Below are 144,179 nucleotides of genomic sequence, written 5' to 3'. Positions count from 1 at the left end.
GGTAAATTTACCAGCCGGAGGACATCTGGTACACCAAGACGTTGAAGAAAGTGTTGTAAAATGCCATCCTCTCCTGCGTTCTTTCTTGTCTTGGAGAAAGATAGAAGAGTACACAATGGAGATATTGAAGCATTACAACAAGAATACAAAAAAATCCATCCAGCTTCCCAGGTATTCTGTTTGCATGTACTTTACATTCATTAAAGGTAGTACTTATTTGTAAACTCAAAAGTTATAACATGCTTATTGCACCGTTTACAAAAAAACTAACTTGTGTGACCATCTAAGCAAAAGTTTACAATATTCTCTAAATTTGTTTGTGAGTTGTTTGCTGTGTAGAGGGAAGAAACTAATGGGCTGTTAAAGTGTTGCCTGCTTTGGTGAATAATCTTGGAGATATTATGTTAGACAGCTGGAAGAGCAAAAAAAGTTGACTTGTGCAGTGAATGTACGGTAAATAAATTACCAGCACTCATTTACTTGATTGTAAATCACAAAACGCTATTAAATGGGACTTGTCTTATTGTGGAGACTGCTTTTCATCTTGAGGCCAGCTAGCTTTGTATCTTGAGGCCAGCTAGCTTTGTTTTCATCTTTTGTTTTAAGGTGTTTTTGATTTGCATGCAGGACATATGTGACCTGCTGAGCGAAAACAGGTTGTTACTACAAATTTTTATTTTGCCATAAAACTGTATTGAAATACACTGGGTAATAATGCGCATGCTACATGAAAAATTTACACACTCTTTAATTGCATTGTATGCACTGAAATTAAGCTTAAATCAATAAAACCTATATACCACTGGATTCACACTCTTTGTTTCATGTTTGCACAGCATAGGATACTTGAGCTATGGGCGTTTATTTACAATGCAGTAAAAACAACAATCCCCATCATCATTTCTTGGTTGAAATGGCCTTCTTCTTTGTCAGTACGGAAGAGTACAGAGAAAGCACTATAGCTTGATTGATTTACCAGTTCATAGTGCACAGATTGAGCCAAGTCCTATCTTCATAGCTTGTTTCAGTTGTGAGTTATGGTCAATTATGTAAGTGCCTGTAATTTATTTCCTGTGTTGTTGCTGTACAAATCGAGTTTATCACTGTTCCAACTGTCAAGTGCTATAACTCCAAACCATTCATCATAAAAGATGGAGACTTTGGTTTTCCATTCTTTTGTTACTATAGATTACTAAAATCGAATTCGAAGAATGTGTGAAAAAGGCCGGTGTTTGCTCACCGGTCGGGTACATATGTGGCTTTTTGTTTTCTACACACATACTATTGCCACAGAATTTTCCCAGGCCACGTAAAAGCAAGTAGTGTAAGGTTGCATGTATGTAACAATAAAATGGTTCTGGGGGTGTTGGAGTATCGCCATTCATCTGTAAAGTAATCCATGAGTGAACATGAAGTTCAGTTAATAATGTGGCTTAATTTGTGACCAGATTTTACAGAACCGATCCAAATCGCACATCAGGCAAAATCAAACTAACACCACCATGGATAGCTACACTATCATACTAGTAGTTTTGACACTCTGTACCACTCAAACTACTTGAGGCTGGTTTCAACAGACGTCTTTTCTGGAGTGTGTGTAGAGCTCAAATGGCAGTTTTAGGCCTCGTAAAGGACCTGGCTTTGCAAGAATCAGTGGTTTACTGGTGGACAGCCTGATAATGTAGGCCAGACATTTCTTCTGTGGATTTTGCTACATACACTGTATTAACCACTAAGGTGCCAGCACGGCCCTGTAATCTCATCTCTGGACTCCAATCATGGTCTGCCTCCATTTTGAGATCTAACTCTTGCCCACCCCTCCACCCCTTTGTGAGCACTCATGATACTACTTCACTCATCCAACAGCTCAGATTTTCTATCTTATTTGGCAGGAAACTCTATGAACAGCTACAGGTACTGGAAGTGGTCTGAAAGGTAACAGATTGATGTATCTTTAGTGTACGTTTCATACGCGTGCTTTCTATTTATTTTTATTTATTTATTAATGCTTTACAGCACAAGTGCTGAAGGTCTGTAGGACACCTGGTCCTACAGCCTGCTCAAAGATTTTAGCTACTTAGACTTTAACTACTTAAGATGTGTTTGAAAAGTTGGAGAAAGGAGAAAAAATCCATGAGTGGACCTAGGTAGCCTCGAACCTGCAGCCATCCGATTTACGCTCGAACGCTTACAGGAGTCTACCAGGTGGTCAGGATGTTTTCTCCTTGTTATTTTCATGTAATTATATCCATAGGAATTCTAGAGAGTAACTCATTATCTCTAAGTATCCCAAGTAGAACCAAATGGACACTAGTTTATTTATTAATGCTTTACAGCACAAGTGCTGAAGGTCTATCCTTGGAGAGTTATGCTGGCTTGAATTCTTTAAAACCATTTATCTCGAAACTTCGAATTTGTGGTTTGGATTGTTTTTCCAAAATCCAGTCACATTTATGATTAACAGCAAAGGCCAACACCCCCAAATGTCTTCATTTCAACTCATAACACAAATGTCAGCTGGCCATTACATACATGTGTGCATGTGATAATGATGCTGATAGATTCAATAAGGCATTTATTTACTAGCTAACAATGTGGCAAGGTAATAGTTATGGCCAAATTTTGTGTGAAGATCAAGGCTTTTTGTTTGCTTACAATTGTACTTGAATAATATTTAGGGTATACACTTTATTCAAGTAGTTTCTAGGCTATCACATCTAGTGACATTCTTTTCTCTTGGTATATATGAGTGTCTTATAGATTAAAAGTGTAAAGAAACCACAGAAACCACAGAAACCAAAACAAAGACATTTTATATCTTAATAACAAACCTTTAATTCCTTCTTCAGTCTTTTAACTTGGTGTATAGAGTAACTATGACATTAACAAAACAGGGGTGTAGTCAGGCAATATTAATAGTCACTTACGTAGCTGCAGTTGAAACCACTTTTCGATCATTGTGTACACTTTAGTTAAGATGAAATTAAATAGATATCCTATTATGTTGTCAGGTGCAAATAAGATCAGTGTTTTGTATTGGTCTTAAATTCATAACATTTTTACACATGGTATATACTGACACTACAGGTAATTCAGCACTTTATGGATAGAACGTTTCAATTCAGACGATGTGATGTACTGGAGAATAAATTACCTGAGCTACTTCTTATTTACCCACCATTGAAGGATCCTAGTGGGGTGAACAGTTAACTCTGTGTGCATGTGATCCAGTAGTGATGTCATTAAGGTTAATTTTAATACTAAAAAAGAACCATTTTCCACCTCTTAATTTTGGAGGGGTTGGTGGTGCATGTGTAATCTATTCACTACATACATGACTGCATCTCAGAGTCACCAATAAAATTAGTCTTGCGTTTCCTACAAAAAGACTTTGCAGTATTGGTGAGGCTGTGCCTTCAGGGTGACCCTAACCACTTCTGATGAGTTACTACAAATTTTCTGATACAGTTGCTGACTACTGACTGATACTTTCAACAAAGCATAATTCAACTGTTCTAAATGTTATGGACTTGATTTCTTTACTGGTTGATGTCATTTTATCCTGAAATGTGCATTTTTATCTATCGCTGCAGCTACAACACATACATAAATAATGGACTTAACTTATTCCTTGTACATAATATGTGACCAGATCTGCAAAAGCCCGACACAATAGCGCATTTTTTGAATTCCTCTTTATAAAATATGTATAATCTAATTAGCAAAGTGTACCTTCTGGTCAGTCTCATATGCTTATAACTTTCAGAGTTACATCCCTACAAAGTAGCAACAACAGAAAAATTGATTTGTATAGCAAGTGTAGCGAAAATAAATTACAGGTGCTTACTAAAACGGTTGTAACTTACCAACGGATTGATGTACTGGGCTGCAATATTCACCATCATGTTCGCCATGGATGGGGTAATCATTCACTGGGTGAGTGTGTCCTTTTTTAGCACCTTTCTTCACTGCATACAAAGGTTAAGTTCATGAAGAAAAATTGATTGTGTACGATTGCTTCGATGTGACATAAACAAACACTCATCACTTGCATATCCTTTGGTTTACTGCAACGAAACAAAGATTTTCCAACACCTCTTGAGCAGGTGAATACGATGATATCCAGGTTTTTATTGTTAGGCCCTTCAATTCCTTCACTAAGAAAGAGACATTCAAAACATTTACGGATTTTTTTAACAATACGCAAATATTTCACCCATTGTATTCAATGGAATTTAGGCTTGTGTTATTGTGTTGGGTTTTTGCAGATCCGGTCACATAATTATTATGTGTGTGTCCCATTTCATTCTTCACCATACCACGTACAAGTTCATTTGTTATTATGTCTTCTTGTGCTGGCTGTTTGAGATCATCCATATTTTCCATAAGTTATAAGTGTGGGTGACATCCCTTGTCCATAAAACTGCATTGAAATATATACACTGGTTAAAAATATGCATGCTACATGAAAAATTTGTGCACACTTTAATCGCGTTCATATGCACTGAAATTAAGCTTAAATTAGTAACGCCTATACACCACTGGATTCACCTGTGTATGGAGAGTAAGAAAATCTTTGTTTTGTGTTTGCACAGCAAATGATATGTAAGTTATGGGAATTTATTTACGATACGATAAAAACAACCTTCACTATTGTCATTTCTTATGTGGAATGGACTCCTTCTTTGTCAACATGGAGGAGTACAGAGAAAGCACTACACCTTGATTAATTTGTCAGTTCATGGTGCATGCATTGAGCCAAGTCCCATCTTCGTAGCTTGTTTCAATCATGAGTTACATATGATCAATTAGCTAAGTGCTTGTAATTTATTTCAATCATGAGTTACATATGATCAATTAGCTAAGTGCTTGTAATTTATTTCCCGTATTGTTGCTGTACAAATTGAGTTCCAACCGTCAAGTGCTATAACTCCAAGACTGTTCATGATAAAAGGCTGAAACTTTGGCTGTTTGCTCTTTTGTTACTGTATCATTTAAAGTCAAAAATTCATCATACGGTACGGTAGGACTGTGAACCACAAAAGTTTGAACGTGGACCACTAAAAGCAGTCAACTAAAAAGCAGCCTCCTTAAAGCTTAGCAGAGATTTGGCAGTATTGGTTATGTAAAATCAAGCCATAATGTACTTTCAAAGTGACTAAAAACACTCCTGATAGGTTGTTACAGAATTTAAAAAAATGTTTAACAGAATTTTTTGCTGACTGCCTTCAGACAAGTGTAACTTGATTAAGGCAACAGGTTTGAATTTTTCATTGTTCGACATGTGCCTTTTGGTATGTACAATGCATTCTTCATGTGTCCTCTTCTGTGTCCTATTCCTCTTTGCTGACAGCAAAAGGTGTTGATTCGACTGTAGCGTGTGATGGCTTTCCTTCATAATGGAATTCCCCATATTAATTTTTTTTCAAAGCAGCTACTTTGACTGCAGAGGTGCTTTTTCAACAGTTTTTGGTTTGTAATGCTGTGTAACGGGTTAAACATAAAAGCATAATGTGTTCTGTCCTTTTCAGATGATAATTGATAGCTGGGTGCACAGCACCATTTCTTTATTTTGATGCAGTATGCTTTGGTTCACCGGTCATAATAATGTTACAAAAACAAGTACAGTAGAATCTCAATTATCTGAACACCGATTATCCAAACACTCGATTATCCGAACACCTAATCAATTAGAGTATTGTGTCAACAAGTGTATGCTTTATTAGAATAGTTGAACAAAGCTCTATATATAAATGTATGGATGTTCGAATTTATGTACTATTTGATTATATGAATACCCAGTGTTGGGAGTAATGCGTTACTTATGTAACGCATTACTTATGTAACGCGTTATGTAATATTATTACTTTTGTGGTAACTAAGTAATATAACGAAATACACTATAAAAACGGGTAATATAACTCGAGTTACTTTACCTACAAATGTAACGCGTTACCTAAGTAATATAGTTACTGTAACGAGTCTAATATTATATAATATTATTACTACAATTAACAAAGTTACTAATCTCGTTAGTAATCCACTGTGAAATCAGCATAATAATGCACGTCAATATCCAAAACGTTGTCTATGACCAAAAATTCCATAGTATGGTACCACTCAAATGTGAATACTCATGAGCAAAACAGCTGCCACGCCTTTTAATTAGCAAGTTTTGTAATTGCTCACACTCTCGTGAGACGATGTTGCGTTTGAGCAGTATCATAGCTACATGGGCAGTCTATTCAAAAATAATTCTGTTTTAGGGAATATTTCTTACCTATGAAGACTTCTATACATCTTGTAGTTATAGTGTTTTATCATGCAAAAGCACATCCAGTGATACTTGTTTGAGACTGTCGTTCATGTGACCACTTTTAGTATACAGTTAGTTGGTATATAAACTACCGTATTTCTATATTTATGGTCCATGGATTTTGGTCCATGTCACCACTTTTTGGTTATTTAACTATGTGTGTGTGCCAATGCTTTTGTTAGTGAACTGCACAGAATTTCATGACAGCTAGTTTATTAGTTTTCACGCATGAAATTATGATTGTGATTAAAACAATGTATCTAGAAACCTTTGTTGCCTTACTATACATTTTCTTATCGCACAGCTCGGTCATGAATTCAACAGAATAATGGGAAGTGATGTAGTTTCACACATACAAAGTGTATGGACAGCAATTCATCCGAAAATTGTTGCCATTGGCAGGGAAGAAAGAGTAAATAATCATTTCATCAATGAACTACTAACTGGTCTCCCAAATAGCATCCCAGATGGTCAGAATTGTATATATTGTTGTTTTTTTGTTTATATACACTGTTGTTATTACAGATGACTTGCAAGTTCTTGCTGTTTGCCTTTTGTATTATCTGGCCCCAGATGTCAATACAAAAGTAGATGTTTCAAAACTAGTCATCTTGATGAAGGTATGAAGATAATAATTGTCACATATTTCACAATGTTATTATTATCAATTAATTGTTGTGGCATTTACTTGGTAATAAACCCACTAAGATATTCAATCAGAGCTCTTGATTTATGACAGTCTGAGATTGCATGACATTCATCGATTAGTCAATCACCTAAACTGTTGACTGGGTATATAACTTTCTATAGCAACCATCATTGACTGGTTCAGCATAGGTAATCGAGTGATCGTCAAACTAACTGGCTCCAATGGCTGACCATCATGATCCTCTCTGTTCATCAAGAGGCCAATGTTGATACTGATTATAATACACTACAAAAATAAGAGTAGTTTGTGAATAGGGACCTGCTATTTATGCTGGCATAATAATGAGCATAATACGTACCTGAAAGCATTGAGGATAATGCTGGTATAATAGGCAGAACACTTGTGCATTACCATAAATTCTTGATTATCAAAATACATATTCTAATAGAACAGTCAGAGAGTAATCAGACAGCTGACTGTTTTATTAGAGTATATCAATCTTTTCTGTGACATACATTTTGACAAGTAAGACTTTAGAGTCTGTACTTCATCAGTGCAAATTTACTACAAAAACATGGCAACTGAGGTATAAATATTGGGCATAATTTAAGCATATTAGGTAAATATTATGCAGTAATTTTATTTAAACATAATAATAGGCTAAATTTTGAGCAGTGCAGCATAGCATAATAGGTAAAATAATGGGCATAATTGGTGGATCCCTATTTGTGATTGCGTGTATATCATACTATATTGTTTACTTTTGTATCATGGAATGATTTTTATGAGATTAACAACATGTATATTAACTGTTGAATGTTCAATGTTAGGTTGATGAAAGTGTACAAGAAATACACATTACAACAACTCAACCTTGTGTTATTATGAAGGGAGTATTGGGTCAAGGAATCAAGGAAGCTGCATTGTTTGTGCACAAGAATATCGTAACCACATTTGAACCTAAAAATATTCTCATTGTCCTGTTGAGTGCATATTATTCCTACAACATGCACTACACAGATGGGTGTGTCAACTTCTATACTGCTTTAGAGGTACTTTTTCTGAAATATAAGATTGATGGAAAGAAAGCCAGACTTGGTGCTTTAGTGAAAAGAATTATGTCCTATAATCCACCATGTTGACTTCATTTACATGCTATATGTATTGTCATTATACCCATCACTTTCAGTTGTGTATTTGTATTCTTATTATTGTTGTACATATGTAAATACCACATTTGAACTAGTTATTTGATATAATATCAATGATTTGCCATCTGTTCTCAATTACTACTTTATGCTGATATTGCAGAACTACACTGTAGCCGTTCACATTTGCATGTAGTTGAGACGTCTTTGCAGTTACCAACCAGGCGTAGCACAGAAATTTTGTACTAGCTAATAGTATACTGAATAGCTTTAACTAATGCCCACCAAAGAAAGTTACAGCTGTCATTATCTAAGCCATCTCAAATGTCACTGTACTGTCACAGTGTCAAGGTTGTCTCTACCGTTGCAGCTGTCACTGTTGTCTCAACTTTCACAGTTGCCACTGCTGTCTCTACTCTCACAGCTGTCTCTACTGTCAAAGCTGTCTCTACTATCACAGTTGTCTTTACTGTCGATGCAGCTATCTCTACTGTCTCCAGCTGTCTCAAGTATCGGGAATACTGTATCCAGACAAAAAAACCTATAGACTGCAACATTGACCTACATGCAGATAATGCAGGGTGCTTGAATATATTCTTTGTATATATAGTTTGCAAGAAATCTTGTGCGATCTAGCATCCTGCAGCTGTCTGATGTTAGGTGAACCCTATAAATATTATGTAGCTTTCAATGAAAGCTTTTCCCTTAAAAATGCTTACTTTGTACATTTTCCACTAAAGCACGATTTTAACAGATCACTTGCAGCTAGAGTAGGGACCCGCCGATTATGCTGGCATAATAATGAGCATAATAGGTGCCTGAAAGCATTGAGCATAATGCTAGCATAATAGGCAGAAAACTTGTGCAATGCTATAAATTCTTGCTTATCAAAATACATATCCGACAAAAAGATCGATATACTCTAATAGAACAGTCGGTAACTCTAATAAAATTATCAGGTAGCTGACTGTTCTATTAGAGTATATCGATCTTTTCTGTGACATGCATTTTGACAAGCAAGGATTTACAGTCTGTGCTTCAACCACTTACTGCTTTTTCATAAAGTGCAAAGTTATTAGAAAAATATGGGAACTGAGGTAAAAATATTGAGCATAATTTGAGCATAATAGGTAAATATTGAGCATTAATCTAAGCATAATAGGTAAATTTTTGAGCAGTGCAGCATAGCATAATAGGTATAATAATGAGCATAATCGGCTGGTCCCTAAGTTAGAGTCTGTACTGCAACAAAGTGTGAGACAAGAGAGGTTGCCTATAGCTACTTGCAGACATAATACACACTGTGAAAAAGGTGGGATATAAGATGGTGTTTCCAGTGGCTTATTGAATACAAATAAGCCTTAATATAAACCCTGTATTATACTCATGTTATACTTTAGTATAATACATACTATCTATTACATATATGGTTTCAGTTTATTTACCACTTTACCTGAAATAGCTTATATCTAGTATGATGTCCACTTTATACCATCACATATATATGTGACTGAATTTTGAAAAATCACCCATATGGGTGCAAGTGGAATAATTAGAATTTCATGTTTAGTGGGTTGCTAATAAGAGCAGGGAACAATTTTGAAAATATTTCAAGAATTTTCTTGTAATTTAAGGTATTGAGAATGGCTTAAAACCATCAACAAGTAGATTTGCACCATAAAGTTTGTGATATGATCATTGAATATTATAGGTGTCAAATGCACCTATATGGGTGATTTTCCAAAATTCGGTCACATAATATGTTTAACACATTAACTAAAGCCTTACATGAGATTGTTAGTATAATACAGGCTGTTTTGTATTCAATATATAAGCCACTGGAAATACCATCTTATATCCCTCTTTTTTCACAGTGATAGCTAGTGAACATTTAAACACTAATTCAGTCACAGTTAGCTATATATACGTAGGTAACATAGCTAGACTGAAATATAGGGATTAAAGTGTGTCTGCAGGTATAGGCAACTTCACTGCATACTTTTTAGCTATTCCCTTGTTTCACTGCTTTTTTCTTTGATCTGTAATCTAACTTTAAAATTTCTTCTATTATAGTTTAATTAGCACATTTTAACGTATTAACCTAAAGTTAGTAGCAGTGATATCAACTAAATACGGCAATTTGGAGACATTTCCACATAAAATTCATAATATTTTCTGCCTGTAGATATTTTATATACTGCCTTTAGATTGTAGGTACAGTATGGGTCTCTTTAGTTTGTAGGTGTAGGTACAAACATCAATATTTTAGTTATATAGCTTTAAGTTACATGAGTATCAGTATCTCATAAATGGTAAAATGCTGTACTGACAACAATTATGGGGCTTCTGTGGTTTACAAAAGTGCCTAACCTGCATTAAACATCTGCTACAGGTTTCTTTTAGGAAAGTCAAGCCATGATATATACACAATGTCTTATATTCAAATTAAATGGCTTCAAAATGCTCATTAAAACAGTCCCATTTTAGCTATGTGTGCTAATAATAATAAATTCATTGATGCCATTACTCAAATTATACATGGTAATCTTTGAGGGAGTTTTCACTATATATGACTTGATCAATACTCCCTTGAAAGCCATATGAAAACATTTAACATTTGTAGGGATTTCATTAACCTAGGTTTTTCTCATGCTATGGAGGAGATGAGCGTCAAATTATAGAAAAACTCTCATCTCTCACACTACAGCAATGCACCCAATACTCACTGTGATAAGTATGCAGTTAATGTGATTTTGATGAGTCACAATTTGAATACATGTACTCTTTTATTCCGGTACATGATGTTTTCTTTGTAGCTGAACTCTCTACAAGGTAACTTCTTCCAGCTAATCTTTCTACCAGATGATTTATTTGTAGCTGGATTCTCTACAGGGTGATTTGTATGCAGCTGAACTCTCTACATGATGGTTTCTTTGTAGCTGAACCACTGCTTGAAGGTTCTTAGTTTACTAATTTGTTAAGCTGCTTTACTGTAGTTGTACCCAGTTGTATTGATAGTAAAATGTCAGTAACTTTAAGTATATGGAACATAATTGTTTTACTAAGTTTTAAACTCTCAGTAAACATCAGTGAATGCAGGTTTACTGAAAAGCTACTAAAATTCCAAACAATTAACTGTTCCATATACTGGGGATATACCACTGTAGTAAACTAAGAAACTTCAAGCAGTGAACTCTCTACAAGGTAGCTGATCTCTCTACAGGGTGACTTGTGTGTAGCTGAACTATTTGCAGGGTGATTTGTTGGTAGCTGAACTCTCTACAAGGTGATCCTTCTACCTGATCTCTCTACAGGATGCTAGCTGAACTTTCTACAGGATGATTTTTTTGCAGCTCAACTCTCTACATGATAGTTTCTTTGTAGCTGAATTCTCTACAAGGTAACTTCTTCTAGCTGATCTCTCTATATAGGGCAATTTGTTTTTAGCTGAACTCTCTACAGGATGGTTTCTTTGTATCTGATCTCTCTATAAGGTGACTTCTTCTAGCTAATCTCTCTACAGAGTGAATTGTTTGTAGCTGAACTCTCTACAGGGTGATGTGTTCATAGCTGATCTCTCTACAGAGTGAGTTGTTCGTAGCTGAACTATCTGCAGGGTGATTTGTTTGCAGCTGAACTCTCTACAAGGTAATCCTTCTAGCTGACCTCTATATAGGGTGAGCTGTTCATAGCTGAACTTTCTACAGGGTGATTTGCTTGCAACTGAACTCTCTACATGATGGTTTCTTTGTAGCTGAACTCTCTACAAGGTAACTTCTTCTAGTTGATCTCTCTACAGGGTGAAATGTTTTTAGCTGAACTCTCCATAGGGTTATCTGTTTGTAACTGAACTCTCTACAGGATGGTTTCTTTGTAGCTGATCTCTCTACAGGGTGACTTGTTTCTATCTGATCTCTACAGGGTGACCTGTTTCTGGCCGAACTCTCTACAAGTGATTTGTTTACAGCTGAACTCTCTACATGATGGTTTCTTTGTAGCTGAACTCTACATACAAAGTGGCTTGTTCTAGCTAATCTCTCTACAGGATGACATGTTTCTAGCTGATCTCTCTGCAGGATGACTTGTTTCTAGCTGAACTCTACAGGGTGATCTGTTCATAGCTGAACTCTCTACAGGATGATTTGTTTACAGCTGAACTATCTACATGGTGGTTTCTTTGTAGCTGAATTCTCTACAAGGTGACTTCTTCCAGCTGAACTCTCTGCAGGGTGATTTTTATCTAGCTGAACACTCTTCAGGGTGATTTGTTTGTAGCTGAACTCTCTACAGGATGATTTATTTGCAGATGAACTCTGTAGGGTGATTTGTTTGCAGCTGAACTCTCTACAAGGCTACTTGTTTCTAGCTGATCTCTCTACAAGGTGACTTCTTCTAGCTGATCTCTCTGCAGGGTGACTTGTATCTAGCTGAACCCTCTACAAGGTGATCTATTCACCACTGAACTCTCTACAGGGTGATTTATTTGTGGCTGAAGTCTCTACTGAGTTAGTTTTTTCTAGCTGATCTCTCTAAACAGTGATTTGTTTGTAACTGATCTCTCTACAGGGTAATTTGAGCTCTCTAAAGGATGATTTATTTGTAGTTGAACTCTCTACATTGTGTATAATTTCAAGCTGATCTCTGTACAGGGCATTTTGTTTGTAGCAGAACTCTCTACAGGGTGATATGTTTGTAGCTGAACTCTCTACTGGGTGATTTTTTTTGTAGCTAAATGCTCTGCAGGGTGATTTATTAATAAATGAACTCTCTACAGGATGATTTGTTTGTAACTGAATTCTCTACAAGGTGACTTCTTCTAGCTGATCTCTCTACAGGGTAACTTGTTTCTAGCTGATCTCTCTACTGGGTGACTTGTTTCAAGCTGATATCTCTACAGAGTAAAATGTTTGTGGCTGAAATCTCTATAGGGTGTGGGTTAATTGTAGCTGACTTCTCTACAAAGTGACTTTTTCTAGCTGATCTTTCAACAGCATGATTTGTTTCCACTTGAATTGAACTCTGTACAGGGTTATCTGTTTGTAGCTGAACTCTCTACAGGGTGATTTGTTTGCAGCTGAACTCCCTGCAGGGTGATTTTTTTGTAAATGAAATCTCTACAGGATGATTTGTTTGTAACTGAACTCTCTATACGGTGACTTCTTCTAGCTGATCTCTCTACAAGGTTACTTGTCTCTAGCTGATCTCTCTACTGGGTGACTTGTTTCAAGCTGAACTCTTTCTAGCATAACTGAACTCTATATAGGGTGATCTTTTCGTAGCTGAACTCTATCTATTTGGAGCTGAGCTCTCTACAGGGTGACTTGTTTCTAGCTGAACTCAGCACAGGATGGTTCCTTTATAGCTGAACTCTATACAGGATGGTTTATTTGTAGTTGAACTCTCTACAAGGTGACTTCTTCTAGCTGATTTCTGTAACTTGTTTCTAGCTGATCTCTCTACAGGGTGATTTGGTTGTTGCTGAACTCTCGACAAGGTGTATGTAGTTGTGATCCCTGCTCGGTGATTTGTTTGTAGCTGAACTCCTTATAGGGTGGCTTTTTGTAGCTGAACCCTCTACAGGGTGTGATTTGTTAGTGGCTGAACTATTTAAAAGGTAGTTTCTTTGTGTCTAAGCTCTCTACAAGGTGACTTCTTCTAGCTGATCTCTCTACAGGATGACTTGTTTGTAGCTCATTTCCTCTCCAGGGTGATCTGTGCATAGCTGAACTCTCCACAGGATACTTTTGTAGCTGAACTGTCTACAAAGTGACTTCTTCTGATCTCTCTCAACAGCATGACTTTTCTACTTGAACTCTCTACATGGTGATCTGTTTGTAGCTGAACTCTCTACAGGGTGACTTGTTTCTAGCTGATCTCTATAGAGTGACTTGTTTCTAGCTGAACTCTGTAGAGAATGGTTTCATTGTATAGCTGAACTCTCTGCAGGGTGGTTTACTATTTGTAGCTTGACTCTCTAGAAGGTTACTTTTTAAGCTGATCTCTTTAACTTGTTTCTCTCTACAGGGTGATTTGGTTGTAGCTGAACTCTCTACGGAGTGATTTGTTTATAGTCAAAATCTCTACACGGTGATTTGTTTGCAGCTGAACTCTTTACAGGGTGGTTTCTTGTATAGCTGAACTCCCTACAAGGTAGCTTCTTCTAGCTGATCTTTCTATGAGGTGATTTGTTTCTAGCTGAACTCTCTACAGACTTGTTTATGCAGAACTCTCTTCAGGGTGATTTATACTGTTCTGAATTTCTACAGCGATGCATTTGTAGCTGCATGAACTCTCTGTAGGGTGACTTGGCTTGTAGCTGAACTGTCTATAAAGTTACCTGTTTGCAGCTGAAATCCCTACAGAATAATTTGCAGTGTAATAGAAAATTCTATAATGAAGTAAGTTATAAACGTAACTGAGTGCTCTATTAGTGTGACTGTTCTATTAGAGTGTCTGACATATGGAAATCTGCTCTGATAGTTCCAGTATTATAAGAAAGGCAATAAGAAGGACTCTGCCAACTACTATCCTGTATCACTAACATGTATATGTTCAAAAATCATGGAACACATTATCTACTCTAGCATGTTTGAACACTTGAATCATCATCAAACTTTAAGTGATGAACAACATGGCTTCCAGCAGCATAGGAGTTGTGAAACACAACTAATTACAACAGTACATGATTTTGCACAATGCTTAAACCAATGAGGGCAATGTGATGTGTTGCTGCTTGACTTCTGTAAAGCCTTTGACAAGGTCCCCCACTCCCGTCTCTCCACAAGTTACAATTTTATGGTATTAAAGGACCTCTTTTGTCTTGGATTAAGAATTTCCTTTCTGATAGATCACAACAAGTAGTATTAGATAATTAAAAAAGTGACTCATGTAACATGCTATCTGGTATACCACAAGGAACTGTTCTGGCTCCACTATTATTTTTGATTTACATCAATGACCTTCCTTTACATGTCTCAAGTAAAGTTCGACTTTATGCTGATGATGCTATACTTTACTCAAATATCTACTCTGTGGAAGACTGCCATCAATTAGACCGTGATCTTGACTCCTTAACACAGTGGGCACACAAGTGGCTAATGACCTTTAATCCAATTAAAAGTGAATTCCTACGAATAACCAACAAGATAAACATCATACCATCCATCTTTATCAATGCCCTCCCACAGTTAAATGTAATATTTACAAAGCAATGGTTTACCCTATTATGGAGTATGCTTCCTCAGTCTGAGACCCACACACATACACATGTGTTAACATTAATCAATTAGAAGCTGTACAGAGATCTACCACAAGAATGTGCTATAAAGACTTCTCTAGATTCTTCAGTGTTTTCACAATGTTAACTGATCTCGATCTACCCACCCTGCAGAGCAGAAGGAAAAAATTAAAATTACAAATACTGTATAAAATCATTCATTGTTTAGCTGATATTCCAGGTGATAGTTTAATCTAATCCAAAACAGCCAAGCTGTAAAAAAAGAGTGCGGCCCTCAGAAAGGCTATGGTGAAAAAAGATGTGAAATCCAAGGTGGCGGCCAAGGAATGGCTGTGATGGTAGGTTAATGGTAAAAATTTTAATAACGACAATTCAAGTGAATTTTGGTACCGCTATATCTTGGCACAAAATTCACCTGAATTGTCATTATTAAAATTTTTACTATTAACCTACCATCACAGCCATTTCTTGGCCGCCACCTTGGATTTCACATCTTTTCACCATAGCCTTTCTGAGGGCCGCACTCTTTTTTTACAGCTTGGCTGTTTTGGATTAGATTTCACTTCTTTTTGTATTTATATACCCCAAAGCTGGCCTATGGCCAGTTTTGGGGCTTTTTAACCTATCTTTTTTCTTTTCCACAGGAAGAAGAAAAGATGAAGAAGAAAAGATGAAGCAGATGAATACTTTAAATATTTCTGATTTTATCAATAAATGTGCAAATTATATAATATATATCTAATCCAAAACAGCCAAGCTGTAAAAAAAGAGTGCGGCCCTGAGAAAGGCTATAGTGAAAAAAGATGTGAAATCCAAGGTGGTGGCCAAGAAATGGCTGTGATGGTAGTTTAATGGTAAAGATTTTAATAACAACAATTCAGGTAAATTTGGTGCCGCACAAAATTCACCTGAATTGTCATTATTAAAATTTTTACCATTAACCTACCATCACAGCCATTTCTTGGCCGCCACCTTGGATTTCACATCCTTTTTCACCATAGCCTTTCTCAGGGCCGCACTCTTTTTTACAGCTTGGCTGTTTTGGATTAGATTTCACTTCTTTTTGTATTTGTATACCCCAAAGCCGGCCTATGGCCGCTTTAGGGCTTTTTAACCTATCATTTTTTTTCTTTACTACAGGAAGAAGAAAAGATGAAGCAGGGTGATTTCTTTGTAGCTGACCTCTCTGCAAGGTGATCCTTCAAGCTGATCTCTCTACCGGATGACTTGTTTGTAGCCGAACTCTCTACAGGGTGATTTGTTTGTAGCTGAACTCTCTACAAGGTAACTTCTTCTAGCTGATCTTTCTACAGGGTGATTTGTTTGTAGCTGAATTCTCTACAGGGCGATTTGTTTGCAGCTAAACTGCTGAATTCTCTACAATATAACTTCTTCTAGCTGAACTCTCTACGGGTGGCTTGTTTCTAGCTGATCTCTCTACAGGGTGAGTTGTTTCTAGCAGGGTGATTTGTTTGTAGCTGAACTCTCTACAAGGTAACTTCTTTAGCAGATCTTTCTACAGGGTGATTTGTTATATCACCCTGCTAGAAACAACTCACCCTGTAGAGAGATCAGCTAGAAACAAGCCACCCCTAGAAGAAGTTATATTGTAGAGAATTCAGCAGTTTAGCTGCAAACAAATCGCCCTGTAGAGAATTCAGCTACAAACAAATCACCCTGTAGAAAGATCAGCTAGAAGAAGTTACCTTGTAGAGAGTTCAGCTACAAACAAATCACCCTGTAGAGAGTTCAGCTACAAACAAGTCACCCTGTAGAGAGTTCAGCTAGAAGAAGTTACATTGTAGAGAGTTCAGCTACAAAGAAACTACCATGTAGAGAGTTCAGCTGCAAACAAATTGCCCTGTAGAGAATTCAGCTACTTATCTCTACAATGTAACTTCTTCTAGCTGAACTCTCTACATGGTGACTTGTTTGTAGCTGAACTCTCTACAGGGCAATTTGTTTGCAGCTGAACTCTCTACATGGTAGTTTCTTTGTAGCTGAACTCTCTACAATGTAACTTCTTCTAGCTGAACTCTCTACAGGGTGACTTGTTTGTAGCTGAACTCTCTACAGGGTGATTTGTTTGTAGCTGAACTCTCTACAAGGTAACTTCTTCTAGCTGATCTTTCTACAGGGTGATTTGTTTGTAGCTGAATTCTCAACAGGGCGATTTGTTTGCAGCTGAACTCTCTACATGGTAGTTTCTTTGTAGCTGAACTCTCTACAATGTAACTTCTTCTAGCTGAACTCTCTACAGGGTGACTTGTTTGTAGCTGAACTCTCTACAGGGTGATTTGTTTGTAGCTGAACTCTCTACAAGGTAACTTCTTCTAGCTGATCTTTCTACAGGGTGATTTGATTTTAACTGAATTCTCTACAGGGCGATTTGTTTGCAGCCGAACTATCTACATGGTAGTTTCTTTGTAGCTGAACTCTATACAGGGTAATTTCTTCTAGCTGATTCCTCTACAGGGCGATTTGTTTGTAGCTGAACTCTCTACATGGTGGTTTCTTTGTAGCTGAACTCTCTACAAGGTGAGTTCTTCTAGTTGAACTACGTAGTTGAACTCACTATAAGGTAGCTTCTTCTAGATGATCTCTCTACAGGGTGAATTGTCTTTAACTTATCTCTATACAGGTTACTAGCTGATCTGTTGAATTCTTTTCAGGGTGAATGCTCTATTAGGGTTACTGCTCTATTAGAGTATCTCGATCTCATACTTGCTACACTAAGTTTGATTTCGTGTTATAACTCCGTGGCTTCAAGTCTGATTCTTCTACACCATTGAAGATCCTTTCTAAGATGATTACTCCGTCTGTAATGCGAATTTCAAAGCATTACCACAAGTGGTTTATCTGGTGGGCGTGGAAAGTAGTGGTTTTTTATTAGTTAATCTCGATTGAGTAATTGTTACACACTGTTGGTTTTTTCGTTCTATCTTCCTGGTTTTTAGCTCGATTTCTTTCAAACCACAAAAGGTTTGAGGTTCAATAGTCAACCTATTCACCCACCGATTTTCAGCTTCCTGCCATACGCGGTTTACCCTGTAGGCGTGACAACATATTGGTGTTATTTTTCGTGAATAATCGCTCATAACTCTTTGTCTGTTTATCGTATTCCAACCAAAGTTGGTACGGAGATGCGCCTTTATATCCCCCTTCTGTGTGCCAAATTTCAAGGCAATCGGATATGGCGTTCGCGTTTTATAGCAGTTTTTGTAAGTGTGCGAAAAGAGGAAGAAAATAAGAAGAGGAAGAAGAAAAAAAACGAAGAAACTAAGCCAATTTTTGAAGTCGCATATCTTGGGAACGCATGAAGCGATTTCGCTCATATTTGGAATGTGGAGTATTGAAGTTGGAGGAAGTGTCCACACCAAAAATCGTCTTGTTTCATCAAGGCAGCACAGAGCTACGGAGGTGCGAAAATTGTGTTTTCTTTCTTCCTGTCAATATAGTCACTGGTGTTGCGCGCCGGCGTCTTGGGCCGCGCGACACACTACCGTGTGTCTTGATTCCTGTTCCCTCCTTTTTATGAGGTGACTATTTTAATCAACTAAATACTAGAGTGGACAGTTTTAAATTTTCCTTCTCAGGGGCGGATCCAGAGGGGGGGAGGGCTTTGGGGGCTGAAGCCCCCTCTTCGTATTTAGGCTTAACTTGATCGATATGCTGAGTATTATAATGAAATTTTGCCTTACCATAATTATATGATCACTAATAATACAAATACTCATAAAACCACCTTATAAACATCTTTCCAAGGTATTATCAGTGGATTTATGCTAAAGTTTATGTAACAAGGACCCGGATTAGCATTGGAGGTGTACAAGATCGAGATACTCTAATAGAGCAGTCAGCTAACTACTCTAATAGAACATTCACTGGAAGCACGTAGTTGGCTATTATTATTATTATTATTTACCTATACTGTACAACTTCAGAAATGAATAAAAATGTACAGACGAATCACAAAAAAAACAATTTAATACAATAAGTAAATTATAATTTAATTGTAGATTTAAATACTTCAAGTGAATTAGAGTCTTTAGCTTGGTTAGGTAAATCATTCCAAAGTGAAATTGTTGCTGGAAAAATGAGGACTGATATGAGGTCTTTGATGCTTGCAATGATAGGAGGTTAAAGGATGATAATTTCTTGTACTGGAATATGTTGCAAAGTTAGTATACAAATCAAATGGGATATAAATTTCATTGTGGTTCTGTTATGGAATTTTTTCAAATCTGCCTGCACCTATACATACAATGAAGTGAATTGGTCTGTTTAAAGGGCTTCATTCATCTATTTGTGTAGTTAATATGTATGGAAATACTTAATTCAGGTACACAATTTCCATTGAAAATGCTCTCAGATTCAATCTCGTATTGTTCAAATTTCAAAATTTTCCACTTTCAGCATTATTATTCTAACATGCACCTATTCAGCAGGGGCGTACGCAGAAATTTTGAAAAGGGGTTTCCACTACAGCTAAGTGACTGTTATATTAGAGTATCTCGATCTTTCACCAAAATCACAATTCAGAACAATGCTATAAGAGCTGCTATCATGTTAGAAACTATTACTTAACTAAGACAAAAGTTTAAAACATGTCTTGTTCCGTGACAGATTCCAGATTCTGGAAACCTGAAGTATCAATTTCTTAATGTTTCAAGTACTGTGTAAAATCCAAAGGGGTTCCTGAAACCACTGGAAACCCCCCTCAGTACGCCCCTGATTCGGTGTTGTGCAATTGTGAGAGGGTACATCATATACTTGGTTGTCTATAACAGGGGCGGTGGAGCAGGCCAAAGAGTGAGAGGGCCAGGCCAGCTGTAAGTTGAAGACCGAAAAAATAATAAAAAGGTCACAGCCTGCTGACAATAGCTGCTCTCCACCAATTATATCTCCTTATTTATAACTACACATACGCACTAACTACTAAGTAGCTTGCTACACTGCTTCTCTGAAGACTGTGACTGCTCTATTAGAGTATCCAGATCCTGACTGTTCTATTAGGGTATCTCGATCTTTTCTTGGAAATATGTCCCATAAAAGGGGTGGGGGGCATGGCTCCCCTTCTCCACCGCCTATGGTCTTTAACTACCAAAACTTTTCCATTAACAAAATGCTTCAGAGAGCCATACCTATAATCTAAAGGCAGTATATATAAAATATCTACAGGCAGAAAATATTCTGAATTTTATGCGGAAATGTCTCCAAATTGCAGTGTTTTAGCATCTATTTTTCAAAATTTTCCTGGGGGGCATGCCCCCAGACGCCCCTAGTTCCTAGTCTGGTGGCGCCCGCCCCTTCGCATGTAGTAAGGGTCTGGTTTGCTTAGTATCACCGAGTTGTTCTGGAGTAATTTAATTTGAATGTAATTACGTAACGAAAATGGTCTTAACGGAAGTGCCTCACTCAAAAATTGTGGCAGTGATATTGAACTTCCTTCGCCTTTACACAGGCGAAAGTGGATTGGTCTACTTTTATAGAATAGACATGTCTCCCTACCTAGGAAATCAGAGCGTAACCCGGGTTTTTCGCGTATCAAACAAGGCGAAAGGTCCTTCCCGAAATAACACTTTCTTCTCTTTGTTCTTTATTAGCTAACTCCTTTGTTTCTTTCAGTACTGTTAGGGAATTTGATTCATTCTTTTGACGTAACATAAACAAAAATGCGCTGATTAAACGTGGAGCGTTCTGATTGGTTGCACCAGTTTTTGGTAATCCGGTACAACTCCACTATACTAAGCATACCAGACCCTTACTCTATGCGAAGAGGGCGGGCGCCGCCATACTACCTAGTTCCAGCATGAAGTGTGCTTTGCACACCTCTACCCAAGAGATCAGTACCTTGAATTAGCCCCCCCCCCCCCCCTTATAAATTCTAGATCCGCCCCTGCATGCTTCTTCCCTTCAGTGATTAAACTATGGAATAATTTACCCCAGAAAATTGTTAACGCTCCCACATACACTGAGTTTTGTAATGATTTGGACACTTTTATAATTACACCTGTGCATTATAATCATAACTACATGATTCTTGCACACTGTGCACAGTACACTACACAATACAATATCTCGATCTTGCATTTGCTACACGTAGTTGGCTTTCGAATCATAACTCAGTGGTTTGTAATTCGATTTTCTGTACTACTGCAAGGACTTTCTATAATGATTATTCCAGCAACATACCGATTTTCAGCTTATTGCTCTATGCAGTTTGCCTGCTACGCGTGAAAATTATTGGTAATTTTCTTCCCGAATCTCGATCGCGCAATTGTTACACACCATCGGTTACATGTCATATCTCCATGATCTTAATTTAAGATAATTTTACCAAAATTTAGTTTCTAGCACCGTAATGACCACAAAAGAATACAAAGACTTGCTAATTACAAACTACTACACTAATTACAATAAACTAAACTACTTATAAGTTAGGCAAGTTATATAGTGCCGGCAGTCACGTGCATTAAAAAAAACTTAGACGAAAAACCTAAGAAAGCGAAAAAAAGAGAAAAGCCTCAGCAGGGGCTCGAACCCGGGCTCGAACCCGGGCATCCATGCTCATAAGCAATGCTCCGCGTGACCATTATACCACCGGTGCTGTAGCTACTCGCCTCCCTTAGTTTCTACCTTATAAACATCCGACTGAAGTGACTTCTATATATAACAAGAGTGAAGAAGAAACCAAAGCTGAACCCTAGCCTATACCCTTAACGCTAAGGAACTACTTTTCGCATCTCCTAAAGTTGAATGCTCGGGGCAACCTACCAGACTCGTCCCCTAAAGTTGAATGCTCGGGGAAACCTACTAGACGCGTGCTCTAAAGTCGAATGCTCGGGGCATATTGGACGCGTACCAACTCTAGCTCGCCTAGAGACAACTGGTTTGTTTGATAGTCCAGCAAATGATGGACTTCTGCTAGTAAAATAGCCGTTCACGTTCGTAACCGGTGCCGGTACTATATCCACTTTGTATAAGTTACACCTACTTAACTACATTTTTTTTGAGAAAATGAAGAAGTGTGGTATAAAGAGAAAAGGCACAAAATACAGCTACAATACAAACTACTCTACAACTAAACTACAACTGTGAACACAATTAATTAGAACAGCGGTTTGGGGAAAGGAAAATCAAAGTCCTCACACTGCAAAGCCCATGCAGTACTGTAAAATCATACGGGCATTGTTCATCCATAAAGAAACTGAAAGTTGTTGCAACAAATGTTTACGAGCCTCTTTGGTTGACGCACCACTTCTGGCTGTGGTGCGTTCGGCGATGGTACGAAGGGTTTGAAGCGCAAATGGTGACTAAACACCAAAAGTTTCTACAACAAGTGGGACAAAGTCACACCCCGCCTCCTCTACAGCATCTTGATGTCTCTGGTCCTTGGCTAACTCACCAGCTGCAGCAGCTACCCCAGCACAAGAAGAAGAAACATTATAAACTTAACTACATTATAAAACCTAAACAAAATCTATCGTGTCCTTAATTTAGATTGTTTTCAAACCACCAAAAGGTACTCCTACAATGGTTGATCTATCCACAAACCGATTTTAAACTCATTCCATGCATGTAGCGTTTTCCCTGTGGGCGTGAAACAAACCAATCTTGTTTTAAGCGAATAATTGATCATGTAGCACTTTCACGTCTCAGATCAAAGGAACCGCCCGGGCTACATTTCGTATAGCTAGCCGGGCTACAACTGGGCACTGATTATATAGACGTAGATACCGAAATCGATTGTGGGGATCAAATAATACTCACGTGATTAGGATGCACAACTTTGATTTCTCAATGAAAACCACACAAACGGAGAGCATTTTGTTATCCTCGCCATTCTACGAGTTAAAAAATCGTTGGGATAAGGTGAAAACTAGTGCAATAGCTTATTTATTCGATCGTTTCCGCACGTTTTCGAGTACGGACGCCCCTCCCCCCATCACGAAGCTACCACTCTGCACAGAGTAACCACTCTACAAGCCGACAAGCTTACTTGTCTAGGCCTTTAGTGAACTGTGCAGTAGTATTCCCATAAACGATTCAACAGCACAGATTTAAAAAAACAACAACATTAAACTCGCATAACGGAAATTCTCCGTGGTTTTTCTAGGATATGTCCCTTTACCATAACAGAACATAACCTAGTTGCTGACCCATATTTGAAAATTTTAAGTATGCATATATAATGCATCCAGTGGCTGCACTCATATTAGCTTGGGTGATTGATCGCCCTGTATATAGACAGGCCACCAGCCTAATAAGTGTTACATATTAGCTGTAACACAGGGCATTCGGGCTTTACCTGATATGTATGCCCTCTGTCCTCGGGCAGTCGGGCATGCATATCAGGCAAAACCCTCATGCTTGTGTTACAACCATTACATAACTCCTGAACCATTCATCGAATTTGCACCAAATTTGATACTAGAATTTGCCTTTGGGCTACCTTTATGTGTGCTAAATTTCAAGGTTATCTGATTAAGCATTTGTGTTTTATAGCAATGTTTCAAAGTGTGCAAAAAGACGAAGAAAAAGAAAATAAAACAAGAAATAAAATGAAATTTTGGCCACTCATATCTCGGAAATGACTATTGCGATTTTCTTTAAATTTGGTATGCTGGGTGGCCTACCTGGCGGGCACTTCTACAGTGAAACTAGTTCCAATTGGATGAAGAATCACAGAGCTACAAAGGTATGAAAATCACGTTTTCTTTCTTCCTGTCAATATACTCACGGTGTGGCGTGCTGGCTTCTTGGGCCACACGACACACTACTGTGTGTCTTGATGACTTAAACCAAAGGCATAAATTACATGAGATACCCATTGATCTAAGCTTGAGCAGAAGTTCATTGTGTGGTACTAGTGTTGTTCCAGTTCTCTGTACTGGAACTAAAATGATTCCAGTTTCAGCTCTTTTTATTCCAGTTCCAGTTCTAGAACTAGAACTAGAACCGGAACTGGACCAATAATTTTGCTTTCCTTAAAACTGGAACTGGTACTAGTACTGTAATTTTGCTCTCCTCACAACTGGAACTATAACTATAAAGAAATTTTATCAACTGGATCTAATGCTGGAACTGGAATGGTCATAACAATACAGTTTTGCCGATGAGATTTTATCTCTTTACAAGACCAGAATTTTATCTGCTGACGAAATACACAATGTAGTATATAACTTCACCAAAGCTGTATTACAACTAGAGCTGTGAATCGGTTATGCAATAATCAGCTAATCAATTGGTTATAGTAGAGATTGATTGATAATCAGGCTATGTATGCAGCAACCAATTACACAATAAGATCACATGATTGCTTACAGTTTTGGTCATAATGAGTGCACTAAAGTGAGTGGGGAGGTTGTTTATTGTTGCAATTGTTTGTTAAGAATTACATACCACAAAGCCACTCTTTCCCCTAACTTCTTAGCACATTTGATTAAGAAAACACTGTTAATGTACAAAATTACACTGAAAAATGTAAAAATAATCATTAAGCCAAATAATAAATTAATCAATTGGTTATGGGAAGCCGATAATCGGTTATGTACATTTGGTCCTGGTCACAGCTCTAATTACAACCATGTATGCATGTGCTAAATCACTGCTTGAAACAACTGATTCTGTAATATTAGAAGAGAATGCCAAATGCAATGCTACACAAATTGTCACATTGTTATGTCTGGTCCAGTGTTTGATAATTAGCTACAGGTCTTTTAGTATCACCCTATTGGTGTGTAGGACACCTGGTCCTACAGCCTGTTTAAAGTTGATACAGAAGGTATGTTTGAAAAGGTGGAAAAATCCATGACTGGACTTGGCCGCTTTGAACCTGCAGCCATCTGATTTAGTTGTTTCTGTAATAAAATCTGATTACTGCAGTATTAGCTACATACATGAAACAATTAAACCTGGCAAGACTAACTTAGAAGTGAGTGTGATGGCCATAAATCATTAAGGGCTTTTGGTAATACTTAATTAAGTGTTGTTTTAGAAATTGAAGAATAATTCTAAATGTCATGGTTCCTGAATTGGAACTAGAACTGTGATTCTATAGGTTATGGTTCCAAAACTGGAACTAGAAATGTCATTCTAAAGGTTATGGTTCCAGAACTGAAACTAGAACTGTAATTCTAAAGGTTATGGTGCTAGAACTAGAATTGGAACTGTAATTTTAGAGATTATGGTTCCAAAACTGGAACTAGAACTGTAATAACTAGCTGATACTGGAACAACACTATATACTATGTGGTACACTTGTGAAAGTCCAGATAGATTATACATCTGTTTGATCTTTGGCATTGATAACGTGATTAAATAGGATTAGCAATTGGTGTAGGGTTGATCTGTTGCTCAAGAAACCAAACTGGTGAGGTGATAGGCAGGTTGTGATGTGAGAGATAATCTTGTATGGACCAGATACTCCATCACCTTGGATATATTGCACAGTAGTGAGATTGGATGATAGTTATTTACAAGAGACTTGTCACCAGATTTGAAAATGGGTACTATGGAATGAGTGTGCCAATCTGTAGGTATACGTAGACTAAGTGTGAAGAGAAAATATAAAGGTTTGTATAATGATAAAGCACAATGTTTAAGAATTTTAGGCCCTATGCCATCAATTCCTGTGGATTTCTGAGGATCAAAGGAGTTGAGTATCTCAAGCACTTCATCTCCGGCTATAGATACAGAGACTAAGTGGTTATCAATGGAGGAGTTGATGATAATGACATCATCTGGTAAGTCAAGTCTACTGGTAGTGGATGCAGAATAGAAGTATTGGTTAAAAAGAGGCTTTGCTTAAATCATCCTGTGCACTTAAACTGTATGGTGGATTTTTGTAAGAATTAAATGGGAGTTGGTTAGGTTTCATAAGTATTGTTGTGTATATGAGTGAATTCGTAAGTTGACTTCGCTTGGATGAATTCGTTGTTGAGATTAGTTTCTGCTGTATAATAGTCTTGTCTTGTTGTTTTCAGTGGGTGACCAAAAGATACTTTTTCCTTAAAGTACGCATGCATTTGATATGATGTTTCTTGGTTGTTGATTTGGGCCAAGTTTAATCATTGGGAGAATGTGCTCTATGAAGAAATGATAACAGATTTTATGGATGTCCAGATGTATTTGACATCGCTGGAATGGTAATAATCTGAGAAATCAAGTAGTTACTAGAGTGGTACAAATTTTTCCTGAACCATTTTTTTTTCCGTGACAGCTCTCCTTATCAATAAGCCTTACAAGATCACTGAAGAGGTAGCGGCACAGGGTGTATAATGCAGTACCTGATATGGGCTGTCAAATTAGTGCAATTGGAAGAGGTTACTTGCAAAGCCAGTTGCATAATATATAATGACCCAAACTTTCTAAGCCCTTAATTTCCAAGTTCTAAGCTAATAGAAATTTAATTAATGTATATGTTTGCATATGTGCACATAGTAGTTCATCATAATATAAACAGGTAGTTGGGAATGACTATACCAGACAAAGTTATGTAAATGAACATTAGAGTTCCATTCTTCTCCTATTAGTGGATTTTATCCTATAGCTTCTTGCCCCCTCACTCCCTAGCAGTATCTCCTAGATCCGCCTATGAGGGAATCAAAGGATAAAATAGTAGCTAAGAATAGCTAAAAAAATAGTGAAACTGCCTACACCTGCAGATATATGAATGGACATTAATCCCTAATTCAGTTCAGTCCTTGCTACTATTGGTTAGTGCACATAATAATAATAGATTTTGCTCTGCCGGCTTAGTAACCAAGACACACGGTAGTGTGTCGTGCGGCCCAAGAAGCCGGCGCGCAACCCCGTGAGTATATTGACAGGAAGAAAGAAAACGCAATTTTCGCACCTCCGTAGCTCTGTGCTGCCTTGATGAAACAAGACAAATTTTTCTGTGTACATTCCCTCCACCTTCAGTACTCCACATACCAAATTTGAGCGAAATCGCTTCAGGAATGCCTGAGATATTCGACTTCAAAAATTTGCTTAGTTTCTTCGTTTTTTTTTTTTTCTTCTTATTTTTCTTCCTCTTTTCGCACACTTACAAAAACTGCTATAAAACGCGAACGCATTATCCGATTGCCTTTAAATTTGGCACACAGAAGGGGGGTATAAAGGCGCATCTTTGTACCAACTTTGGCTGGAATACCATAAACAAGTAAAGAGTTATGAGCGATTATGCACGAAAAATAACACCAATATGTTGTCACGCCTACAGGGTAAACCGCGTATGGGAAGAAGCTGAAAATCGGTGGGTGAATAGGTTAACTATTGAACCTCAAACCGTTTGTGGTTTGAAAGAAATCGAGCTAAAAACCAGGAAGATACAGCGAAAACATCAACAGTGTGTAACAATTACGCAATCGAGATTAGCTAATTTTATTATCATTATTATTATTATTATGCTTGCCACGCCTACCAGATAAACCACTTGGGGTAATGCTTTGAAAATCGCTGTACAGATGGAGTTATCATCTTAGAAAGGCTCTTCAATGGTGTAGAAGAATCAGACTTAAAGCCACGGAGTTATAACACGAAATCCAACTTGGTGTAGCAAGTGCGAGATCGAGATACTCTAATAGAGCAGTCATCCTAATAGAGCAGTCACCCTGAACAGAATTCAAGAGATCAGTTAGAAATAAGTGACCTGTATAGAGATCAGCTACAAACAAATCACCCTGTAGAGAGTTCAGCTACAAACAATTCACCCTGTTCAGACATCAGTTAGAAGAATTTTTCTTGTAGAGAGTTCAGTTACAAACAAATCACCCTGTTGAAAGATCAGCTAGAATATGTCACCTTATAGATAGTTCAGTTACAAAGAAACCACCATGTAGAGAATTCAGCTACAAACTAGTGACCCTGTAGATACATCAGCTAGGAGAAGTTACCTTGCAGAGAGTTCAGCTACAAAGAAACCATTCTGTAAAGAGCTCAGCTGCAAACAAATCACCTATACAGAATTCAGCTACAAACAAATCACCCTGTAGAGAGATCAGCTAGAAGAAGTTACCTTGTAGATAGTTCAGCTACAAACAAATCACCCTGTAGAGAGATCAGTTAGAAGAAGTTACCTTGTAGATAGTTCAGCTACAAACAATTCACCCTGTACAGAGCTCAGTTAAAAGAGATTTCCTTGTAGAGAGTTCAGCTACAGACAAATCACCCTGTAGAGAGATCAGTTAGAAGAAGTTACCTTGTAGATCGTTCAGCTACAAACAATTCACCCTGTAAAGAGATCAGCTAGAAGAAGTTACCTTGTAGAGAGTTCAGCTACAAAGAAACCATCATGTAGAGAATTCAGCCGCAAACAAATCATGTATAGAGAGTTCAGCTACAAACAAATCTCCCTTTAGAGAGATCAGCTAGAAGAAGTTTCCTTGTAGAGAGTTCTGCTACAAACAAATCACCCTGTAAAAAGATCAGCTAGAAGAAATCACCTTGTAGAGAGTTCAGCTTCAAAGAAGCAATCATGTGAGAGTTCAGGTACAAACAAATTGTCCTGTAGAGAGATCAGCTAGAAGAAGTTACCTTGTAGAGAGTTCAGCTACAAAGAAACCATCATGTAGATAGTTCAGGTACAAACAAATCACCCTGTAGAAAGATCAGCTATAGAAGAAATCACCTTGTAGAGAGTTCAGCTACAAAGAAACTATCATGTAGAGAGTTCAACTACAAACAAATCACCCTGTAGAAAGATCAGCTATAGAAGAAATCACCTTGTAGAGAGTTCAGCTACAAAGAAACCATCATGTAGAGAGTTCAGCTACAAACAAATCGGCCTGTAGAGAGATCAGCTAGAAGAAATTACCTTGTAGAGAGTTCAGCTACAAAGAAACCATCATGTAGAGAGTTCAGCTGCAAACAAATCACCTGTAGGGAGTTAAGCTACAAACAAATCTCCCTGTAGAGAGATCAGCTAGAAGAAGTTACCTTTTAGAGAGTTCAGCTACAAAGAAACCATTCTGTAAAGAGCTCAGCTGCAAACAAATCACCTATACAGAATTCAGCTACAAACACATCACCCTGTAGAGAGATCAGCTATAAGAAGTTACCTTGTAGATAGTTCACCTACAAACAAATCTCCCTGTAGAGAGATCAGCTAGAAGAAAATTAATTACCTTGAAGAGAGTTCAGCTACAAAGAAACCACCATGTAGAGAGTTCAGCTGCAAAGAAATCACCCTGTAGAAAATTCTGCCACAAACAAATTGCCCTGTAGAAAGATCAATTAGAAGAAGTTACCTTTTAGAGAGTTCAGCTACAAAGAAACCATTCTGTAAAGAGCTCAGCTGCAAACAAATCACCTATACAGAATTCAGCTACAAACACATCACCCTGTAGAGAGATCAGCTAGAAGAAGTTACCTTGTAGATCGTTCATCTACAAACAATTCACCCTGTAGAGAGAGCAATTAGAAGAAGTCACCTTGTAGAGTGTTCAGTTACAAAGAAACCACCATGGAGATTTCTGTAATCAATATAATTATTATGTGACCGGATTTGCGAAAAGGAGTCTTCCACACACATCCAATTCCGTAACCGTTGGAGACCATAACTCAGTCTTCAAGTAACATATTAACCTGAACATTTCACCACGTATTCAGCTATAGTGGTGCTCACCACTGTCCAAAATTCAACACAATAGCTCTTTCCAATCTGAAGTTATCAATTGTCAAAGTTGGCAAATTGGATGTGTGTGGAAGACCCCTTTTCGCAAATGCGGTCAAATATGTATTATACAGTATATATAATTTGTACATTTACTGATAAAATATTTAAAGTACATCTACTTCATCTTTTCTTCTTCCTGTAGTAAAGAAAAAAACATAGGTTAAAAAAGTCCCAAAGCTGGCCATAGGCCGGCTTTGGGGTATACAAATACAAAAAGAAATGAAATCTAATCCAAAACAGCCAAGCTGTAAAAAAAGTGTGCGGCCCTCAGAAAGGCTATGGTGAAAAAAGATGTGAAATCCAAGGTGGTGGCCAAGAAATGGCTGTGATGGTAGGTTAATGGTAAAAATTTTAATAATGACAATTTAAGTAAATTTTGTGAAGCGGCACAAAAATTCACCTGAATTGTCGTTATTAAAATTTTTACCATTAACCTACCATCACAGCCATTTCTTGGCCGCCACCTTGGATTTCACATCTTTTTTCACCATAGCCTTTCTGAGAGCCGCACACTTTTTTTACAGCTTGGCTGTTTTGGATTAGATATTATTTATAATACATTTTAACATAATATTGTGGTTAGTTAGTTGAATTGTGTCATAAAATGTCAGACCTTGATACTTCAATATGCATACAATGCACAGAAGTATCCATGTACGTATATATACAAAGATGTAGCTGATTTAGTTTCAAGTACTGACCCTAAAGACTTGAAATACAATAAGAACTTAAATCGCAACTACTGTAGTACAAGCCCACGGGAGTGACTTAGTCAGTGCAGTATGTCTAGTGGTGAAATATGAGAAAACCCATGAAAGGGGCTATAAATCAACGGTGCAGTCAGTAGTTTGTTTCTTGACTGTTTGGAGTATATTTAGGGATGTTGAGGGGTATATCTTATGCAAAACAGCAGACCAACATATTATGTGATGGTGCCACTTTAACAGGAGTTTAAGCTATATACATATAAGGCCATTGACGTGAGAAACAACTGAATTAAATGTAGCAGTGATCCGTAATCATACCATACTTTATTCCACAGAAGTAGTAACCCAGTTTCAAAAACACACAGCACAGTTTCACAAGAAAGATTTCAAAAGTACTAAGCATCACATCTGTGTATCTGCTATTAGCTTTGCATTATCTACTTCAAACAGGCTGTAGGGCCAGGTGTCCAACATACATTCAGCTCTTGTGCTGTAAATCCTTAGTAAATAAAAAAATAAATAAATATGTGGCTGCTGAATATCTTCATTGCAAGGTCTAACACCTGTAAAGTACATGTATATAAGATTGCCACAGCTGCTCATCATAGCATGCTAATGCTAGTCATGTACATACATGTATTTACTGTAGCTTAATGGTATCCACTTAGTTTAACATATTATTATAACTCATCAAAAGTATTGACCTATGCTGCATTTTCCATACAGTATACTGTATGACCAGACACATAACTGCCCACACAGCATATATTTTTGCGAGTCATGGAAAATAAAGTACAGTTATGCAGAAGATACATTTATGTATGGAATATAATGAAATAAATAGCCTCACTCAGACATCATGTCATTGTGTGTGACATTGTAACCACTAAAACTAGCTATAGCCAAATTAATCCTTGCAAAATGGTAGGCTGATCACCAAAACTACTGGAGGTTTTGTCCATGAAAATCCAATGACAAAAATGTTTGCCCTGTGAAAAGTGAAGTTTTCATTGGGTGCATGGCACCAATGAAATTTTGTTTTCATAGCATTTTCATAGGAAAATTTAATGAAAACCCAATGAAAAATTACCACTGAAGACTCTGTGAAACTGCTTTTCATGGAATTTTCATTGGTGATTTTTCATTGGTTTTTCATTAAAATTTCCTATGAAAATAGTATGAAATGAAATATCATTGGGACCACCCAATGAAAACTTCACTTTTCACAGGGTGAACATTTTTTCATTGGATTTTCATGGACAAAATCTCCAGTAATGATGCCCTAAGTAAGATGACCAGGAAGTACAGTATAACTCTTAAAGCACTGCCATGCTTGTGTGTACAAATACGTATACTACAATTTACTTTTTTGTGTCCAAAAACTTCATGATAATTTTTTTTGTGTAAAAATATTTCTGTATGATTTAGGGGGCATCTCCAAACTGATTGTGGTATGCTTAACATCATAATGATGTTAAGGGGGAGGGGGGTTCAGCCCATTACATTATTAATGTCTATTAAAGGAGTTATAGTGTAAACAGTTACGTAGGAATAGAGAAAGTAACATGATTAAGCTGCTATACTGTTTGTAGACTATGTTTTCAGGTAAAGAATATAATGCTTTGTGCTTCTATTGCTAACACATTGCTTTCACAGTGTGACACTAAGGAGGTAGCTATAGGGACTGAAGTTAGCACCATTATGGCATTAAACATGCAAAAATCAGTTGGAGATGCTCCCTTACATGTATGATTGCTATAAGATAGTTCGATCTTGTGTAAAAAGTTTCATACAAAAAAGTTACATACTAGCTTTGCTAAGAAAATTATTTTGCAATGAAGTAAATTATGGTACATTAATACACTGATACTCATTATGTATTATGTCATAGTTAAAGCACTGATGTGCAGGTCTACAGAGAATATAGCATGAGGGGGGTGCTTAGAGGCTAATACAGCTGAGTACAGCATGACGCGAAGCCAAGTGTTGTATTAGCTGTAGTCTACTTAGGTGCCTTCTAGGCACTGCATTTTATGTGTATAGTGCAATGTATGAAAGTACAGCAATTGCATGGTCCTTTACATCATGATGTTTACTTAAACTTGTTTTTGTACTTTGGGATGCAAGTTTGGTTTCCTGTATCTGAGCAAGCATGTCCCAACTCTGAGTGTATGTATACCCTTAGGCTGTAAGGGAAGTTTATGCTTGAATAGGGAAATAAACAATGAGGCTGCTGCTTACACCTGCAGATATATTAGTGGACATTATGCTTTACATAATCCTTATGCTCTAGTCTATAGCTATGACTAAAGTATGGATTAAATGTCTACTAGTATTTGAGGTGGACTTGATAAAGCAAACCTAAGCGATATTGCCAAGGCACCAGTAAGGCATTGTGAGTTGGTTTCTAGTCAATATGTACTGTATACTTGTATAAATAAATGTCTCTGCGAATTATTATGTACTTTCTCATGCATTAAAGCAAATCAGTTTGAAATGTGCTACATATGATGCAATAGTAATGCAGCTTTCAAATCAGAGCTCATTTTATATCTGGTAGCCGCAAAGACCACTATTTTTTGTTTCGCAGGATGAATGTGTTATATCATACACTTGTAATAATATATCCTGTTAGTTTACAATGAAGCTAGGTACAGTGTATTTGCATAGGTAGATACAAGAGCTGGTAAACTGCACTCATGCAAGTATAGAGCACATGGTCTATGCCTATAACTACTGTAAACCTCTTGAGTCTATGACTTTTGCAATAACTTATTTTTGTACAGGTAAGAATGTAGTACTAGGAGTCTTCAGTGGATAAACAACCCGAAGGAATGATGTAATAATCACCAAGGCAGAGCTGAGGTGATTATTCCTGAGGGGTGTTTATCCACTGAAGAATCCTAGCAATGCATGTCTGTGGTAACTGGAATTTTGTTATGAACCCACAAAGTATGCAATTTGTTTGTTGAAGTTTGTGGTTAGGTGTTTTACTAGGTTCCACCTGTTTACAGGTGTCTTACTAGAATAAAAACCCTGCATACTTTGCAGATATCAAAGCATTCTTGACATGCCATTCTCTAAGAACTTTTGCATGTGTGTGACCAAGTTTGGTTTCCTGTATCTATGCATGTATATGCCAGTTCACAGTCTCACTGGTGGTGAGTAATATGCCTGTAGGTCAGAAAGTATTAGTGTTTTTGTGAGTAGTCATGGTTACTCATGATTGTCATTTGAGTTTTGTATGGCATTAGAATGGTACCAATATACTTTTTCACTTTACTAACTCTGAAGATGCTTCACTGTTGCAAATGTAAATGCATCAAATTGCATGGTGCCAAATAGCTATGTTCACTGTTTTGCTATGAGAATTAGTTTAACAGTGATCTTAAATTCTGAGTCAGTCACGGTAACACATAATTACTCGCAAATACACAATAAACACTAATACTGTCTGACCTATAGCTACAGGCATATTACTCACCACCAGTGAGACTGTGAACTGGCGTATACATGCATAGATACAGGAAACCAAACTTGGTCACACACATGCAAATTTAAAGTTCTTAGACAATGGCATGTCAAGAATGCTTTGATATTTGCAAAGTATGCAGGATTTTTATTCTAGTAAGACACCTGTAAACAGGTGGAACCTAGTAAAACACCTAGCCACAAACTTCAACAAACAAATCACATACTTTGTTGATTCATAACAAAATTCCAGTCACCACAAACCATTGTCTAAATTACTAAGAAATGCATTGCTAGGATTCTTCAGTGGATAAACACCCCTCAGGAATAATGTAATAATCACCTCGGCTCTGCCTTGGTGATTATTACATCATTCCTTCGGGTTGTTTATCCACTGAACACACCTAGCACTGCATGTCTTACCTGTACAATAACAAGTTATTGCAAAGGTCATAGACTCAAGGGGTTTATGTAGTTACAGGCATAGACCATGTGCTCTACTTGCATGAGTGCAGTTTACCAGCTCTTGTATCTACCTATGCAAATACACTGTAGCTACCTAGCTTCATTGTAAACTAACATGATATATATTATTACAAGTGTATGATATAACACATTCATGCTAGTGTGCCCTAATGTTATGATTACATTAAATGACCATAACACTTGACTGGTAAACAAGAGCCTGCACACACAAAAAACCTTTAATGCTAAAAACATCAACATGTTTTGATGCAGGTACAGTAGTAGAAAGTAACAGTGAATGAGAGAGGAGAAGAGAATGTGCTTTATTGTAAATTTATAAAGTAGCACTAGTGCTTACCAGCGTTGAAACCGGAACACTTCTACTGACCCGGATGACCCACTGATCCGGCCGGGTCAGACCCAGATTTGACCCATATGTGACTCGGATTGACCCGGATTACTTAAATCCGGGGCGTGTTATAAGAGCTATGTTTCGGGTAGTCTAGAGCGAGCGAGACTATACGTTTTGAGCGTCCGATTCGTGTTGAGTAAACGAGTAGTTATGTGATAAGGCCACTCCAATTGGTAATTATGTTTCTGGTCTACCGTCCGCATCCTATTTTGGAGAATGTGAAATTTCAGAAATACATGGGTAAAATACCCGCATCAGCTTTTTGAAAAACCTGGATTTCAGAAACAAATATTGAGCTGCAACAAGTATGCTAAATCTAACTATCTAAGTGCCATAATTTGTATTTTATCAGTGAGAACCTGCAAGTGAATGGGCAGAGTGCATAGTACGGAACGATATACTCTAATAGAACAGTCAGTAAATCACAAAAGTACTCTAATTGAGCAGTCACTTCATCGTTGCTTTGTTGCTGAATTCTGCCCGCCCGCACCTAAAACTGATTTTCAAAGGACCAGAAACATAATTACCAATTGGAGTGGCCTAACTAAGCCGGTACGTTTGTAATTTAAAATCAGTCAGTGGGTTTGGTTCCACGTAGCTACTGTGAGTTTACAGATATCAATTGGGTGTGGCTTCGTGTATACCTAGCATTACAATTTCCCAATAATTATATTAAAGTAGACAAACAGGGGCGGTTTTAGGGAGTTTTTGGGATTTCCAGAACCCCCTCTGAAATAGCGCGCGCCCTACGATTCGTCTGGATGATAAAAATTACAGTGTTATACATATTTTACACGTATTTTATTATATTATGGCTCTTTTTCTACTGGCAAAACTTCATAGTTGTACCTCTGAAATCACCTACACAGCGTTTGTGACCTTTTTTGTGGTCTTCAACTTGCAGCTAGGTTGAAGTTGCAATTCCAGAGAATCGGAAACCCCTCTGAAAATTTCTAGATTCGCCCCCGACAAAAGCACTTATTCTGCTGCCAGACTAGACTATATACAACTCGTACAATAATCGATTAGTGGGTGTGGCTCCAGACAGCGACAGACACAGTTTCATGATACAAACTGCACTTATTAATAAATGGGCGTGACTGAGCGTATGCTTGGAACGCGATAAATGGGCACGGCTCACGAAAGAGCTACGCGACTAGGGTATAAGTTTCCACGTCGTCAAAGGAACTCGCTACGCACGTGATCCAATCCGGGTAAGACCCGGATAATTTGTAAACCGGGTCAGACCTTGATGACCCGGAGAAAATGTGACCCGGTTGACCCGACCCGGTTTCAACCCTGTCTTCTATCTTGGCTGAGATATCATCATTCAAAATTTTTTCACCCATACACGCCAGGAGGCAATTGTTGCAAAGGTTATTAGTGACTTTATGGAAATACAATGCCAAAATGGTCCTCAGACATTATGCTCATTGCTCGGAGGACACTATAGATTTTGTTTAGGTTTTATAATGTAGTTAAGTAGGTGTAGCTTGTAAGTAGTTTAGTTTATTGTAATTAGTGCGGTAGTTTGTAATCTTGTAAAAAAAAATTTCCATAATAAATTTTACGAAAGTCCCACCACTATCTTACGTGTCTGACGTGATTTCGGATAAGATCCAATGACTTTAGGTTCGTGTTTATTCGTCTGGCCACATGACACCATTTTTTTCTTCACTTGACTTCCGTACAGTTTTGTAACATGTATAACTGGATAACACACGTACATACTGAAAACTACACCATACTACTACTTATTACCTAACTATATACTTATTACTACCTACGTACTTAACTTAACCAATGTCAAAGTCAAGAAATTCGTCCTCAGCAGTAAGCGAATACTGGCGGAGTATCATTTTCGCATTGTACCTCCACAAAGTCACAGACAGTTGCTGGAGAAGTTGGCGCCTAGCAAACTTTCGAGGTAAACCGTTTCTGCAGTTGTTCTGTCAGCTATGGATCCTAAATTTGATAGGGCATATGGTGACCAAACACCAAAGGTCTCACATACAAGAGGGATAAAATCTCCTCCATTATCATTCACAATGCCCTGGTATTGGTTGTCCTTAGCTATCTCACCAACAGCAGCGGCCACCCCAGCCTGAGAAGATATGACAGCAGACTGAGTGGTACTCCTGACGGAGAGATCAAAATAGGCAGGATGACCAAGATGAAAGTCAGGGTGGTATATGCCACCAGGACGAGATTGGTCAGATGAAATGCCTTGCACCCTAAGAACACCAGGGTGATCTTGGAGCAAGGCATGGTGTACAACAGACACTAAAGCATTATGATGCTGGATCCTCAAGGGACCATGAGAGCACCCCAGCAGATGATCACCAAACTGGTCAATGACAGATAGACAAGTACAGAGTAGTAAAGAGTACAGAGTGGTAACTAGTCCAACAAGTTATAACATGTATAACTTGTTGGACTAGTTTTTTTTAACTATAGGCCATTACTAAAGTAGATTTTGTACGAATAAAAGTCGCAGCTCTATATTGTGGTAGTTTGTCTATATGTGACTGGGCCTGCGAAAATAGGGCATGTGGGCACACAAAATTTGCCTACTTTTCCAAACTTTCACCACAATTAACTTTGTATTCCATCATGCTATGGCCATAAATGTTTTAGCGTTACTTAAAAATTTAATTGGCTTTATAACACAGGTTACAGAATGCAAATAGATTATTCCACTGCAGATATATGTCCTGTTGTGTAACGGGATGTAGTTTGTGCCCACATGCCCTGTTTTCGCAGGCCCGGTCACATATAACAAAACTTAGTAAACCAGGTTGGTCAATGTCGTGTGGCTTGGTCGCGACAGTGTGTGTATAGAGCATTTTCAACACGTGATCTACATTACGTAACTTCAAATACCAACAGAGCTTTTTCTCCAGATCAATGAAGGATTGGATGTCTAATCCCTAATTCAGTTCAGTCCTTGCTACTATTGGTTAATGCACATAATAATAATAATAATAATAGATTTTGCTTTGCTTGGTAATATTATTTATAATACATTTTAACATAATATTGTGGTTAGTTAGTTGAATTGTGTCATAAAATGTCAGACCTTGAGACTTCAATATGCATACAATGCACAGAAGTATCCATGTACGTATATATACAAAGATGTAGCTGATTTAGTTTCAAGTACTGACCCTAAAGACTTGAAATACAATAAGAACTTAAATCGCAACTACTGTAGTACAAGCCCATGGGAGTGACTTAGTCAGTGCAGTATGTCTAGTGGTGAAATATGAGAAAACCCGTGAAAGGGGCTATAAATCAATGGTGCAGTCAGTAGTTTGTTTCTTGACTGTTTGGAGTATATTTAGGAATGTTGAGGGTATATCTTATACAAAACAGCAGATCTGGGTAGACCAACATATTATGTGATGGTGCCACTTTAACAGGAGTTTAAGCTATATACATATAAGGCCGTTGACGTGAGAAGCAACTAAATTAAATGTAGCAGTGATCTGTAATCATGCCATACTTTAGAAGTGGTAACCCAGTTTCAAAAACACACAGCACAGTTTCACAAGAAAGAATTTCAAAAGTACTAAGCATCACATCTGTATATGTGACCGGATTTGCGAAAAGGGGTCTTCCACATACGTACATCCAATTCTATGAACTTGGAAGACCATAACTTTGTGGTTATGAAAGATACAATCCTGAACTTTTCTCCATCCATTAATCTATGTTGGTGCTCACCACTGACCAAATTTCAAGTCAATAACGTTTTCCATTCCCAAGTTATAACTTGTGTAAGTTAATAAATTGGATGTATGTGGAAGACCCCTTTTCGCAAATCCAGTCACATATCTGCTATTAGCTTTGCATTATCTACTTTAAACAGGCTGTAGGGCCAAGTGTCCAACATACATTCAGCTCTTGTGCTGTAAAGCCTTAAAAAATAAATAAATATGTGGCTGCTGAATATCTTCATTGCAAGGTCTAACACCTGTAAAGTACATGTATATAAGATTGCCACAGCTGCTCATCATAGCATGCTAATGCTAGTCATGTACATACATGTATTTACTGTAGCTTAATATTATCCACTTAGTTTAACATATTATTATAACTCCTCAAAGTGTTGACCTATGCTGCATTTTCCATACAGTATACTGTATGACAATCAGCCATCTATAAACTGTTTTAAGGACGTTTTGTTAAATCATCTGAATTTACTTTGATTTTGTTTTGTATCTGTGTGTTATACTCCTTGATGGAGTCCTACACAGTAATAAAAAAATAAAAAAATAAATAAATGACCAGACACATAACTGCCCATACAGCATTTTTTTTTTGCGAGTCATGGAAAATAAAGTACAGTTATGCAGAAGATACAGTTATGTATGGAATATAATGAAATTATTAGCCTCACTCAGGCATCATGTCATTGTGTGTGACATTGTAACCACTAAAACTAGCTATAGCCAAATTAATCCCTGCAAAAATGGTAGGCTGATTACCAAAACTACTGGAGGTTTTGTCCATGAAAATCTAATGACAAAAAATGTTTTCCCTGTGAAAAGTGAAGTTTTCATTGGGTGCATGGCACCAATGAAATTTAGTTTTCATAGCATTTTCATTTTCATAGGAAAATTTAATGAAAACCCAATGAAAAATTACCACTGAAGACTCTGTGAAACTGCTTTTCATGGAATTTTCATTGGTAATTTTTCATTGGTTTTTCATTAAATTTTCCTATGAAAATGTATGAAATAAAATATCATTGGGACCACCCAATGAAAACTTCACTTTTCGCAGGGTGAACATTTTTCTCATTGGATTTTCATGGACAAAATCTCCAGTAATGATGCCCTAAGTAAGATGACCAGGAAGTACAGTATAACTCTTAAAGCACTGCCATGCTTGTGTGCATAAATATACTACAATTTACTTTTTTTGTGTACAAAAAATTCATGATAAAAGTTTTTGTGTAAAAATATTTTTGTATGACTTAGGGGGGCATCTCCAAACTGATTTTGGTATGCTTAACATCATAATGATGTTAAGGGGAGGGGGGTTCAGCCCATTACATTGTTAATGTCTATTAAAGGAGTTATAGTGTAAACAGTTAGGAATAGAGAAAGTAACATGATTAAGCTGCTATACTGTTTGTAGACTATGTTTTCAGGTAAATAATATAATGCTTTGTGCTTCTATTGCCAACAAATTGCTTTCATAGTGTGGCACTAAGGAGGTAGGGTCTGAAGTTAGCACCATTATGACGTTAAGCATGCAAAAATCAGTTTGGAGATGCTCCCTTACATGTATGATTGCTTTATAAGATAGTTCTATCTTGTATAAAATTTTCATGCAAGAAATTTACGTACAAACTTTGCTAAGAAAATTATTTTGCAATGAAGCAAATTATGGTACATTAATACACTGATACTCATTATGTATTATGTCGTAGTTAAAGCACTGATGTGCAGGTCTACAGAGAATATAGCATGAGGGGGGTGCTTAGAGGCTAATACAGCTGAGTACAGCATGAGGCGAAGCCAAGTGTTGTATTAGCTATAGTCTACTTAGGTGCCTTCCAGGCACTGCATTTTGTGTGTATAGTGCAATGTATGAAAGTACAGCAATTGCATGGTCCTTTACATCATGATGTTTACTTAAACTTGTTTTTGTACTTTGGGATGCAAGTTTGGTTTCCTGTATCTGAGCAAGCATGTCCCAAATCTGAGAGTATGTATACCCTTAGGCTGTAAGGGAATTTTATGCTTGAATAGGGAAATAAACAATGAGGCTGCTGCTTACACCTGCAGATATATTAGTGGACATTATGCTTTACGTAATCCTTATGCTCTAGTCTATAGCTATGGCTAAAGTATAGATTAAATGTCTACTAGTATTTGAGGTGGACTTGATAAAGCAAACCTAAGCAATATTGCCAAGGCACCAGTAAGGCATTGTGAGGTTGGTTTCTAGTCAATATGTATTGTATACTTGTATAAATAAATGTCTCTGCGAATTAGTATGTACTTTCTCATGCATTAAAGCAAATCAGTTTGAAATGTGCTACATATTAAAAAATGCAATAGTAATGCAGCTTTCAAATCAGAGCTTATTTTTGTATCTGGTAGTCGTAAAGATCACTATTTTCTGTTTCGCAGGATGAATGTGTTATATCATACACTTGTAATAATATATCATGTTAGTTTACAATGAAGCTAGGTACAGTGTATTTGCATAGGTAGATGCAAGAGCTGGTAAACTGCATTCATGCAAGGGGAGCACATGGTCTATGCATGTAACTACATAAACCCCTTGAGTCTATGACCTTTGCAATAACTTGTTTTTGTATAGGTAAGAATGCAGTGCTAGGAGTGTTCAGTGGATAAACAACCCGAAGGAATGATGTAATAATCACCAAGGAAGAGCTGAGGTGATTATTACATTATTCCTGAGTGGTGTTTATCCACTGAAGAATCCTAGCAATGCATGTCTTAGTAATTTAGACAATGGTTTGTGGTGACTGGAATTTTGTTATGAATCCACAAAGTATGCAATTTGTTTGTTGAAGTTTGTGGCTAGGTGTTTTACTAGGTTCCACCTGTTTACAGGTGTCTTACTAGAATAAAAATCCTGCATACTTTACAAATATCAAAGCATTCTTGACATGCCATTGTCTAAGAACTTTAAATTTGCATGTGTGTGACCAAGTTTGGTTTCCTGTATTTATGCATGTTTATGCCAGTTCACAGTCTCACTGGTGGTGAGTAATATGCCTGTAGGTCAGAAAGTATTAGTGTTTATTGTGTATTTGAGTAGTCATGGTTACTCATGATTGTCATTTGAGTTTTGTATGGCATTAGAACGGTGCCAATATACTTTTTCACTTTACTAACTCTTAAGATGCTTCACTGTTGCAAATGTAAATGCATCAAATTGCATGGTGCCAAATAGCTACTGTATGTTTACTGCATTTTTCTATGAGAATTAGTTTATCAGTGATCTTAAATTCTGAGTCAGTCACGGTAACCCATAATTACTCACAAATACACAATGAACGCTAATACTTTCTGACCTACAGGCATATTACTCACCACCAGTGAGACTGTGAACTGGCATATACATGCATAGATACAGGAAACCAAACTTGGTCACACACATGCAAAAGTTCTTAGACAATGGCATGTCAAGAATGCTTTGATATTTGCAAAGTATGCAGGATTTTTATTCTAGTAAGACACCTGTAAACAGGTGGAACCTAGTAAGACACCTAACCACAAACTTCAACAAACAAATCACATACTTTGTGGATTCATAACAAAATTCCAGTGACCACAGACCATTGTCTAAATTACTAAGACATGCATTGCTAGGATTCTTCAGTGGATAAACACCCCTCAGGAATAATGTAATAATTACCTCAGTTCTGCCTTTGTGATTATTACATCATTCCTTCGGGTTGTTTATCCACTGAACACACCTAGCACTGCATGTCTTACTTATACAAAACAAGTTATTGCAAAGGTCATAGACTCAAGGGGTTTATGTAGTTACAGGCATAGACCATGTGCTCTACTTGCATGAGTGCAGTTTACCAGCTCTTGTATCTACCTATGCAAATACACTGTACCTAGCTTCATTGTAAACTAACATAATATATTATTACAAGTGTATGATATAACACATTCATGCTAGTGTGCCCTAATGTTATGATTACATTTGAATGACCATAACACTTGACTGGTAAACAAGAGCCTGCACACACAAAAAACCGTTAATGCTATAAACATCAACATGTTTTGATGCAGGTGCAGTAGTAGAAAGTAACAGTGAATGAGAGAGGAGAAGAGAATGTGCTTTATTGTAAATTGATAAAGTAGCACTGTAGTGCTTATCAGCGTTGAAACCGGGTCACTACTACTGACCCGGATGACTCACTGACCCAGCCGAGTGAGACCCGGATTTGACCCACATGTGACTCGGATTGACCCGGATTAATTAAAGCCGGGGCGTGTTGTAAGAGCTATGTTTCGGGTAGTCTCGAGCGAGCGAGACTATACGTTTTGAATGTTCGATTCGTGTTGAGTAAACGAGTAGTTATGTGATAACTAAGCCGGTACGTTTGTAATTTAAAATCAGTCAGTGGGTTTGGTTCCACGTAGCTACTGTGAGTTTACAGACATCAATTGGGTGTGGCTTCGTGTATACCTAGCATTACAATTTCCCAATAAGTAGACAAACAGGGGCGGTTTTAGGGAGTTTCTGGGATTTCCAGAAATACTCTCTGAAATAGCGCGCGCCCCTACGATTCGTCTGGGTGATAAAAATTACAGTGTTATACACATTTTATACGTATTTTATTATATTATGGTTCTTTTTCTACTGGCAAAACTTCATAGTTGTACGTCTGAAATCACTTACACAGCGTTTGTGACCTTTTCTTTTGTCTTCAACTTGCAGCTAGGTTGAAGTTGCAATTCCAGAGAACCGGAAACCCCTCTGAAAATTTCTAGATCCGCCCACGACAAAAGTACTTATCCTGCTGCCGGACTAGACTATATACAACTCGTACAATAATCGATTAGTGGGCGTGGCCCCACGAAAGCTTGCAGACAGCGACGGACACAGTTTCATGCTACAAAATGCACTTGCTAATAAATGAGCGTGGCTGAGCGTATGTTTGTAACGCGATACATGGGCGGGGCTCTCGAAAGAGCTACGCGACTAGGGTATAAGTTTCCACGTCGTCAAACGAACTCGTTTCTCACGTGATCCAATCCGGGTCAGACCCGGAGAAAATGTGACCCGGTTGACCCGACCCGGTTTCAACGCTGTCTTCTATCTTGGCTGAGATATTATCATTCAAAATTTCTCGCCCATACATACCAGGAGGCAATTGTTGCAAAGGTTATTAGTGACTTTATGGAAATACAATGCCAAAATGGTCCTCAGACACTATGCTATTTGCTCGGAGGACACTATAGATTTTGTTTAGGTTTTATAATGTAGTTAAGTAGATGTAGCTTGTAAGTAGTTTAGTTTATTGTAATTAGTGCGGTATTTTGTAATGTTGTAAAAAAATTCCATAATAAATTTTACGAAAGTCCCACCACTATCTCACGTGTCTGACGTTATTGCGGATAAGGTCCAATGACTTTAGGTTCGTGTTTATTCGTCCGGCCACAGGACACCATTTTTCCTTCACTTGACTTCCGTATAATTTTTTAACATGTATAACTTGTTGGACTAGTTTTTTTTTTTTAAACTATAGGCCGTTACTAAAATAGCTAGATTTTATACGAATAAAAGTTACAGCTCTATATTGTGGTAGTTTGTCTATATAACAAAACTTAGTAAACCAGGTTGGTAAATGTCGTGCGGCTTGGTCGCGATAGTGTGTGTGTAAGAGGGTGCGTACGCCAGTGCTTGACTTATCCTGCTTCAGCACGATGGCTCAAACAAGGAAGCCCAACCCATCGCTGCTGTTTGGAGATGTTGTTTTCCTTCACTGCAAATCGGGAGGATACATTTTCTCAGAATTATCCAGGTTAGGCAAGAATGCATCCACGTGCGGTGTGAACGCTAATAAACTAATCCTGTATTCTTTTAGTACCACTCGTGCATCAATTCTCGTTTTCCCAGTACCTTCACAAGATCAGGATGATCCTAACTTTCCAAACCTTAAAAGTAAGCGACCATGCAAGTTTGATCTGTGCTTATTGTGCTTTAGTGGCGGCATTCAAAATTCTGCCAGCTAACCAAGTTCATGCACAAAGGAGACTCGCTGATTTACGCGTCACACTGGAGTAATGAAAATAAGAGTATTTTTAAAGTCATAGTGTTGTATGATATTCTGTATGTTATATTAGGAATGTGGAGGGGCAAGAAAGGCGAAAAGAACTGATCATGAATGCAAGGGTAAATGACATCGTGACATTATAGTAATCTATTTGTGACCGTCTTTGCAAAAACCCGACTTGTTCGCAAAATTTAGGAATTTTATTTTCTCAGCATTATAAGGAATGGATCAAAAGTTTCAGCCTTTTGTGGTAAGTAGTTTTGGAATTATAGCGATAGAGAGTAGGAAGACAAGATAATCAATTTGTACAGCAACTATACTGAAAATAAACTACAAGCGCTTACATTCGCAGCCATAACTTCCGTATGAATTAGTCCACAACGCTGCAATTTGGCTTAAATGTTCATCATGGATCAGCACATTAGCCAAGGTATAATATTAGCCCTGCATGTAGTCGTGCACTTGCGCACATAGATATGAAGGCCGTTTAGTAGAAAAAATGATGTTTACGTTTACGGAATCGTAAACAAACGCACGTAACACGCATACCATTATTATTATTACTACTATTATTAAATAGTGTGCAAAACGTCTAAAGAGTGTGATCGTACAACACAAATTACAATGGTGCAAGTGCATGGTAAGTGCAAAATTACAAAAGTGTGGTCAGTGTGGTATGTGATTACTTAAAATACAATTAGCTACAGTGCATGATTACGTTAGGGTCCCCAATGAAAAAATCGACTTTCACACTGTAAAAAATTAGTAGTGAATTGCTCTGCCACAATACTCACTACTTTTATTAAGTAGTGACGTTCACTACTTTTTGTAGTGAACGTCACTACTTTTTGCAGTGAATGTCACTACTTGGTGGTCAATGTAGTGACGTTCACTACAATCTTAGTAGTGAACGTCACTACACAAAAGTAGTGAGTATTGTGGCAGCCATTAGTAGTGACGTTCACTACATTTAGTAGTGACATTCACTAGTTTGTTTTTACTGTGCACCAAACAATTTCTTTACTACTGCAGGATACTTAGCTTGTGGTACTGATATTTGAACTACAAATCAGAAGCCGCGAGTCTTTTATATTGTGAAATCGGCGTATCGTATTTTCGTGTATTGCGTGATTTGCAGTAAAAAAAATGGAATTGCATGCAAGTGCAGCTTCTTGCAAAGGACTTAGTCGAACTTTCTTTTTAGCTGTATGTTATCTTAAGTTGTTGTGCTGTGCAAATATGCATAGTAATGGGCAAATGTCTAGCTGGGTGGCTTACAATGGCTCGTTTTTGTGTCTGTAAAATTATGAAGAATGTGTTTGAGTTGCTCTGGCTCCTACAACGAGAGAAGCCAGATCTTCCTCACAGCATGGTCGTGCAACTGGATGTTCCCTCAGTCTATAATGCAAGTTTGAAAAGAATCCTAAACTGTACGCTATCTGGCTGCAGGGGAAGATCTAGGGGTGCGCTTTGGGCGCTGAAACCTCCCTTCACTTTTTGACTTTACTTGATCAATATGCAGAGGATTATAATGAAGTTTATCTTAGCATAATTATATGATCACCAATAATACAAATACTCCACTCATAAATCCACCTTATGAACATCTTTCCAAGGCCTTATTAGTGGATTTATGCTAAAGGTTATGCAACAAGAACCCAAATCAGCATTGGAGGTGTACAAGATCGAGATATTCTAATAGAACTGTCACCTAACTACTCTAATAGAACATTCAGTGTAAGCATAAAAGTTGGTTCTGTTATGGAATTTTTCCAAATCTTCCTGCATGTGCCTATACATACAATGAAGTGCATTGGCCTGTTTAAAAGGCTTGCTTATCTACTTGTGTAGCTATTACTGGTACCGGTATACTTAATTAAAGTACACAATTTCCATTGAAAATGCTCTCAGATTCAATCTCGTATCATTCAAATTTCAAAAATCCCCAGTTTCAATGTTATCATACTATCGCACATGAAAATGTGAGTGGGTGCATCATGTGCTTGGTTGTCTGAACCTACCCAAACCTTTCTATTAGTAAATGCTGCAGAGAGCCATATAAGGTAGACTAAATACATAAAATAGCTAGAGGCAGAAATATACATTTTATATGGAAATGTCTCCAAATTACAGTATTTTAACATCTATTATTCAAAAATTTCCTGGGAGGGGGCATTCCCCCAGACCCCTTTAGTTCAGCATGTGAAGTTAGCCCCCCCTTTATAAACCTTACATCCGCCCCTGGGTAGGAATGAGGATATTATGCTCCAAAAATTGAACATTATGCTTTTGAGCAGTGCTAAATAAATCACATATTATAGTTTTTAGAATTTTCCCATTCACAAAAAAAATGCCACCATAATTGGCTAATTTTGCCAGTTTATTGCTGTATCAGACCATTTTCATTGATGTTTAAGTCACTGAATTGTCAGACATTTTGTATCTTTGATAGTAGCTAGAAACTGACCTAGGCTAGCTTAGTCAGTTTCTAGCTCCAGTTTTCTAGCTACTGTCAAAGAAATGGTTTGAGCTTTTTTATTTGCTAGGTGTTATCTAGGCTTGCTATGCTCTACAAACATGGATAGTTATTGACAAATGTCTGGCTATATTGCTAGCACAAGGTTGCTTTCTTCAAAATAGCATTGTAAAAAAAATGTTTTGGATGCACTACCATCTACGACGAGAGAAGCCAGATCTTCCTCACCACATGGTGACACAGTTGGATGCTTACTTAGTCTATATTACAAAGATGGAAGGAATACAAGGATTTATGCTATATGGCTGGTGATATGGAAATATTTTATCGCTAATTTTGGATGTTGGTGATCTCTGCCACCAAAGTAGCTGCAGCTTCATGCCATCCAATTTGATATATTTAAAGTGTAAGTGGTTGGTGTTGCAATTAACCCATAATTAGTAGAGTATTTTCAATTGTACAAGCAGTGAGCTGCATCATTTTTTGCAAAATCACTGTAATATTTTGTCGTCACCAGCCAGATAGCATACAGTTTAGGATTCTTTTCAAACTTGCATTATAGACTGAGGGAACATCCAGTTGCATGAGGAAGATCTGGCTTCTCTCGTGGTAGGAGCCACTGCAACTCAAACACATTTTCATTACCACTAATACTTAAAAATGAAAGAATGATCTATTAGAGAGTTTTAAAAATCACAAATAGTTGTACTGATAGCTAATTGATGTGTGTAGACAGCTTTATTGATCAACCAGTAGCTAATCTAACTACTGAAATCCATACAAGTGCAAATTATATTCATATTATGATTATAATTGGCATTTAGTCTGGACTGTGTCACCACTATATTATCTTAAACAAGATTCAGGCTAAATGCCAATTATAATCATAATATGAATATAATTTGCACTTGTATGGATTTCAGTAGTTAGATTAGCTACTGGTTGATCAATATTATCTTAAACAAGATTCACAGTTGCAATGAATTCATTAGTCCATACAGTACTGCTAATAATACTCTAAACATCAAAGCCTACAACTATTCTTTGAAGCATTGCTGTGCACTGTAACAAAAATAAGTCTAAAAATAGGTGATTGCTTTATTAGAGTAACTCAAAATAATTGTGCTTATATCACCAGTAGTAATATACTTGCAATCACTTTATTTGCTTTGACATATTGAGTGGTTAGATGGCTGTTTACCTAGCTGATGAAATCTCTACAATTGTGAACTATATTCACACCATTACTGGCAACACGTTTGACTTTGATAATGTGATTCATTATTGAAGGAAGGTTATTAGTTCCTATAGTGTATATAACACTGTGCTAAGCATTTCTGCTTAAAATTATTCTTGAAATGCTCTGTATAATACCAAAATCCATTATGACTGTATTTACTAACTCTAATAGAGCAATCACCAAATTCGCAAAATTGTTATGTTATGTTTCATGATTTTGCAGGCACAAAAGTGAGCCATTGTAAGCAACCCAGTTAGACGTTTACCCATTACTATGCATGTTTTCACAGCACAACAACTTAAGATAACATACAGCTAATAAGAAAGTTTGACTCAGTCCTTTGCATGAAGCTGCAGTTACAATTCCATCTTTTTACTGCAAATCATTCAATACGCGAAAATACGATATGCCAATTTATTAATCTAAAAGACTCTGATCTGTAGTGGTTCAAATTTCAGTACAACAAGCTAAGTATCCTGCAGTAGTAAGGAAATTATTTGGTGAAAGTCCATTTTTTCATTGAGGGCCCTAACTATGTAACGTGGTCTTAAATTGTTGTAATGAAGATTTATTAACTAATTCATGATCTAAGCTGTTCCAAAGTCAAATTTTTGATTGAAAAATGAGTATAGATGGCTGTTTACAAGTAGGGTAGTTGATATATGAAATTGTGATGTCATGTGTTAGAGTTAGGTAATGACTGGGAATAGATACTAAAATTAATTATGAATTATTTTGTACATCATCGTCACTTCTAGGGTGGATCTTCTTGACTGTAAACTCTCCCATTCTAAATCATTTATAAGACCAGTTATGCTTGTATGTCACGAATAGTCATGTTTAACAAATCTTGCTGCACGATTTTGAACCTTTTCAATCTTGTCGATGTCTTTATGAGTGTGGGGTCCCATACTGTGCATCCATATTTTACAATTGGTACCACTAAAGATTTATAACATGAGCTTGTGATATGAGGAGGGCGGCTTTTTAAATTCCTGCGTAAAAATCCCAGTGTATTGTTTACCTTTTAAGTAATAATATATGAAATACTGTATGCTCTGCCCACTGCAATTTTCATTTATACATGTAGTTATCCCTAAATATTTTACTAGTGATACTTCTTTTATGATCTTTGATTCCATATTGTAACTGTTGTAGGTGGTGACTGTAGAGGAAAGTTTATTTGTTATCTGTAGAAATTTGCATTTGTCAAAATTAAAAAGAAGTTGCATACCTTTCACTCTAAAATATAAAGTGTGCTTTGCAAATAAAAATTGTGCCCTATGACACCAAAAAGTGTTGTTTTGGTGTCACAGGGCACACTTTAGTGTGCTAAGCACACTACTTTTTAGTCTTTGAGCTACAGAAACAAAACAAAACACTTTCAAACTATCCATGAGCAGGCAAATATAGTTTTAATGATTTGCATTTGGTGTGATAAAAATTTGCATAAGTTTTCTTTGTAGAGTGCGAAATTTAATGAGTGAGCGAGATAAAAGGAACATGCACTTTTAATGTCATAAAGTACTGTTTAGGGCAAGCAGTACTTTATTGACCACAAAGAATGCTTATTGCACTGCAGAGTGCACTCTTTGCAGTGCTATAAAACACTCTTTGTGGGCAATAAACACAGTGCCTTAGTGCAGGCTGATAGCCCACAGCGATCACACCAGTAAGACTGATCACCTAAGCTGGTAAAGGCTGATAGCCTCGCCACACTGAGTGACCAATCACCCCACCCAATACTATTTATATCACTGAATTGCTTTTATAGTCATACCTAAATGCTTCAATGATGGGAGGGAGAAGGTAACATTGCTGTTACATTTGTTCATGTAAATGAACAAGTCTTGGTGATATCACGGAAAAGTTTACAATTTGTTTCAATAGAATCAATTGTGGGTTTTGACCAGTGGCAACTCTAAACCTGACCTACAGGGGGGGCAAGTAGGGAACAGCATAACTATAGTTGTTTGACTGTAGTGTAAAGTAGAATTTCAGGAGATCAGGATTTTTACAATTTAAGGGCTTGAACAGTAGGTATATAATACTTCTTATTGTTTTACTGTAATTCAATATCATGCACTACTCCAGCTTGCTTCAGTACTTTTATTAATGTGCTGTGGTCCCTACTCTAGTTGAAATTCCAATCTTTTTTGTGTACTTGTCCCACTTTAACATTTTTCCGTCTACGTGTATTAACGAAAGTGCCAATAATAGGTAACTTATGTTATATTAATTTAATAATTTTACATTGGAATGCTATGCAACATAAATTTCTAACCTTTTTTGCTTAATATTCATCCATCAGAGGTACAAATGTAGTTATAAAGCTAAGGGCTAAAAAAATTATAAGATTTTTTCCATAAGTATTTGTGACCAGATTTTACAAAACCAATCCAAATCACTTATCTGGCTACACTATCATACTACTAGTTTACACCCTCAGTACTGTTGAAACTACTTGAAGTTGGTTTTAACAGATGTCTTTTCTGGGTGGTGTGGTGAGCTCAAATGGTGATTTCTATCCTTGTGAAGGAGCTGGCTTGGTGGCATAGTGTGGGATGGCCTAATATGGTTAGCCAACATTTCTTCTGTTGATTTTGCTGCATATCAGCCAGCATTGTCTTGTGATCTCATGTCTGGAGTCTGGACTTCTATAGTCCATTTTTAAGTCTATCTCTTGCCCATCACTCCGCCCTCACCTCCCACCCCTTTGTAAGCACTCATGATACCACAACATATGCGTACTAAATATGCATGCTACATATGCATGCTTGTTATCCTTGGCAAGTTATAGTGGCTTGAATTCTTTAAAACTGTTTATCTAGAAACTTCTATTATGTGATTTGAAATGTTTTTCCAAAATCCAGTCACAATTTTTGGTGTTGATGAGATTCTGCTTGACCTCTGAGCCAGCTAGTGGATAATATAATTAACTGACCATGTATTATGACATCATGCAGTTGTAACTGTATGTTTGTTATGTAACTAATGATATTGTTTTGCATCACAGAAAAATGCACAAATTGAAATAGACAATAACAATGCTGAGCAAGAGCGATTACGTGGAACATTGGTGTATTATGGTCAGACCATACAGGTAATTATCAGGTTATAGATTTTTAGTTCATTTCTTATAAAATTTGTAATAGCTGCTACACTTATTCAGTGGAAAGTATGTGGCTGCAAAGCCTGTTGAAACATCTAAGACTGAAAGTACTAGTGTCAAGGTATGCATAAATAAATAGCAACTGTTCACAATATTTCTTGAATTTAGGTCGAATTATCCACAGAAAGCACTGAGCAAACTTTTCTCAAAATACTTTCCCCCTGCAAAGTTAAATCTATTGGATATGAGGTAACTGTGTTTTTTTTCTGCAAATAAATGTACCACCACAAAACAGTACATACACTGTGCTAATGGCTTGCCTCTTGCACAGTGGTTCTATTATTTAAACTGATTAAATAATGGAAAGTTTGGACACATAAATGATAAAATCCATTGATTTATATATATACAGAATTTTATTTAGATACTCTAATAGAAGATACACGCACAAAATACTCTAATACAGTAGTCACTTCTGTTTGGGTAACAGAACATTTGGAAAAAGATGGGTGAACTGTGAACTTCATATGAATCAATAAAGCAAAATGTATAGATTCTCTGGTAGCAATAAATAGTATGAGTTTGGCTGCCTTTCCATTGTTCATAGCATTGCTGTATACATGGAAGCTGACCACTATTTATACAAGATAGGGGTGGGGATTTGCATTTCTGAAAATTACAATTCCCCACCTACTAGGGGGCACCATAAAGTGCTATGCAATGATGACATAATCAACTGATACAGTAGGACCTTGAATCTTGATTATCCAAACTGTTAATTATCTGAACAGTATAAGTGACAGTTTTATTAGAGTATTTTGTCATTAGGTGTATGTTCTATTAGAGTAAGTGTATGTTCTATTAGAGCAGTTGAGCAGGGTGTCTTGATTCAGTGGAATGGAATGGTGGACTGGAATGGTGGACTGGAATGGAATTGTGGAATGGAACGGTACTTAGGTAATTTCAATTAGTGGTCACCTCTTTATAAAGACCACCTCTTTACAAAGACCGTTTTACTTTAATATCTGAATGATTGTTTTAGAGCCTTATAAGAGAGTCTTATTGATAAATTGTGTGCCACATGTTATGTCTAGAAAAGCCAGTGATATCTGATTTATGATACAATACAGTAATAGCTACAAAAACAATTTGGGTCTTTGGCTATGCAAAAAAAAGATGTGTCTACGAAACTAAAAGCAACTGGCAACTAAAGGAGCTACTATCTGGTAAGGCCAAGAAATGAGTGTTAATATAATACTGGCAACTAAGTATAATTTACAAAAATCTTGGTCTTTTATCATTGACTTGTGTAGTTTGACTGTATTCCTATTGATTCCCTGTAAATATAGTAGGCTAGTAAATTGGTACTTTTCTAAATAGTCCGGCATTGTAGAAAAGAAAAAAGGTGGCTAAATTACTAGCCAATTAGAGTTACAGGTATGAATGCAGCAAGACTGTACGAGTCAATAATAAAGGACCAAATTGTTATAAATTATGGCAAGTTATTTGCTAGTATTTCTTGGCCTCATACTAGCTCCTTTAGTTGTCAGTTACTTTTAGTTTGATGGGGACATCATTTTTGTATAGCCAGACTGTTTTTGCATGGGGTATATTGCTGTATTACAAATCACATATCACTTTTTTCTAGGCATGTGGCTCACAACTGATCAATGTAGAATGGTACTTAGGTAATTTCAATTACTGGTCACCTCTGTATAGACCACCTCTTTATAAAGACCATTTTACTTTAATGTTTAAATTGCTGCTATCTTGTTGTTTATAGTGTATCCCCATAGAATGGTCTTTCCACCATTCCATTCCAGTCCACCATTCCATTCCACCATTCCAGTCCCTTCCAGTCCATTCCACCATTCCATTATTCCACTGAATCCAGACGCCCAGTTGAACGTAACTTTCTATATATATATATATATATATATATATATATATATATATATATATGAATGGGCTTCATTTATTCAAATAAACTCATTTATTTATAATTGAATTGGCACACAGATGCTTGGATAATGGAGGTCCTACTGTACTTACTATAAATCACAGTTAGAGAAAACATAATACAGGTTGTCTTATACACTGCTTGAAGGTTCTTAGTTTACTAATTTGTTAAGCTGCTTTACTGTAGTTGTACCCAGTTATACTGTTAGTAAAATATCAGTAACTTTAAGTATATGGAACATAATTGTTTTACTAAGTCTTAAACTCTCAGTAAAACATCAGTGAATGCGGGTTTACTGAAAAACTACTGAAATAACAAACAATTGACTGCTCCATATACTGGGGATATACCACTCTAGTAAACTAAAAAACTTCAAGCAGTGATACATAAACAATTTACTTGGTTATGTGTGACCCAATCCTAAATATAGTAATAATAATAAAAGGTGAACAAAATGACATATTTCAAAAATTTAGAAAAGTACCTTCATTCATTCCTTTTGACTTCATATTATCTATTGGACCTGAACTTCTTCCAATTTACCTTCTAAGGCTTCTTTTGTGGTTGGTGGAGCATCCTAAGGTGGTTTTTAGGTGTGTGTTCTATTAGGATTTTGGCAAAAACATAGGCGATTTCTATTATGAACCACTACCATAGTTCGTGATGAAGATGAACAAAATGGCGAATTTCAGTTTTGACCCAAATGCATAATATGTGATCTGATCTTGGAAAACCTACCTTTTTGGCACATGGGTCTATTTTCTGTTTTATAGCTTAAATGAGGCACTAGGTGCTTATCTATCTTGTGTTAAAATTTCAGCTTAATACCTTTAAGCATTCCTGAGATATGGCCAATGTTCTGTCCTGTACATTACAAACTAACTTTTATGGTTATGTATTGAGTTCTGTGGGTTATTAAGGGTGACAAATGGTGACAAATCACTTTGTTTACTAATAATTCCACTCTTACCATCTAAAATACTTTAAAAGACATTTCTGATAGTTTAATGAAGTATTCTTGGTACATTTCTGCAATTAAATTCCATGTATCATTGTCTAAGACTAAGGTTTAGCCATTCCAGCACCTGAACAAATCACCCAATTTGTAAGTTACTTGTTGTCCCACACATGTGAAATTACTACATGGTCTGATATAATCATCCATATATCCTAGGAAAAAGAAGCTATGGGTGTGAAACTTCACAGCAAGAAAGTTTAATAGTTGCTTTATCCAAATGTGCAAAAAAATTAATTTAAAAAAATATTGTTGAAATTTTCATTTGAGTTTTCCCAAAAAGTTTGCTTGTGCCCAAAAGGTAGGTTTTCCAAGATCCGGTCACATATTATACTGTTTACCTTTCACTTGATACTTACTAGTGAAGCAATACTATTTGCAAATGACCACAAGAGTGTTGTTTTGAGTCGGAGGATGCTTTCCAAGGTGACTTTGGGTATGCGTTCTATTAGAGTTTTTCTAAACAAAAAGTATGGCTGATCCCTATTAACCCACTATGTGGTTCATGATAAAAAGCTCACTTTACAAAAATCTTGTGAGACCTACCATAGAATATACATGTACTATCTCTGGGCACCACATTTTAAGAATGCCACAGAACTCATTGAAGCTGTATAGAGGAGAGTAACTAGATTTGCTGTTAATGTTATTTTAAAAACCAGAAGATTACAAGTATATTACATCAACTTGATTGGTCCACCTCATATGACAGAAGAAACCAGCTAAGACTGATGATGTACAAAATAATGCATGGATTACCTACATCCACCAAAATTTACCTAAACAACATCTCCCAAGGCCATCCCTATGAGTTCGTCCAGCCAGCCACCTTATGCATATTCCTGATTTCCATCAATGATTGCTATGTGGAACAGTTTACCAATACCAGTAGTTTGAATTCTGCACCTTAATAACTATAATAATATTAGTCTAATAGAGCATTCAACATTGTATCGTTAAGCGGTCACCAACCTCTACAATATTTTCTGTTCTTTGTCATTAGATTCTCCATTTATTAGCAACTGGTATGCCAAAGAATGCCTCAGCCTTAGTCAAAGCAGCCTCAATTTTATTACTGGTACAATGCTGAATGCTCCATTAGAGTAATTCAATATTTAAATTATACAATGAGTCTATATGTGACTGGACCTGTGAAAACAGGGCATGTGGGCACATGATTTTTGCCTACTTTTTCAAATTCATTGACTCATACCTTTTATATCATTATGATATGGAAATGAAATTTTTAACTCTTTGCAAACATTTAATTAGCTTTATGATGCAAGTTACAGAATGCAAATATTCTGTACCACTACTGCGATAGGATCTATAATGTGACAGGGTGTAATTTGTGCCCACATGTCCTGTTTTCTCAGGCCCAGTCACATATAAAAGCCTTTCAGTCAGTCTTGATATTCACAAATGCTAGTGAAGTACATTAAGCATACTAGCAGCATGGCAAACACTAAACTAGGAGGTAGACAGCAAACACAAAAGTTTCACCATTCTGTTCCATTCCATTCCCGATTCCAGTTCTGGTTATTATAACTTGCCCAAAGTAGAGACTAGTCAAAATTAAGGCAGCATCTGCAGTAAATTTTGGAGGTCATGTTATACTGTTGTAAGATTAGTATTAAGTGTTGAATACATGATACATTTTGCACTGTGAATATCTATTTAATGCCATGAAGTTAGCATATGATGTCTCGAATGTACTGGAGTATAAGATACCTGCTGATTTGACAGAAGAGTCAAGAATCGAAGAATAATGCTTTGCCAACAAAGGAACTTAGGGGTGGAGGGGGGTGGTGTGCTAGGAGATTGAATTTGGTAATCAGAATGCTATCCAGAAGTGAAAATTGGCTACGTAGTTTCATTAATATTACAATAGGATTATATTTATAGTGCTTATACTGTATGAACTGCATAAATGGCAGTGGGTAGGTTTCAGCCAGTTAGATGCACACAATTCATTTAATGCTACTGCATAAGGGCACATTTTGTATATGCATCGTTTTGTCTTGAAATTGGCTGTAGTGGGGCTTCCTGGAATTTTCCAGATACATCTCTTCCAAAATCGAACCCCCTTCCAGATAATTCTACAGTAGCTACTTCCCTTGTATTATACTTCATTTATTTGAATGAACACACATTTGTAGCAAAAAAGGTGTGCACTAATGTGAATGACACAATATTAGCTTTTTGTGTGTGGAAAGTTATGCTATTACTCATAGAAACTAATTTAGTTTGATTGTATCATAGCACATCAGGTTGTTTGCAATATTAGCATTACTAATTTTCTTTATACACAGGTCAATTTACATGATCAAGTGTCCTTTCAATTCATCAAAGCAGAAGGACAATACTTGAAAACTAGTAAAATCACATATGGCCATGTTGGAATCTCCCTTTATGGACATTGGTAAACCATTAATCAATTATTGTCCCAGTATTATTTTATTATGGCTCTAGCCATGAAGTCAATATGGGTAGTGTTCCATCAGCATACACATTGAAACCTCATTACCAAACAATTCTGGATGACGAAAAGGAGAAATACGTTACAGTATGTACTTATCTATAATGTATTTGGAACAGAGAAACTTAGATTCTCGTAGGCTGGCAGTGTAGTGAGATTGTTTCATCGTGAGTCTGAGTGTTATGTGGTAGCTGAAGGATCATTTGCAAATAAGGAAGAAAAAGTGAAGGCTGAGAGTGGTATGTATAGCATCATAATTATGAAATTATGCATGATAATTATATTACTTGATACTTTTTCTAGTACACTTGCGAAAGAGAAAATCCGATCATGGTAAACTCAGACCACCATCCACTTCTGCTATCACTTACTGGCAGATTGAAAAGGATATTGAACCACTAAATGGTATTTATAATGACTTGATTTTTGCAATTGTTAATCCAAGCCAAAAGGGGACTGACATTAATAACTAGAACTCTAAAAGAACACAATTATTTACTAGTTATACCATAGACATGAGGGGTGTACCCGATAATATATTCCCAATGCTGCCGAGAGGATTTAGGGGGACCAGGGCAAATTTAATTAGAATTTGGGGCCCTATAACCCAAAATTTTCAATAAAGGAAAACAGACAAAAGCATATTACAAGAACAAGCATAGCAAACTAGCTACTAACTTATTGACAGTTTTAGCATGCAGACTAAGATAGGGGGCATGTCCCCCAGGAAAATTAGGCTATCTGAGATTGAATATGAAGGCAATTTACAAGAACAAGCTTAGCTAACTAGTTACTGTATTAGACTACAAGCTACTAACTGATAAGCTTATGACAGTTTTAGCATGCAAACATGCCAAACATGCCAAGCTAGGAAGTCTGGGGGAATGCCCCCGGAAATTTTTGAATATTAGATCCTCTGGGATTAATATAAGAGTGATTTCAATAATATAATTATAATTTATTGGATTGTTGTATTAGAGTGATTGCTGGTCTCAAGTTTGAATTTTACAGCAAGCTTTCTGCAAAATAAATACCGCCTAGGAAATTTTCTACCCTATGCCAGACTGATTGTTAACAGTTACTATAACTAAATATTTGCCTGACTGCTGTAATAGGGTGACTGTTCTATTAGAGCTACACTACAGGGAAGATTTACACTGTTGTACCGTTCGTTTTATTGTACTGTAGCTATATGTGTGGATAAGTAGCTAAGGGGCAGCTCAAAGGGTAGCTAATGTCTTGGGACTCTCATACACTATCTGAGAAATCCACTTATAAATACAATTGAAATGATAATGCAGAAATATGTGCTGAAATACTTAAATATTGGGACTCTCATACACCATGTTGCCTGGGTTTTTGCGTGGGCGCTGGCTACCCCTCGGGGCAGCTACTATTGTATGAGGCCCCTGGAGGCTCCCTTGTGGCCCCTTACAAAGTGGGGCCCAGGGCAAATTGTCCTACCCCCTGTCGGCGGCCCTGTATATGCCCAAGCCCGAGGGCAGCAATAAGTAATATGTAACGCTGTGACTTTGTCGAGAACAATTATACTTAGCTACCACCAGTATTATTCTTAACACAGACTGACTTGTACAACAAAAGGAAACCTTAACATAACTACTTAACATCCAAAGTGTTAATTGTACAAAATATATAATTAAACATATGTTACTACAGAGGTCTGTTACACTATCCCCCTCCACTAAGAAGATGTCCCATCTTCACGTTCTCACATAATCCTGCAGTCTCACAGGAGGCCGGTGCTGTCTGGTTGGGTAACGTCTTGTCTCACTTGGGGGTTGATCAGTTCCAACATTTGTAGGTTGTCTTGATGTAGGTTGATCACTGGAGTAGCATTCATCATCATAATCTACCAACTCCAAATCTGTTCCCACAGGTGGAGCTCAAGGGGTAGGTACATGTTCCTCACTTGCTGCAGCCGGTTGATCACTACTGGCAGAAGTGGAAGGCAAGTCAACATCTAGTCGAATGTCCTGTGGACATGGCTTTAATCGGTTAAAATGCACCACCTGTCGCTGCCTCCGTCCCCTTTGACACTGTACTCTATAGGTGCACTCGGACAACTTTTTCATGACTTTGAAAGGTCCAGTCCAAGGGTGGAAAAGCTTCCTACTACTGTTCTTTGGGACTTTTGGGTTTAACACCCATACCACGTCACCAGTCTTAAACGGTGAACCATTTGCCCTCTGGTCATAATATGCTTTCTGCCTTTGATGCTGCACTCCGGCAGTCTTCTTTGCTATTTCAAATGCAGCTGTCAGTTGCTTCTCAAGGTCTTCTGCATATTCATTGATGGATTGTGTCTTGTTGTCTATTGCAGTGCCATATAGGATGTCTATGGGTAGAACTGCCTGACGGCCATACATTAAATAAAATGGTGCATAACTGGTCGAGGCATGAGTACTGGTGTTATAAGCAAAGCATACCTTGCGAATGTGATTTTCCCAATCCCACGGATTGTCTTTGCAGTGGGTAGCTAACATGCTTAGTAGTGTCCTGTTAAATCTCTCCACCATGCCATCACATTGTGGATGGTATGGGGAAGTTCTACTCTTTTGAATACCTAAAAGCTTGCATACCTCTGACATCAGCTGTGACTCAAACTGTTTCCCCTGATCTGAGTGAAGCTGGCTAGGTACTCCAAAACGCATGAACACCTCATCTACCAGGCGAATGGCAACAGTCTTAGCCTCTTGATTCGGGATTGCAAAAGCCTCCATCCATCTACTAAAATAATCAGCCACAACCAGTATGTAACTGTTTCCAGCTTGGCTTTCAGGGAATGGTCCCAAGATATCCATGGCCATAACTTGCATAGGATAGCTTGCTGTTATTGTACCTAGTGGCGCTCGTTTGGAAACAGGAGGTGATTTCCTAGTAGCACAACTTGCACAGGTTTGACACCAGCTGCAAGTGTCATTCCAATATCCAGGCCAATAAAAACGTTCTTTAACCCTTCCAAAGGTCTTCTCCTGTCCCAGGTGACCACCTGCTACTCCATCATGCAGTGATGCCAGAATGTCTGACCGATGATTCTTAGGGACTACAAACTGTAGCCACTTCTGATCCCTGTGAGGTTCAGAGAACTGCCTATACAACACTCCGTTGATGACTATCAACTGGTCCCACAACTGCCAGAGTCTGCGGTCCTCGGGACTGTTATTGCTCAGAACAGCCGGTTTCTGATTAGTTTCCTTAGCAGCCAGTACTGATGAAATACGGGGATCATCTATCTGGGCAGTTCGAAGTTCCTCTGGGGAGTGAGCACTCAGTGAAGCCAGGGACTACTGCTGCTAGTGCAAGAGCCTCATCAGCTGGAATGATTCCACATTGTTTACAAGGGATTCTTGACATGGCATCAGCATTGTTGTGACTTTTACCTGGCCTATGCTTAACTGTGAAGTGATACTCTTGTAGCTTCTGTACCCAACGTGCAACTTGGCCTTCTGGGTCTTTAAACTTCTGTAACCACGCCAAGGCACCATGGTCAGTCCGAATTGTGAAATGTGATCCTAGAAGGTAAGGGCGGAAGTGCTGAAGAAAGGTCACCACAGCCAATAGTTCTCTTCTCGTCACGCAGTAATTGCGCTCAGCCTTAGTCAAGCTTCTGCTGGCATATGCAACAGCACACTCTCTGCCCTCTTGGATCTGGGATAACACTGCTCCAATGCCCATGTCACTGGCATCAGTGTCCAAAATGAAAGGCTGTGACCAGTCTGGTAAAGCAAGTATAGGTGCAGAAACTAAGCGAGTCTTTAAGCAATCAAAGGCTTCCTGGCACTGGGTAGTCCATTTGAATTCAGACTTCTTCTCTGTAAGCTTGTGCAATGGTGAAGCTACTGAAGCAAAGTTTTTGATAAATCTTCTATAATAGCTGGCTAAGCCTAGAAATTGTTGTGTTTCTTTAATGGTAGTAGGTATAGGCCATTCTCGTACACGACATGTTTTGTCTGGATCAGGTAAGATCCCATCTGCAGAAACAACATGCCCCAAGAATTGCACTTTAGGTTGCATGAACTGGCACTTGTGGGGTTGTAATTTTAGTCCTGCTCTGTCTAATCGTTCAAAGACTTGCCTAAGGTTGCTCAGATGTGCCTCAAATGTTTTATGCAACTGCTCCATTGTAACCCTGACAATACCATATCCATTAACCTTTGAAAGGTTGCTGGGGCATTACACAGCCCAAACGGCGTAACATTAAAGTGAAATAGACCTTCATGGGTACAAAAGGCAGTTTTCTCCGGTGCTTCTCATCTACCTCTACTTGCCAGTACCCGCTCTTCAAGTCCAATGTAGAAAAACATTTTGAACCAGCTAAAGTATCCAGGGTGTCGTCTATCCTTGGAATTGGGTAAGCATCCTTATGTGTTATTTCGTTAACCTTGCGGTAATCAACACAAAACTGCAAAGAACCATCTTTCTTTGGCACTAAAATGATTGGTGATGCCCACGGACTCTTAGATGGTGCGATAATTTCCTTTTCTTGCATCTCTGCTATCATTTTCTTTATCTCATCCCTTTGAGGTAGCGGTACCCTCCTCACAGCTTGCCGGACTGGATTTCCTGTGGTCTCAATTCGATGGCTAAGCACATTTGTCCTACCCAAGTCATCTGGTTTCAGGGCAAACAGGTGAGCATATGAGGTGAGCAGTGCACTGAATTGTCTCAGCTGGTGTTCAGTTAAACTATTTGGCATTGCACCCAAAATACTGCTCAAGATAGCTTCCCAATCTCCCTGCTGCATCAGGACATCAGATTTGGTTACCCCCGATACCTCATCCAATGGCTCTATCGCTGTGGCATCTGCAACTTTGGTCCCTTTATGTACAGTGACGGGGTGGGACTCCATGTTAAGCATACGCATAGGAACAAACCCTTTTCGTGGTATCACAACAGCACTAGCAACAAGTACTTCTGCTTTCTTAGACTTCTTATTCTCCACAATCCAATTCCCCTGACAGGTGACTGGCATCATCCCCATTACTTCAATTTCACTAAGAGCCCCAATAGTAATGGTGTCTTGCACGGTGACATCAACTTGTGTGACCGATGGGCCAGGTAATGTATGAGCACACAAGGGTATTTTAATAGTACGAGTGCGCAACTCACCATGACCAAGGTCCAAAACACATTCATGAACCTCAAGAAAGTTTAGCCCTAGTATACCCTCTGATGTTAATGTATCAGCTACAATCACCTCCTGTTGGAAAATTTGCCCTAACAGCTGTAGATTGACCATCACAGATCCCTGTACTCGCATTGGTGAGCCATCTACACCAACCAGCCGCATACTAGCATGGTTTAACTTGGGAGAATTACTCGGCTTGATTCGATCCCACACCTCACTACTTATGAGGGACACAGCTGCTCCCGTATCAATCAGGAATGATACCTGATGGCCATACACATGCACAGGCACGGAATATTTAGATACAATATTAATAGAAATTGTGGGTGTGACATCATTATCTACTGTGGGGTCAGCATTGCTAGCATCCTTGTTCCTTTGTGTCTGCATCTCACTTGTAGTCATTGCCTTATTTTCTGGGTCCACAGGTATACTGCTAGCACATCCCCGAGCATAATGCCCTGGTTGCTTACAGACATGGCACATAATTGCTTGGGGCTGCCTCCTTCTCTTTCTTTGTCTCCGTGGTTGATATCGACTGCTTTCTGCATCTTCCACTTTCTTCTCCAGTCTGCTTAGCTTCTCCAACAAATTTTCTATCATCAATGTCAGGTCCGGTCCAACGGATGCTACAGCGTTCCCTTGAGTTGTTCCGGGTTGCACACCTGCGCCATCACCTTGAGCGCTGCACTGTATCAAATACGACTCGAGTTCCAGAGTAGCTGCAAGTGCTGCCACCATCGTTGAAGGGCGTTTTTGCAGGCCTGCCAACCTGGAAAGTAAAAAAATCTTGAGATTACTGTACCTTTATTGTAGTATTGCAGTGTGTAGTAATAAAAAACTGGTAGATGCTATGCTGAGACCAAAAAAAAAAAAAAAAAGGTCTTGACTTTTTAAACTTGAAATCCGTGACATTCGCGCTACAAACCGTGAGAGTTAGCAGGCCTCAAAAACCGTGAGATTCGATCTGCTGCCCTTGAGCAGGGTAGTGAAACCGTGAGACTCACGGTAAACCCGTGAGAGTTGGCAGGCCTGTTTTTGTCTCACGCCAAACGCCACCTGGGGGTTGTCCAGTTGGTCGAGGTATCTATTGAGTGCGATGTGTTCCCTAACTGCTTCTTCCAAGTCTGGATAAGCCTTGTCTGCTAGCACAGACAGTGCGTCAGCAAAATCACCCCAGCTCTCGCCCTCTTGCCTCTCACGAGAGTGTAACTCAGCTTTGTACAGATTCTTGGTTACTGACGGCTCAAAACGTTCTTGAAGCGCCTCTATAGTGTGTTTGTACCCTGTGGCCTTAATTCGAGTAAGCGCCACGTGAGCTTTACCAGTCAATCGCACGTGCAACCAAAGTGTCTTCTGTACCTCGTCCCACCCGTTGAGTATAGCTACATTATCAAAGTGCTGGACCCAGTCGCTAAATTCCCCTTCCCCAGAAAACACATCAGGAAGAATCACTGGCCTTTGAGTTGTCACTTGACGTACTGGTCCTCGCTCCACCGGGCGGTTCTCGTCGGACATTCCAGAATCAGTGCCTCTCGGGTCAGGCTTGTGGGGCGGTGCTCCTCAGCTCTGAAAATGTTTAAGCAACACAACAGTGTCTCGGTTCAATTAGACTCCACCTTATCAGGTACCGTTAAGGGTGGCCACGGTACAACAGCTTTCTCTCCTTGGGTTCAGAGTGGCGGCGATGACCAATCCTGCCGACTACACCAATGTAACGCTGTGACTTTGTCGAGAACAATTATACTTAGCTACCACCAGTATTATTCTTAACACAGACTGACTTGTACAACAAAAGGAAACCTTAACATAACTACTTAACATCCAAAGTGTTAATTGTACAAAATATATAATTAAACATATGTTACTACAGAGGTCTGTTACAAATATATACCACTCAGGTGGCTCACCTAATAGGTGAATGAAGACAAACCTACATTCTTATACAGAGGTTTGTAAATATTGACTGTGGGTTTAAATTGTTGGCACAAAAAAGAAATGATTGTGGGTTTCACTAGTTGTAGTGATACCATTTCTAACCAAATATCCACTTTATGGATATCTAGTAATGTAAGGTGCTAAAATAAGTACTTATAAGTATAGGTTGAGAATGTCTGAGCCATCTTGAAATGTGGTTGAAATGGATGTGTGATGCCCACATTGTGAAAACAATTATTTAGTGATGCTTAGTAACTGAACTATGTAATGCTAACTCACTCCATTATTTTTCCTTCAAGAGAATGCTTAGCCTAATCAAGCCAACAAGCTAAACTCAAACCCACAATGAAAAACTTTAAGCAACTCCATATAAAGAATCAAAGGAAACCGATGCTTTGTAACTGCCTCAGCATCACAGTGTGTGGTCAGGGCTATAATCATCCTAACCACAAGGCGATATTATGATATCACCCTACATGTGCTCAGGGCAATACATGAAATATAGCCTTGTGGTTTCTTTGATCTGAGGTGTCAAAGTGGTGTATACACAATATGTGACTGGGCCTGCAAAAATAGGGCATGTGGTTTTTCCTACTTTTTCAAACTTCCATCACGCATAACGTTTTGTACCATAATGCTTTGCCAATGCAACTTTCGGCTCTTCGTAAGCACTTAATTGGCTTTATGATGCAAGTTACAGAATGTAAATATTCTGTTCCAGAACTGAGATATGACCTGTAAAGTGATGGGGTGTAGTGTGTGTCCACATTGTGTTCCCACATGCCCTGTTTTCGCAGGCCCAGTCACATAATACTAATGAAAGCGCAAAAGTAAGCAGCCAGTTGTTCATACATTCAAGGTAACATAAACTAAGAAAGCAATGGATAGCCAATTTACAGCATGATTATAGTAATAATGATCCTCCTGCATACTCTTCACCAGGTCAAGCTGTTCTATGGGAAGAATGTTGTAGATTGAGGCACCTTCCAACAAGATTGTACCTAGCAATTGTCAAGGATGAAAGAGAATGTTTCCAAGTAAATTTATTTACAATGATGCACTTACATGCCTTGCTATCCACTCAGGTTACTTTGAAGGAGAGAGATCGTTCATGCGGCAAAGATTGGGAAATGGTGTTTAAACTGATACCACTTATTCAGGTATTATGACTGTGCTGATATCAATACTTTTCATAGTTTTCAACAGGAAGATGCTGAAATAAAATTAGAATCGCATGTAAGGATACAACATCTGTCTACAGAACAGTGGATAAGTGCCGTGAATAGTAAGCTAAAGTGTCTGACAAATTCACAAATAAAGATGTTATTATTAACAGCCCAATTCACTCATCAGTCTTTTGATTCTAAAGCAACTGGATTAGGTGCAGTGCCATGGGACACTGCTACACTGAAACAAATTAGAGTAACTCAACAAATGAACTATGATGATGCATTCACAATTGAAGAGGTATATAGGTTAGCCAACTGAACAGCTCACCTCATGTACCAACTGTTACAGGTTGATCACAGGTTAATTGAGAAATTTAATATAGTGGCTGAAGTTATTCCTGTTATTAAGGAATACATTACAGAGGTTGGAATTTTTGACAAAGTCTTCTTTGCTTACAATTTAGTTACAGAAAGAGGAAGATGCGCAAAGAGAAAAATCCATTTCAGATAATGAATTGATAGAGGTCTAGTGTGTAATCATTACAATATTTCAAGTTACTGCTTGTAAACTCGTAGGCTCTTGATGTGATCATAAAATTTGTTGACTCAGCAAATGTTGATTTAATTGACCGTCAGAAACTATTGAGATATTTAATGATCATAGAAATGATAGTAAAAATTTTGGAAATTTACGAAAATGTTAATGTCAGCTCCAGGTAATCCAACAGTAATAAAGAAATACTTCATGTTAATTATGAACTATATAATAAACAGTGAAGTGGTTAAAAAATGCTATGAACTGCTACATGTTTATTTAAAGGGAAATAATTGGTGAGTAGTGACTGCGTGCTTGTGTGGTGTCAATTAGTCAGTAAGTGACTGTTGCAGGAAAAATGAATTTTACATGTCCAGATTTATCCCTGTGTTCACCAAGCATATTGGCTGTAACCTCAAAATGGAGAATATGCTGATTGAATTATCAAGAGACAATCTGTAAGGATCACTGCTGGGCTTGTGTGCTTGGTTTTTTACTTTGCCAGACATGTGACTGGTCCTGGAATTAACGTATTGTGTATACATGCCTGCTCCTATATGTTACAGAGAGGTTATTGTGGGACATGACAATGGTCAAGTTAAGGGCTTTATTGAACATTTGTGTCGTACTCAGGTATCACACATGTGATTTTCAGTGTGTCACATAATCCCTTCATTTTTCAGGACCCTCATATTATGGACTATCTAGGTGTTCTATGTGTTTGTCAAGACCATCCCATTACACAGCACCAAGGTACATAGCTGTATCATCACCTTTATTTTGTAGTGTGATGATTTTGTGCAGACTATATAATTGAGGAATTAGTATGCCACCATGGAAAGGTACCCTTGTGCATGATATGGCTGGATGTTTACCATTCAATTATACATAGAATATTTTCTATATTACTGAAATTCGGAGTGAACCATCATTTGGAGATGTGATATACTGTAAACCTGGCAAACAAAAGGAATGGATAAACCTCCATTCCATTAAATCACAGGTTGATTATCATGTTCTGCAATTAGCATGTAACTGTATATTTCAATCCAGAAGCTCGAATATCATTTCCTTGTGGCACAACTTGATTTGTTTGCAAAACTCTGCAAGGTAGATTATGCACCATATCTTGATGCATTGATTAGAATATGTTTTCAGGGAAATAACAAAAGAGCAATTGAGATTATTAATACGGTAATATGGTGTTATGTATTGCAATAGATCAGTGCATAATTATGGTACTGTGACTCAGTGTAATTAGTGCAGTTGTAAAAGGTGGCTATATAGGTATATGCATATACCACTTTGAAACCTCTGATCAAAGGAAACCACAGGAATATTTAATAGTTACAAGTACACAAAAAAAACTGGAATTTTCTACTAGAGTAGGGACCATAGCACATTGATAACAAGTTGATGTTGTGCAACTTCTAAAAACTAGGCGCCATGCAGCTAGCTAACTCATCTGGAATTAACTATAGACAGTATATGCTACCATGAATTAACCAACTATGTATTACTATTTTACAATAGAGTAGTTTTGGGTTGTACAATAATATTATTAGCTAACTCTCGTATTTTGTAATTCATGAAATTTTTGTAATTCATTCAACTAAGTTGCTATACACTGCTAAGGAAGCGCTTGTTAAACAAACCGTTTTTACCAACACATTACGCACAGAAGTATCTTCTAAACTGTTTTATAGTGTGACTAACGTGTTTTTTCCCACAAATTCTCTCGACAAAGCCTTAAAGCTGCTCTTCATTTTTGCTCACGTACGTAAGGGATATGCCCCCTTTCAGCTCGAAGCGGTAGGCTATTCTTGGTAGTGTACGAGGCCTGCACCATTGTTTTTCAGTTGCTAAATGCCTGAAAACCTCAAGGGGAAGGCAGTCTGAGGAAAGTCGCCACACCTGTATTTCAGTCTGCTGAAAAGAAACCACCTCAGAACAAAGTTCACCTGTGCAGAAGTTTAATGCAGACTTCATTTTGCTATTACTTCTTACGTAAAAGCTGCTTTTACCATTATTTAACAATTTTGCTCATGTGGGTGCGCACAGATAAACATAGGTAGATATGTAGATAGGTAGAAAGGTACACATACACACCTTTATGAAAACAATTTCAGTAACCAGGCGCGTGCCCACAGCTGGCCTTCAGCCGGCTGTGGGCACGTGCTTGGTTTAAAAAGTACTGAAACAAGTTGGAGATTAAACACAGTAAAACAATAAGAAGTGTTATTTCCATACTGTGCATTTCTGTTAAGCTATCTTGAGCACAGTAGAGATCCTACTGTGCTCAAGATATATTGTTTTACAGAGATTTAATATCATGGACTACTTCAACTTGTTTCAGTACTTTTTATCAATGTGCTATGGTCCCTACTCTAGTAGAAAATTCCAACTTTTTTCATGTACTTGTTTGTTAACTTTTTTTTTTTGGAAATAATTTTATTATGACTGATGAACCCATGCATACTGCATCTGAAATAGCGCTGTGTGCCCCAGCTATATCAATTATTGTCTGAAAAGTGAAGTATCCATTATGCTTCATTGTCAGCTATGTTCAACCTGTTACACAGCATTTCAAATCAAGAACTATTTGAAAAGCACCTCTACAGTCCATGCATACCACAAGAAAGAAATGGTGCAGTGCACCCCAACTATCAAGACACACGGTAGTGTGTCGTGCAGCCAAGAAAGCCGGCGACCACACCGTGAGTATATTTACAGGAAGAAAGAAAACAGCTTTTTCACGCATGCATAGCTCCATGGCCCCTTCTCCAAAGCACACTATTTTTGCATTATAGCTGTCCCCCAGGTAGGGTACGCCACACAGCAAATTAGATTAAATTCGCAACAGCCATTTGCGAGAAATGGGCGTCCAAAATTTCGTTTTAATTTCTTCGTTTTTTTCTTCTTATGCCGTACGGCTACGGGGGCTTCGATTTCTTTTCGCACATTTTGCAAAAATTGCTATAAAATGCAAACGTGTAACTCGATTGCCTCGATCTTTGGTACAAATTAAGAACGTGTAACGGTGGATTCACGTACCAAGTTTGTTGTAAGTCTGAGTAGTATTCAAGGAGTTATGGACGTTTATTCACGTAAAAACAGATCAAACTTCTGTCACGGCTACAGGGTAAACCAAGCATAGAAATAACTTGAAAATTGGTGTGTAGATAGGCTGATCATCGTAGCAGTGCCTTTTGATAGTTTGAATAGCAATAGAGTTACAGCGACAAAGTTATAAAGCAAAAACTAAGCAAGTGTAAAATCGCTGATCGAGATACTCTAATAGACCAGTCACCACGGGGTAAAAAAAGTGTGCAAAAAATGTCGGAAAAAAAACTTACCAGAGTTCGAACCAGGGACCTCCATACCTAACACCTGCATCCTTAACCACTGAACCACTGCTACCTTGACTGATCACTTCACTTAATTTCTGCTTTATAAATGAAATTTCTAGTTGAAATCTGCTTATAGTCAAACGTCTGTAATTTCATAAATCTACCAATAGAAGTTCTAGACTGTTCTAGAACATTCTATGTATGTTCTATTAGAAGTCCTCAAAAAAAATGTGCACTCTATTAGAGTATTACAATAATATTATCAAATATTGAATTAAATCATGCAATGAAATACATTTATAAGTCTGTCTTCAATAATCATCATTGTATCTACATAGAAAAGAAGAAATGTGAGTAAAGACAAACCTCAAAGTCAGCCATAGGCTGGTTTTGGGGCCTTGTAAAGTATAAAAAGGAGTGAAATCCACACAAAAACAGCCAAGCTGTGAAAAAATGGTGCGGCCTTAAAAAGCCTGGGTGAAAAAAGTTGTGAAATCAAAGGTGGCGGCCAAGAAATGGCTGCAATGATGTTAATGCTAAAAATTTTAATAATGGCTGTGTGCATTGTTAAAATTTATTAGCATTAACATCATTGCAGCTATTTCTTGGCCGCCACCTTTGATTTCACAACTTTTTTCACCCAGGCTTTTTAAGGCCGCACTATTTTTTCACAGCTTGGCTGTTTTTTTGTGTGGATATTAATTATCGTCTGAAAAGTGAAGTATCCATTACGCTTCGCTGTCGGCTATGTTCAACCAGTTACACAGCAGTACGAATCAAGAACTGTTTGAAAAACACCTTTGCAATCATAATAGCCACTAAGAAAAATACGGATGATTTCTGTTTCAAAGGGAAGTCATCACATGCTACCACCAAATTGACACCTTTCGCTGTCAGCAAAGATGAATGGCACACAGAGGAGGACACTGGTAAGTCCATGAAGAATGCATTGTACAAACTGCAGTATGCCAAAAGGCACCTGTCGGGCTGAAGTGATGCCGAACAGTGAAAAAATCAAGCCCATAGCCATTATCGAGTTACGCTTGTCTGAAGGCATCAGACAGTCAGTCAGTCACTAGAAAATTCTGTTGAATAAATTTTTTAAAATTCTGTAGCGACTTGCTTGCTGAAAGTATTTTGGGTCAATCTGAAAGCTTCTTGGGCTTAGTTTTACCTAACCAATAGTGCCTTATGGTCGTCTGAGAAATTTAAACTGGTTTTTGGGTGATATTATTTCGTGGGCCACACTTACTCCTTTGTGGTCCCTATTACAAAGTTACTATCATACTGTATAATACCATGGCCACAAGGGATTTGCCTGATATATATTCCCAAGCCTAAAGGTTGCAGGCCTGCCCGAGGGCAAGGGCATATATATGTCAGACAAATCCCGAGTGGCCATGGTATAAGTAAAATATACCACTCTGGTATGCTCACCTAATAGGTGAAGGAAGGCAAACCTGCATTCACCACATTACTTGTCTGTGGGGTTAAATTGTAGGCACAAAAAAGAAATGAATGTGGGTTTTACTGATTGTAGGGATAACATTAACCACTTTGTGGATGAATGAAGTAACCTAAGGTGCTAAAATAAACACTTAGACATATATGTTGAGAATGTTTGAGGCATCTTTTCATGCATCTGGAATATACTGTGTAGAAAAACAATCCCCACATTGTTAATATGATTATCTGGTGATGCCTAGTAACTGAACTATGCAATGCTGACTCACTCGGTTCGCTTTGCTTCACAACAATTCCCCTGACTAAACCAACATGGTAAACTTAAACCCATATTGCAAAACTTTAAGCAGCTCTATTCAAATGCACAATGCAAAACTTTAAACAGCTATATATATACTCAAAGGAAACTGATCCTTTGTAACTGCTTCAGCATCAAGGCAGCTGTGGTCAGGGCAATATGTCAAACATAACTCTATGATCTGAGGTGTCAAAGTGGTATATATTTCAGACAACAGGGTGATATCTAGGTTTAGCCCCGTGGTTAGGGTGATATCATGATAGCCCTGACCACAACTGCCTTTGATGCTGAGGTAGTTACAATGGATCAGTTCCCTTCAAAGTTGTAGGAACAGTTTTCAGAGGGGGGCAAGAGAGCTAACCATAAACTGATCTACACCTATGCAGGGTCCCATGGATATGACTCCTGTAACCAGTTCATACGTGTGTTTATATAAAGGTGTTGTAAAGTGTGTTATCACTAGCTAATAGCCCTACACCTATACTGCATAGCTATATCTCTTCACTCCCTATCCTGCTAATGGCTGCAGTGCTCCTGTACACCTCTGCACATGCTCGATGCATGTATAAATTACGTGAGAAATCATGGTCACATAAAGGTCTTCTCTTTATGCTAACTTTATGTATATACTTCACACTACAAGGATTACAACATTAATAGTTGTTATCAATAGGGCTGGGCGGTATTGGAGTTTCGCTTCACGATATATCGTGCAGAAATATATCACGATATTACTATCTAATCCAAAACAGCCAAGCTGTAAAAAAAGTGTGCGGCCCTCAGAAAGGCTATGGTGAAAAAAGATGTGAAATCCAAGGTGGCGGCCAAGAAATGGCTGTGATGGTAGGTTAATGGTAAAAATTTTAATAATGACAATTCAGGTAAATTTTGTGAAGCGGCACAAAAATTCACCTGAATTGTCGTTATTAAAATTTTTACCATTAACCTACCATCACAGCCATTTCTTGGCCGCCACCTTGGATTTCACATCTTTTTTCACCATAGCCTTTCTGAGGGCCGCACACTTTTTTTACAGCTTGGCTGTTTTGGATTAGATTTCTTTTTTTTTTGTATTTGTATACCCCAAAGCCGGCCTATGGCCAGCTTTGGGACTTTTTTAACCTATGTTTTTTTTCTTTACTACAGGAAGAAGAAAAGATGAAGTAGATGTACTTTAAATATTTTATCAGTAAATGTACAAATTATATATATAATACATATGTGACCGGATTTGCGAAAAGGGGCCTTCCACACACATCCAATTTGCCAACTTTGACAATTGATAACTTCAGATTGGAAAGAGCTATTGTCTTGAAATTTGGGCAGTGGTGATTTCTTTGCAGCTGAACTCTCTACATGATGGTTTCTATGTAGCTGAACTCTCTACACGGTAATTTCTTCTAGCTGATCTCTCTACAGAGAGATTTGTTTGTAGCTGAACTATCTACAAGGTAACTTCTTCTAGCCAATCTCTCTACAGAGTGATCTGTTCGTAGCTGAATTCTGTACAGGTGATTTGTTTGCAGCTGAGCTCTTTACAAAATGGTTTCTTTGTAGCTGAACTCTCTACAAAGTAACTTCTTCTAACTGATCTTTCTACAGGGTGATTTGTTTGTAGCTGAACTATCTACAAGGTAATTTCTTCTAGCTGATCTCTCTACATGGTGATTTGTTTGTAGCTGAATTCTGTACAGGTGATTTGTTTGCAGCTGAGCTCTAAACAGAATGGTTTCTTTGTAGCTGAACTCTCTACAAGGTAACTTTTCCAGCTGATGTCTCTGCAAGGTGACTAGTTTGTAGCTGAACTCTCTACATGGTGGTTTCTTTGTAACTGAACTTTCTACAAGGTGACTTCTTCTAGCTGATCTTTCAATAGGGTGATTTGTTTGTAGCTTCACTCTCTACAAGGTAACTTCTTCTAACTGATCTCTCTACAGGGTGATTTGTTTGTAGCTGAATTCTGTACAGGTGATTTGTTTGCAGCTTAGCTCTTTACAAAATGGTTTCTTTGTAGCTGAACTCTCTACAAGGTAACTTCTTCTAACTGATCTTTCTACAGGGCAATTTGTTTGTGGCAGAATTTTATACAGGGTGATTTCTTTGCAGCTGAACTCTCTACATGGTGGTTTCTTTGTAGCTGAACGATCTACAAGGTAACTTCTTCTAGCTGATCTCTCTACAGGGTGATTTGTTTGTAGCTTAACAATCTACAAGGTAACTTCTTCTAGCTGATCTCTCTAGAGGGTGATTTATTTGTAGCTGAACTCTCTAAAAGGTAACTTCTTCTAACTGATCTTTCTACAGGGCAATTTGTTTGTGGCTGCATTTTCTACAGAGTGATTTCTTTGCAGCTGAACTCTCTACATGGTGGTTTCTTTGTAGCTGAACTCTCTACAAGGTAATTTCTTCTAGCTGATCTCTCTACATGGAGATCTGTTTGTAGCTGAACTCTCTACAAGGTAACTTCTTCTAACTGATCTTTCTACAGGGCAATTTGTTTGTGGCAGAATTTTCTACAGGGTGATTTCTTTGCAGCTGAACTCTCTACATGGTGGTTTCTTTGTAGCTGAACTCTCTACAAGGTAACTTCTTCTAGCTGATCTCTCTACAGGGTGATTTCTTTGTAGCTTAACGATCTACAAGGTAACTTCTAGCTGATCTCTCTACAGGGTGATTTGTTTGTAGCTGAATTCTGTACAGGTCATTTGTTTGCAGCTGAGCTCTTTACAGAATGGTTTCTTTGTAGCTGAACTCTCTAATAGGTAACTTCTTATAACTGATCTTTCTACAGGGCAATTTGTTTGTGGCTGAATTTTCTTCAGGGTGATTTCTTTTCAGCTGAACTCTCTACTTGGTGGTTTCTTTGTAGCTGACCTATGTACAAGATAATTTCTTCTAGCTGACCTCTCTACAGGGTGATTTGTTTGTAGCTGAATTCTGTACAGGTGATTTGTTTGTAGCTGAGTTCTAAACAGAATGGTTTCTTTGTAGCTGAACTCTCTACAAGGTAACTTTTCTAGCTGATGTCTCTACAAGGTGACTAGTTTGTAGCTGAACTCTCTACATGGTGGTTTCTTTGTAACTGAACTCTCTACAAGGTGACCTCTTCTAGCTGATCTTTCTACAGGGTGATTTGTTTGAAGCTGAACTCTCTACAAGGTAACTTCTTCTAGCTGATCTCTCTACAGGGAGATTTGTTTGTAGCTGAACTCTCTACATGATGGTTTCTTTGTAGCTGAACTCTCTACAAGGTAACTTCTTCTAGCTAATCTCTCTACAGGGAGATTTGTTTGTAGCTGAATTCTGTACAGTTGATTTGTTTGTAGCTGAGTTCTAAACAGAATGGTTTCTTTGTAGCTGAACTCTCTACAAGGTAACTTTTCTAGCCGATGTCTCTACAAGGTGACTAGTTTGTAGCTGAACTCTCTACATGGTGGTTTCTTTGTAACTGAACTTTCTACAAGGTGACTTCTTCTAGCTGATCTTTCTACAGGATGATTTGTTTGTAGCTGAACTCTCTACAAGGTAACTTCTTCTAGCTGATCTCTCTACAGGGAGATTTGTTAGTAGCTGAACTCTCTACAGGTGATTTGTTTGAAGCTGAACTCTCTAAATGGTGGTTTCTTTGTAGCTGAACTATCTACAAGATAACTTCTTCTAGCTGATCTCTCTACATGGTGATTTGTTTGTAGCTGAATTCTGTATAGGTGATTTGTTTGCAGCTGAGCTCTTTAAATAATGGTTTCTTTGTAGCTGAACTCTCTCAATGTAACTTCTTCTAGCTGATGTCTCTACAAGGTCACTAGTTTGTAGCTGAGCTCTCTACATGGTGGTTTCTTTGTAACTGAACTCTCTACAAGGTGACCTCTTCTAGCTGATCTTTCTACAGGGTGATTTGTTTGAAACTGAACTCTCTACAAGGTAACTTCTTCTAGCTGATCTCTCTACAGGGAGATTTGTTTGTAGCTGAACTCTCTACATGATGGTTTCTTTGTAGCTGAACTCTCTACAAGGTAACTTCTTCTAGCTGATCTTTTTCACTGCATATTTGTTTGTAGCTGAGTTCTCTACAGGGTGATTTGTTTGCAGCTGAACTCTCTACATGGGAGTTTCATTGTAGCTGAACTCTCTACAATGTGACTTCTTCTAGCTGAACTCTCTACAGGGTGACTTGTTTCTAGCTGAACTCTCTACAGGTGATTTGTTTGTAGCTGAACTCTCTACATGGTGGTTTCTTTGTAGCTGAACTCTCTACAAGGTAACTTCTTCTAGCTGATCTTTTTCACTGCATATTTGTTTGTAGCTGAGTTCTATACAGGGTGATTTGTTTGCAGCTGAACTCTCTACATGGGAGTTTCATTGTAGCTGAACTCTCTACAATGTGACTTCTTCTAGCTGAACTCTCTACAGGGTGACTTGTTTCTAGCTGAACTCTCTACAGGTGATTTGTTTGCAGCTGAACTCTCTACATGGTGGTTTCTTTGTAGCTGAACTCTCTACAAGGTAACTTCTTCTAGCCGATCTTTCTACAAGGTGATTGAGTTTTTTGCAGCTGAACTCTTTACATGGTGGTTGCTTTGTAGCTGAACTCTCTAAAAGGTGACTTCTTCTAGCTGAACTCTCTACAGGATGATTTGTTTGCAGCTGGATTCTCTACGTGGTAGTTTCTTTGTAGCTGAACTCTCTACAATGTGACTTCTTCTAGCTGAACTCTCTACAGGGTGACTTGTTTCTAGCTGATCTCTCTACAGGGTGACTTGTTTCTAGCTGAATTCTCTACAGGTGATTTGTTTGCAGCTGAACTCTCTACATGGTGGTTTCTTTGTAGCTGAACTCTCTACAAGGTAACTTCTTCTAGCTGATCTTTCTACAGGGTGATTTGTTTGTAGCTGAATTCTCTACAGGGTGATTTATTTGCAGCTTAACTCTCTACAAGGTGACTTCTTCTAGCTGAACTCTCTACAGAGTGATTGATTTTTTTTGCAGCTGAACTCTCTACATGGTGGTTTCTTTGTAACTTAACTCTCTACAGGGTGATTTGTTTGTAGCTGAACTCTCTACAGGGTGATCTGTTCATAGCTGAACTCCCTATAAAGTAACTTCTTCTAGCTAATCTTTCTACAGGGCGATTTGTTTGTAGCTGAGTTCTCTACAGGGTGATTTGTTTGCAGCTGAACTCTACATGGTAGCTTCTTTGTAGCTCTACAATGTTACTTCTTCTAGCTGAACTCTCTACAAGGTGACTTGTTTCTAGCTGATCTCTCTACAGGGTGACTTGTTTCTAGCTGAACTCTCTACAGGTGATTTGTTTGCAGCTGAACTCTCTACATGATTGTTTCTTTGTAGCTGAACTCTCTACAAGGTAATTTCTTCTAGCTGATCTCTCTACAGGCCGATTTGTTTGTAGCTGAACTCTCTACATGATGGTTTCTTTGTAGCTGAACTCTCTACAAGGTGATTTCTTCTATAGCTGATCTTTCTACAGGGTGATTTGTTTGTAGTTAAACTCTCTACACGATAGATTCTTTGTAGCTGAACTCTCTACAAGGTGATTTCTTCTATAGCTGATCTTTCTACAGGGTGATTTGTTTGTACCTGAACTATCTACATGATGGTTTCTTTGTAGCTGAACTCTCTACAAGGTAACTTCTTCTAGCTGATCTCTCTACAGGACAATTTGTTTGTACCTGAACTCTCACATGATTGTTTCTTTGAAGCTGAACTCTCTACGAGGTGATTTCTTCTAGCTGATCTTTCTACAGGGTGATTTGTTTGTAGCAGAACTCTCTACAAGGAAACTTCTTCTAGCTGATCTCTCTACAGGGAGATTTGTTTGTAGCTGAACTCTCTATACATGATTTGTTTGCGGCTGAATTCTCTACATGATGGTTTCTTTGTAGCTGAACTCTCTACAAGGTAACTTCTTCTAGCTGATCTCTTTACAGGGTGAATTGTTTGTAGCAGAACGATCTACAAGGTAACTTCTTCTTACTTATCTCTCTACAGGGTGATTTGTTTGTAGCTGAACTTTTTACAAGGAAACCTCTTTTAACTGAGCTCTGTACAGGGTGAATTGTTTGTAGCTGAACTATCTACAAGGTAACTTCTTCTAGCTGATCTCTCTACAGGATGATTTGTTTGTAGCTGAACTATCTACAAGGTAACTTCTTCTAGCTGATCTCTCTACAGGGTGATTTGTTTGTAGCTGAATTCTGTATAGGTGATTTGTTTGCAGCTGAGCTCTTTACAGAATGGTTTCTTTGTAGCTGAACTCTCTACAAGGTAACTTCTTCTAGCTGATGTATCTACAGGGTCACTAGTTTGTAGCTGAATTCTCTACATGGTGGTTTCTTTGTAACTGAACTATCTACAAGGTGACATCTTCTAGCTGATCTTTCAACAGGGTGATTTGTTTGTATTTGAACTCTCTACAAGAAATCTTCTTCTAACTGATGTTTTAACAGGGTGAATTGTTTGTAGCTGAACTCTCTACAGGGTGATTTGTTTGTAGCTGATCTCTATACAGGTTACTTATTTCTAACTGATCTCTTTAATTCTGTTCAGGGTGACTGCTCTATTAGGATGACTGCTCTATTAGAGTATCTCGATCTCGCACTTGCTACACCAAGTTGGATTTCGTGTTATAACTCCGTGGATTTAAGTCTGATTCTTCTACACCATTGAAGAGCCTTTCTAAGATGATAACTCCATCTGTACAGCGATTTTGAAAGCATTACCCCAAGCGGTTTACCTGGTAGGCGTGGCAAGCATAATAATAATAATAATAATAAAATAAAAATATTAAAAATTAGCTAATCTCGATTGCGTAATTGTTACACACTGTTGATTTTTTCGCTGTATCTTCCTGGTTTTTAGCTCGATTTCTTTCAAACCACAAAAGGTTTGAGGTTCAATAGTTAACCTATTCACCCACCGATTTTCAGCTTCTTCCCATACGCGGTTTACCCTGTAGGCGTGACAACATATTGGTGTTATTTTTCGTGCATAATCGCTCATAACTCTTTGTCTGTTTATGGTATTCCAGCCAAAGTTGGTACCGAGATGCGCCTTTATACCCCCCTTCTGTGTGCCAAATTTCAAGGCAATCGGATAACGCGTTCGAGTTTTATAGCAGTTTTTGTAAGTGTGCGACAAGAAAAAGAAAAATAAGAAGAAGAAGAAGAAGAAGAAAAAAAAAACGAAGAAACTCAGCCAATTTTTGAAGTCGCATATCTCGGGAACGCGCGAAGCGATTTCGCTCAAATTTGGAATGTAGAGTGCTGCAGTTGGGGGGCATGTCCACAGCAAAAATCGTCTTGTTTCATCAAGGAAGCACAGAGCTACGGAGGTGCGAAAATTGCGTTTTCTTTCTTCCTGTCAATATACTCACGGGTGTTACGCGCCGGCTTCTTGGGCCGCACGACACACTACCGTGTGTCTTGATTTATCGCGGTTATTAAAGATGACTGCTATATTAGAGTAGCTGACTGCTTTATTAGGGTATCTAGATCCTAGCTGACTGTTCTATTAGAGTATCTCGATCTTTGTAAAAAAACTTGACTAACTAGTACTAGGTCCTTGTTTGCAGTAGTATTACGTGATTATTTGAGGTGTATTTTAACAACCTTAAGGGCTTAATAAGCTGTCACAAACACTAAAAATCGTAATAATATCGATATCGTGATATTATCGTTTCACCGAAATCTACGCGATACAGATATCGTTTCATTGCAATACCGCGGTATTACTATAATACCGAGAAACCGCCCAGCCCTAGTTATCAATAAAGTGAAACATCATTACCTTTAAGGAACTACAAGCTGGGATGTCTGCTGTAGCAGGTGTTCCCAAACTGAGTGTAGATCACATCAATACCACACTATGTTCACGGCTGGCCACTTTCATTTTCAGCATCCTTGTGTGTTTCTCTTCAGACTACTTGATAAATCAACTTCACCAAAGTCTTCATAATTTCTGGCTTAATCATTGGTAGTCAGCAACTCCAATGCACCACAGTGAGATCATCCTTTTAGATCTGTTAGCACCCCCAATTCAAGTTAAATCTTTCCCACATCATATAATTCCATGGATGTGGCACTCTTTCTACTGTTTAAACTTCTCACTGCACGGGATCCAGGAAATATTTGAACAACAGTTATCATGTGCAAGCATAACAGAAACAAAACTACAGGCATTTTTGTGTTTAATACAGTACAATGAATGGCTTAACATTTGTGGTGGACTGGTGATGCCACACCCTCACACTGTGCAAAAAGTGGGATATAATCTGGTATTTCCAGTGGCTTATTGAATACAAATAAGCCTTAATATAAATCCTGTATTATACTCATTTTATACTTTAGTATAATCCATACTATACTATTGCATATATGGTTTCAGTTTATTTACCACATTACCTCAAATAGCTTATATCTAATATAATGCCCACACTATACCATCGCATATATGGTTTCAGTATATTTAACACATTAACTGAAGTCTGACATGAGATTGTTAGTATAATACAGGTTATATCAAGCTTTTTTGTATTCAATAAGCCACTGGAAATACCATCTTATATCCCTCTTTTTTCACAGTGTCAGAGAGTGCTTTTGCATGATGGTTGTACAGCTTCTCATATATTTCTCTGTGTATATAGCTTAGGCTGACTGGCTACTTGACCCAAAAAGTGGTGGGGGCCAAAACATGCTTTTGAAAATAGTGTGGGGGCCATGCCCCCCAGGTTCCAACACCCTTGGTGATTCCCTTTGATTATTTATATAGAGCTGCTTAAAGCTTTGCATTGTGGGCTTGAGTTGGTTTAGTTAGGGCATTGTTGTGAAGGAAAATGAATTGAGTAGTTCAGATACTAGGTATCACTAAACAATCATCTTAGTAATGTGGGGATTGTTATTGCACAAAAAGATTCCTCAAACATTCTCAACCTAGATGTCTAAGTGTTTATTTTATCACCTTAGGTTACTTTGTTCATCCACAATGTGGTTATTTGATTTAAAACGGTATCCCTACAACCAGTAAAACCCACAATCATTTCTTTTTTGTGCCCACAATTTAAACCCACAATTGAAGTTTGCAAATCTCTGTATAAACGTTATGTGGTGAATGCAGGTTTGTTTTCCTTCATCTATTAAGTGAGCATACCAGAGTGGTATATATTAATTATACCAACCATGGCCACTAGGGATTTGTACCAACCTTAAAACCTCACAGTTTACTTTGGAGTTGGCATGTATCTACCTCTAAACCATCAACACATAACTTAATTAAATGCTAAATACCATAATGTCTAGCCTACCCCACATCATTATACTACTGTATATCATGATACATCGGTATAGCTGATTGAATATATCACCACCTTGTTATATCAATATTATCAATATATCGACGATATGTTGTGGTAGCACTAGTTCTGACTTTGTAGTAGTTATGCTTTAATGATGCATTAATATTCCTGAGCACCCACAAGCTTAAATGTGACAGCTGTAACATTGTATTACATATTTCAGCTGGTACTACACTTCCTCACTACAATTCTAGTGTCTTTTTAAGCCCCTAAATAATCTAAAGTTTGTGCACTTGTTTAGCTAAGTATAATCATTATTCGGTGCTCACACTGTCGAGCTCGTGTCAGATGTAGTTGTGTGAACAAGTGCCAACTCGAGTTCAATAACCCAAGTTGAAAACACTCTGGCTAACCCAGGATAGTGCGAATGGGTTGTTACTGATAAACAGGTGTGACTCCATGTACTGTATGCTTACAAACAGTATCACACATTCCTGAAGAGTGCATGGATCATGCACTGTTAAAAAGGGTGTGTATGAAGCATCTTTTGGGTGTCATACAGGTAGCAGCCATTTACACTAGGCTTCTTTCAGGGTGTTCTGTTACTCTATTAGACCCTGGGTTGTATAGGCACAGTTTGAGATTGCAAAAGAAAACAAAAATGATCTTGTGTCTATGCTACAGCACAATTTAAGCACATTTCTGGCTTAATAATAGTTATATGGGCACAATGTGGAGTCTATGGAGTTTATAAACCGGAAGGCTCAAATCTGTAGCACATAAGTGAAGCATGGGTGCTAATAAAGGCCTGAAGGTTAGTGAATTCCATACACTGTACATGGCCATATAACTGTTTTAGATTCAATTTTACTCAGCTATAGCATATTCACCTACTTTTTCTATGAATGTGAAATTTGTATCAGTTACCCTCTGATTTGATCCCATGCATGCTGTGGGTTATGGTGCTGGCATTTGTAGCTAGCTATAGATCAGTCTTCATAACCCGGCAGATCTAGAAGTTGACTACCACAACAGCAAATTCACAAACCCCACAAATGCAAATAATATAGTTGCACTTTGCTAAGGATTGCCAGTGGACTAACTAATAGCTACTAGTACCCTTTGCTGAATTCTGTTTTTCATTGGTGTTAAGGCTAAAAAAGTGTCACTAGGCTATGGAGCATGCATACTAATAATTATGACGTTCAACATCGCTATACCACTTAGCTTTACACATATTTTTTGCCTCACAGATTTAGCTGATCAGAGCATGGCTAAGAGGAGCTGATGTATTATGGCATATATGTATCTATATAATATAGCTATATCCAAATGCTTGGCAGCTACTAAGAAAAAGATTATCATGCATCCCAGCTTGATAGCTACATGTATACTCAATGCATATTGTAATCAGTCTTGGTTTAATGGAAAAATAAAATTAATTTTAATGATATAAACTGACATTCCATTATTTTCCACTGAGAAACTGCTAAAAACATTCTCAGATTCACCTTTAGAGAGCCTAATATTCAAAAATTTCCTGGGAGAAGCATGCCCCCCACACCCCCCTAGGTTTTTCACACACTTATATAGTCATTATTTTAAATAGCTAATTTGACCATACATGAATCTCACCACTAGGACCTTGTGAGAATGCTTGGTATCTTCTATTGTCTGGCTCAGTAGTTACCCATGTCCCTGTCCAGCTTAGCCCCCCTTTCAAAAAACCCTAGATCCTCCATTTTCATCAATAATCTGAACTATGATATAGATTCAGATAGCTACGTATTTACCCCCCTCATGTATGTGCATTATGTAATGTTTTCAATAATAATTATACAACCAAGTAGTAAAGATAATACGAAATGCGATTAAAATTACATCATAAATAAATAAATAATAATTAATAAATAATACATAATGTTCTCTAAAACTACGAGGTCTAAAGACTTGAACTAACCGGGGATAGATTTGCCTGTGAATGAAAGCACAAACGTTTAATCGTAGCTCCTGTTCATGCTGATGACTTTACCATACATGTAAGTTTATATACCGCCCAGTACCACACCCTTGCTTAATTATTTACAAATTGCGCAAAGGAGAAAGTTTATCGATGCCTGTGCAGGAGAGCCAGAGGCCACTTTACATGTAAAGAAGAAGATTACAAGTAAGTTTTTATGTTTGTAACATCTCAAGTCTCCATGCCAGCTGCCAGTGGATTCATTCACGTAAATAAACAATACAAGAAAACATTAAAACATAGGCCACACTCTTTACAATACAGTTACATATAAAATACAAGTAAACAATTTTGTCTTGTGCAGCTGGCATGGTGAACTTCCTGTGTGTTGGTGTCAGGCAATTCAATACATGCTTAATCTTTTTGCCTTCACCTGGCATAGCTACTAGGCTCTGGCTGGCTTGGCTGTCTTCCTTTATCTGGTTCATCTGGCTTGCATACTCCTACAGTATTGTGTAGCTATCTCCTGCAAGTTGTGTATGCATAATTATAGTGTGTCACCCATCACTGTGCCATTGCTACACCACTGATGAACCCAATGTGTAGCTCTAGTTGATGTTGATATACTGTGATGTACATTAACTAATAAATTTTATCTGGTGATGTTGCCTATAATGTATTGCTACAAACAATGCTGCAATAATGTATAGTTCTCTCCTGTATGTTTTGTATACATATGCTTTGTACACATCACTGTGCCATTACCACACTAATTATGTACTGGCACTTAGCTACTGGTGGCCTTTAGTTATGATGCCACCCTATCTGTCACTACTGTGACATATTGAGATGATTTGAGGATTGTGCCTTCACCACTTAATAGCCTCACTGGGGGGCTGTCACGTTGGTGTATGTACTTGGTTGTATGTGACGCGGTCCTAGTTATACAACCAAGTACTAAGAATAATAAGAAATGCGGTCAAAATTACGTCATAATTAAATAAATAAATAATGAATTAATAATTAACGTTCTCTAAAACTACGAGGCCTAGAGACATGAACTAACTGTGGATAGATTCACCTGTGAACGAAAGCACAAACGTATAATTGTTGTGCCTGTTCATGCTGATGACTTGACCATACGTGTAATTCTATATAACACCCAGTACCACACCCTTGCTTAATTACAGATTGTGCGAAGGAGAAGATTAGCGAATGTCCATGGAAGAGAGCCAGAGGCTACTTTACACGTAAACAAGAAGATTGCAAGTAAGTTTTTATGTTTGTAATGTTTTAAATCTCCATGCCAGCTGCCAGTGAATTCATCCACATAAAAATAATATGTAATTAAACAATACAAGGAAACAGTGAAACATATGCCCTGCTCTTCACAGTACAGTTACATATACAATACAAGTAAACAATCTTGTCTTGTGCAGCTGGCATGGCAAACTTTCTTTGTTTTGGTGTCAGGCAATTCAATACGTGCTTAATCTTTTTGCCTTCACTGTGACCTGGCAAGTTAGCTACTAGGCTCTGGCTGGCTTGGCTGTCTTCCTTTGTCTGGTTCATCTGGCTTGCATACTCCTACAGTATTGTGTAGCTATCTCCTGCAAGTTGTGTATGCATAATTATAGTGCGTCACCCATCACTGTGCCATTTCTACAACACTGATGAACTATATGTAGCTCTAGTTGATGTTGATAAACTGTGCTGTATATTGGCTAATAATTTTTATCTGGTGATGTTGCCTACAGTATAATGTATTGCTACATACAATACTGCAATAATGTATAACTCTCCTGTACGTTTTGTATACATAATTACATATACTGTGTACACATCACTGTGCCATTACCGCACCAATGATGTACCGACACTTAGCTATATACTGGTGGCCTTTAGTTACAATGCCACTACAATGGAACCTCAATTATCCGAACTAATTGGGGGGAAGGGTGCTCGGATAATCGAAAGTATGTAAGATCGAATATCCATACATTTATATACTGAGCTTTGCTCAACTACTCTAATAAAGCATACATTTTTTGACAAAGTACCCTAATTGAGCAGTCGATTTGTTGTTCGGATAATCGAGAGTTTGGTTAATCGGTGTTCGGATAATCAAGGTTCCACTGTATTGTGTTGTATCTGTCACTACTGTAACATATTAAGTTGATTTGGGGATGGTGCCTTCACCACCTAATAGCCTCACCAAGGGGCTGTCATGTTGGTGTACGTACTTGGTTGTATGTAACGCGGTCTTAGTAATAATAATAATAATAATATGTCAATCCTTGCCGGGAATTACAGCTCACAGGTACTTGATAGTGCTCGAGCTGAACTGACTCTCACCAGTTTAAATAATTAGTTAATAATAAACCTTGTGCATATTTATAATTATTATTATTATTGTTATTTTATGTTACTATCTCTGGAGATGTTCATGTCAGAGCAAATACTACACTAAGAAACTAGAGACTCACAAATTGTCATCCAGCAGTTGTCGAAAATGCCTATATAATTACAATGGTTCCAAAAGTCATCAGTGCACTTGACTCCATCCCTCTTGATTTGTCAAAATTGCTGAAACGTTTGAACCTTGATGATTTGTTGATATACATTCTTCAAAAGACTGTATTATTGCAGCATATCAAGACATTATTTGGGTGGCATGGACTATTAGACTGCGATGGAAGAGCTGTAATATGGTTAACTTGGGATTTTTCCTGATATACATATATTCCCTCAGCCCAAATGCCTGATATGTATACCTGGGAAATCAGGCATACATACTGTATCAGATGAAGCTTTTGTTCCCTTGTTATGACTATTACCTGTATCTTTACTGCATATTATTATATCATACAGTACAATAGTACTATACAGTAGGGACCACAAAGGAGTAGGCATGGCCCATGAAATAATATCACCCCAAAACAGCCTCAAATTCCCCTAACGACGATGAGGCAGTATTGGTTAGGTAAAATTAAGCCGGAACAAGTTTTCTGATCGACCCAAAACGCTTTCTACAAGTTGCTACAAAATTTTTAAAAAATTTATGGAATTTTTTAGCCACTTACTGACTGACTGAGTAACTGACTGATGCATTTAGACAAGTGTAGCTCGATCATGGCTAAGGATATGGGCTTGATTTTTCACTGCTCGACACTGCTTCAACCTGACTGGTGCCTTTACCGCAGTATGTACAATGCATTATTCATGGACTTACCAGTGTCCTCCTTTGTGTCTGATTCACCTTGCTGACAACGAAAAGTGTCAAGTTGGCAATAGCACGTGATGACTTCCCTTCGTAACGGAAATAGTCTGTATTTGTTATAGAACCTATTTTTATAGCAGTGGTTCTTTTCAAACAGTTCGTGATTTGTACTGCTGTGTAACGGGTTGAACAAAGCTAACAATGAAGTGTAACGGATACTTCACTTTTCAAACAATAATTGATATAACTGGGGTGAACAGCACCATTTCTTTCTTTCGGTATGCATGGGTTGCAGAGGTGCTTTTCGAACAATTCTTGGTTTGAAATGCTGCATAACAGGTTGAACAAAGCTGACAATGAAGCGTAATGGATATTTCATTTTTCAGATGAAAATTGGGGCACGCATTGTGCCATTCCTGATGTGGTATGCGCGGGTTCACCAGTCATAATAATTATTTACAAAAAAAAAGAAAAATTTGGAATTTTCAACTAGAGTAGGGACTATAGCACATCAGTAATAAGTACTGAAACAAGTTGGAGTAGTGCACGATAGTAAAACAATGAGAAGTGTTATATCCATCCTGTGCATTGTGATATAGCTAACACTTCTTATTGTTTTACTGTGATTTAATATCATGCACTACTCCAGCTTATCGATGTGCTTATGGTAGGGTCCCCAATGAAAAAAACTCGACTTTCGCCAAACAATTTCTTTACTACTGCAGGATACTTAACTTGTTGTACCGATATTTGAACCACTACAAATCAAAAGCCGCGAGTCTTTTAGATTGAGGGCTTACAATGGCTAGTTTTGTGTCTGCAAAATCATGAAAAATGTGTTTGAGTTGTTCTGGCTCCTACCACGAGAGAAGCCAGATCTTCCTCACAGCATGGTCATGCAACTAGATGTTCCCTCAGTCTATAATGCAAGTTTGAAAAGAATCCTAAACTGTCTTCTATCTGGCTGGTGACGACAAAATATGTGACTGGGCCTGCGAAAACAGGGCATGTGGGCACAAACTACACCCCATCACTCTACAGGTCATATCTCAGTACTGGAATAGTATATTTGTATTCTGTAACTTGCATCATGATGCCAATTAAATGCTTATTAAGAGCTGAAATGTGTAATGCCATAGAATAATGGTACAAAACGTTATGAGTGATGAAAGTGTGAAAAAGTAGGCAAAAATCATGTGCCCACATGCCCTATTATCGCAGGCCCGGTCACATATTACAGTGATTTTGTGAAAAATGATGCAGCCCACTGCTTGTGCAATTGAAACTACTTTACTAATTATGGGTTAATTGCAACACTAACCACTTACATTTTAAATATATCAAATTTGATGACATGAAGCTGCAGCTATTTTGGTGGCAGAGATCGCCAACATCCCAAATTGGTGATAGAAAAATTCAATATCACCAGCCAGATAGCATACATCCTTGGATTTCTTGCATCGTTGCAATATAGACTAAGTAAGCATCCAACTGTGACACCATGTGGTGAGGAAGATCTGGCTTCTCTTGCCGTAGATGGTAGTGTGTCCAAAACAATTTTTTTATAATGCTATTTTGAATAAGGCAACCTTGTGCAAGCAATATAGCCAGACATTTATCAATAACTATGTACGTTTGCAGAGCATAGTAAAGCTAGATAACACCTAGCAAATTAAAAAGCTCAAACCATATCTTTGACAGTAGCTAGAAACCAGGGCTAGAAACTGACCAAGCTAGGCCTAGGCTAGCTCCTGTCAAAGATATGGTTTGAGCTTTTTAATTTGCTAGGTGTTATCTAGGTTTGCTATGCTCTGCAAATGTACATAGTTATTGACAAATGTCTTGCTGTATTGCTTGCACAAGGTTGCTTTCTTCAAAATAGTGTCTTAAAAAATGTTTTGGACGCACTACCATCTACGGCAAGAGAAGCCAGATCTTCCTCACCACATGGTGTCACAGTTGGATGCTTATTTAGTCTATGCTGCAAAGATGGAAAGAATACAAGGATGTATGCTATCTGGCTGGTGATATTGATTTTTTTTATCACCAATTTGGGATGTTGGCGATCTCTGCCACCAAAGTAGCTGCAGCTTCATGCCATCAAATTTGATATATTTAAAGTGTAAGTGGTTAGTGTTGCAAATAACCCATAATTAGTAAAGTAGTTTCAATTGCACAAGCAGTGGGCTGCATTATTTTTTGCAAAATCACCGTAATATTTTGTCATCACCAGCCAGATAGCATATAGTTTAGGATTCCTTTCAAACTTGCATTATAGACTGAGGGAACATCCAGTTGCATGACCATGCTGTGAGGAAGATCTGGCTTCTCTTGAGGTAGGAGCCAGAGCAATTCGAACACATTTTCATGATATTGCAGACACAAAAATGAGCCATTGTAAGCTACCCAACTAGATATTACCCATTACCATACATGTTCGCACAGCACAACAACTTAAGATAACATACAGCTAATAAGAAAGTTTGATTCAGTCCTTTGCAGAAGCTACACTTACAATTCCATCTTTTTACTGCAAATCACGCAATACACGAAAATACGACGTGCCAATTTCTCAATCTAAAAGACTTGCGGCTTCTGATTTGTAGTGGTTAAAATATCAGTGCAACAAGCTAAGTATTCTGCAGTAGTAAGGAAATTATTTGGTGAAAGTTGATTTGTTCATTGGGACCCTAGCTATGGTCCCTATTCTAGTCGAAAATTCCTGTGTACTTGTGTATGTAATAGTTGTAACATGGGTATGAGGGCTTTGCCTGATATGTACAGTATGCCAGACTGCCCAAGGGCTGTAGTCCTGAGGGCAGAGGGCTTACACATTGGTCAAAGCCCAAATACCCCATTTTACAGCTAATATGTAACACTTATTAGGCTGATAGTCTGTACAGGGTAATCAATCACCCAAGCTAATACGAGTGTAGCCATTGGATGTATTATATATGCACACCTAAATTAATTTTTTCAAATATAGGTCAGCAGCAAGTACGTTCTGGTCACATCCGGTTATGATAAATGAACATATCCTAGAGATATTATGGAGAATTTCGGTTATGCGAGTTCAATATTTTAATCAGTGCTATTGAATTGTTTATGGAAAAAGTACAGAGTTCACTAAAGGCCTAGACAAGTAAGCTTGCTCGTAGAGTGGTTTATCTATGCCGAGTGGTAGCTTCATAATGGGGTGTGTCCATATTCAAAAACATGCAGAAATGATTGATGAATAAGCTACAGTATATAGCGATAGTCTTCATCTTATCCCAACATTTTTCAACTCGTAGGATGGTATGCAAGGATAACAAAATGCTCTCCATCTGAGTGGTTTTTATGGTGAAATCCAAGTAGTGCATCCTAATCATGTGAGTATTAATCAGTCGATTTCAGCCTCGACATCTATATAATCACTGCCCAGTTGTAGCCCAGCTACATTTCATATGTAGCCCAGGCGGATCCTTTGATCTGAAGTGTGAAAGTATTACACACATCTATATAATAATATATATATAGATATATTATAATATGTATAACCAGTATGTATGCTTATGTATATGTGACCAGATTTCATATAACACGGCTTCCACACACACAAAATCAAACTTACGTTTTTACCAGAAATGGATTGCTGGTCTAATACACTATCATATTCCACACTGTACTTCCTTCAGCACTGGCAAATCTGGTTTCTGTAGCAGCTTTCTTCCGACCCTGTCAAAGCCACGAGTGGGAGATTGGTGCCATTAAATGGCCATTGCTCTGTGATAATGGTGTGTAGTGAGCTGGGACTTCACAAAGAGCTCGCCAATAGTGTTCTCAGTCAATTTGGAGTGATTTTAGGGCCATGGAGAGCCCAAACTTGGCTCCTGGATTTCAATCGTCTTCTTAGTTCATTTTATACCCCTATATTAAGCCCACCCATCACCCCCACCCTCCCACCCTATTCAAACCACCTGTGATATTATTACCCTCTCGAAAAAAGCTTCCCAAAACAGGGCAAATTTTGGGCATCAGAAATATATACACCAACTCAGTGATAGCTAGTAAATAGATGAATAATTGGTGCAAATTTTGTTTGCACAGCTGTAGGCACTGGGAAGTTATTACACAATGATTTATTTAAAATCGCCATATCTCCTAACGTAGCTTTGTGCGTCGAAGCCTTGTTTTGTCAAATTCAGTCACATATGTAATAGTTATACCATGGGCACGAGTGCATATATACAGGCAAAGCATGAGTTCCCATGGTATAACTAATATGTTCTACTTTATCATGCAAACTCACTTAATTGGCAAAGTCTTTAGTTGCTATTAGTGATGTGCGATATATCGAAAAAATATCGATTTCGCGATAATTTTGTTAATATCGTTATCGTATCGATTTTTGATACTGCTTTAGCAGATTTCAATATTTATCGAAAAGGTGATATTTTGCGATAATTATCGAAATATCGAAGAATATTTCAATAAATCTACAGCATTTAGTGTGTGATTGCGCAATCACGATAGAAATGAAGGTTGGTTTTGTACTATCTAGCCACTTCAAAAACTTGTCTGCCAGTTTTCTAGGCTTATTATTAGTTTTATGCAATAATTTGTGTGCAAATTGTATTTCAAGCATATTTATAAATATCGGCCGCCCACGCAATTACACCACCCACACAATTAAAAATTATCGAAAATCGTATCGAAATTTTGATATTTACCCCAATATCGTATAGATATAATATCGAAATAAAAATCCTGATATCGTACACCACTAGTTGCTATACACTTCTCTAATATAGGGAACAAAGTGATTGTGGGATTGAATTTTGCCATACAAACTATTATTGTGGGATTCAATGTTAATGCATCAAACAGTAGTTTGATTTCACTTTTGCTAATATAGCAATTTTAAAAGATTAGTGTTAATTATGTTTCTTTAATCACTATATTTATAAAAAAATACTGTTGATGTATTAAATTGAATCCCACAATCACAGCTAGTTTGGAAAAATTCAACCCCACATTCACAGCTAGCTTGCTTCCCTACATATGAGAAGAGAGATCAAGACACACGACAGTGTGTAGTGCTGCTCAAGAAGCCTGCAGGCCACACTGTGGGTATATTGACAGTAAGAAAGAAAACGTAATTTTCACACCTTTATATCTCGATGATGCTTTATTGGATTGACACCAAATTTGCTGCAGAGTTGTCCGCCAGCTAGAAGAGGCCATATGTGACCCAGTCTGCGAAAAGGGCTCTTATAGCCTTTCCAATTGCATATATATGGTAACCCATAACTTGACTGGTGAATATGGTACAAGCCTACAATTTGGTCACTCATCAACCCTAACCTGGCAGTAGCTGTGGGTGTAATTACATGGTGATAGCTTTAGTAGATTAGGAGTTATGATTAGCCAAACATGGATAATTGGAAAGGCTATAAGAGCCCTTTTCGCAGACCGGGTCACATATTCCAAATTTGAAGAAAAGTGCTCAAGCCATGTCTAAGTTACGAGCTGCCAAAGTTTCAATTTGTTTCTTCATTTTTTTTCTTTTTCTTTGTTTTCTTGCACACTTGTAAAAATTGATATAAAATGCAAATGCGTACTCCAATTGCCCTGACATTTGGTACACAGAAAGAGAGTCCAAAGGCAAATCCTAGTATTAAAGTTGGTGCAAATCCAATGAATGGTTCAGGATTTATGGCCAATGATTCGTGTCAAACAAGATCAAATTGTTGTCACGACTACAGGGTAAACCACATCATGGAATGAGCTGAAAATCAGTATGTGAATAGATCAACCATTGTAGGAATGCCTTTAGGTGATTTGAAAGCAATCGAAATAAAGATCATTAAAATATGACTCGAAAGTAAAGCTGTGTAACAATTGTGCAATCGAGATTTGTGAATAAAAATACCAATAACTTTTACGCCTACCAGGAAAACTGCTTAGAGCACTGATCTGAAATTAGGTATGTAGTTGGAATACTCATCGTAGAAAGTCCTTGCAGTAGTACAGAGCAATGGGATTACAAGCCACTACGAAAGCCAACTCTGTGTAGCAAATGCAAAATCAAGACACTCTAATAGAACAGTCACATTAATAGAAAAGTCACCCTAATAGAACATCAGTTACTTTATGACTCACTGCATTATAGAATCTATTATATTGCAAGTTACTCTGTGGGGAGTTCAGCTGCAAAAAGTTAATCTTATAGATATTTCAGCTACAAACAAGTCACCCTGTAGAGAGTTCAGCTACAAATATATCACTGTAGAGATTCAGAAAACTACAAGTCACACTGAAGAAAGTTCAGCTATCAAGTTATGCACCTTGTAGAGAATTCAGCTAGGAAAAAGTCACCCACTAGAGAGACCAGCTAGAAACAAGTCACCCTGTAGAGAAATCGGATAGAAGAAATCACCTTGTACTGAGTTCAGCTACACAGAAACCATCCTGTACAGAGTTCAGCTACCAACAAATCACCCTGTAGAAGGTACAACTACAAACAAATCACAAAAAACACTCTGTAGAGAGATCAGCTAGAAACAAGTCACTTAGTAGAGAATTCAGCTACAAACACATCATCTTGTAGAGAGTTCAGCTGCAAGCAAGTTACCGAGAGTTCAGCTAGACACAAGTCATCCTGTAGAGGGTTCAGCTACCAACAAATCATTCTGTAGGGATTTCAGGTAGAAACAAGTAAACCTGTAGAGAGTTAAGCTAGAAACAAATCATCCTGTAGGAAGTTCAGCTAAAAACAAATCACCCTAGAAGGATTTCAGCTTGAAACAAGTCACTCAGAAGAGTGATCAGCTAGAAAAAGTCACTCTGTAAAGCAATCAGCTAGAAAAAGTCACTCTGTAAAGCGATCAGCTAGAAAAATCACCTTGCAGAGAGTTCAGCCACAAAGAAACCATCCTGTTGAGAGTTCAGCTACAAACAAATCACCCTGTAGAGAGTTCAGCTAGAAACAAGTTACCAACTAGAGAGATGAGCTAGAAACAAGTCACTCTGTAGAGAAATCAGCTAGAAGAAATCATTTTGCATAGAGTTCAGCTACAAAGAAACCATCCTGTAGAGAGTTCACTACAAACAAATCACCCTGTAGAGAGTTCAGCTAGACACAAGTCACCCAGTAGAGAGAGATCAGGTGGAAGAAGTCATCTTGTAAAGAGATTAGCTAGAAGAAATCACCTTGCAGAGAGTTCAACTACAAAAACCATCCTGTAGAGAGTTCGACCACAAACAAATCACCCTGCAGAGAGTTCAGCTGCAAACAAATCACCCTGCAGAGAGCTAAGTTACAAACAAATCACCCTGTAAACAAATGAGCTACGAACAAATCACCCTCTAGAGATTTCAACTAGAGAAAAAAATCACTCTGCAGAGAGATCAGGTCACCCTATAAAGAGATCAGCTATAAGAAGTCACTTTGTAGAGAGTTCAGCTACAAACAAATCACCCTGTAGAGAGATCATCTAGAAACAAACCACCCTGTAGACTTCAGCTACAAGCAGATCACCCTGTAGAGAGATCAGCTACAAACAAATCACCTTGTAGAGAGTTCAGCTACAAACAAATTAATCCCTGTAGAGAGATTAGCTAGAAACAATTTACCCTCTAGGGAGAATCCTGTATAGAGCTTAGCTACAAGCAAATCACTCTGTAGCAAGTTCAGCTACATTTCAAGTCCCTTAGTAGAGAGATCATCTGTGAACAAGTTATCCAGTAGGCAATGATATACCTATAATAAATATATGATTATTGTATAATTTGTATAATTACTGATAAAATCAAAAGTAGTTGAAATATTAAGAATCTGCTTTGTCTTTTTATTCTTCCTGTGGTAAAGAAAAAGGGTAGTTTAAAAAGCCTTTGGGGTATACAAATATAAACAGAAATGATATCTAATCAAAAACAACCTAGTTGTAAAAAAAGGTGCAACCCCTTAAAAGGTCATGGTGAAAAAAGATGTAAAATCCTAGGTGGCAGCCAAGAAATGGCTATGATGGTACAGTAGATTAATGGTAAAAATTTTATAATGACAATTCATGTGAATTTGGTACCGAATCCTAGTGAAACTTGGAGGAGCACCACACAAATTCACCTGAATTGTCGTTATTAAAATTTTTACCATTAACCTACTATCACGGCCATTGCTTAGCTGCCACCTTGGATTTCACATCTTTTTTCACCATGGCCTTTTTAGGGGCTGCACCTTTTTTTACAGCTTGGCTCTTTTTTGATTAGATAAAGTATAAAATCTAATGATTTCTGGATATAGTGTGCATCCTATTAGGTGTGCAATGTCTCCAGTTAACGAGATATATGCACTGGCTTAACGAGATATAGGCATTGTACCAGTGCGTATATCTCATTAAGGCAGTGCATATATCTCGTTAACATTTTGAGTCTGTGCAATATGTGATATATATCAAGACACACGGTAGTGTGTCGTGTGGCTCAAGAAGCCGGCTCGCAACACCCGTGAGTATATTGACAGAAAGAAAATGCAATTTTTGCACCTCCGTAGCTCTGTGCTTCCTTGATGAAACAAGACGATTTTTGCTGTGGACACACCCTCTAACTTCAGTACTCCATATTCCAAATTTGAGCGAAATCGCTTAACGTGTTCCCGAGATATGCAACTTCAAAAATTGGCTTAGTTTCTTGGGGTTTTTTTTCTTCATATTTTTCTTCCTCTTTTCGCACACTTACAAAAACTGCTATAAAACACGAACGCAATATCCGATTGCCTTGCAATTTGGTACACAGAAGGGGGGTATAAAGGCACATCTCGGTACCAATTGTGGCTGGAATAAAATAAATAGACAAAGAGTTATGATCGATTATTCACGAAAAATAACACCAATATGTTGTCACGTCTACAGGGTAAACCGCGTATGGGAAGAAGCTGACAGTCGGTGGGTTAATAGGTTAACTATTGAACCTCAAACCTTTTGTGGTTTGAAACAAATCGAGCTAGAAACCAGGAAGATACAACGAAAAAACGAACAGTGTGTAACAATTATGCAATCGAGATTAGCTAATAAAAAAAAACAACTGCTTGCCACGCCTACCAGATAAACCGCTTGGGGTAATGCTTTGAAAATCGTTGCACAGATGGAGTAATCATCTTAGAAAGGGTCATCAATGGTGTAGAAGAATCAGACTTAAAGCCACGAAGTTATAACACGAAATCCAACTTGGTGCAGCAAGTGCGAGATCGAGATACTCTAATAGAGCAGTCATTCTAATAGAGCAATCACCCTGAAGAGAATTCAAGAGATCAGCTAGAAACAAGTAACCTGTATAGAGATCAGCTAAAAACAAGTCACCCTGTAGAAAGATCAGCTACAAACAATTCACCCTGTAGAGAGATCAGCTAGAAGAAGTTACCTTGTAGGGAGTTCATGCAACTATGGAAAGAGATACTTTAGCTAGAAGAAATCACCTTGTAGAGGTCAGCTACAAAGAAACCACCATGTAGAGAGTTCAGCTGCAAACAAATCGTCCTGTAGAGAGATCAATAGAAGTTACCTTGCAGAGAGTTCAGCTACAAAGAAACCATCATGTAGAGAGTTCAGCTGCAAACAAATCACTTGTAGAGAGTTCAGTTACAAACAAATCTCCCTGTAGAGAGATCAGCTAGAAGAAGTTTCCTTGTAGAGAGTTCACCTCAAACAAATCACCCTGTAGAAAGATCAGCTAGAAGAAGTCACCTTGTAGAGAGTTCAGTTACAAAGAAACCACCATGTAGAAAGCTCAGCTACAAACTAGTGACCTTGTAGAGACATCAGCTAGAAAAGTTACCTTGTAGAGGGTTCAGCTACAGAGAAACTATTCTGTAAAGAGAAACAAATCACCTGTTTAGAATTCAGCTACAAACAAATCACCCTGTAGAGAGATCAGCTAGAAGGAATTACCTTGTAGATAGTTCAGCTACAAACAAATCACCCTGTAGAAAGATCAGTTAGAAGAAGTTACCTTTTAGAGAGTTCAGCTATAAAAAAACCATTTTGTAAAGAGCTCAGCTGCAAACAAATCACCTGTACAGAAGTCAGCTATGAACAAATCACCCTGTAGAGAGATCAGCTAGAAGAAGTTACCTTGTAGATAGTTCAGCTACAAGCAAATCTCCCTGCAGAGAGATCATATAGAAGAAATTACCTTGTAGAGAGTTCAGCTACAAAGAAACCACATTGTAGAGAGTTCAGCTGCAAAGAAATCACCCTGTAGAAAATTCAGCTACATACAAACTGCCCTGTAGAAAGATCAGTTAGAAAAAGTTACCTTGTAGAGAGTTCAGTTACAAAGAAACCATTCTGTAAAGAGCTCAGCTGCAAACAAATCACCTGTACAGAATTCAGCTACAAACAAATCACCCTGTAGAGAGATCAGCTAGAAGAAGTTACCTTGTAGATCGTTCAGCTACAAACAATTCACCCTGTAGAGAGAGCATCTAGAAGAAATCACCTTGTAGAGTGTTCAGTACAAAGAACCACCATGGAGATTTCTATAATCTATATAATATTATGTATTATATATATATATATACGTATATATATATAATTTGTACATTCACTGATAATATATTTAAAGTACTTCTACTTCTAATCATCTTTTCTTCTTACTGTAGTAAAGAAAAAATATGTTTAAAAAGTCCCAAAGCCGGCCATAGGCCGGTTTTGGGGTATAAAAATACAAAAGAAGTGAAATCTAATTCAAAACAACCAAGCTGTAAAAAGAGTATGTGGCCCTCAAAAAGGCTATGGTGAAAAAAGATGTGAAATCCAAGGTGGCGGCCAAGAAATGGCTGTGATGGTAGGTTAATGGTAAAAATTTTAATAATGACAATTCAGGTGAATTTTGTGCCGCTTCACAAAATTCACCTGAATTGTCATTATTAAAACTTTTACCATTCACAGCCATTTCTTGGCCGCCACCTTGGATTTCACATCTTTTTCACAATAGCCTTTTTGAGGGCCGCACACTTTTTTTACAGCTTGGCTGTTTTGGATTAGATATATATATATACATATATGCACTGGCTTTCCTTTAATCTGAGGTGTGAAAGTGGTACATATTTGTGACCCAGTCTGAGAAACTGGTTTTATCGCCAATGTCAGCAGATTCGATTTTTCACCCAGGACATAAAGCTACATGAATAAACTATCTAATTCCACAATCAATATCAACTAGACTTGAGTGGTCTGGTTTTGCTGGCTGCTTTTCCCAAGCCCAGTAGCAATCTGTACATGCAGTGTGGGACCTTAATGGAGTTCTGGTCAGCCTGGGGATGACTGTATGTGGTTGTACAGCTCTGTGGTATTGAATAAGCACTTATGCTGTGAATGTCCTTTCATTTGAATCAATTTTGAGACCTCAATGGTCCAAAACATGGCCTAATTCATCCCTATGCCTTCCTTTTCAATTTTTGAAACACCATCTTGCCTGCCTTCTAGGCCCCCCACCTCCCACCCTATTTGCAGCTCACCTGATACAGTCAACCTCAGTTTAAAAACTATCTAAATTGGTGGGAAACTTAGTTGTTGACTACTTGCATAGTGGATGCTGTGGAAGGTAAGTAATTGGTGTAAAACGTGTGAAAGTGTAGTACACATAGCTTCATCCATTGGCGAGCTACAACACACTAAAACCGGCATTTCAGGATACTTTTAAATAGGCAATAAGCCCAGTTTTCCCAGACTGGTCACATATAATATATATATATATATATATTATAAATGTATATATATGTACATACATAGATGGAGTACATGTCATTCAATGAAGCACTAACTGGTGCTAAGGACACTAACCTTGACAGCACCTTAAGACTCAAATATGTTGAGCTGATAATAGGTATGTTTTAATGCAAAACTTTTATGTCTGTTTGAATTGTGATGTGTATTAAATTCTGATTTTATTGTTCGCATTAAGAAATATCCATTTTTGTTATAGTGTTGTATGTGGATAATAATGAAGACAACAGACCACTTCTAGAAAACCTCTCTCTGTCATTTGTAAGGATTTTAGACCTACCAACTATCTTGTATGTTTTTGTGTGAATAGAATTATGAAGGAATCAGAGCAAATCCATATGAAGAAGCAGTTAATGATCAAAAAAAAGCATTGACAGGTGCAATAAATGATTATTTCCCTGATCTGAGAGATTGGATTATCTGCCACATTGGTAGCCTAAAAGTAATGATACAGATGTACAACTACAGTATATCATCTTTCTGATGACTGTTTTATACAGAAAGATGCTGATAAAAGCAGTGTGATTAATGATAGCATCGTCACTGCACATGTTAGAATACTTATAGTAAATTTCCATAAAAATAATGTTATAGGTGTTGAAGTTGCTGCATATACTGGTCAAGTATGGCTTCTATGCCAATCTGGATGACATCAACAAATTGATGCCTCTGCTGCTGTTCTTATTGCATAGTGGACTTGAGCAGGTGTTGTTTTAGAAATTGATTAACTGCTGTTACTAGTATTTGTGAATAGCATGATCAATTTGAGAACACAGAGGAAAACAAACCAATATTTGAACTGAAAATCATGACATTAAAAGTTTTAAATTTGTTTTTTAATTTTAGATTCTACTTACGACTACAGGTATGTAAAACAACATTGTGTGTACAACCAATATCATCATTATGCTAACAGCACTACATTTTTGACTATAAGCTGTTGAAAGATGATGAGAGTGAAGTATTGCATTCAATGGATCGTCTGTTGCAGCTTCCCAATTATGTGGCCAAGCTAAGATCACATTTTGCTCAGGTCAGAAATGGTTTAGGTGATATTAACACAAGCACATTTTTACCACTGCAGAATACTGAGAACAGTTACCCCATGCCTGATATTAAGATTGCACAGCTAACAAAAAGAATGTCTGCTCTGAATGAGAAAGAAGAGTGAATTGCTTTGTAATTGTGTTCAACTTGTGTTTGATATTCTTTTCAGGTTAATGGGTTTGGCTACCCGTAGAGTAGAGAGGATCTTTTCATTTAGTAGCTACGATTCTGAGGATTCTCTTCCAGAAACTCTGTTGGTAATGTTTGACATTAATTTTACTGTCATTGCTTTGATATGTATAATTTTCTAGGGTTTATTGCGTTGGCAAAACAATGAAATCCTTACTGAATCACTACAACTGCTGAACAGGTATTATTCCTCAGAGGAAATTTTGTTTCAAAAAGCAATTCAAGCTCAGGTATGTACTGTAAAGATATGTGGCTGTATGTGACTGTAAACTATTCAAAGCAACAAAACTCCAGTAAATCAGATTATTTTATTGAATACATCAAAACATAACACAGTTAAAAAGGCTGAGGCCTTAAATGTACGATTCCAATCAGTCTTTACTAAAGAACACAGTTGACCTGTGCCAGATAAAGGCCCATCTCCACACTCCACAATGCCTGGTATCAACATTACTACTGCCGGAATTAGGCCTGAGCCTATTATGCTTTTGAAATTGCTTATTATGCTTTTGAACATTGTTCCAAAATTTCGCCTATTATGCTCCAATTATGCTCATATAAAATTGTGTCTTGACTGCTCTATTAGAGTACGTAATGTATTGTGAACGTTCTATTAGAATATTTCATTATGCAGTGACTGTTCAATTAGAGTATATCGATCTTTAACTAATCTTTTTTCACAACGTAGCTGTAAATCTGATTTTTACCATGTTTGCACACTATCCTATTCTGCATCATGCAAAATAGGCAGAGTTTCAGCTTCTCTGATAACCAATGCACAAAAAATTTGCCTATTATGCTGATGCTTTTGGCTACCTATTATGCCCCAAATTATGCTGGCATAATCGGTGCAGGCCTAGCAGGAATTATAAAACTGTTACAAAATCTTGACATCCACAAGGCCAGTGCCCTTGACCAAATAAGCTCAAGAGTTTTAAAGGAAACTGCTGAGCCTACTGCTCCTATCCTAAAAACAATCTTTACTTACTTAATGGATACTGGTACTGTTCCAGGTGACTGGAAAAATGCAAATGTAACTCCTGTATATAAGAATGGTGATTGCACCAAACCCAGTAACTATTGGCCCATATCTCTAACTAACATTGTATCTAAAATATTTGAACATATACATACTTGATGAACAACAGCATGGATTTAGATGTAATTGCTCATGCGAAACACACCTTATTTCTCTATTTCATGACCTATCTCTAAATCATGATAATGACATCCAAGCTGACCCAATATCACTAGACGTTGCCAAGGCCTTTGATACCATTCCACATTAAAGACTGCTGTATACATTACAATGGTATGGCATACAAAGAAGAGTGCACCAATGGATAAGTGAATTTCTATTCTTAACAACACCTGTTCATCCTCAATTTCTGTTACTTTAGGAATCCCACAAGAGACTGTTTTGGGGCTTCTACTTTTCTTTACTTACATAAATGACTTGCCAGATTACATAAGTAATAGCAGTGTAAGACTATTTGCGGATGACTACATTATCTACAAACAAATATCCGCTATGGATGATGCTGACTTATTACAACAGGGTATCAACTCAATTGTTGAATGGGCTTTATTGTGGCAGATGAAGCTTAACGTAACAAAGTGCTGCCATGTACATTCTCTCCCTCCCAAACACAGTACCTTCTCAATAACTACTAAGTTATGATACTCAATTGCCATGTACAAACAACTGTCAATATCTTGGGGTCAAGCTTCAGTCAAACCAATGGGACAGACATGTAAATGAGAAAATAGCAAATGTAAATAGAATGCTAGGACTACTACAAAGGAACATCAAAGTTTCATCAGCTGACAAAAAAAAGAACTAGCATACAAACTGGCTCAAACTTGACTACGCCTGCATACCAATACCTCTACAAACTGATTCAGCTGTCCTGTCAAAAAAACCATTTCAAATATTCCTTTATCCAAAACACAATCCCCACGTAGAACAAATTGCCCAGCACCGTGATTGACTGTAACTCATTAGATAATTTTAAGTATAATTTAGATAATTACTTTGATAGCAGAATAATTGTATGATCTTGTCGTACTGTACATCTGTGTATAACCTTCGCTGAACAAAGTTTCACAGTATTGGTAAATAATAAATGGTATAGTATAAATCAAAATTTGCACTGTTTTGGTACAATACGTTAAATAATTCTACAGTACATTATATTACAATTCATTCTTGACTCTACAATACGTAAAATGTATAGCCTAACAGTCAAATCCAACTTGATGTATACCTACTGTTAGTGGTATCAAACAGTGTATCATATTATTAGTAGCACCTAGCTTGTTCTCCAGTAAAAGCGTTTGCATGCTATGGTATAACACCCACATGAAAATGGCAAAGATGTGAAAATGATGTGCTTGTGTTCAAACTAGATTGACATTCTTTTTGTTTTACACATTTTTAAGAGTGGGGTTACTGTACGTTTGGGTGACTTGTGACAAAATTTCAACACTCAGTGGTGAAAATGATCCTAAAAAGTAGCTGTGATAAGCCAAATGGGTTCAATTAAATGTATTATATTCACTGCTTGACAGTATCTACTCTACACCCACATGGGTAAATGTACTTTTCTATACCCACATTTACCCACATTGCAGCAGAGTTGACATGTACACTGTAGGTATACCCAAAAATGTTTCTCTCACTCTTAGGCACACATGGTTATCGTGATACAACTTTCTATCACATACAAACTGGTGACTAGTCACTGGAGTCCATAATACATAACTGTGTGTAATGGGGTCACATTAAATTAACCTACTTTTAAAACTTGTACGCACTGTATGCTATTGTGCTGTGACCATGTAGTTTTGCTACTAACAGCTAAATGGCATTGTAATACCATTAACAGGATGAAGACATTTCATTCCAGTAATGAAATATAACCAGTTATGTGATGGGATCTAGTTTGTGTGTTCATACACACCATATATCTTATAGAAAGTTGTATCACACAATAGTCACATGTGCCTAACAGTGAGAAAAACATTTTTGGGCATACACACATGTCAATCTATACTAACAGTAAAGTAGATACTGCCAAGCAGTGAACAGAATACATTTAACTGAACCCATTTAGGGTTTATCACAGCTACTTTTTAGGATCATATTCACCACTCAGTGCTGAAATGTAGTCATAAGTCACCTAAATGTATAGTAACCCCACCCTTAAAAATGTGTAAAACTAAATAATGTCATCCAGTAGTCCATTCCACTATTCCAGTCCAGTAGCCCAGTCCAGTAGCCCAGTCCGGTGATTAGACACTACCATCATTAAATTAAAATTTATTACTGATTTCTTGGCATATAGCAATTTTTGATTTTACAATATTGAATGTCATGGCTTTTTTTCACTGTTTGGCTGTTTTGTGTGTATTTCACTTCCTCTTTCCCTTTAAAATGTCCAGTACATGGCTTTCAGGCTTTTCTATACCCACATTTCTTATCAGACACAATGATGATTATTGAAGACAGCATAGTTGCATGTGTAGTTGTACTGTACTACATAGATCAAGACACGCAGTAGTGTGTCGTGCGGCCCAAGAAGCCAGCGCGCCACACGGTGAGTATATTAGGCCACTCCAAATAAATTCTCTGTTTCCCGTCCTGGACTCAAGCATATTTGCATGCGGACGGGCGGTTCATTTCCATTATTTCATTATAAGATTGGCACATTTCAAACCATTATTTACCTGGCACAACAATAAAAGCTGCATAAAACCATGCTTAAGCTTGTTCCTTCCTTTTTAAGTTGCAAATGTAGCACAAACGCTTACACATGAGGTGACACTGTTTCAAAATGACTTTTACTGAGTCTGTTAGTATGCAAGAATAACCGGAAAATAATGGAAGAATACGGAATAATGGAATATTTAGAGCTGACAGTAACTAGATGTGGGCGGTGGACGGGAAACAGAGAATTTATTTGGAGTGGCCTTAACAGGAAGAAAGTAAATGCAATATTCACACCTTTGTAGCTCCGTGATTACTTATCCTATTGAAACCAACATTGCTACAGAAGTGCCGGCTAGCTAGGGGAGTCCACATTCCAAATTTGAAGAAAATCACTCCAGCTATTTCCGAGATACAAACGGCCAAACTTAGGGGGTTTTTTTTCTTCGTTTTTTCTTCTACTTCTTTTCGCACGCTTTCCAAAATCCGCCATAAAACACAAATTCGAGCTCCAATCGGGCTGAAATGTGGGCCACTTAAAGGGCTCATTAAGGCATATCTCAGTACAAAGATTGGTAGGAATCCGATGAATATTCACGGCGTTATGACTGATTAGTTGCGTAAATAAGGTCGAAGGTCTGTCACGCCCACAGGGTAAACCGCTTGAAGGAATGAGCTGAAAATTGCTATATAGATGGAGTAACTATCGTAGGAGTGCCTTTTTATGGTTTGAAAATAATCCAGTTAAAGGCTATCGAGATATGACGCAAAACCCAACCTGTGTCACAATTACGCGATCGATTTTTATGAATAAAAACTATTAGTTTTCATGCCTACCAGGCGAACCGCTTAGAGCAATGAGCTGCAAATTGGTGTATAGCTGGAATAATTATCATAGACACTCCTTGCAGTAGTACAGAAGAATCGGAGTACAAACCACTGCGTTATGATTGCAAACCTAACTACGTGAAACATATGGGAGATCGAGATACTCTAATGGAACAGTCATCCTAATAGAGCATTCAGCTACTTACATAACTTACTCGATTATAGAATTATATTGCATTGCAAGTTATTCTGTATGAAGTTCAGCTACAAAAAGTTAATCTTAATAACAATTCAACTACAAGCAAGTCACCCTGTAGAGAGTTCAGCTACATCAAGTCACTCTGTAGAGAATTCAGCTACAAACAAATCACTGCGTAGAGGATTCAGCTACAAAAAAAGCTATCCAGTAGAGAGTTCATCTAGATCAGCTACAAACAAGTTACTTTATACAATGTTCAGCCACAAGTAAGTCACTCTTAGAGAGTTCAGCTACAAACAAGTCACTCTGTAGTACAAACAAGCTGAAGAGTTCAGCAAACAATCAAAAAGCCACTCTGTAAAGAGTTCAGCTATACAAACATGTTATAACTCTATAGAGAAAGTTATAACTCTGTAAAGAGATCAGCTAGAAACAAGTCATCCAGTAGAGAGATCAGCTATAAGACATCACCTTATAGACAAGTCAGTTACAAAGAAACTACCATGTAGAGATTTCAGCTGCAAACAAATCACCCTGTAGCGAGTTCCAGTCACCTGTAGAGAGATCAGCTAGAAGGATCACCTTGTAGAGAGTTTAACTACAAACAAATCACCCTGCAGATAGTTCAGCTATGAACAGATCACCCTGTAGAGAGATCAGCTAGAAGAAATCACCTTGTAGAGACATCAGCTACAAGAAGTTACATTGTAGAAAGATCAGCCAGAAGAAATCACTTTGCAGAGAGTTCAGCTACAAAGAAACCATCCAGTAGAGAGTTCAGCTACAAACAAATCACCCTTTAGAGAGTTCAGCTACAACCACATCACCCTGCAAGGAGTTTAACTACAAAGAAACCATCATGTAGAGAGTTCAGCTGCAAACAAATCATCCTGTAAAGAATTCAGCTACAAACAAATTGCCCTGTAGAGAGATCAACTAGAAGAAGTCACCTTGTAGATTTCAGCTATAAAAAACCACCCTGTAGAGAGTTCAGCTGCAAACAAATCACTTTGTAGAGAGTTCAGCTATAAACAAGTCACTCTGTAGAGAGATCAGCTACAAAGAAACCATCCTCTAGAGAGTTCAGCTACAAACAAGTTACCCTATAGAGAGATCAGCTAGAAACAAATCATCTTGTAGAGAGTTCAGCTACAAACAAATCACCGTGTAGAGAGTTCAGCTATGAAAAGATCACTGTGTAGATAGTTCAGCTATAAGAAGTCACCTTGCAGAGAGTTCAGCTACAAAGAACCACCATGTAGAGAATTCAGCTACAAATAAATCACCCTGTAGAAAGATCAGTTAGAAGAAGTTACCTTGTAGAGAGTTTAGCTACAAAGAAACCATCATGTAGAGTTCAGCTTCAAACAAGTCACCCTGTAGAGAGATCAGCTAGAAAAGTTACCTTGTAGAGAGTTCAGCTACAAAGAAACCATCCTGTAGAGAATTCAGCTACAAACAAATCACCCTGTAGAGAGATCAGCTACAAACAAGTCACCCTGTAGAGATATCAGCTGGATATAAGTTACCTTATAGGGATCAGGTACTAACAAATCACCCTGTAGAAATATGTGTTGGAAACAAAATCATTTTTCATTGTTAAATATACAAATATTTTTAATCAGACAAAAAACTGTTAACAACATTTCTTCCTTTGTTCCAATATTCCTGCAGAAAAGAAAAAAAACAAGTTAGAAGGAAGCACCAAAGCCAGTTAATGGCTGGCTTTGCGGCTTGCAATACAAAAAGAAGTGATATCTAAACCAAAAAAGCCAAGCTGTAAAAAAGAGTGCGGCCCCAAAATGGCCAAAATGAAAAAAGATGTGAAATCCAAGGTGGCGGCCAAGAAATGGTTGTGATGGTAGGTTAATGGCAAAAATTTTAATTACAACACTTCAGGTGAATTTGGTACCTAATCCTAGTGGAGGAGGCAACACAAATTCACCTGAATTATTGTAATTAAAATTTTTGCCATTAACCTACCATCACAGCCATTTCTTGGCCACCACCTTGGATTTCACATCTTTTTTCATTCTAGCCTTTTTGGGGGCTGCACTCTTTTTTTACAGCTTGGTTTAGATTATATTTATATCATGAACCACTGGAATGAATTCTTTTTTATTCTGAAATTTCTACTTTCTATTTTACCCTTTGCAAAGTCTGTATACGTAGAATAGCGCATTTTACAAGCTGAACTTTTACAAGCGAAAAAGGTGCACTATCCTTGTAAGCATATTTCGACAATGAGTAAATACTGTTATTTCTAAAGAATGATATTTTGTCTAGCAAAGAAACACAATATTTTTTAGTTTCAGATTAATATTATACATTATTATTGTCTTCAAAATATTGTTTCACACAGTACCTTAAGTTTTCAATTACAAATTCAGTGTTCTTCATCTTGACAATTCATTATGGCTTGAACTGCTGTTACCATGATTACTCCATAAATGAAATTTAGTAACAACATAAGTTTGAGCATCAAGGATATCATCTTGGGGATATTATCAAGACACATAGTAGTGTGTTGTGTGGCCTAAGAAGCTGGCGCGCAACTGCACTCGTGAGTATATTCACAGGAAGAGAGAAAATGTAATTTTTTCACCTCCAAAGCTATAGGGTCCGCAATGCAAAAAATTGATATCCTCCAATCAACTACCTAACTATTGTCAAGTGTTAGGCTAAGTGTAACTTGAATAACACCAGCATGGGAGCCAAGTTTGTCACTTTCTTTGGTAGGAAACGATATAAATGTCTCAAAATCATGTGATTTTTTGTTGCAGCGGTTCATAGGGTTCTTTGTATGCCACGATATTCACTCTCAACATTGTTCAAGTAGTCTATCATCAACTCAAAGTATCGGTGGATTGATTTTATTGGTCAGTTTCTGGTGGCAGCACCATCTGTATGTCTTTCTGGTGACAAACAAAATGTTTCTTCCTCTGGAGCACAGGACAAGCAGAGTAGCAACTGTGCCATGAGTCAGCAATGGCCTGTACTAGGTAAAGTACTTGCATGCAGTATATAATTGAAGCTTGTTAGCCATCTGGCTGAGCCAGCTATATGCTGAAATTTGGCTAAAACGATGCAGTTTTTGCTAACAAATACCAGAATGGTTGATAAATCAGTGAACCAGTCTCCAACAGCAAGGATGGGAAGCTTATAAACACCTAACAATATGGCTATCTTGCCAAGTAAATGAATAGAGCAATCCAATGCATGAAATAGGCACTCACGTGATCGAAATTCAAATCGTGTCAACCATAATCTATTCCAATGATCTTAAAAACACTTGAAATCAAATGACAATAAATTTGTATGCATTAGGTACAAATCAACCCCTACACTCTGCATACTGCCGTCATGATAAGGAGAAGAGACATGAATACCAACAACGGGTTCATGAAGTAGAGAATGCTTCATTTACTCCTTTAATTTTCACCACTACTGGTGAAATGGGTGATGCTGCTACTCAGTTTTATAAGAGATTGGCTAACCTTTTGAGTGCTAAGCACAGTCTTTCTTATGGAATAGTGATGGGATGGCTGAGATGTACATTAAGCTTCTCATTGTTGAGATCTGCAATTACATGCATTCGTGGTGCCAGGTCCAGTTTGTGCTGTTCCATTGCTGAGACACCGATTGCTATGCAGGTCGCTGAGGCCCATATTTAAGTTCACTTGTATTTGTTTATTATGTACTGTTTTATCTTATTTCATTAATTGAAAAAAAATGCATAGGTTCAGCATCTCCATTAGCCCAGCAGTCTGAGACTCTCCCTATGATGCCATCACACTCCTGCCCATGCCCGAGTGAACAATTAACACAAATAATCATTTACAAAAGGAGCACACTGCAAGGTTCTTTTCCAGAAATGGAAGCTATTTCACGGGTAGTCCTGTAATTTTGAATTTCTATCACGTGAGTTCCTATTTCATGCAATGGATTGTTCTATGTGTTTACTGGGAAAGATATTCATATTGTAAGGTGTTTATAAGCTTCCCATCCTTGCTGTTGGAAACTGTTTCACTGATTTATCAACCATTCTGGTATTTGTTTGCAAAATCGCATCGTTTTGGCCGAATCTCAGCAAATTAAATTAAGTTTAACTTCTAACTAGAGATCGGGGAGAATGGGAGTGTCATTAGGGCCGAAATAAAAAAAAATTTAAAAAAAGAAAAAAATTCAGCATGTAGATTGCTCAGCCAGATGGCTAACAAGCTTCAATTATAACCATACTCCGCATGCAGGTACTTTATCTAGTACTGGTCAAAGCCGCACAGATCGTGCTGCCACCAGAAACTGACAATAAAATCAAACCACCAATACTTTGAGTTGATGATAACGTGGCCTGTAGTTTATTGTCACTGTATACAAATCGATTTTTTGCTGTTAGCGGCACTTAGTATCGCTGTAACTTCGAAATTTCTTGGCTTCTAGAGTTGAAACTTTGGTTGACCATTCCTTTAACTATCTAGACAAAGAAAATACGAGTTAGAAAAGTGCACTCAGTGATAACTGGGGTTCTGTGGCATTACTTGGCGACCAATCCATCAGGTTTACGGTAGCTATGGTGTTAACTACATGCAGTACTGACTGTAGTCCGTGACAGAGTCGAAGTCAAGTCAGTAGCTACAGTAAGTTACCAAGTATCCGAGTTCAGTAGCTACAACACAGGCATTGCAATAGGAGACTTCACAGCTGGTGGAGCTGAGCCAGTTCCACCTCCCAAGACCATAGGTGAGACCTGTTATCTGGTCTTGCGTGACGCTCTCGAGTAAAGCTAGCTATCGTGGAGCATTACTGTAGCCTTGCTGCATCCACACGGGTCACTCGAGCGCTCGTCATGCGTGTACATGCGATGTTACCCTTGGGCTGTACTGTACAAAACTGCTATAAAATGCGAATACCATATCCGATTGCCTTGAAATTTGGCACACAGAGGAGGGATATAAAGACGCATCTCAGTACTAACATTGGCATGAATACGATAAACAGGCAAAGAGTTATTAGCAATTATTCACGAAAAATAACACCGATATGTTGTCACGACTACAAGGTAAACCACTTATGGGAAGAAGCTGAAAATCGGTGGGTGACTAGGTTAACTATTGAACCTCCAATCTTTTGTGGTTTGAAAGAAATCGAGCAAAAAACTACGAAGATACAAAAAAAACAACAGTGTGTAACAATTATGCAATCGAGATTAGCTAATAAAAACGATTACTTGCCACGCCTACAAAAAAAAACGCTTGGGGTAATGCTTTGAAAATCACTGTACAGATGGAGTAATCATCTTAGAAAGGCTCTTCAATGGTGCAGAAGAATCACACTTAAATCCACGGGGTTATAACACGAAATCCAACTTGGTGTAGCAAGTGCGAGATCGAGATACTCTAATAGAGCAGTCATCCTAATAGAGCAGTAACCTTGAAGAAAATTCAAGAGACCAGAGTAACCTGTATATACATCAGTTACAAACAAATCACCCTGTAGAAAGATCAGCTAGAAGAAGTTGCCTTGTAGGGAGTTCAACTACAGAAAGAGATAGTTCAGCTAGAAGAAGTCACCTTTTCAGTAAAGAGTTCAGCCACCATGTAGACAGTTCAGCTACAAACAAATGGCCCTGTAGAGAGATCAGCCAGAAGAAGTTACCTTGTAGAGAGTTCAGCTACAAAGAAACCATCATGTAGAGAATTCAGCTGCAAACCATTCACCCTATAGAATGATCAGCTAGAAGAAGTTACCTTGTAGAGAGTTCAGCTACAGACAAATTACCCTGTAGAAAGATCAGCTAGAAGAAGTTACCTTGTAGAGAGTTCAGCTACATAGAAACCATCATGTGGAGGGTTAAGCTGCAAACAAATCACCCTGTAGAGAGTTCAGCTTTAAACAAATCACCTTGTAGAGAGTTCAGCTACAAAGAAACCATCATGTAAAGAGTTCAGCTGTAAACAAATCACCTTGTAGAGAGATCAGCTACAAACAAGTCACCCTGTAGAGAGATCAACTAGAAGAAGTCACCTTGTAGAGAGTTCAGCTACAAAGAAACCATCATGTAGAGAGTTCAGCTTTAAACAAATCACCTTGTAGAGAATTCAGCTACAAACAAATCACCCTGTAGAGAGATCAACTAGAAGAAGTCACCTTGTAGAGTGTTCAGGTACAAAGAAAGCACCATGTAGAGAGTACTGTAATGAATATAATTATGTATTATATAATTTGTACATTAGAAATATTTAAAGTATTTAACATCTGCTTCATCTTTCTTCTTCCTGTTGTAAAGAAATATAGATAGGTTAAAAAAGCCTCAAACGGTCAGCTTTGGAGTATACACATACAAAAAGAAATGAAATCTAATCCAAAACAGCCAAGCTGTAGAAAAGAGTGTGGCCCTCAAAAAGAATATGGTGAAAAAAGATGTGAAATCCAAGGTGGTGGCCAAGAAATGGCTGTGATGGTAATTTAATGGTAAAAAATTTGATAACAACAATTCAGGTGAATTTATATTGCTTCCTCCAATTTTCTCTATGACTCGGTGCCAAATTCACCTGGGTTGTCATTATTAAAATTTTTACCATTAACCTACCATCACAGCCATTTCTTGGCCGCCACCTTGGATTTCACATCTTTTTTCACTATAGCCTTTTTGAGGGCCGCACTCTTTTTTTTACAGCTTGGGTTTGATTATTTTCTTCCTCTTTTCGCACACTTACAAAAACTACCATAAAACAGGAATGGATTATCCGATTGCCTTGAAATTTGGTACACAGAAGGAGTATAAAGGCACATCTTGGTACCAAGCATAGTTGGAATACAGTAAATAGTCAAGGAGTTATTAGCGATTATTCATGAAAATAACACCAATATGTTGTCATGCCTAGAGGGTAAACCACCAATGGGAAGAAGCTAAAAATAGGTGCGTGGATAGGTTAACTATTGTACCTCAAACATTTTGTGGTTTAAAAGAAATTGAGCTGAAAACCACAAAGATACAGCGAGAAGACCAACAGTGTGTAGCAGTTATGCAGTCGAGATTAGCTAAAAAAAAAACAACCACTTGCCACACTTCCAGAAAAAGCACTTGGAATTATGCTTTGAAAATCGCTGTACAGATGGAGTAATCATCTTAGAAATCTTTTCAATGTTGTAGAACAATCAGCCTTAAAGCCACAGAGTTGTAACACAAAATCCAACTTAGTCTAGGAAGTGTGAGATCGATCGATACTCTAATAGAGTAGTTATCCTAATGGAGCAGTCATCCTGAGGAGAGATTTGATAAAAAGAAGTAACCCGTATAGAGATCAGCTACAAACAAATAAACCAGTAGAAATATGTGTTGGAAACAAATCACCATGTAAAGAGATCAACTAGAAACAAGTTACCCAGTAGAGAGTTCAGCTAGAAATAAGTCACCCTGTAGAGAGATCAGCTACAAGTAACCCTATAGAGAGATCAGATACAAACAAATCACCCTATGTGCTGGAAACAAATCACCATGTAGAGAGATCAGTTAGGAACAAGTCACCCAGTAGAGAGTTCAGCTAGAAACAAGTCACTCTGTAGTGATATCAGATAGAAACAACTTACTCTGTAGAGAGATCAACTACAAACAAATCACCCTGTTAGATATCACTTCATTTGTATTGCAAGCCACAAGGCTGTCCATCAACTGGCTTTGGTGCTTCTTTTTTCTTTCTTCACTGCAGTAATTGTGGAACAAAAGCCAGAAGCAATTATGTATATACCTTTTTGTCTGATTAAATATTAATTTTGTATATTTTACACTATCACATATGGAATAAGGTGATTTCTTACATAACTGAACTGCAGCTGAAACTCTCATTGTTTGTAGTTTGAACTCTTTTCAGGGTGACTTGCTTCTAGCTGAACTCTGTACATGGTGATCTGTTTCTAGCACATATTTCTAACCAAAACAGCCAAACTGTAATAAAAGAGTGCGGCCCCCAAAAAGACCAGGGTGAAAAAAGATGTGAAATCCAAAGTGGCAGCCAAGGAATTGCTGTGATGGTAGGTTAATGGCAAAAATTTTAATAATGACAATTCAGGTGAATTTGGTGGTGCCGAATCCTAGTGAAATGTGGAGAAGGCAGTGCAAATTCAGCTGAATTGCCATTATTAAAAATTTTGCCCTTAACCTACCATCACAGCCATTTTTGTGCTGCCACCTTGAATTTCACATCTTTGGGGGCCGCACTCTTTTTTTTACACCTTGACTGATGTGGTAGCTATGTACCCTTACAGTTAGAGCTGTACCAACAGAGAAATTTTAAAGCGATCCAATATAAATTGATATACTGAGTCTGAACACTGATACCGATCCGATGTACGATGTAATAAAGTGTAGCTATTTATTTATAATTAGATTGGAGGAAACTAGGGAACTTTAACATTTCATTTTCTTTCCATAAGATACACTTAGTAAGTAATTCAAAATACTAACAATCACTAACAATGTTTGATTGCCTGTTGTGGTGTGGCCTCGATTAACAACCCGGACAGTGAATCATCCACAAAATATTTTTAATGCGTGCTCCCACCAAGATGAATCCACATTACTCCATATTTTAATGGCTTGTAATTTCAAGCTGTGTTTCTAGTTTATTCATCCCATGCAAGGCTGCTTTTTATAGCTCTCCACTATGATCATTTGTTGTATATAGTTGGTAAGTATTGTAAGAATGAATTTTTGCTACTCACATATTTCTATGGTTTCTCATAGCATATTGCTTCTTTTCAAGGCCTAGAAAAACTACTGTTTTACCAGCCTTGTCTACTGTATAATAGAGGGTATAATGTGGCTCCACCATGGCAAATACTATTCAGTTCTATATTGGTATATTGTATTGGTTTTAGTACCTATATTGGGACCAACCGATATTGGCAAAAATCTCCATATCGGCCACCGATATGATATGTATCGGTATATCGGTACACCCCTACTTACAGTTACCAAAGAAGGTTACTGAATTTTCAATACCCTTAACATAGATTAACTGAACTCACTATAGAGTGACTTGTAATGTAGCTGAAATCTCTACAGGGTGATTTGTAATATAGTTAACTCTCTAAAGGATGACTTGTTATATCTATATACAAAGTGACTTGTTTGCAGCTGAACTCTGTACACAAAGACTTATAATGTAGCTGAACTCTCTACAGAGTGACCTTGTAGTTGTAATCTATACTTTGCAACTTTTGTAGCTGAATTCTCTCTCCAGTGACTCTTTGAAACTGAAATCTCTACAAAATGACCTGTTTATTATTTTTATGCTTATAGCTGAACTTTATACAGGGTGAATTGTTGTAGCTAAACTTTATACAGGGTGAATTGTTGTAGCTGAACTTTACACACGGTGAACTGTTGTAGCTGAACTTGATATTGGGTGATGTGTTGTAGCTGAACTTTATACAGGGTGAATTGTTGTAGCTGAACTTTATACAGGGTGAATTGTTGTAGCTGAACTTTATACAGAGTGATATGTTGTAGCTGAACTTTATACAGGGTGAATTGTTGTAGTTGAACTTTACACACGGTGAATTGTTGTAGCTGAACTTTATACAGGGTGAATTGTTGTAGCTGAACTTTATACAGGGTGAATTGTTGTAGCTGAACTTTATACAGGGTGAATTGTTGTAGCTGATCATGAACTTTATACAGGGTGAATTGTTGTTAACCTATTGTAACCTACTGTAAACTGTTGTAACCCTGATTGTAACATTTCATAGTGGCTGGGTAGCTGACTATATGTATAACTATTGCTGTTTTAACTAGTCATAACATTTTACAGTGGCCAAGTTGCTTAATATAGTTTATGCATGTGGTAACCTATTGTAGCATCCAGTGGCTAGGTTTAATTTCATTACTGATTATAACTCAGAAGGTTACAATACTGTAGTTTCATTAGTTAGCAATCCCTTTTGCAAATCCAGTTACATATGTCTTTATTATCTATGACTGATCATTTAAGACTTTAACCTATGACTGGAACCTATACTGTATAACCTGTTGTGATCTAATGTAACCTTCTGTAACCTGTTGTAACCTTTGACTGTAACATGTAACTTACTTTAAAACCTGTTATAACCTAATCTAACATTCTTTAACATGTTGTAACCAACTGTAACTTGTTGTAACCTATTGTAACTTACTGTAACCAGCCTTAATCTGTTGTAACCTAATGCAACCTTTGTAACCTGTTATACTTAGCCTTCTGATCCCTGTTGTAACCTGTGACTATAGCCTTTTGTAGTCTAACTGTTGTAATTTATTGTAACCTCTGACACGCTGTAGAAAATTCAGCTACAACAAGTTACTCTGTATAAAATTCAGCTACAACAAGTCACCCTGTATAAATTTCAGCTACAACAAGTCACAATGTATAAGTTCAACTACAACAAGTCACCCTGTATAAAGTTTAGCTACAACAAGTCACCCTATATAAAGTTCAGTTACAACACATCACCCTGTATAAAGTTCAACTACAACACATCACCCTGTATAAAGTTCAGCTACAACACATCACCCTGTATAAAGTTCAGCTACAACACATCACCCTGTATAAAATTCAGCTACAACAAGTCACCCTACATAAATTTCAGCCTCAAGTCACAAAGTATAAAGTTCAGCTACAACAAGTCACCCTGTATAAAGTTTAGCTACAACACATCACCCTGTATAAAGTTCAGCTATGACACATCACACTGTATAAAGTTCAGCCACAACACATCACCCTGTATAAAGTTCAGCTACAACACATCACCCTGTATAAATTTCAGCTACAACACATCATCCTGTATAAAGTTCAGCTACAACAATTCACCCTGTATAAAGTTCAGCTTATTGTATTGTTTGCAAGGGTGTTGTTGGAAAAATTTGGCTTCATATACAAATGGATATTAAGTACCATAATTATTATGATGTTTGATGTAATGGTTCATCTTTGTATAGTTGCTGATTAATCCTGAATCCAAAAAGGTTTTAACTGAGCTTTATGATGAACTACTGCCAAGCCTCCATCGCCTGCTCAAGAAAGATGTTGACAGTAAAGAGTGTGATGAGCTAATTGAAATGCTGCAAAGATTGACTTCGTAAAGAATTTACAGTTGCTAAAAAATCTGATGTTTAGATGCTTTGCTTTATAGTTTGTGCTACATACAGAATGTGCCACATCAAAGTCACTCTCAGAATCAAAAAATACTGTATAATTCTGGTTGGTTTAATCAACTATATTGTGTAGTTCTTAGTTAACTTGTTCTCAACAGGAGTATACACAGATGTTTTAGCTCGGATAATGAGAGTGAAGAATCGAAAGAAGAGAGCAAAAAATGCTGAAACTACTAAAAGTCATGAGCAAAAGATAGTGTCAACCTGCTTAGTGTTTTTAAAAGCATTAGCAAGGTAAACTGTTATAAATGGTAATTTGTGACTGGATTTGCAAGAAAGTGTCCTCCGCACTCAAACAATTCTATGAACTAGAAGACCATAACTTAGGTCTCAAGGCACATACAAACCTTTAAATTTTCTTCATCCATTAAGCTACATTAGTGATCACTACTGACCAAATTTGAAGGGAAAAGTCTGAAGTTATGAGTCGTTGAAGTTAGAAAATTGAATCTGTGTGGACGACTCCTTTTTGCGAACCCAGTCACATTTTTGTTCTATAAAATTGGCTGGCCAGAAACCACAAGGTTGTACAAGAACAACTTTTTGATTGTATGGATGACCTATTGGAAATAGATATTGCAGCACTGAATGTGGCTGAGTTGCTAACTGAGGTGTGTGTATTTTATTATCATAGTGCTATCAATGGAAATGATACTATTTCAGGTGTTTACTGGGGGTACAGAGATCTGCTTGAGAGTTAGAGAGACACAAATTAATCACATATTTGATTTAATTGTAAAGAGTGAGTCTAGTGGCCGTCCAGAGTGGCTAGAAATGCTTCGAGCTATTGTAAAGGTGTGTTATAACATGAACAGCTACATCATTATTTTGTTATATGTATTGTTGTGGTGTATAAAGACAGAAGATATTGATCTTCCCTTGAAACGCAACCAAAAACTTGTCATAAAATATTTTAATTTGAGTAGAGAAAAATTTTGTGCTGAATTTCTTGGAAAGACCCAAGAGAAGCAAAAGATGAGGTACAAACAGTCATATTACATGTACATGTACCAGTTATCATCATTTGCATTAACTTAGAGCAAAACTTCTCCAAGCAAATGATTCTGACTATTGTTTGCATGTGTTTTTGAGAGCAATCAACTTGCTTGCTGCTTGCTGTGAAGGAAAAAATCTTTTAATTGAATCACTTTGTCAAGATGTTATATCCATTGATGAAATAATGAAGGTATGATCAAGTTTTTTAGTACATGTACTTTGTATAATAACTTTACATTGGTAGATTTTGAATAATGATAAATTGGACTGTGCTCGTAAGCAACCATTTGTATCATTTCTATTGTGGGTCTACATCAACACTGGAAAAGATCTCACTCTAACTGGAAGCAAGCAACTTTCCCATGCGAAGTATGTGCTATTGTATATATACAAGTAATTTATTTGTGTTTTACTTGCAGAGAGATGTGGATGTATTTAGAAAAAGTTCACATAATGTTAGATGGAGTTGTAAAAGTGATAAAGGATCTGAAAAGATCTGAAGTGACTTCCCTAATCCTGAGTAATAATGGCCACATCTCCAGAAGAGAAAAGAGTACAACAGAACACAATTGTATGACTTCACATTGCAACATACCATTTGTTACAAATCAAGATGGTGAACTAATGCCAGATGTTCTTATATATGTCTTTGAAGGAGTGCTACCACTGATACAGGTTTGGACTATGTATTGTGGTGTTGCTGCAGGAATAATTGCAAGCTACTGTAGTATTTGTATACTTTAGCTTAATTGTAGTCATTTCCCTCTATCACATACAGTCAGATTCTTGTTGCTTTTCCCTTTTACATAGGCGTATTACACCACACTGTTTGATGGTGTTCATGTTTCAGAAGATGAGGTCAAAATATCAGCCCATATAGCCAGTGTATTGTTGGTAAGTGGCTCAAAGTGAGACAATAATGATTGATCATAGTACTATTAATAGCAACTTGCTGATTTTATGACTACCAACAATCTCCTTACCTCACAAAATCAGTGGAGGATGCTATCCAGTGCCGTTATTGCAGTGATATCTTATGACTGTTATAGTGAAGAAATGATCAATGTAGATATTGAAGTAGGTTAGCCTTAATACATGACCCTTCTTTCAAAACAACACTAGATCAAGGCTAGATTTGATAAAAACATTGATAATGATCAAATTGCTGCAGAGTGTGTCACTACGAAGGTCATTAATTGCATTGTCAGATGATATGTATCAACATAGGTATTCCTACAGCAATATTCAGAACTGTATGACAAAGAACTGAAACTAAATAAAGACTTCAACAATTTTGTATGCAATTTTCAGTCAGCTTATTGGGGTCCTAATAAAGCTCAGCACCAAATCAATTCAAAATATGATACTGGTCAGTTAGTTAATCTGTACCTTTTACCATGTGATTCTATACAGAGTATTGTGAAAATGTAACTGAAAAAGGTATTGAATGGCTACCTTTGGGACCAAAGCATCAGAAACATACCAATCACTTCATCACGTATGCATAAAGGAAATGTGCTAGACATTCAGCTATAAGTTTTTAGGCGTTCGGATGATTGTACTACTGTTCACTCAGACACAGATAGAATCATTGATTATTTACTGTAGGATAATAAATGGTTAAGTTTGTTGTAATATTTAGTATTTCATATAGAATATCTTTCAATACTTTTGGGAGCCTGAATGAAAGTGAACGGCTTGCTCAAGAATCAAATAATATCAAGTACATACAACTGCTGAGAACTATTGTTCATAATGAAATTAAACACATTGATCCTGACCTCAGAGAAGAAGGAAATAACCCTAAAGAATTTAGAAAGTAAGGGCTTGTACTACTACATGATCTTTAGTTAAATTAATTTAGACAATCTGAACGTATTCAAGCAGTGCAAAACCAATTACAAGAACTCGGACAGGGATCTGCAATTACAAGAGTGCGTTTGGGTTGCAAACAATATGCTGTTTTTATCATTCCACAGCTGATGAAACTACTATCGCACCCCAATGATAAAATTTCCGATCAGGTTTTGGCACTTTTAACCATCCTTGTCTACAGTGGCAATCACAACATTCAGGTATATACCCTTTACACATTGGATTAATTCATTGTGAAGATTGTCTTTAGGAAAGTTTTTGCAGTTACTTTAAGAATACTAGAGAAAAAAGCCTCTTTATCACTTTGCATAGACGTTTGGAACATGCAACAGCTAGTGACAATGAAAGGAGAATTCTGCTTGAACAGCTTCAGCTTAAGGATGAACATCACAGGACACTTGTTAGCATAATGATAAAACTACGTAGTATAAATGTTTGTTTTTATAGAAAGAATCGTATAAAATATATGCTAACCAGTATGGATTTAAAGGTCCTACTCAGGTAATCTTGATTGTTCAACTGAATAATTCTGACTACAGTATATTAATATTATACAATGCAGCAAATTTTTGCAGGTCATAAAGAGGAAGATTTGCATGTTGCAGTTCCTCAAAATCAAGCACTTATTGAAAATGTAAGCTGTATACTGAAAATTTCTTTTTTGTGTATGTGGTGATTTACTGTAGGATAAGGAAATTGAAATGCAAAAACTTAGTCAAAGTGAAAAAAAGTCACAAACTGGACAACGTACATTTAGAGACCTTGTCAGAGGGAAGAGTATTCAACACCTAACTGTTCCAGAGGTATGTGCATGTGCTGCTATGTTAAGAAATGTGTGGTTAATTAAAATTGAATTTAGTGCAAGCCTGCTGTAACTGCAGTAACTGTAATACAAAAGCAAAAGGATGCGGTAACTAAGGTATATCAACAGTGTTACAGATTTATTTACTTACAAACAGTTTGTCTTCTTAGGAACCACCTGTGCACAAGTACACTCAACTTGAAAGTCTTAAGTTTAGAGATACTTACTATGTTAAAATAACTTTACGTTTCCTTGGCTATTTGTGTGATGGTCAAAACAGAACCATGCAGAACTACCTCCGAGAGCAGCATGACAATACCAAGAGGATAAACCTTGTATCTGAAACCTGTGTTTTTCTGCAATCATTTTATGTTGAAGTGACAGAAGAGAACATAGATTTGATTACCGAAGTATTGCTAACTATCACCGAGATGTGTATGGTAAGAGTGTTGTTACTGTACCATTGCCATTTATATGACCATTACATTTAGGGGAACTATGACAACCTACTTGTGATATATAATCATCAAATAATTGACATCATAAATCGCATAATCCAGACCACAGTGTTCTACAGTTGTAAACTATCCAAAGTACATTTTAATATGTGACTGGGCCTGTGAAAATAGGGAATGTATGCACAAATTACACCCCATCATACTACAGGTCATATCTCAGTATCGGAACAGAATATTTCCATTCTGTAACTTGCAGAATAAACCAAATTAAATGCCTACTAAGAGCTGAAAATTGTATTGCCATAGCGTAATGATGTAAAAAGTTATGAGTGATGGATGGTTTGAAAAATCATTCGCCCACATGCCCTATTTTTGCAGGCCCAGTCACATATGGTTTCATCATAATGCTGTGAATTTAATTGTTATAGATTCTAAAGCTTAAAACTGCAGCGATTGAGGTTATAGAAATGATGTTAGAAGAAATACATCCAAAGTCACAAGATCTGGCGATCAGTGTTTATAAAGCAGTTGATACTGAGGCTCTTCACAGCACCCTGGCTTATTGTAATCACCTTAGACAGGATGAGGAAATGGTCAATTGTTGTGTGCTATAAATAAGACTGGCTACTATAATATTCTTACAGAGGAAATCAAAACTCGATGATGATGCTGAGAGAGCTGCTTTCACAACATATCACATATTAGTTCACATGGCAGATTTTCCAAATATTACTTTGGATCAATTGAGTAGGATTTAACTGTTTTCTTATATTTTACTATCTTTTTCTCTCTAATAAGAACCTAAAAAACCAAAAGATGAAGCTAAAACGACACAAGATGAAGCTAAAACGACACAAGATGAAGCTAAAACGACACAAGATGAAGCTAAAACGACACATTATTCAGAGATTGAAAATGCTTGGAAATTCTGTGAGAAACGGTCAAAGTGCATTGAGGTAATATACAAGGATAAAGAAGGCCAAACAACATTGGCAAAAGTACATTTCAATTCTAAAGTATGTAGTATCACTGTACAAGTAACCATGATCTTATTATTTGGGGTAGGATCAATTGTCAAGTGCCATTAAAGAAAGGGTGAAAGTTAGTGTTAACCGTGAATCTCCTGAAGGCAAAATTAGAGATTTTGCTGAATGGATGAATTTAGTTAAAAAGGAAGTTAAACACTTAGTAAGTTACATTTGGCAGTTTTATCTGATATTCAAAGTACTTCTACTCTCAAGAACTACCTACATGATAATTTGTACACAGACATCTTTGTCAGCTACATGTAAGTTGAAGTTGTGAGATTGTGAGTGATGTGGTACTATAAATCAACCCGTACAGTCACTGGTTCAATCATATAGTCCTTTTATGGACTTTACTCATGAACATTTTACTGGTGGTAGCATGGAACAGTGAATCTCCAAAAAGGTTAGTTGTCTCATTATTGATGATCTGGAAATAAATCAAAATTATATTAGTAAGATGAGCAAATGTAATGCTGGTATATTTCTCACTTTAATAGCTCTACATATAAATAAATAGAAATACAAATCCTATATCTGGTGGTAGTGCATGAGCAGTAACTCTGCTTGTGATTTTTTTCTTTGGTTTCCCTGTAGCTGTCTATCACACATATCATTGTCCATATTTTCTATAGTGACTGGATTGATTGCAGAGATGCATCTGGTACTTTCGTTCTCATTTACAATACTGTGAAAAATAGCTGAAAACAAAGCATAATAGCTGGTCTTCAACTTTCAGCAATTGATTGTTGTGGCCTGTAATTTATAGTTGTAACATGGGTGCAAATAGTCTGCCTGATATGTCCATCTGAACCACAGGCCCAAGGGCAGAGGGTGGACATATCAGGCAGACCATGAGTTCCCATGTTACAACCTTTATGTAACACTTCCATTCCATTCCATTCCATTCCATTGCCTGTCGGGTGATTAACCGCCCATGCCAGTACCAGTGGCTTTATGTTATATAAATGCATAAAAGATTTGATTGTGGCTAAGCAGCAGGTAATGTTACAGCTACACTGTACATTTGTTATAATAAACAGATTAGTCCTAAAGATATCACGGAAAAGTCAAGTTTTTGCTAATCACAGGGAATTTAAAAGTGTTTAATTAGCACTTTAGAGACTAATTAAAACACATACTAAAGCATAAAGGAGTATGCTTTGTTGTAGCATGATTATCTGTAATGTGGGTGTGGTTCATATTCAAAAACATGCTGAAACGCTTGTGTATGTGCAATGAAACTATTTTCACCTTCAACTAAAGTTTCCCAACTTGTAGAATGGCAAGGATACTGAAATGCCTCAATCTGAATACTTCTTGTGGTCAAACTCCAACTCGTGATAATGGTCACTCAAGTATTAACTTATTTCCATAATCGATGTCAGCCTGAGCATTTATAAAACAAATCGGGTGGTACTGTTACCTCATGAGTTAGGCATTATAGATAATTCCCTGACCACAGGGTAAATGGGTAATATTAAATATATATGTATACTAAAAAATTCCTTTTATCTACCCACGCAAAAAGTGTTACATTACATTTTATAGCATGCCTGTACTATTTTTTAAATTTGATGTGATATGCACTAGTTAACTAATCATAACTATGTTATACAAATAATTAGTTGGATTAGTGATCAATGCAAAAGTAGTGAATAGGAGTAGTATATTATGGTGGCATAATTTTGAAATTGTTGATCACGAATTTCATGACAATAATTCTGGAATTATTGGATGATTAAAAGCATAATTTAAGAATTATTTAATGTCCATGGTAGTAATCAGTGAAATTAAGGGGCTTGTCTCTACTTGATTAGCTAAAAGAAAAAGTTAAGCCAATAAGAATGGTATGTACTAGTTTATTAAAAATTATAAAAATGAAGTAGGGATCCTCCAAGCAATAAAAGGTAGTTAAACAAGAGATGAATGATGGTATTACAACATAGCTTAGTGGGAAATCCCTACATTGGCATGGCACAACAATTATTGTGTGTTTAATGCCTAAGTAGGGATTTCCCACCAAGCTATGCTTTAATACCATCATTGATCTCTTGTTTCACTACTTTTATCACCTGGATCCCTACTTCATTTTTAATCTATAATTTTAATTTTACTAGTTTTAGTTTTTTGTTAAAGGCTATACACATGTGACTGCTCTATTAGGGTGACTGCTGTATTAGAGTATAGCAAGACGAGTGGTCACTATTCCATTATTAAGATAGCTAACCCTTAAAGGGATGTGGTAATCATGGTCAACTCTTTGCTTGATTGATAGATTGTAAGTGGGCATAGAATAAAGAATGGGTGTGATCTTGAACCTGCATTATCATGAAGATGCAAGTATCTACCAGGTATCCAGTATCTCCTACAGTAGCATAGTATAAGTGCGTTAAATAATTTTGTGGCATCTACTATGCTGCTCAAAGAAGATGTCGACACAGAAAATTAATGCCTAGAAATGATTTCATTGTATGAAGAAGATGGAGGGACAGCTTCATTGTAGATAAAAGAAAGACTAGGCACAGATGGAACACACTCGTCAGAACCCCAAAAGGCACATCCCACTGGTGAGTTTGTTATTGTGGGGTAAAATGGTGGCCGTTGTGTGCCGGTAATGAGATATTTTTAGCTGGTATGGTCATTGAGATATGGAGGCTTTTGTAGAAGCGTGGGCAAAAGCTTACAAATGATTTTATCGCATGATATATCTAACATTTATAATTTTTTTTGACAATTTGGAATTTGAATGGTTAACTAATAGTGCTACTGTTGGAAGGAGTAATGGATAAGTCTGGTAAGGCAGAAGACCTAAGAACCTTTTATAATGATGAAGGCATATGTGACCGGATTTGCGAAAAGGTACCTTTTCCACACATTTTACATACCAGCAAACAAAATGATGTAACACTTGACTCCTTATACTGATTAACTTGCTCGTAGTATTAAAATGCAGCCAGATACTGTAGCTACACTCATGGAAAACTTCAGGCAATTATATGAAATAATAAAAAAGTTATGAAACAATGAAGTTCAAAAAATGGGTTAAATTTTGTGCGTGAAAAAGGTACCTTTTCGCAAATCCGGTCACATATGCTTTAACTACCAACTTGGAGGAAAGCAGTGTGGGAAGGCACCCAGACTATTAAACTACTGTGGTCAGAACATAAAGACCACACCATCTAACATAGGGTTACCAATGTAAAAAAAATGACGTACGTACTCTGTATTCAAAATGATTTGCTAACTGCTGTTACATGTTGGACTAACTCTTGTACTTACATAGATACATCTGCAGTAGTACAGCAAATTCCATTGCTTCATTGGGATAGATAAATATTGACTGCATCACAATACTGGAGTTCTGGAGTTCAACCTTCCTCTGTGAGCAAACCTTCACCTAAGAGCATAGTAGGTTGACTGGAAAGATACTATTAGGCTACCTGTCACTGCAACATTAGAGCATGATTTTGGGTTCAAAAAATAGGTATTTGTCTATGGACCTGAAGTCACAGTAGTAGTCATTCATCACCAAGAAGTCACATGTTAAATTTGAACATACCAGCCTCCGCAAAATTTGCTAAAAATTACATCTTGGCTGCATAACTTGCTGACCAAAGTGCTTACATAAAGTATAGCTTGTGGTTAGATTCTGGTCATCAGGAGCTGTAAAATTAAATAAAAAGGCACTAATATAAGGAAATTCTTGTGAACCTTACATGATTTTCACTTGATGTAAAGACTTAAACCCTTGTACATTGCTATTAGCAGTATCTAACACCATTACTTTTACTCTTATTATGTAGATTAACACAATTTAGTTGGCATATGATTAGTGACCACACCCAAGCCTTGTCATGTGAGCATGACATGGATTAGTTAAATTCTTTTGTGGTTGAGCTGCTGACAACAATAACTGCTATACTTTATGAAACTCTTACATCTGTTTTAAGCCAAAATTTCTATTTCTAAGCAGTTGAATAAGCTAGTTTTGTAGTAGAGGTGTGATTTTCATCCTATTCCAGGCTCACCTGGGTGGCCATCACTGTTCAAATTTAACCATGCTTTGTATGTGACTTCTTTGTCATTGGATGACTACTACTGTGATGTGGGAAATTTGGCTATCATTTGTTTGGTGTCTGTAGACAGAAATCCATTTTGTAGGCCTAAATCATGCTCAAATACTACAGCAACAGGAAGCTTATCTCACTAATCAAACTACCAATGCTTTAGAGGAAGGTTGAACTCTAGTATTGTGATAAAGGATCAAGGCTACTAGAAATTTCAGCTAGTTATATTTGATTTTGCAGAGATTTCAGTCAACTTATAAACAGGCAATGGATTTACCACCACTGCAGTTGTATTCAACTGATAGTTAGTCCACCATGCCACAGCAAAATTATTTATTAAATCAATTTGAAGATGTCGATTTATTAGCAACAGCCTTCACAGTTAAAGCACTAAAGGTCAATAATACAGCTTAAACCCTTCAGGATGTGAGTGTACATTCCCCAAAAATCTCAGGATGTTATCTGACGATGCATTGTCTTGTCTGATTCTTGTACTAATGTGGTTGAGTTCCAGGGAATCTGTTTTGTCCAAATATTGAATGAAGTAACCTTCCTCTGATTCCTATCCCTACACACTTGAACTGGCCCAACAGGACTCAAAGCTGGCCTACAACATGCAGCATTGGAGAAGGCTCACCCCTGCAACCTATGCCTGAGTGATGGTGAGGTTGGGAAAAGGAACAGGGGAAATCAATTGTTGCATTGGTTCGTGATGCCCAGAAAGCCATTTGAGAGACATTAATTGTGATAATTGAACATAGTTTCTCTCTTTCATCAGTTGCCAATGTTAGCCACAAGTAAAATCCAGCATTTGTGCATCTCAACTGCCCATCAGGTCAAGTACAAAATTAACCTGTTTCGATTGATTGCACAGTAGTTGAATCATCAGACACCATTTTGCAAACCATACTAACCATGTGTAGGGAAAGGAAATGCAGACTAGTCACATCCTACCTGATATGGGAGACCTACTAACTGCTGTAATATTATGTGTAGTAAGAGTGAAATACTAATGTTACTTGTCACAAAATATAATTTCAGTGCTTTACATTCTTTATTTACTGTAGGAGGTTAAATGGTACAGAAATTGTTGTGCCAGCTGTGCCCGAGCTGCAAGACAAGCATTGGTTCTTTTCTTATGTACTTTATATTGGTGGGGCCATTCATCTACTGATGAGTCTTGGGGTGGCTATTTCACATTTTCTTATCAATTATTCCAACTTTGCCATGCCAACAGTTTTTAATTGGAGGTAAGTCTGATGTCATGTAGTAATTATGTCATCTGAAATTCATTCAGGTGCAAAACTACTAAATCTTCTTCAGATCAGCTTAATGGGATGTAAGTCTGATGTCATGTAGTAATTATGTCATCTGAAATTTCATTCAGGTGCAAAACTACTAAATATTATTCAAATCAGTATTTCCTAGGAGTAAAGACAATGTATCACATTGTAAGACATATTTTGTATTTTAATTCATAATTATTGGCTACTATGTAGGTATTTGTGTTGTGTTCAGCATTGTCACTATATTTCTATGGCTATTTTTACTGCATTTGTTTGTTCCACATTGTGGTTGACAGTGACATCTTACAACGTGTGCTGAAATCTATCACCACACATGGTAAACAACTACAATAATAGTACTACATAGTGTGATCATTTCTATATAGGCAGTTCATTGCTGTGGGTAGCTGCACTTGGTTTGATAGTGATCTATGTTTATTCTGTGGGTACATTTGCTTTCATGCCTAATGATTTTGATAGCAATGATGGAGATACAAATCTCTTCTGTGGCACCCTCTTTGAATGCTTTGTCACTGTGCTAGAGTATGGCTTACTGGACACCATAGGATTGGTAAGTGAGTACAGTACATGCTGTAATCTTGTCTTGATTAATGTTGCAGGCTGTGCCTTTACCAGCCAATATAAAGGATGCCACTCTCAGAGCACTTTTCTATGACCTCACCTTCTTCATCATTGTGACCATTATTGGTCTGAATATAGTGTTTGGTATTATTGTGGATACGTTCTCCGAACTGAGAGATGAAAGGGTATAATGCTGCTTTGTATGATTAACACTTGATGTGTACCTGCATATATCTAGCATCGCATTGAGCAAGACAAAAAAGGAGTTTGTTTTATATGCAACCTTCCCAGCTTGGAGTTTGACAGGAGGACTGAGGTGTATAAATGATTTTTATGCACCACTTTTAATAACTAAAATCACAGGGATTTGAAAACCATATAAAACATGAACACAACATGTGGAACTACATCTTCTATTCTCTGTACTTGGACACAGTTGATATCAATGACCACACTGCAATTGAAAGCTATGTTTACAACCAGGTATGATACAGTACTTTTTACATGGGTACATAAGATTACTATTGACCCTTACTATTTTGCAGATAAATGAAGGGGAAACTGGTTATTTTCCATTATTTAAAGCGCGCAGTTTAAAGGAAAAAGAAGATCACACTTTAAATGAGCTTGTTGAACTTAAAAGATTAATAAATATCCTGGTAGACCATCACCAAGAAGAGGTACACAGTATGCATGCATGTAATTTTTATTTGCTTACCCAATGCTGTGAATGCACTTCTATGTAGCAAAGAAATGCAATATTTTATAAGTACAGAGAAGACAATGCTGAAAGGGAGAGAAGGTCGGAACAGACCAATGACTAGTTTAGTGTCTGTTATTGACTAACTACGTATACTTAGTTGCACATATATCTTATAGCCGTAAAGACATTAGGCATATATTGTTTCTTGTTTTTTTTAATTCTTATTATTACATGCATAAGGCCACGTAAACACAATTATCAGTTTCTCATCCTCCAATACTCAAAATAGCAGTGTGGGAGAGTAGTGCTTTTAAATTTTTAAAAAATTAATTGGATAGCTAAATTAGCTAGCTTAATAAGTGACTAACAATGCAAGTTTTTATGAATAATTAAGTTTGTGACCTAATTTCTGCATAACATCTATAGTATGTTATTATGTAGTTATTATGCTTAGAGGCTGCACACAAAGAAGTGTTGGGTTGATATGTGTGGCATAACTGATCTTCTGTATGATTAAAGAGCAAAAAAAAAGATATGCCAGCAGTACAGAAAACACATGTTAGCGTATACATACACAAATGACTGAAAACCCTATAGTCACAGTCAGGGCTGCCCACAGGGGGGAGGGGGTAACTGGGGCATTTTGCCCCGGGCCCCAGCCTGAAAGGGGCCCCAGGAGGCCCCATGAAGGGCCCCCTGAATACCTGTTTAAAAGATCGATATACTCTAATAGAGCAGTCAGATCTAAATACTCTAATAGAGCAGTCACAGTATTCTTCAGAGGAGCAGTGTAGTAAGCTTATAGATAAGGAGATATGGTTGGTGATGGGTAGTTATTGTCATTGCCAGCAGGTTGTGACCCTTTTTTTTTTTTTTTTTTTTGGTCTTCACCTTACAACTTGGGTCAAGGGCCCCACTTTAACTCTTTGCCCTGGGCCCCTTAATTTCTCTGGGCGGCCCTGGTCACAGTGCAGGTTACTGCTTTTTAAGCACTGATAATATTAATAATACACAGAATGACTGTAAATGCTACAGAATTTGACCAGAGTTTGTAACTACAAAGATCCGCCACCCACTGACCAGTTAGAATGACCATGGCTGGAGATTTAAAGGGGCAATGTGCTGTTACAACATTGATTATTTTGGGGTCCAGTAAAATCATGTAATGCTTGTACTTTACCACCTGCAACATGAACTCCACAAGACACACAATGCAACCAGCTGGTGTTGGACAAGCATTGAGTGGTTTCTATACATCAAAACATAATACAGCTTGTACAGAGCATATTTCCCCTTTAATTTACGAAGTTGCTATTGTTTTGGCAGCTGGATCCACATTGCCAGTGTTATTATTCCAGCAGTACACTAGATTATCAAATGCACTAGTTGTATGAAGGTAAGTTTTTGATGAGTTCTAGGGTTGAACATTGGAGTGAGATAAGCAAGCGTCCCAGCAAAGCAGGGCCAACTTGGGGCCAACCCTAGCTCGCCTCAAATTCACCAAGAACTTTTATTCATACAAAAAAATGAAACGCATCATTGTGCTTAACAGGCTAACTTCGAATTCAAGTTAGAGTTCAGCTTTGTTCACAAGAAAAACTACTGATAAATGATATGCAAGTCAAGATTCCACAGCAAATATGACTATCCACTTACTTTATGAAATTGTAGTGCAATTGAATAGAATATAGCAAGAAAAATCACCTACAGAATCTATTGTGCTAGTAGTTCATTACAAAATTATTTATAGAATGTGTAATGCATTTTACTGTGACTCTTATTACAAATTACAGTAGCAAATGATTGCTTCTCTAACTGTTTCTATGCAAATATAATTGTCTATGTATTGAAGCTGAGTTTAAATCCCCAGACTTAGTCAGACAATATGAAGCTGCCCACTGACACAATTTAGAAGTACTGACACAATTTCTGTAATGCTGGCATCTTGAGCGTTACACGATATTATGATCTGCATTGTACATTTATTAATGATTTGCTAACAAGCACTTACTGTCATATCAGATGTACAGTCTTCTTCATCCGATATTAGTATCACTTCATTAGCTTCCTACAAGTAAATGTAATATGAGATTTAACCAACAGATAATCACTTGTATAGCAAACCACCTAGACTAAAATGATACTAATGGCAACCTATACATGACTGTACTTGTTCAGATAACTGTTTACATACTATTTAAAATTAAAAATGAATAGTATCAATTAGCTATATTTTGTTAGGTGTTCATGTATTTAAAAGCAATACAACCAATCACATCTTAAAATAACTACACAACTTAGCATTGTCAAACAAAATGTTTAAAAACTGACCATTGTCTGGTTGTTCACATTAACACTATTATCATCTGACTGTGATAATAATAGACCTGGAGGATTTGTAGTATCCATTAGCTCCTGAGGCAAAGAGTACACAGAAAGGTACATGTCTGTCTACAAATTTAAATTCTATACTGTACATAAAGGTATAGCCACTATGCATATTATGTCACTGCTTGAAGTGTCTTAGTTTACTACAGTGGTATATCCCCAGTATATGGAACAGTTAATTGTTTGTTATTTTAGTAGTTTTTCAGTAAACCCGCATTCACTGATGTTTTACTAAACTTAGTAAAATAATTATGTTCCATATACTTAAGTTTACTGACACTTTACTATCAGTATAACTACAGTAAGGCATCTTAACAAATTAGTAAACTAAGAACCTTCAAGCAGTGTCTGTTACAGATATCATTCACAACTTATTAACTACTTCAAAGTGAAACTGTACATCACTGTGCTTGCTTGTATTGACTTCTACATTGTCATTTACAACATTCTGTTGATCACTCAAAAATTGTTGTATATGTTAATTAAAATTATTACAAACCTCCACCTGTACACCACTTGTGCCAGCTTCAACAATATTGTCTTTTTCTTTCTGTAAGTAAGAAGTAGTCTTAAAAATAATTATGTTTTTATGGTACATGTGCCTAAATAATACGTAACACGTTGTGTGGACAGATCAGGTGTAACATATCTGATATTACTCTGTGGTCAGGAAATTATCTGACATAATTAAGAGGTGCTGCGGTTCTCAGGCTTTGAGTGGACATATCACTCGTACCCATGTTACAACTATAAACACTATATTACAACCGAACATTGTGTGCTCATTTCTGTACACTCATTTTCTTTCTTGATCACTGCATGGCATATAAATCCTTAATTGAGTACCATATAAATAAAACAAGTTGAAGTACCAAGGGTAGATCAAGGAGTTGGCAATGGTAGAGGCACAGAGATACAGGTGGTCAGGAAGAAACAGTGTTATGAATTTGCACTCAGTGTTTAATTTACGATGAGATGTTTGAATATACATCACTATTACATCTAAAGATGCATAAATATCAGTACCAATGTTGATTTTAAAAATCTTGTTCAGTAGTCACATGATCAATAATAATAAGATTTATTGACTGCTCTATTAGACACTTATGAAACCAATTTTCTAGCTACCTAGAGAGGATGCCCTTTTAAATCATCTGGCTCAATGACAGCCCCAACAAACAACTTCAGATTAATATAGCTATGTTTTCACGTTATAACTATATAACACAATGATCCCTCTATTATCTAAACTCACTGGACCCTGAGTATATTCAAATAATCAAAAAGTTCAGATAAACAGAGCCCATAATTCATTTATATGCAGAATCTGTTCATATTATATAGAACAATCATTTCTACTGTTCAGATTGATAGCTGGCTAGTGGAGGAACCTTGCATTATAAGTGTAAGGTATATGGATATGAGATGATGGGCAACATTTACACCAAACCGTTTACATCAGAAAATTTTGGAACCAGCCACCAAAATTACTGGAGCTTCTCCATGGATCCACTATTAAGTGATGAGTTTTAAAGTTAGACTTGTAGAACACATCATGTGTAACAGAATCTGATGAAATATTTAAACATGTTTGTCTGAATATGTAAAAATATGAAGGTACTACATTCTGTATTTAAATCGTATAAGAATGACATTTATGAGATTGTGAATTACCCTGTTAATAGTCAACAGGTTAATAGACAGTTACTGTTGACAATTAAACTGATGAAGAATCCTTTAAACTGCTATAGACACAACTTAAGACAAAGAAAGATTAAAGTGGTAAACAGGGTGGATGAAAGATTATTGGTGCCAGTAGGATAGTGATATCATACAAAGCAGGTGTTAGCCAAATCATATCACATAGTTCTACAGAGTTATGTTTATGCAATTGGCTCATTGCAGAAAACTGTAGTGTTATGCTATGAAGCACGGCTACTAATTGAAGTCATAATGAATTCTATCAACAGCATGCATTTATAGGAGGCAAGCAATTTCAATAAAATCCTCATCTTGTGGCTAAAAGTTGGATCAGCGCGTGATGAATGTGTAAGGTGCTTGTGTAGGAACACAAGCATGCATATAGCAAATTAGCTATGTAGCTATAGAATGGAGGCAGTCTCATTATTTTACTTGACACAGTGAAATAGCTAACTAACAATATAAGTCCCAGCACATAAATGGCCTGTGCTGGACAAACCGGGACTTTCTTAGTCCATGGCAAACTGAGACTCTGCCCGAATCAGCTCCACAATTGGGGGAGTCTTAACATAGTGACCGATGGATGAGCGGGCTCCGCGGATGCATTGTATGGAGGACCGCAAGAGAGAAAAAGATAGACAGCACCTTAACCACCCCATGACAACAGAGTAATCATCACCCCACTTATTTGAAAGTTGATGAGCCAAGCGTTGATAAAAAACAGAAGCCTCATGAGCCAGACCACCAGAGGTCGACATTACCAGGGGGGTAAAAGAGGCATGCTCTTCCTCACGAATTCTCTGAGGATATGCGCGTTTCTTAATGTTCTCGTGCCTCCGATAACAGGAGGCCAGTGATGATGATGCATTAGAAGCAGCCAGAGGGTTGAACACCCGTACATCCACAAAACATCTTTCACTTCTTCCACCCCAAAAACCATTCATGGCGATGTCAAGACGGGCACCATCTTGGATATTGGCAGAAGCAGGGTAGTCCTGCTGTGAAACCGGCTGGAGCTCTGGTTCAACAGCTACCTGAGAGCATACTTCAGTCAACAGGGTAGCAGTTAGATCTCTGATCTCATTGTGTCGGATAGAAGGTAAGCCACCCTTGGGACAGGATAAAGCATGCTCCACTGAAAAGGAAGTCCCACATGCACAGTGAGCAGGAGTCCGCTGAGGAGACCACCCATAACGTAGTGCCACGGCATCATGAAACGCGGACTTATGCAGTGCAAAGCCATGTTCCTGTAGGTATACTCTAATATCTATGCTGTAGGGGCCGGGTGGTAAGCCAGTTGGAGGCCCCTTTGGCTGAGGCTAGATCTAAAGCGCGTTGAGAGGAGGGATCCAAGTGGGTACGCAAACTGGAAGATCTATCCGAATAGTTGGAAGATTTGGAATTGCGGATTGTGGACTTGCGAGATAGCTGTTCTGTTTTAACAATAGCCGAATTGGTACACCGGTCCAGAATGAATTGTGAAAGAGGCTCAGTAATGTGACACGAGGCTGAATACTCCTCAGCTCAGTGCAATAAGAGTTGGGTTTATGATACCCAAACCACCATATCGAGGTGGAAGGGCAAATAAATTACGGATTGTATCATTTGGTGGAGAGCATCCCGTCAAAGTAGGGATAACTGAGTACCAGCCGGATGTTGTCCTCAAGGGGTTGTAAAGTCTCTCATATGTTTGAAGTAGTGCGACAAAGGTAGAGCCAATGGCTTGACAAGCCATGAGTGAGAGCGGAATAAGCAGCAAGTGGCTGAACTTGTGCGAACTTGGCAAGCCGTGTAATCTCTGCTGACCAACCAACAACCTTGTCCCTCACAAATTCCTGGACATAAGCGTTTGAACCAATGGCAGCCCCAAGGTAGGAACGGCCCGCGGAAGTAATTTGAACATCAGTATCTGAGAACAGAGTAGTAGCAATTGAATGGAACCTTTCCTTAGAAACTAGCCAAGTTTTAGGAGCATTCACAAAATAGCCAAAAGCAGGTCCCTTAATACAGAACTGGTTCCACCAGATGAGCAAGTCCTGTATACTGCCACAAGCACAAGCATCATCAGCATACCAGACCTGGTCCACTGTCCCATGAAGTTGATTGATTAAAGGCACTGTAGCAAGGGCATACATAGGCATAGCTAGTGGGTCTCCCTGTGTAGTACCCTCCTCTGATAAAATAACCTCCCCAGAAACAAGCAAAGAGGCTGGAGACCTATAAATATTGATCAGAATAGTGGAAAGTGGCGGGCACAGTTGTCTGATGTTGTGTAGAGCCACCAAACGGTTCAGCGAGTTAAAGGCATTGGAGGCGTCCACCAGCAACACAGCCTCAGTGCTTCCTTCCTCAAAAACCTTTCGGACAGCATGAACCGCAGCCTCAGCCCCAGAAAGTTTCCCCGCACAAAGTTGGTGTGAACCAGCTGCCTCCTGAATGTCATCCCACAGGATGACCAGCACAGCCTTAGCAACAATACGTCTCATAACCTCGCACACACCAATAGGCCGCACCCCAGGATTTTTATCCAAAGCAATGAGGCGACACACCAAAAAAGGCGAAAGCTAATCCGGGGAGAGGAAAACAGTACATAAACGACGAGCAAATGAGGACATTACAACACACAATTCACCTGAAGCAGAGTGAAATGAGGTACAAAGTCGATGCCAACAACGAGCGTCGATCCCAGAGGGTCCAGCCGCACCAGATGTTCGCAAAGCAGCAGACCTGATAACAGCAGCATTAAGAGAAGAGAATATAACAGGGTGTACGGATGGTGGGTCAGCCCAATGCTGTAGAAGACACTTAGGATCCAAAGGCTGAGCTGGAGGATGTTTAGCCCGCAGAACATCGCGAACACAATGGCCAGGGGAAGCAGAATCAGCTATCTCATCCAAGTTTAGAACTCCACCACGTTGGTACCTGAGACTAATCGTAAAGCAGCCTTGGTTTTACCCTCAAACATTAGCTTAGAAAAGTTACGTACAAGTTGTGCCTCACTTAGTTTTGGAAAATGGCTCTTGAGACGACCCTGTATAGCTCTTCCCTCAGCAACCAGTTCAAGTAGATTTCCATCCTTCCACTGTCTCAGCCGCTGCTCCAATAGGAGAGTGTGATCCTTGTCCTTAGATGTGCGGCTTGGCTTCTGGAGCAGTAATATACAAACCACAATAATAGCCTTAAGGGCGACAGATTCCAGGGAAGAACCCTCACCTACAGCACGAAACAAACGAGCCAGTTCAAGTACAAAAGCCTTACCAGCTGAACCCCGTGGAACTGCAAAACTGTTCTTCTTCCAATGTATTATCACTTCCAAATAAACTTTATCCAATTCTGAGTTTTTGTAGGCCTGTGTAGGCTCTGTAGGTTTAGCTGCTTTTTCTTTCTTCTGCTTTTTGTCATTTATAAATTAAATTAGGTTTAACTTCTAGTTAGAGATCGGGGAGGATGGGAGTGCCATTAGGGCCGGAATAAAAAATAAATAAAAAGAATAAAAAATAAAATAAAAAATTCTGAGATAAAACAGCTTCCATCAAGATTCCCCCACTGAAAGTTAGGCTGAACTACAGGTTGAAAATCAGGTAGGTCAACAACTGACGAATTGTTCATTAGAATGTCGTTGGAGTTGTTAGGAGTCAAGCAGGGGGGTTAGGTTCTTCCTCCTCGTCAACCCGCGCGACGGATGAGGGACTTTCCTCCAGGAGAATTGAACTCTGTGGATCCAAACTGGCCCTCGAGCTGGCCTGGAGTGTCGCAGTTGGTTCACAACGGCAACGACGCCTGCCCATCTCATCACGATAAGACACCAAAAACTTCGATAGGGGCTGGTCTTGATAGCGAATGGTTGTCTTCCAGTTCTTAGAAGAAGCTTTACCCGCTTTGCGTTGAAGGTCACATGGAGTCAAAAGGTCCCCATTGAGCCGAACACAACGACTGGTGCCACTGGACAGTTCCTTGGTTATCAACTTAGCTTGCAAAGTCCCACATACTATGTCGACGACCTCCAGAGTTGAGCGACTCTCCGGAAAACCAGGGAGAGAATCGACCATTACGATTCCCACAATTTACCTGAGCCAAGTTCTGCCTGTACAACTGACAGTGAACTACCTCAAAATGGTCTTGCAGAAATTGACTTAAAACGCAAAAATTACCATACCCTTTCCTGGAAAATTTTAAGTAACCAACACCATCATACTTACGGTGTAACTTTAAGTTATGTGTTCCGTCTTCAATACGGGGAAGCTTTAAGTAACCATCTCCGTCATCTTTACGGGAGAATTTTAAGTCACTGTGTCACGTGATCTTGTTTCACTTGTGAACTCCTGAGTTATCTGTAGTTGTGACGTGTCTGCCTCCCACTGTCCCGAAAACCGTCCCATGAATTCACTGCCACACTACCGTATTTATTACCTGTGCTGTACATAAGCTTTTGCTTTTCAAATCAATTGTGGTACCACTGCGCAAACCCTCTATAATCACTCGTTGCCTTAGTCACTATCACGGGATTTTAGCAGCCCTTTGCCACTTGATTTTAGTCACGTGACTTTGGAAATTCAAGCGGGCTTTACCACATGATTTTTGATCACATGACTTTTGGCCATTCAAACACATGGATTGTGAAGTGTGCTGTAATGAGGCTGCAGATTTTCTGTTATGATGCAGCCCTGAAGGAAGGTCTCTTTGCAGCAGTTGCTCAGAATTACTACACTGTAATCCCAAAAGAACTGGACATTCACTGGTGAGTCTTATTCCTCATGAATCTTCAGACAAAATTAAACAATGCTGTGTTGTGTCCATAGGTGCCTGGAGAAGAGAGTCCCAGCACCAACACTGTTAGTTCTCAGAGTTCCCATCACAGTAATGATTCTTTGGATGGAGTTAAGTTTAAACTTTAGTTGAATCTTTTTCGCTTCTCTCCTGTTATCTGTATCAGAAGTCCATCATTGATACTGTACAGGATATGAGGACACAATCGTTATCCAATCTACCAGAAATGTGACAAGTCTTTGCTTTCAATTCTACCTGTTTACTTAAAACAAGCAATTGTTAGAGATTTGTTACTATGCTCACAATCAGCCTCATGCGTGATCAAACTATACGAGTAAATAAACATGGGATCAAAGTGGCATATTGGGCTCAGTGGCTAAAATATCAACAGATCAATGACAGTACTTGCTTTAGATCCTAATTCAGATGTTAACCTTTTTTTTTGTTACCCCTGAGTGGCTATTTACCGAAAGGCTGGGTAATAAAGCCAAGGTGCATGATCTTGACAGAGCTAATAACCTTGCGTTGATTGCTACTTCTATCATGCGTGCTATGCATTATATGGTTGATGTTTACCGCATAAGCAGTCATTATGGAACACCTTGCAGCGTCAGAGGGAACTAGCTTATCTTACCATGACTGGTAAGTACATAATCATCATACAAAGTATTTCACTTATGGATAATTTAACCTCCATTTTTATTATATATTTTTATGAAGGGTACAGTATATCGGCTATTATATTGGTCTGGTCCTGGATGCCAACTTTGTCAAGCTAGCTCCTATAGTTATAAATGAAGGGAAAACATTCAGGATTGTATGTCAGTGTTTGATCTCAGAATGGAACCACTGTGCCAGCTACCTATTATGTTAATCTGTATGCAATAAAACCAACCCTAACCATAACTTTAGTATTACCTCTTTAGCAAAATAATGACTTTCAGTATGAAGGTAATTTTTTCTGAGCTCAAGGTGAGCATGTATTGCAGTGAATAGCTGAGCCAACCCTAACCAAGATTTATACTAGTTTGATAATACTGAAGTCTGTTGATAAATATTAGTGGTAACATATGAAGAATTAACTAAATAGACTGATTAAGTTGGCTGGAAGATTAACCTCTATGCTTATTAATGCATTATTATCAGGGTCAGTAAAATATTTGAAAGTGTTAATATACCCTATCAAAATATCGTAGATACGTAGCTACTGTGGGCAGCACTAGTTAAGTACCATAGTTTGGCACGGCTTAATTTTGGCGAATCAGCATGCAAAGCAGGTTGGTGGATAAAGGTTTGGCAAATTTACTGATATAGCCAGTATTGAAAAGTATAAAATAACTAAATGGCAAATAAAGTTTGACAAATTAATTTCCTTTGTCAAATTTGCTTAAGCCACTATGGTAGTAACAAACCTGACAGTGTCTTCAGAACAGCCAATAAATCCTTCAGATAGATTGATACAGAATATTTTTAAAACAGAATTTTTTAATGACTGACTGCCTTCAGTCAGAACGGCTAATGATACAAGCTCACTGTTAGATGCTGACTGGTGCCTTTTGGCATACTGTAGTATATACAATGCATAAACACATCATGCCATTCACACACTTTCATCTGTTCTCCTTTCAATTTCTTACAGTGCAAGGCATTGATTCTGTAGCTATAGCCACACAGTAGCATTTATGGCTTCCCGTGAATTGTCTGTTTCTCCATAATGACTTTATTGAATACAGAAGGGCTTTTCTACTAAGTTTTGTTCAGATGCTGTGTGATGTGGACATAGCTGTAATGATAACGATATGGCCAACAAACGTTTACAAATTGATAGGAGGGGCAGACAATAACATCTGTGTTAGTTATGCCAAATGAGCTATGTGCAGGATTACCAGCGATAATTGTGTTGCAAATAAGTTAACAAATGTAATCGTATTTCTTGTACTTGTATGGTGTGTTTAGATAAGAATCAGTGTGTTGTAATTAGAGTCTTGTATTTAACACATGCTGATGATTAAGTTATTAAATTCTGTTATAAGTTATAACAAAAATAGGTAGAAAGAAAAATGTTAATAAGCTTCAGGTTCATGGAGAAAAGGTCAGGAAACAAGTGAGATTGCCAACACCTGTGGACCCCTATTGACTGTTCTGTGTGTAACATTATAATACTGTTAATATTATATAGGCCTAATAATTATGCTATTGGTAGATCAGAGCATGCTAAAAGAGAGCAAGCAAAAAGAAAAGAAGAGTAGAGGAAGAGAAGCCTAGAGATACTGCAGCTATCTATGGTCAAGTTTTTGAATGATGTAGATGACTTTAAAGTATTCAAGAAAAAGAAGGGCACCAGTCCTAGCAATAAACCCAAGATAGGAGGAAAAGTAAAGGCAAAATATGACCAAGAGTGGTTTACAGGAGAACTAGTTGCTTACAATAAAGACATTGATCAGTAAACAATTTACTTTAAAGATGATAATTATACCAATTATGTAGTTTTTTTTCCAGACAAAGACATTAAAATAGAATAGAACAAGTTTAAGTAGGACATTTTTATTATGTAATTGTGATATTAATATAAAATTGCAATTTCATGCCTACATGTACTGAGACATATCGACAATATAAATCTCCACGTAACAAAACTTGAGGTTCGTGGCTAGGAAGGATATACACGGTTGCATTTATGTGATCTATATTCTGGTTTTGAGCCAGGCTTTAGTTATACAAGTGTAGTAGCTGGCATCCAATCGAATCTTGCATTGGTATTGTTCTTGGGCACCCTTAAATTTTAACAATACAACCTCCACCTTCCCTTAATGGACCATATCCACAATTAGAGGTGTACCAATAATTGGATCGGCCACCGATATGGGAATTGTAGCCCATATCGGCAATTGATAACACTGCTACGAGAACTAATATTGCTAGTGATATTCACACAGTGGGAATACATTGGTTTCTTACTTAACCAGTGGCACTTTTAGTATCACTTCTTGTTTATTGAGGCTGTGCTGAACAAAGAATGCAACACTATGAGAAGCCATACAGACACAGGCAATTTTTGCCTTGTTGAAGTGTTTATCCATTGTTTAAAATGAAGTAGTAAAAGCTAGTACTTTACACATGATGAAAAAGCCACAGGAGAACAAAGGAAGGCAGAATCTGTCTTCTCTACCAGCCATTAAATGTGAAGTAATGTGAAGTAATCCATTTAAGCGTTGATGAGAGCATGCATAAAATATTTGTGGTGCTTAATTGTCTGGATTGCACAATAAAAGCCACACCACAAACATAGACCATAGATTGCATATAGCATAAAAGAGCTACAGTAGATCATAGATAGGTATAGTATTATCTAACTGCTGGCTACATTTGTTGAAAATTATAATTATGCCTTGCAAATATCAGATCGACCATCAGTTATTGGTTTCTTTAGGTGACATCAATATCGGATATCGGAAAATGGCAAAAACCCATATCAGCACAACTCTATCCACAGCAACATCATAATTGATAAAATAGCCACGTTAGTGGGGAACTTCACTACATTTTCAACTGTAGCAGTCAAAAGGAATTTCACTTGTGGCTTTTACGACATTAAACCATTAGATAATGAAGGAAAGAGTTAGCATGATGGAGTGATGTGACTAAGCAAAACCAGACCAAAGTTGTGATATGGATACAAACTATGCAAATTTGTCTTTGTTAGTAGATGTATATGCCTCACCTTCCCACTTGCTGCAGTGCATGCATTATCACCATATCTCCCAATACTCCTCTGTATAAAGTCCCCACTATTGCCACCATTTTATGTTGTGATATCATTGTGAATAAGTTTTATATTTTCAGCCCATACTCGTGGTATTCGGACATTACATTGATAGGTGCATTTAAGGGTATACAGGAATAAATGAGCTGAGAGATACCTTGCTACAACTAATTGGTTTCTCGTGGTTTGAATTGCCCATTATGATTATCAAATATACAACTACATTAATTTTATTCCCAAATACCTATCCCCCAACCCAGTATGGGCAGGGTGAGGAATAAGTGGGGTGGGGATTCACAAGTTGAAGCGGGAAATGTCCCACTGTTTTCCCTCCCAACTTCGAGGTAATTCCAAAGAAGCAACACGAAGCTATTACCATTAGGTTATGCAAGAAAAAGTAAATTATTAGTGCTAATTCCAAAGGCCATTTAAATAGTGAATCTCCAGATAGCTAATGCCCATACCAGGGGCAGATGTAGGGGGTGAGGGGCCCTATTCTTTCTAAGTTAGTACTTACCAATAAAACCCTAAATCTTCTATGTGTATCAAAAGCCAGCTTATTTTAGGAACTATGCATCTACAAAATAATGTATATGTAACTATATGTATTGTTCAACACTGTTACAGTAGAAAATAGCTTCCTTTTCCTCAAGAGTTCTTCAAAAACAAGTTTCAATGGTTGCATCTCCAGTTACAAAAGTTGTAATTGTGGGTTTTGTTTTATTCAGATGATTAGCAGTGTGGCTATAAGGACACACCAAAAAAATTCATTGTTTCCCATTTCCTGCCTGCATGCAGATTCTCTTCCCACATGGTGATTCGTTATTGCTGTCAACTGAACATTTTATTCATTTATCCTGTGATTGCATAGCAGTAATTAGTTTAGCATTCAGAAAGCCCATTTAGCTAGCTTTTCACTGTTCAGGTTCTTATAGTTTAAATATTTCTACAGCAATCTTACCTGTAAGTTAGTTATAAATTTCGAAAATTAGTGGAAATAACTATAATAGATAATGAACCGCCCGCCTGCATGTATTTTTAAGGTCAATGAAATGGGAAACAAGGAATTTTCTTAGAGTGGCCTAAGAGGTGTTTTTATATTTGAAAATTCAAAAGGTGTTAGTTGGTTTAATTTTAATTGGTTAGATTTATCAGCTTCAGTATAATATGTAACTACCAACTCAGCCATTTAGCAAACTGTAGCCTTTTGGTAATTTGCAGTCTCATAAGGCAGCTATAGCATATTCACCCACTTTTGTCTTTGAATGTAAAATCTCTACATATCAGTTGCCTTTTGTAGGGGTGTACAGAGGGGGTTTCCAGTGGTTTCAGGAAACCCCTTTGGATTTTACACACTATATACTTGAAACATTAAGAAATTGAAACTTCAGGTTTCAAGAATATGAAATTTATCATGGAAAAGGATACAATTTAAACTTTTATCTTTTCTAACATGATAGCAACACATATAGTTATTCTGAATTATGATTTTGGTGAAAAGATCGAGATACTCCAATAAAGCACTCAGGCAATATTAACTACTCTAATATAACAGTCACTTAGCTGTAGTGGAAACCCCTTTTCAAAATTCCTAAGTATGCCCCTGCTCTGATGTGACCCCATGCTGTGGGTTATGGCACTGGCATTTGTAGCTAGCTATAGTTCAGTCCTCATAACCTGGCAGATCTAATAAGTTGATTGTCACAACAATAAAAATTAATTCAGAAAGCCCATAAATGCAAATATAGTTGCACTTTGCTAAGGATTTCCAGTGGACTAGCTAATAGCTACTAGTACCCTCCACTTTTTAGTACACTTTATTGGTGTTATGGCTAACAAATAAGGAGCATGCATACTAAAAATTGAGACATTCAACACCACTACTACTTAGCTATACATGTTTCTGCTTCACAGATTTAGCTGATTAGAGCATGACTAAGGAGCTGATACATTATGGCATATAGCTAGCTATATCTAAATGCTTGGTAGCTACAAATGAAAAGATTATTATGCATGCATGGTAGCTATATCAGTGCATGTTGCAATCAGTCTTGACTTAATGGGAAAGTAAAATTTCAATAATATATAATAAACTGAAATTCGATTATTTCCCAACTGAAAAATTGCTAAAATACTCTCACATTCACCTTTAGAGAGCCTGATTTTCAAAAATTTCCTGGGGGGGGGGGGACATGCCCCCAGACCTCCTAGGTTGGTGGTTTGTACACTAATGTAGTCACTATTCTAAATAGCTAATTTGACCATGGATACTACATGAATCTTACAACTAGGGCCTTGTGAGAAGGCTTGGTATCTTCTGATGCCTTGCTACTGAGTTACCTATGTCATTAGCCCCCCCTTTCAAAAATCCTAGATCCACTCCTGGGTACTAATTGAAACAAATTATAAGTGTACAACTGGATGTCATGCAGGAATTAGTATGATACCAATTTTCAGCTATTCCGGATGCCGCGCCACGCTACAGCTGACTAATCGCCATTTTGTCCTACACGCCTGCACTCAGGTTACTGGATCACATGAGCTTTTTGAAAAGTACTTAAAAGTTCCTCGTATAAGGTATGGAGTTGCTTACTTAAAATACTAAATGCTAGGTCTTATCCGAAAAACTTTTAGCCAATCAGTTTCATCCTCAGTGAAAGTCAAACTATACATCTCACTAGTAAGATCTCAAATCATGAAATCATGTATTGCTCACCAGTCTGGCGTCCTCACCTTATGAAGGACACTACTAAGATCGAACAACTACAACGTAGAGCTACTAAATACATCCTCCAAGACTACATCTCTGATTACAAAACACGTTTAACAAAACTCCAACTTCTTCCATTAATGTATATATTAGAAATATCCGACATTATGTTTTTTATTAACAGCATGAAGAGTCCCACCTCAAGTTTTAATATCAATTCCTATGTATCATTTTCAAACAGCGGAACAAGATCCTCTGCTCTTAAACTTAGGCACAATACATCTTTCACCAACAGACAACGTCACTTTTATTTTAATCATATATGCAGACTATGGAACTCTTTACCAATCATTAACATGAATTTATCAACTTTTACCATCAAAAATCAAATAAAATCGTTCCTTTGGAAACATTTCATTGACAACTTCAACCCCACTGATTCTCACAAACTGCATTATCTATGCCTCTGTGGCTCCTGTATAAACAACTTTTTCATGAACTTTGAACATCTCTAGTCCTGATCACTACAGTCAAGTAATTTTCAACCTGTAACTGCAAATTATGTAATTTATAATTTATGTTAGGTGTAATTTGTAAGTTAAGTAATTATAAGTTTACTTAAAGTGTAATTATAAGTAATGTAGTTTGGGTACTGGCAGTCTGGCACAGGATGCCAGTATTCCATCAGTGTAACAACTCTTAAGTTATCTATGTCAACATGTCAATTCCCCTGTACATCGTTGTTGTTTACACTGTAAAGTTTTAAATAAATAAATAAATAAATTTCGCCGTAATATAAGTGGCGTTGCTTAGGCCACTCAAAATAAATTCTCTGTTTCCTGTCCACCGCCCGCATCTGGTTACTGCCAACTCTAAATATTCCATTATTCCGTATTCTTCCATTATTTTCCGGTTATTCTTGCATACTGATAGACTCAGTAAAAGCTATCTTGAAACAGTGTCAGCTCACGTGTCAGCAGTACTATCAAGTAAGCACAAACGTTGCGTTTGTGTTATTTTTGAAACTTACTAAGGAAGGAACAAGCTTAAGCATGCTTTTTATGCGGCCTTTTTGGCTGTTCCAGGCAAATAATGGTTTGAAAGGCTAGCCAATCTTATAATGAAATAATGGAAATGGACCGCCCGCCCGCATGCTAATATGCTAGTGTCCAGGACGGGAAACAGAGAATTTATTTGGAGTGGCCTTAGCTAAAGTTATCCCGCAATAGATATGGAGTACCTTACTTAAAGTTTCCCCGTATCAAGACACACGGTAGTGTGTCGTGCGGCCCAAGTAGCCGGCGCGCCACACCGTGAGTATATTTACAGGAAGAAAGTAAACGCGCTTTTCACACATTTGTAGCTCCGTGATTCCTTATCCTATTAAAACCAAAATTGCTACAGAACTGTCGGCGAGGTAGGGGAGTCCACATACCAAATTTGAAGAAAATCGCTCGAGCCATTTCCGAGATACGAGCGGCCAAAATTTGGGGTTTTTTTCTTGGTTTTTTTCTTCTTCTACTTCTTCTTCTTTTCGCACACTTTGCAAAATCCGCAATAAAACACGAATGCGTACTTGGATCGGGCTGAAATTTGGCACACTTAAAGGGCTCATTAAGGCGAATCTCAGTACCAAGTTTGGTAGGAATCCGATGAACACTCACGGAGTTATGACCGATTATCTGCGTAAAATAAGGTCGAAGGTCTGTCACGCCCACAGGGTAAATGGCTTGAAGGAATGAGCTGAAAATTGCTATGTAGATGGAGTAACTATCGTAGGAGTGCCTTTTTGTGGTTTAAAAGGAATCCAGTTAAAGGCCATCGAGATATGACACAAAACCCAACCTATGTCACAATTACGCGATCGACTTTTATGAATAAAAAAACTATTAGTTTTCACGCCTACCAGCCAAACCGCTTAGAACAGTGAGCTGAAAATCGGTGTGTAGCTGGAATAATTATCATAGAAAGTCCTTGCAGTAGTACAGAAGAATCGGATTACAAACCAGTGAGTTATGATTCCAAAGCCAACTACGTGTAGCATATGCGAGATCGAGATACTCTAATAGAACAGTCACCCTAATAAAGCATTCAGCTACGTTTATAACTTACTCCATTATAGAATTTCTTTGGCATTGCAAGTTATTATGTAGGGAGTTCAGCTACAAACAGTTAATCTTATAGACAATTCAGCTACAAGCAAGTCATCCTGTAGAGAGTTCAGCTACAAATATGTTGCTGTAGAGATTCAGAACATTATAAGTCACACTGAAGAGAATTCAACTATAAACAAGTCACCTTGTAGAGAGTTCAGCTACAACAAGTCATTCTGTAGAGAATTCAGCTACAAACAAGTCACTGCGTAAAGGGTTCAGCTACAAAAAAAGCTACCTAGTAGAGAGTTCATCTAGATCAGCTACAAACAAGTTACTTTATGCAATGTTCAGCTACAAGTAAGTCACTCTGTAGAGAGTTCAGCTACAAACAAGTCGCTCTGTAGTACAAACAAGTCACCATGGTGAGAGAGTTCAGCAACCAATCAAAAAACCACCATGTAAAAGAGTTCAGCTATACAAACAAGATA

General features: G+C 37.6%; 2 protein-coding genes and 1 long non-coding RNA gene across 7 annotated transcripts; 2 read left to right on the top strand and 1 right to left on the bottom strand.

The window, feature by feature from the left end:
• The first annotated feature begins 60 nt into the window (after positions 1 to 60).
• On the top strand, positions 61 to 8,193 carry LOC136247835 (uncharacterized). Its single transcript, XM_066039657.1, has 4 exons — positions 61 to 171; positions 6,621 to 6,786; positions 6,842 to 6,936; positions 7,796 to 8,193. Exons 1-4 carry the CDS (start codon positions 61 to 63, stop codon positions 8,105 to 8,107), a joined length of 684 nt encoding a protein of 227 aa, XP_065895729.1. The 3' UTR covers positions 8,108 to 8,193.
• Positions 8,194 to 44,338: 36,145 nt separating this feature from the next.
• On the top strand, positions 44,339 to 126,521 carry LOC136246667 (inositol 1,4,5-trisphosphate-gated calcium channel ITPR1-like). Of its 5 annotated transcripts, XM_066038202.1 has the most exons (78): positions 44,339 to 44,435; positions 44,519 to 44,620; positions 44,684 to 44,760; positions 44,804 to 44,879; positions 44,943 to 44,991; positions 51,605 to 51,691; positions 51,744 to 51,821; positions 51,869 to 51,949; positions 56,988 to 57,097; positions 57,148 to 57,241; positions 57,294 to 57,393; positions 57,458 to 57,559; positions 65,184 to 65,278; positions 65,327 to 65,401; positions 65,448 to 65,526; positions 65,578 to 65,708; positions 65,760 to 65,834; positions 65,881 to 65,934; positions 65,987 to 66,126; positions 66,185 to 66,241; positions 66,299 to 66,403; positions 66,512 to 66,578; positions 66,629 to 66,698; positions 66,750 to 66,787; positions 66,838 to 66,948; positions 66,999 to 67,055; positions 67,104 to 67,139; positions 97,316 to 97,409; positions 97,509 to 97,570; positions 97,620 to 97,751; positions 97,810 to 97,860; positions 97,904 to 98,014; positions 98,064 to 98,174; positions 98,226 to 98,342; positions 98,394 to 98,476; positions 98,526 to 98,613; positions 98,668 to 98,775; positions 114,254 to 114,393; positions 114,448 to 114,515; positions 114,568 to 114,703; positions 114,984 to 115,080; positions 115,133 to 115,264; positions 115,328 to 115,449; positions 115,508 to 115,655; positions 115,710 to 115,834; positions 115,885 to 116,140; positions 116,276 to 116,359; positions 116,411 to 116,542; positions 116,588 to 116,653; positions 116,705 to 116,834; positions 116,879 to 116,963; positions 117,010 to 117,069; positions 117,120 to 117,284; positions 117,330 to 117,399; positions 117,445 to 117,540; positions 117,591 to 117,740; positions 117,788 to 117,841; positions 117,903 to 117,974; positions 118,027 to 118,143; positions 118,200 to 118,259; positions 118,313 to 118,582; positions 118,634 to 118,735; positions 119,029 to 119,193; positions 119,245 to 119,347; positions 119,399 to 119,616; positions 119,666 to 119,788; positions 119,842 to 119,888; positions 119,945 to 120,031; positions 124,763 to 124,945; positions 124,993 to 125,034; positions 125,083 to 125,146; positions 125,195 to 125,318; positions 125,368 to 125,552; positions 125,602 to 125,748; positions 125,802 to 125,879; positions 125,927 to 126,046; positions 126,109 to 126,243; positions 126,310 to 126,521. In XM_066038202.1, the coding sequence occupies exons 2-78, from the start codon at positions 44,523 to 44,525 to the stop codon at positions 126,385 to 126,387; spliced, it is 7,935 nt and encodes a 2,644-aa protein (XP_065894274.1). In that variant the 5' UTR covers positions 44,339 to 44,435; positions 44,519 to 44,522; the 3' UTR covers positions 126,388 to 126,521. The 5 variants fall into 5 exon arrangements, 4 of the variants coding, with proteins under 4 accessions (XP_065894274.1, XP_065894277.1, XP_065894275.1 ...); XM_066038203.1 differs by having other exon boundaries at positions 44,360 to 44,620; positions 67,002 to 67,055; XM_066038204.1 differs by having other exon boundaries at positions 44,360 to 44,620; positions 118,033 to 118,143.
• Positions 126,522 to 128,044: 1,523 nt separating this feature from the next.
• Positions 128,045 to 129,204, bottom strand: LOC136246386 (uncharacterized). The gene is made up of 4 exons (XR_010696367.1): positions 129,154 to 129,204; positions 128,598 to 128,681; positions 128,278 to 128,334; positions 128,045 to 128,235 (listed from the first exon to the last, which is right to left on the bottom strand). It is a non-coding gene; the product is annotated as an uncharacterized lncRNA (long non-coding RNA).
• Between the last annotated feature and the right edge of the window lie 14,975 nt (positions 129,205 to 144,179).

Source organism: Dysidea avara, chromosome 2 (genome assembly GCF_963678975.1).
Source record: "Dysidea avara chromosome 2, odDysAvar1.4, whole genome shotgun sequence".
NCBI lineage: Eukaryota > Metazoa > Porifera > Demospongiae > Dictyoceratida > Dysideidae > Dysidea > Dysidea avara.
Note: the sequence above shows the minus strand (reverse complement) of the source record. Positions and strands in the feature narration are given on the sequence as shown.

Coding starts and splice junctions, on each gene's coding strand:
- LOC136246667 (XM_066038202.1), top strand. CDS start 44,523: ATGGCTCAAACAAGGAAGCCCAACCCATCGCTGCTGTTTGGAGATGTT. Junction 116,360..116,410: donor ATATAGCCAGTGTATTGTTG/GTAAGTGGCTCA, acceptor TACTATTAATAG/CAACTTGCTGATTTTATGAC. Junction 119,617..119,665: donor AAGTACATTTCAATTCTAAA/GTATGTAGTATC, acceptor TATTTGGGGTAG/GATCAATTGTCAAGTGCCAT.
- LOC136247835 (XM_066039657.1), top strand. CDS start 61: ATGCCATCCTCTCCTGCGTTCTTTCTTGTCTTGGAGAAAGATAGAAGA. Junction 172..6,620: donor AAATCCATCCAGCTTCCCAG/GTATTCTGTTTG, acceptor CTTATCGCACAG/CTCGGTCATGAATTCAACAG. Junction 6,937..7,795: donor AACTAGTCATCTTGATGAAG/GTATGAAGATAA, acceptor GTTCAATGTTAG/GTTGATGAAAGTGTACAAGA.